The following is a 141,948-nucleotide window of genomic DNA, read 5'->3' on the forward strand; positions in this document are numbered from 1 at the left end:
GAGCAAAAACCTCTGTGAGAGAAATGAAGCCAGGAGAGCCCCACCTTCCTCTGCCTTGTACAGAAACCTGTTGTCCATCCTCCAGACGGGCCCGAGGGAGACCAGCCGGTGCAGGGTTCCATGGCTGGTCCTGTCACTGGGCTGGGCAAGGGGCTCCACGCTTTCCAAGCAGTCCTGGGAAAGAGATGGAAACACCTGGCAGTGTCCTGAACAGAACCCCAGATTCTGCCCCTCCTCAGTCTTTTCCACCTCTGCTGTCGTTCCTGAATTTCCAATCCTTGGACCAGCACATGTGTAAATCTTTATTCCCTGATTTCCTTTTCTTAGGGATTACCAACTATTGCCACCCTTCCACACCTTTGCCTCCTCTCCCAGACTTCAGCCAGGGATTGGCCATGGGGTGACCTTGGTGTGGAGGCTCTGGAAGCACCAAATCCCTCCTGGTTTGGTGGGATCCCCCCTCAGTACCTGCTCACATCCTGGCTGGCCGGGCAGGCAGACCCTCAGCTCGCAGTGCAGGTAGGCCACGGAGTGGTTCAGCATCTGGAACAGCTGGATGGAGAAGCTGGTGGCCCTGGAGCTGCTGCCCTCCAGCAGCTGGATGTGGCTGCACTCCAGGGGCAGCCTGGCAGGGGCAAACAGCAGACAGCTCCAGATGCCAGCACAAACTGCACAGCCCAGCCCTGCAGCCCTGTCTGAGGGGCAGGAAAATCCAGCAACAGCAGCACTCCCTGCTGGAGCTCCCTGCTCAGAGCCAGAGCAGCAGAGATGTTTCCAGAGATTGGTTTAGTAGTAGCGTGCCCATCACTCCCTGAGCTGCTGGATCCCACATTTCACCCCGCTGTGGGTTTACAAACCTTGAGCAATGACCCTCCCATGTCCTGGGGGGGCTGAAATAAATGGAGTGTGGGGTTCCAAATGGCTGGCACCCCTGGGTGTGCCTCCCCAGCAGGAAGGGGATGCTGCACCCCTGTGACAGTCCCTGGGGGGAGCAGGATGGGCTATTTCCACAAATCCTAAACTAAGGGAGGAGTTCCCCATTCCCACCTGCGGAACAGGCAGCACTGAGCCCACCGCAGCCCCTGGGGGAAGCAGGATGGGTTATTTTCACAAACCCTACACCAAGGGAGGAGTTCCCCATTCCCACCTGCGGAACAGGCAGCACTGAGCCCCCGTGGGGAACAGGACGGGTTATATCCATAAATCCTAAACTAAGGGAGGAGTTCCCCATTCCCACCTGCGGAACAGGCAGCACTGAGCCCCCCGCAGCCCCTGGGGGAAGCAGGATGGGTTATTTTCACAAACCCTACACCAAGGGAGGAGTTCCCCATTCCCACCTGCGGAACAGGCAGCACTGAGCCCCCGCAGCCCCGGGGCTGGCCGAGGGGGTCACGCAGCACGAGTGCAGCTGCAGCAGGGCCCGGCTGCTGTCGCTCTGCAGGGCCACCAGAGCCACGAAGGTGTCGTGGGGCTGCTCCGAGCGCGGCTCCGCGGCGGCTGCGGGGCTCAGGCTCAGCCGCACCGAGTGGTTCCCGATGCCGCAGGAATCGCTCACGATGGCGAGCCTGGGGACAGAGGGGAGAAGGGAATAGGATGGAAGGGAATAGGATGGAAAAGGGAATGGGATGGAAAAGGGAATGGGATGGAAGGGAATAGGATGGAAGGGAATAGGATGGAAGGGAATGGGATGGAAGGGAATGGGATGGAAAAGGGAATGGGATGGAAGGGAATAGGATGGAAGGGAATAGGATGGAAGGGAATGGGATGGAAGGGAATGGGATGGAAAAGGGAATAGGATGGAAGGGAATGGGATGGAAGGGAATGGGATGGAAAAGGGAATAGGATGGAAGGGAATGGGATGGAAGGGAATGGGATGGAAAAGGGAATAGGATGGAAAAGGGAATAGGATGAAAGGCAGCCTGGCAGCAGCAGCCACAGGGAGCCAGCCCGGGTACTTGCCCGTCCTGCGCGGTCGCGTCCGAGCGCAGCCCCCTGTTCTGGTGCCAGCCGCTCCGCAGCGCTCCGGGCTCCGGGGTCACCGCTGTCCCCAGGGCTCCAGCTGCTCCGTCTGTCACCTCGCTGGTCCTGCCCTCCTCCTCCTCCTCGGCCCGCTCCGTGCCCAGCAGCAGCCCCGGGGCCGTGCCCGCAGCCCCCAGCCCGGGCTGCCCCGGCACGGTGCGAGCGCCGCTCCCGGCCCGGGGGCTCTGCGGGCCCGGGGACACCGGGACGGGCTCCGGGTCCCTGTCCCTGTCCCTGGCAGGGCCCTCGGTAACCAGCCTGTCTGCAGGGACTGCTGGGGGTGGCACTGCCCGGGCAGCACTGCCAGGGATGGAGGGACCAGTGACAGGTTCCAGGGCACCCTGCTCCAGAGCGGGGGACACCTTGCCCAGGGGGTGGGATACATTCTCCAGAGGGTGGGATACCCCTTCCAGAGGGTGGGATACATTCTCCAGAGGGGGGGATACCTCTTCCAGAGGGTGGGATACATTCTCCAGAGGGTGGGATACCTCTTCCAGAGGGTGGGATACGTTCTCCAGAGGGTGGGATACGTTCTCCAGAGGGTGGGATACCCCTTCCAGAGGGTGGGATACATTCTCCAGAGGGGGGGATACCTCCAGAGCGTGGAACATCTCCTCCAGAGGCTGGGATACATTCTTAGGGTGGAACATCTCCAGAGGGTGGGATATGTTCTCCACTGGGTGGGATACCTCTTCCAGGGGGTGGAACATCTCTTCCAGAGGGTGGGATACATTCTCCCGAGGATGGGATACCTTCTCCACAGGGTGAGACAGCTCCAGAGGGTGAGATATATTCTTGAGAGAGTGGGACACCTCCAGAGTGTGGAGCATCTCTTCCAGAGAGTGGAAGACCTTCTCCAGAGGCTGGGATGCATTCTTCCGAGGCTGGAACATCTCCTCCAGAGGGTGGGACATCTCCTCCAAAGGGTGGGATACATTCTCCTGAGGGTGGGACACCTTGTCCACAGGGTAAGATAGGTTCTCCTGAGGGTGGAGCATCTCCTCCAGGGGGTGAGATATGTTCTCCAGAGAGTGGGACACCTTCTCCAGAGGCTGGGATGCATTCTCCTGAGGGTGGGACACCTCCAGAGGGTGAGACACCTTGTCCAGAGGGTGAGACATGTTCTCCAGAGGGTGGGATATGTTCTCCAGAGGGTGGGGCACCTTGTCCAGAAGGTGGGACACCTTGTCCAGAGGATGGGACACCTTCTCCAGAGGGTGGGACACCTCCAGAGGGTGGGATATGTTCTCCAGAGGGTGGGACACCTTCTCCAGAGGGTGGGACACCTCCAGAGGGTGGGACACGTTCTCCAGAGGGTGGGACACCTTCTCCAGCAGGAGCCTGGTTGATGCTGGCTGTGCAGCTGGCACGGGTGCCTGGGTGGGCAGCTGCCTGCTGGGGGCTGCATCTCCTCCTGCTGCCCCCTCTGTGCTCCCCAGTGCCACAGAGAGCTGCCCTGAGGGCTCCAGCCCCACCCTGGGCTCGGGCTGCCCAGCTGGGGCTGGCAGCAGGAGCAGCTCTGTGCCTGTGGGCTGGGACAGTGCCAGCTTGGCTGCAGGGACAGCCGTGCCCGCTGCCTGTGTGGCTCTGGGGCGTGCCCCCAGGGCAGGGACAGGCACAGGGCCTGGCTGGGCCGCAGTTAAACCCAGCTGCTGTCCCAGGGCTGCTGGGGGTGGCTGAGCTGTGCTGGGGCCGGCCATGGCCGATGGGGACACGCTGGTGCCCAGGGAGGCTGCAGCTCCTGCCGCTCCTGCCCCGCTGCTGGCTGCAGCTGGGCCTGAGCTGGGCAGGGGGGACAGCTCAGGAGCTGGGGCAGGAGGGCTGGCAGCCACCCCTGCAGGGCTGAGCACGGCCAGAGCCTCCCCAGAAACGGCTGCTCTGGTCTGGGTCTCTGTGGGGAGCAGAGCTTGTTCTGTGGGCAGCAGAGCCTGCCCTGTGGGGTGCAGAGCTTGTTCTGTGGGGTGCAGAGCTTGTTCTCTGGGGAGCAGAGCCTGCCCTGTGGGGTGCAGAGGCTGCTCCTCTATGGGGTGCAGAGCTTGCCCTGTGGAGAAGGGAGCCTGCCCTGTGGGGAGCAGAGCTTGCTGTGTGGGGAATGGAGTCTGCTCTCTGGGGATCAGACCCCGCTCTATGGGGATCAGACCCCGCTCTATGGGGATCAGACTCTGCCCTGTGGGGAAGGGAGCCTGCCCTGGTGCTGCTGTTGGGCTCTGGGTGGTTGTCAAGGGCTGAGGCACAGCAGGGCTCAATCCCAGCTCCAAACCTGGGGTGGGACCAGGTGTCCCAGCAGAGATGGGTGTTGGAGCTGCCGTGGCAGGAGCAGGGAGTGCAGCCCGGGCTGTGCTGCCCACTGTGGGTTCCCTGATGGGCACTGGGGCTGCAGTGACAGACACAGGGACTGCAGCCCGGGCTGTGCTGCCCACTGTGGGTTCCCTGTGCCCGCACCCAGCTGGGAGCACCGAGGAGGCTGAGGACGTGCTGGGAGCTGCTGGAGAAGGCAGCAGCTCGGTGCCTGGCAGCCTCTGAGGGGGGGGCTGCAGGGCTTTGGTGCTGGGGAGGGCCCTGGGAGGGGCTTTGGAGGGCAAACAGCCCGAGCAGGGGGCATGGGCTGGGCTGGGGGTGGGCACTGAGCCCCCCTGCCCTGCAGCCCCTGTGCTGCCCCCAGGCTCCGGGGAGCCCTGGGGTCCCTTTGCTGCCAGGAAAGCGGCTCCAGGGGAAGGTTGTGGCCTCTCAGTGGTGAAATACCCTCTGGGGGAAGACTGGAGGCTCTGAGCGGGCACAGGGGAGGTGCCAGGCTCTGCTGCCAGGGAAAGCAGAGCAGTGCCCGTGGCCTGCTGGGGATGGGGAGCAGCAATCTGCATCTCCTGGGGCAGCCTGGGCAGGAGCTGCAGCGTGGGGCTCACCCTTGGCTCCAGGACATGGCCTGGGGCTGGGGGCACAGCTGGGGACAGGGGGGACAGGCCCGGGGCTGGGGGCACAGCTGGGGACAGGGGGGACAGGCCCGGGGCTGGGGGCACAGCTGGGGACAGGGGGGACAGGCCCGGGGCTGGGGGCACAGCTGGGGACAGGGCTGCAGGAACAGGAGTAGCTGGCACTGGCTCCAAACTGACTTCTGCCCTCCCTCCTCGCTGCCTGGGCACAGTGGGCAGGGCGGGTCCGGGTCCCACAGATTTCCCAGGGGTTTTCACTGGGGTGCCCTGGCTGCTCACAGTTGTCCCCACGCTGGTGGCCAGGGGGGCCATTCTGAGGTCACCCTGAGGAGGGGACGGCCCCTGTGCCCCGTCCCTGGGCAGCAGGACAAACACAGGCCTGACCAGCACCAGGCTGGAGGGGCTCAGGTGGGAGTGTGCCAGGCCCAGCACTGAAGAGTTGGGTGCTGCCAGGGCCTGCTGGATGGAGAGCAGCCCCCCAAGGCTGGAACTGGGGAATCCTGGGGGCAGGGGGGAATCCTGCACGGGCTGCAGGCACACCCTGCCCTCAGCGCTCTGCAGCACGAAGGACAGCAGCGGGGCCGAGGGCAGCAGGGCCGGGGGCTCCCCTCTGGCTGCACCAGGGGCTGCGCTGAAGTGGTGCCCCAGAGCCTGTGCCAGGGCTGCTGGCACCTCCCTGGGCACCTCTGGGCCAGGCTGCGCTGGGGGGGAGCCGGGATGGCCTCGCTGGGCATGGGAGGAGGGCAGGGCAGGAGCTGCCAGCTCGGAGGGGACGAGGCTGGGAACTGCCTGGGGCCTGTGGCTGGGGGCTCCAGAGGGGCTGGGGACAGCGCTGGCTGCTGGGGACAGGGCTGGAGAATCAATTCTGGGGACAGCGCTGGCTGCTGGGGACAGGGCTGGAGCTTTGGGGACAGGGCTGGCTGCCGGGGACAGGGCTGGAGCTTTGGGGACAGGGCTGGCTGCTGGGGACATTTGAGGAGGATCAGTTTTGGAGATAGGGCTGGCTGGTGGGGACACAGCTGGAAAATCAATTCTGGGAGCAGGGCTGGCTGCTGGGGACACTTGAGGAGAATCAGTTTTGGGGACAGGGCTGGCTGCTGGGGTCAGGGCTGGATAATCCATTTTTGGGACAGGGCTGGCTGCTGGGGTCAGGGCTGCAGAACCAGGTTTGCTCCTTCTCCCTGTGCTCACCTGCAGCATCCCAGCCAAGGCTCCGTGGGGCACTGGAGGGGCAGAAGCTCCCTGGAGCTGGGAGCCAGAGCCAGGAGGTGAGGGTGAGGTCCTCGGGGTGTTAGGGCCCGTGGGCTGCATCCCAGCAGCAGCAGAGGCAGCAGGAGGCTGGAGCCCTGCTGGGACAGGATCCCAGGGCAGGAGGTCACCGTTCCCAAAGGTGGGCATGGCTGCAGAGAGGGCAGGAGTTGCTGCTTTGGGAGTTGGAGAAGGTTTGGATGTGGAGATCCACAGCTGGGTTAATGAGGATGAGCTCGGAGGAGGCTGTGGGGTCCCAGGTGAGGGAGGTTTCCCAGGTTTCGCTGTCACTGCCCAGGGAGCAGCATCTCCTCGGAGTGCCATTTCCTGGGAGCTCCTGCCGCTCTCTGGAAGGTGCTCGGTGCAGTTGAGAGGCAAAGAGAGGGGCTGCTGTCCATCGCCGGTGCCAGCTTGGGATGGAGATGGAAGGGATCCCTCGGGAGCTGGGGCTGCCATCCACAATGAAGAAGGGAGGGTGTGAGGAGCAGGCAGCTGGGCTGGGTGTTCTGAGCCGTCTGTGACAGCCGAGCTCGAGTTCCTGCCTGCGCTGCCCGTGGTTTCCTGCTGCAGAGGGGAGAGCTGGCTGGTTCTGGAGTAGTCTGAGCCCAGCTGCCCTGGGGCTGGCCGGGCTGGGCTGGCAGAAGTTGTGGTTCCAGTATCTGAGCTCTGAGAGCTCCTCAGGCCAGCAGGTGCCACCCCTGCTGTGGGGTTGGGTTGGGATGGAGGGTTGGTGGCCATGGGCCCTTTCTCTGTGGGCAGCATTTCCATGGGCAGCATCCCTGTGGGCCCTTTCTCTGTGGGCAGCACTCCGATGGGCAGCACTCCTGTGGGCAGTGTTCCCATGGGCAGCACTCCTACAGGCATCATTCCTGTGGGCAGCACTCCCATGGGCCCTTTCCCTGTGGGCAGCATCTCTGTGGGCAGCATTTCCACGGGCAGCATTCCTGTGTTCCCTTTCCCCGTGGGCCCTTTCCCTGTGGGTACCATTCCTGTGGGCACCATTCCCGTGGGCCCTTTTCCTGTGGGCAGCATCTCTGTGGGCAGCATTCCTGTGGGCCCTTTCCCCGTGTTCCCTTCCCCCATGGGCAGCATTCCTGTGGGCCCTTTCCTCGTGTTCCCTTCCCCCACGTTCTCTTTCCCCGTGGGCACCATTCCTGTGGGCAGCACTCCCATGGGCCCTTTCCCCACGGGCACCATTTCCATGGGCAGCGTTCCCGTGTTCCCTTCCCCCGTGGGCAGCGTTCCCTCCCCTGCCCTTGCCAGGGCGATCCCAGCTCCTGGGGGAAATGCAGACGCTGCCATTTGTGTCCTTGGCGGGTGAAACTCGAGCGCTGGGCTCAGAGGAGAAGCTTTAGGGCTCGGCAGCTCGCTGTGCTCCATGGCAGCAGGGGAAGGGAGAGCCGTGGGCTGGGGAGAGTCCTGTGTGTCAAAGGGCTGGGGCAGCCCTGAGCTGGCACCGGGATGGCTGGGACCAGCCCCAGGAGCAGCTCCTGGTTCTCCCTGCGGGGCTGCGGGGGGCTGTGACCCCTGTGTGGAGCTCCAGAAGCTTCCGGGAGATGAGAGTCCATGCTGGGCTTTGGGGGCTGCTGTGTGCAGCAGCTCAGCCCCTGCCAGGCTCCCGGGCAGTGGGGCTGTTCTGTTCGCAGCTTTCCCTGGCTGGGACACGGGCTCAGGGCTTGTTCCAGGGCTGGGAGCAGCTCCTGGGCTCTGGGACGTGCCCCCAGCCCAGTCCCCCTCAGTGATGGGCTCAGGGCTGGGCTGGGCTGCTCCAGCAGCGCTCAGGGCCAGCGCCCCACCGCCAGCACGGCCACTCCTGGAGGCACCTGGGGACACAGGACAGCCCTTGGGATCAGCTGGAGTCAGCCCTGAGCGGCTCCAGCAGCTCCTCAGCACAGCTGAACTGGGCAGGCGCTGCCAGTCCCATCCCAGCGCCAGTCCTAGTCCCAGTTCCATTGCCATTCTTGGTCCCATTCCCATTCCCAGTCCCATTTTCATTCCCATTCCCAATCCCATTCCCATCCCCAATTCCATTCAAATTTCCAGCCCCAATCCCATTCCCATTCCTGCTCCCATTCCCAGTCCCATATTCCCATTCCCAAACCCAGTTCCATTCCGATTTCCATTCCCAGCCCCATTCCCAATCCCATTCAAATTTCCAGCCCCAATCCCATTCCCAGTCCCATTGCTATTCCCGTTCCCAATCCCAGTTCCATTCCCATTCCCAATCCCATTCCCATTCCAATTCCCAGTCCCATTCCCAGCTGTAGCACCCTCCTCCTCTGCTGCTGCCATTCAGCACCACCTGAAGCACCCAAGGCTTGAAGCAGCCAGAGAGGAGCCCTTGATTTCCAGAGAGGACCCCCTAAGGCTGGCCCAGGACAGGCAGGAAGGCAGCAATAGCAGAGGCAGAAAAGCAGCAAAGCAGCAAGAGCAGAGGCAGGAAAGCAGACAAGCAGCAGTTCTGGAGAGCAGAACAAAGCCCAGCACTCACCAGACAGTTCCAGCAGTGCAGCTGCCAGCAGGACCAAGAGGGGGAATGTTTCCTGCATGCCCTGAGCCATCCCAGTGGGGAATGTCCCAGCTGGCAGCACTCCCTGGGCTCGTGCCCACCAGCAGTGGGCAGGTGCTGCTCTGCAGGGCAGCAGAGGGCTGGCTCACTTTATAAGAGCTTAGGCCACACACCAACCAATAACCTGGTCCAGGAAAAAAAACCCTGCACCAATTGGAATCAATGGGTTTGAACAAAAGAACAGAGCTGGGCAGGTTTGCATCCAAAAGGTGGGAAATGGGACTGTGAACAGCAGAGCAGCCCTGGGGGAGGATGTGGAGGGGTTTGGGCGCAGCCAGAGCAGGGGACAGAGCTGGCAGTGCCCCTGCCAGGCTCAGGGGCTGGGGGTGCCCACTTTGGAGAAGAGCAGGCTCAGGAGAGACCTCCTGGCTCTCTGCAGCTCCCCAGGAGGACGTGGAGGGGAGGTGCTGAGTTCAAGCTGGGTATTAAGAGGCATTTTTTAGCCAAAAAGGGGGTAAAACACTGGAGAGGGGATTTTGTACAATGCCCTGAACGCACTCTGACTTCTGCTCAGCCCTGGAGTGCTCAGGTAGCTGCACTGGGTGAAGCTGTGGGTCCTTTTTAACTCAACTATTCTAGAATTCCGATTTTTTTTTGCCAGTTTGTGGCAATAAAAACATCCACAGGGATCAGGCTGGATCCCAGGGAGGAACAGAAACCACAGTGAAACCAGCACAGAACTCAAACCCTCCTGAGAGCCCAGGAAGAGCCCAGAGGCTTCCTGGGCACAATCACAGTTATATCCCTTTGTTTTTTTTAGCCATAAAGCCCCCAAATAACTGTAAACACTCCCTGCAGGCAGCGAGCAGCCCCCAGCAGGAATCAGTGCCAGGCACACAAAGCTGCAGCCAGGCTGAGAGAGGATCCTGCCACTGCCCTGCCTGTGTGAGGGCACCGAACACCTGAGCAGGGGCAGATAAGGGCCCTAATGACAGCTGGGAACAACAATATTCCCCATCATTCAACAACACTCTCCATTATTCAACAATATTCCCCATTATTTAACAATATTCTCCATTATTTACCAACATTCTCCATTAGTCACCAATATTCTCCATTATTCAACAGTATTCACCATTATCCAACAACATTCTCCATTAGTCAACAATATTCTCTATTATTCAACAATATTTCCCATTATTTAACAACATTCTCCATTATTCAACAATATTCTCCATTACTCAGCAATATTCCCCATTATTTAACAATATTCTTCATTATTGAACAATATTCCCAATTATTCAGCACTATTCTCCATTATTGAACAATATTCTCCATTATTCAACAACATTTACCATTATTTAAAATATTCTCGTTATTGAACAATATTTTCCCCACTGTCCAGGCTGTGCCAGGGGTCCAGCAGGAGCTCCCTGACCCCAGTGCCAGGCCAGTGTTTCTCACAAGGGGAAGCTGATCCAGCTGCTCTCTCTCTCTCTGGAAAAAGCTGCTGGATAATTTGGGGGCACAAATTTCCCCCCACAACTGACACCCCCAGGTGCCAAGGAGGAGACCTGAAGAGCCATTTTAAACTCAAACTGGGCTGGCCTCTGTTTATTCTTCATAGAAATGTCATAAATTCTTCTGTTTTCTGTGTTCAAAACAAAAAAAAAAAAAGCTACACTGTATTAATGGCCATTTATTAAATTTATGCCAATTATTAAAGCAAAGGCAGCCTAATGCAAGGGGATATTTGGGTTGGTAGCTGAGATAATAAATTAACACCACCACTCCAAAAAGCCGCTGAAAGCTGATGTGCTTTGAATTAATTTTATTAAAGCAAAGAAAACTCAGGAGCAGTGACTGGAGGGCACTGGGGAGGGCTCTGAGGAGCTCAGCTGCTCTGCACGTATTTCATGCAGGAGTTCAGGATGGCCAGGCCATTGAGCTTCCTCAGCTGCTGCATGTGCCTGCAGAGACAACAGGGGGACAGCTGGTGACTAAAAACCAAAGTTTGAAACTCTCACTGCTCTGCCCAAGCTTGCAGGGGTGCTTAATGATAGAAATAGTTCCATATATTCAATATAAAATAGTCAACATTTTATATATTATATAAAATATAATTTATTTTTTTATATATTAATATAATTTATTCAATATAAGACAGAGTTTCTTAATAATAGTAATAGTAATAGTAATAATAATAGTAATAATAATAATAATAACACATTATTAATTTAATGTTAACACATTAACATCCGAATTAATGCAGATACTCTTAATAAAGTTTCTAGGTTATTATTGCCCTCAGAATGGCACATAAATGACATTCTTCAAACAGGTTAATTTCAGATTAACAAAACTAAGAAAAGAAAGAGTTTCCCTTCTATCTCTGCTGTTTCAGACAAATCTCAGTGCTGATATTTTCTCTGCTGCTCATTTGGGATCTGCAGACTTGTAACAGCTCTATAGACCCCAAATGAGCAGCATTTCTTCCAGCACAGGTCAATGAATTCCCTGAGAGATGTGGGGACAGAACTGGCACCTCAGGAGCCCTAAAGGGATTTGGGGACAGATCAGAGGGAGGGAATCTGGCTGGAGGAAGGAAATAGAATGGAGTAATTATAAAAAATAACCTAACAACCCTTGATTTGGCTTACTCTGGTTGCTTTCTCAGGGATAACAGAATAGGGAAATGAAAAATATAACAGAATAACAGAAAATTGAAATAACAGAAAAGGGAAATAAAAAAAGGGGGTTCTGGGGCTTACCTTGGCTCAGCCACGCAGAGCCTGCCCAGGGCGATGGCCGAGTTCTGCTGCACAGAGCTCCTGGCAGCGTCACCCCCAGCGTGCCTGAGCAGCAGCTGCACCACCCCAGAGCCCAGCAGGGACGAGGCAGCCCCGGGCAGCAGCAGGCACTGGCTGAGGCAGAAAGCTGCATTGCCCACAGTCAGCTCATCCGGGGAGTGCAGCAGCCCCAGCAGCACCTGGAACCCTGAAAGGGGGGAAATCGGGGTTAGACACAGCCCCAGCAGCACCTGGAACCCTGCAGGAGAGGAAATCTGGGTTAGACACAGCCCCAGCAGCACCTGGAACCCTGAAAGGGGGGAAATCTGGGTTAGACACAGCCCCAGCAGCACCTGGAACCCTGACAGGGGGAAGTCGGGGTTAGACACAGCCCCAGCAGCACCTGGAACCCTGCAGGAGAGGAAATCTGGGTTAGACACAGCCCCAGCAGCACCTGGAACCCTGACAGGGGGAAATCGGGGTTAGACACAGCCAGAGCTGCACCTGGAACCCTGCAGGAGGGGAAATCTGGGTTAGACACAGCCCCAGCAGCACCTGGAACCCTGAAAGGGGGAAATCTGGGTTAGACACAGCCAGAGCTGCACCTGGAACCCTGACAGGGGGAAATCTGGGTTAGACACAGCCCCGGCAGCACCTGGAACCCTGCAGGAGGGGAAATCTGGGTTAGACACAGCCCCAGCAGCACCTGGAACCCTGAAAGGGGGAAATCTGGGTTAGACACAGCCCCAGCAGCACCTGGAACCCTGAAAGGGGGGAAATCTGGGTTAGACACAGCCCCAGCAGCACCTGGAACCCTGAAAGGGGGAAATCTGAGTTAGACACAGCCCCAGCAGCACCTGGAACCCTGCAGGAGAGGAAATCTGGGTTAGACACAGCCCCAGCAGCACCTGGAACCCTGAAAGGGGGAAATCTGGGTTAGACACAGCCCCAGCAGCACCTGGAACCCTGCAGGAGAGGAAATCTGGGTTAGACACAGCCAGAGTTCTCCAGTTGTTCCCTGCTGGCTGCAGGGACTGACTCTGGTGCTGTTTGCCTGGAAAAGCTGGGGAATGAGGGCATTTCCTGGCAATTTCAGCAGCCAGGAGCTGCCTCATCTCCACTTTCCAGAGATCTCTCTCACAGAGAGCTGAAGGTGCCACATCACAGAATCACAGAATCACAGAATCACAGAATAATGAGGTTGGAAGAGACCTCTAAGATCATCAAGTCCAACCCATGCCCGAGCACCTCAACTACAGCACCAAGTGCCATGCCCAGTGTTTGTTAAACACATCCAGAGATGCTGATTCCACCACCTCCCTGGGAAGAGCATCCCAGTACTTTATTATTAACTGCCCTAAAGCTGAGATGCTGTTGTGGAGAGAACAGCTGGAAAAAGGAACACACAAAAAGCTTCCTGTGCATCCAGAGCTACCAAAGCTCACCTAGGAACTGCCCCTAAGGATGGCAGCTGAGAGGAGCAGCAACATCTCAACCAGAATCCTGAGATTCAGGATCACTGAACATGGGCTGGATAGACCCAGCCACGAGAGGGAGAAACAGCCCCAAGCCCTGGAAATCAGGGGTTATTTTAATGGGATAATCAGGGGTTATATTAATAGGAAATCACAAGTTTCACTTACTTTTATCCCCCTTCAGCAGCTCTTCCTGAGCTCTCCTGCTGCTCTTGGTGCAGACAGAAAGGGTCTTTATGGCGTAGCTGGATGTGAGCTGTCCCCCAGCCTGAGGGGGCAAACACAGTGAGAAAATTAAAGAAGAATTAGAATTAGGAATTTTTAAAAATTTAAGAAGAAAGGAAAAATTAAATGAAAAAAAAATTAAAGAAAAAAATTGAAGAATAGTTAGAATTAAGAACTAAAAAAAAAATTAAGAACAATTAAAGAAAAAATTAAAATAAAAATTAAACAAAAACATTAAAGAAGAATTAGAATTAAGAATTTTAAAAAAATGAAAATGAAGCCTGGGAGCACTGTGACAATGGCCAAGGATGCAGACACAGCCTCCAGAAAAAGGAGGATAAGGCCAGGGGGAGGTAGATTTGCTCAGGGGACACTGCAGGCAGGAATAAAGGAAGTTGGATTTACTTTCAAGAATTTGAGCATTTTCTTCACCACTCCTGCTCTCACCACCTCCTGCACCGCCGAGGGAGACGCAGGCAGGACACGGCTCAGCACTCCTGTGGCTCTCTGAACCAGGGGCAAAGAGAAGCAAAACCAAACTGTTATTGCTCCAGGCAGCTTAATTGGCTTGTTCCTGCATGGTAAAACTGAAATAATTAAAGTGCTGGAAGGAGAAATTCACAGGAATTAAGGAAATCCCAGAGTTGCGGGATCTAACAAAGAACAGCTTTAGGATGTGGCTTTTTTAGACACTGAGCGCAGCAGAGCTTCAGCACAGGCAGAGAGGAACCCAAACTGAGTGTTCGTTCAATAAAAAATAAAAATACAAACTCCTGGCAGAGAGCAGAGGCACCGAGAGAGGTAAAACAGCTCAGAAGGGACTGAGAGCCCCCGTCTGCCCCTGCTGCAGGAGCTGCTCTCCTGGAGTCCCACCCCATCCCACACACGAACTGCAAAGGGAACAGCTGAACACCCAAACTGCTCTGCCTGCTTTGCCTCTCCGCTCATTTTTAACGGTTCCACACTGAAGTGCTTTCTAAGAACTTCTATTGAGCAAATTTCAAGGGAGCCTTGAAAACCTCTTGCATCAAACCATATAAAAATGAATATATAAGTGGTCTATTATTTCTTTATTGCTATTGGGAGTGTTTTAGGATTCAAAGCCTCCTGCACAGGGCAGAAGTTGGCTCTGAGGAGCTCAGGAGAGCCCCAAACCCAGCTTTTGTGGGTGACTTACTGTGACAATCCTTCCGTCCTGGTGGCTGAGCAGAGCCAGGCACCTGCTACTGATGGGCACAGCAAAGTCCTGGGAAACACAGGGGAAAATCAGGGGGGAAATGGGGAAAACTCAGGGGAAACACAGGGGAAAATCAGGGGGAAAATGGGGAAAACTCAGGGGAAACACAGGGGAAAATCAGGGGGAAAATGGGGAAAACTCAGGGGAAACACAGGGGAAAATCAGGGGGGAAATGGGGAAAACTCAGGGGAAACACAGGGGAAAATCAGGGGGAAAATGGGGAAAACTCAGGGGAAACACAGGGGAAAATCAGGGGGAAAATGGGGAAAACTCAGGGGAAACACAGGGGAAAATCAGGGGGGAAATGGGGAAAACTCAGGGAAAACACAGGGGAAGATCAGGGGGAAAATGGGGAAAACTCAGGGGAAACTCAGGGGAAAAATGGGGAAAACTCAGGGGAAAATGGGGAAACAACACAGGGAAAACTCAGGGAAAAATACACAGGGAAAACGCATGGAAAGATAATCTGTGCACTTCAGATTGTTTTTTCCTCATGGCTGTTTATATATTGGAGGTGGTGGCAGAAGAGAAAATCCCTTTTTCACTTCTCAGCCTACATAAATTATCACCCACCCTTAAAAACAACCTGCAACACTGTAATTTCTTTATTTGTTTTTGATTCCCAGGTGTTGCTTACCTGGATGGTGCCATTGCATTCCAGCAGCAGGTTCATCATCAGCCCCAGCAGTGCAAACACGCAGCTCTGGTACCCAGGGCTGGCATCGGGGCACCCAGCCTGGCACAGAGCAGCAAAATCAGTAAACTGTCTGAGCTGAAGAATTTTAAACTAGAATTTCAAACTTTGTGTGCTGAAGAATTTTAAACTAGAGGTTTAAACTTTGTGTGCTGAAGAATTTGAAACTCTCTGTGCTGCAGAACTTTAAACTAGAATTTGAAACTCTCTGTGCTGAAGAATTTTAATTTAGAATTTGAAACTCTCTGTGCTGAAGAATTTTAATTTAGAATTTGAAACTCTCTGTGCTGGAGAGCACAGAGCCACAAGTAAATCCTTGATCTGACCTGAGGCTGCAGACAAAGCTCCCAGCAGGACGGGACCATGTGAGGGGGCACAGCTGAGGGGGGCAGCTCTGAGACCCCCCCAAATCCCATTTAGAGGGCTGGGAGGGGAGCAGACAGACAGACAGACAGACAGGGGAGGGCTGGGGACTTCTCTTACCAGCAGCTCCAGGCCGGCCTGCCAGCACTCCCTGCTCTGAGCCAGCTGTGCCCGCAGCCCAACATCTGCACAGAGCCTGCCCAGCACGGCCAGGGCACGGGCCAGGGCTGCCCAGGGCACCTGCCTGGCACCCACCTGCCTGGCACACACCTGAGAACACAGCAAGGCAAGGGAAATCAGCACAAACCAGCAAACAGCACACCTGGGTGTGTGCGCCACCCCGCTGGCACTCCAGGGCTGTCCAGGGCACCTGCCTGGCACACACCTGCCTGGCACACACCTGTGAACACAGCAATTCAGGAATCACAGCAATTACAGGAAAATCAACAACAACAACAAATCAATCAACAAACCAGCAAACAGCACATCTGGGTGTGCCACCCCCATGGCACTCCAGGCGCTCTCTGGTAAACCCCAGCTTCCCAAAGTTTGCAGATTCTCCTCATTTTCACTTTATCTTCAAGGCAGAATCAGCCCCAAACAACACATCTGGGTGTGCCTCCCCCCTGGCACTGCAGGTGCTCCCTGATAAACCCCAGCTGCCCAAGGTGCCACAGTCGTATTTTCTGGAAAATTCCCTTTGCCCAGGATACACAAAAAATAAACTGGAAATCCAAACCCAGATCTTCCCTACCAGCAGCTGGGTGAATAAAGGTGAAACAGCCGTGGAGAACGTGGCCCGACACTGGGCTTGGAACCTGTTGGGGGATAAAAAAACCAAAGTTTTAGTCACAAATCACGGCTAAAAGCAAGAGAAGAGCAATGGAAACCTCACAGCAGAGGTGGCCAACAGGCTGTCCCTGGCTCATTTCACACAGCTCACAGCACAGCTTCAGAGAAATGAATGAGGAATTGAAATAAATTACCTTTCCTCCCCACTTAAGTCAGACAGGATGTTCATGGCACTCTCAGCCCTTGCATCAGTGCACTTGACAAATGCCATCAAAATCTGCAGCCATCTGGTGTTAAAATAGTATAAAAAAATAACCAAAAATTGGTGTCAGCCTTGGTTTAATCATCAAAGATCAAAATTCTATTTTTTAGGTTGTTGGTATTTGGAGCCACAGTTAAATCTGCCTTCTTTGAGCACCCTCTGAGATGTGGCTCTTTCCTTTCACCTTCCCCCCCAGGAAAATGGAGAATGACCATCCATTATTAGTCCAAAGCAGTAAATGGACATTTCCCAGGGGGAGGAAGCAGCAGGACAAGGGACAGAGGCAATGGGGTTTCCTCCCCACCCACTGAGCCATGGCAACACTAAATAACCCCAATTATTAAATGAGGAGAGATTCTCAGCTGCAACCCAGGAGATTTTACAGGCACAGGGTGAGCTCTGCCTGAGTGCCACAGGGGTTTGGAGGAGGGGACTCCAAATTACAGGAATTCATTTAAAACCCTTTATTTCAGCCATCAGAACTTCCTGCAGCTCCACCCCACACATCCAACTCCCACTTCTGCCATTCCTGGGCTCAAAGGGCAGAAGCCTCAGTGCCACTGTGTCCCCTCAGGAATTCACAGAATGACCAGAATTCACAGAATTCACAGAATGACCAGGTTGGGAGAGACCTCAAAGAGCATCCAGTCCAACCCAGCCCCAACAAAACTTCAACTCAATCCTGGCACCCAGTGCCACATCCAGGCTTTGTTAGACACATCAGGGATGGTGACTGCACCACTCCCAGTTCCTGGGCATTCCCCAAATTCCCTGAAATTCACAGAAGTCACAGAATTCACAAAATGACCAGGTTGGAAGAGACCTTCAAGACCATCAAGTCCAACCCATGCCTAGCACCTCACCCAAACCCTGGCACCCAGTGCCACATCCAGGCTTTGTTAAACACATCAGGGATGGTGACTCCACCACCTCCCTGGGCAGAACATTCCAGAACTTTTATCACCTTTCTGTAAAAAACTTTTCCTTGCTATCCAGCCTGTATTGGCACAGCTCGAGGCTGTGTGCTCTGGCTCTGTCCGTCCCTGCAGACAGAGCCCAGCCTCTGAGGGGCTGCAGAGCGCTGAGGGCACCCCGAGTCCCCCTTCCCCTTCCCCTGCCAGGACCTTTCCCTGCTGCCTCACCTGCTCAGGTCCTGCCTGCCCAGCAGCCTGCGGCCGCCCTCGTGCTCAGAGTAGAGGGAGATGAGGGCCAGGGTCTCCCTCTGGGTCTGGGCAGTGCCACAGGAGAGCAGCTCTGGCAGCTGGGCACCCACCTCGGGCTGGGCCAGCAGCACACGCTGGTTCTCCTCTGGAAAGGGACAGAAAATCTCTTCAATGTCACTCATTGGCTTCCTCATTTCATTTTTATTTTTTTTTCAGCATGAATATTTTATTTTAACAGCTGAACCCCCCAAGTCAACACAATATTCTGAATTTCCCCTTTACTGTTGCAGACATCTTTTCATGTAAAATCCTTCCCTTAGGATTTTTTCTTCCTGAGAAGCTGAGAGGCCTCAGGGACAAAATGTAAGCAATGATTGTCTGCTGCTGTGGAATGCAACAGGTAGATTTTTGATTAGCCCATCTCAGATGTTTATAATTAATGGCCAATCAAGGCCCAGCTGTCTCCGAGACAGCTGCCTTTTGTTATCATTCTTTCTTTTCTATTCTTAGCTTAGCTAAGCTTCTGAGAACCTTTTCTTCTATTCTTTTAGTATAGTTTTAATGTAATATATATCATTAAATAATAAATCAAGCCTTCTGAAACATGGAGTCAGATCTACGTCCTTCCCTCATCCTAAGCCCCCTGTGACCACAGTCACACTTTACCACCCACCCCAGCCCATTTCTCACCCTAAAAACAGAGGCAGGGACCTGCCCAAGCACTGTGGATTGATAATTGTAAATAAATTCAGCCTTCTCTTCTGTAAAACTCTGCTTTTTGCAGGTGTAACTGCTTGAAACAGAGAAAACTGTGCAAGGGGTATTATCTCAGGAGCAGCAAAAATTACAGGGGATTTACTTCCCACCCCTTGTGTGGATTGGAAATGTTCATAGTGGAAATTCCATCCTGCACCCAACACCTCCTCTGACCTGCAAAATTTGGGTTCCAACCGCTCCTGGATGGATGCAGGTGCTGTGGGAGAGGGGTGGCCATGCCCAGCCCCAGCCCAGAAATGCCAAACGAATCTCTCATTAATTAACAGGGATCAGGGGGAAGCCAGGGCTTTACCATTGCCAGCACAGGCAGCTTGCCAGAGGAGCAGAAGGGAAACGCAGAGCTCCTCCTCAGCAGGGCTTTTGCTCTCTGCACAGAAGGCCCTGGATGAGAAAAGTCAGCTTTGAACTGAGCAAAGGGTGGCTCAAACCATGTGGAATACCCAGGGAATGGGAATTTGGATGTGCTGCACCCCTCAGGTCTGTCTGCAGCCACCACCCAAAATACGGATGGACTAAATAACCCAAAATATGGAACCTAAAAAGGGCCAGGGGATCCTGGTGCCCAGGCCCAGCTCCAGGGGCTCCAGCAGAGCCTTCAGCTGCTCTTGCCCACTCAGATTTTCCTACAGAGCTGCTCTCAGCACCAGGGATAGGATAACTGCCCAGACAAACAGACACAAACAGCAACCCAGGGATTCTCCTCCTGCATCTGAGGCAGCCCTGTCTGTGCCACGGTCAGGTACAAGTGCCTCCATTCACCCACTGAAATCTGGCATTCCACCCTCCTCTGATCAGTCCATCTGCATCCCAAGGGCTGATTCTGTTTCTTGAAAACAATATTGCATTTCCCCGGGCTGGAGCAGCCCTGGGAGAGCTCTCACCCTCTGACAGCCTCGCTGCTCAGGATACTGAAGCCATTGTTTGTCCTGAAGAACGTCTGCCCAGAGCCTGCAAGAGCACAGACAAGCTCAGCTGGGCCACAGCCAGGCAGGCTCCTGCTCTTCCTGGGCAGTGCTAAAAGAAAAGGTCACTGCAGGAGAGGCTCTGGGGAAAAATATCCTGGGGAATGGGGGAAAATTCAGCAGGGAGTGAAGGAGGAGTGGTTCTGAAGCTGGAAATTGCTCTGGTTCATGCCTGGTGCTGTTGGGGTCAAGTGAAAGAAATATTATATTATATTATATTATATTATATTATATTATATTATATTATATTATATTATATTATATTATATTATATTATATTATATTATATTATATTGGGAGGCTGAAACACAAAATTGGCTTTGTAACTCAATGGGCTTTAACAGAGAATTACAAATATCTACAAATTACAAATATTACAAATGAAAAATATTACAAATGTTTATGAATTACAAATATGTATAAACAAATGAGACCCCAGTCCCCAAGGACTCTCATCAGCTCAGCTACAGCATCAGTCTGATGCTAAAAGACGCTGTGAACACCTACTGGCCACACTGAAATACCCACTGTGCCAGTTTTGTGTTTGAAATGCAGGAACAGTTACTGGGATCCTTTAAAACATGCTGCCCTGCTCTCCTCTGCCTGGGTCACACCTCCCAAAATTAACGATTAACAAAATGAACATTTTTCAGCAAACTCACAGGTGGTGACGGCTCCTGCCAGCAGGCTGATGGCCCCTGTGTAGTAGGGCAGGTCGTGGCCAGGGCTGCTGATGCTCTGCAGCAGCTCCTGGATGGACAGAGCAGCCACACTGCCAGCCTGGAGCTCCCTCTGCGCCCTCTGCTCCTCCCTCAGCCTCTGCTCCTCCAGCCTGGCCTCCTCCACGCACTCTGCCAGTGTCATGTCATGTCATATCATATCATATCATATCATATCATATCATATCATATCATATCATATCATCATATCATATCATATCACATTCGATAATATTATATCATATTACATTCTATCGTGTTATAAATTAAATATTATATAATTACATGCAATATGTATTTCTATATAGAAATATTATAATATAATATAATATAATATAATATAATATAATATAATATAATATAATATAATATAATATAATATAATATAATATAATATAATATAATATAATATAATATAATATAATATTATATTATATTATATTATATTATATTGTATTATATTATATTATATTATATTATATTATATTATATAATGAAATATAATATAATATAAATACATTACATTTTAATGTTATATTATATTATATTATATTATATTATATTATATTATATTATATTATATTATATTATATTATATTATATTATATTATATTATATTATATTATATTATATTATATTATATTATATTACATTACATTACATTACATTACATTACAATGATATACTAAAACTACACTAAAGAAAAAGAAAGGAGACATCAGAAAGCCAGACAGGAATTATAATAAAAACCCATGACTGACCAGAGAGTCTGACACAGCTGGGCTGGGATTGGTCATTAATTAAAAAACAATTCAAATGTTTTGTAAACAATTCTCCAAATCCCATTTCAGAGGAGCAAAACAGGGAGAAGCTGAAGCTTCCCAGGAGAAGAAATCCTGGCCAAGGGATTTTTCATAAAATATCACAGTGGCAGGAGGTCACAGGGAAACCAAGTGTGCAGGGAAATCCTGCTCCCTCTTCAGCAGAAAACAATGGTGAAAAGAATATTTCTCACCTTTAAAGAGGTTTTCCTTCTGGGGATCAATCTGCAGCATCTTCTCATAGCACTGCCTGCACTGCAGGGAGAAAAAAGTGTTCTCAGTTCCAGCTGGAAACAGGAATCAATAATTTCCCAGTCACATCCCAAAGGAATCAGTGATATCAGTGATTTCCCAGTCACATCCCAAAGGAATCAGTGATATCAGTGATATCCCAGTCACATCCCAAAGGAATCAGTGATATCCCAGTCACATCCCAAAGGAATCAGTGATATCAGTGATTTCCCAGTCACATCCCACAGGAATCAGTGATATCAGTGATTTCCCAGTCACATCCCACAGGAATCAGTGATATCAATGATATCCCAGTCACATCCCAAAGGAATCAGTGATATCCCAGTCACATCCCAAAGGAATCAGTGATATCAATGATTTCCCAGTCACATCCTAAAGGTTTCCAGGGCCACAGTCCTTAATAAATGTGGAAAATAAAATTTATGGGGACACAGACGTCAAAACTCAAAAAAGTCAGATGTTCTCAGTCCCTACATCTGCCTGCTGTTGCAAACTCAGAGGGAATTTTCCAGTAAATTCCAAGGAGCAAAAATCAGAGTTCCAGTAGAAAACAGAAACTGAGGCACAAAACTTTCCCTCTCATCCCCCAAATCAGAGCAAACCATGACCCCAAAATTCACCCAGCTTACCTCAGAGAAGTGCTGCAGGGCCAGGTGAGCCTTCCCCATGAGGAAATAGGCTTTAAGGCAGTTCTTATTGCACTGGGATAAACCACAAATCATTATGAGTTATGTCTTTTGAACATTTCAGACTTTCAGTATTTTATTCCAGCATTCTGATTAATTATTATTTATTAATTATTAAGATTATGATTATTAGTAGAGCTGTGCCAAAGCAAAGATTAGGGTGTTTGTACCATTTATTAGTGGTGGCTAATGTTTTAATGCTGAATTAATGCCCCCAGGGACCCAAAAATACAGACTTGAGGTGAGGGTGGAAAGCAGGGTTTCCAAACTGTGAATATTTACCTGTTCATTTGAGTAAAAAATATGGATTTCTGTAAATAATGCTGATTTTAGGGGTCTTTTCCACTTGGCAATTGTGGAATTACCTTTAATGCCCACTCACAGTCACTGATGGCTTTCTCATACTCATGGAGCTTCAGGTAGGCCTGAAATAAATAAAAAAAGTCCAGGCAGAAGAACTGGAATCCTTCAAACAATTTCTGCTTGCTGTTGCACAAACACTGGCTGATTGAAAAGAATAAAACGAGGCTGCTGATTGGCCTGGCCATTGATTTGCAGGGTAATTTCCATTCTTAACTTGTCTGCTATCTCCCTGGATGTTCTAATTTAGAATCAATTGAATGGAATTCTAAATTACACACAAACACACAGAGTGTGCAAGGCAAACAGAGACTGCAAGGCAAATATTTCACTCTGTAGTTATAGAAGGGATTCCTGGAAAAGCATTATTGTATATAATATAATATAATATAATATAATATAATATAATATAATATAATATAATATAATATAATATAATATAATATAATATAATAAATATAATATGTATAATATATACTATATATAATATGTAATAGCTAATATATTACATATAATATATAATACATAATATACAATATATAATAATTTATAATATATAATATATAATATATAATATAATATATAATATATAATATATAATATATAATATATAATATATAATATATAATATATAATATATAATATATAATATATAATATATAATATATAATATATAATATAATATATAATATATAATATATAACATATAACATATATATTATATATACTATATTATATATAGTATAATGGTAATATATACTGCTATTATATATAATATAAATAATATTTATTTTATTTTATTTTTTATAATAATAAAAATTCAGAGTATTTGAATCAAACTGGGAATTGGGATGATTTTCCCCAGCTGCTGTGCAGGAGCAGGGGTTCACCACCTCCAAGGGGTGTAACAGAACAATGTTTTGGGTTTTTACCCTGGCACAGCCCCACAAAATCCAGCCACAAGTGGCTCCTGCCCTGGCACTGACCTGGGCCCTGTTAGTGTAGAGCTCCTGCTTGTCCCTCAGCTTCTCCAGCCCCTCTGAGTACCTCTGGATGGCCAGGGCAAAGTCTCCTGCCCTGAAGGCTTCGTTGCCCTGCTCCTTCAGGGCTGAGGGCAGCACAGTGCATTGAGAACAGCAACAATGTCCACCAATATTTCATTTATTTCATCCCCCAGTGCGACTGAGCAGGCAGAGCCAGGCTCTCCTGCTGGGGCAGCCCCAGGGTTCCAGCCCGGCCATTATTTCCAGTATTTCCATGATTATTTCCATTCTTTCCATTATTTCCCTGCAACCATTCCCCTTCCAGAGGAAACCTGAGCGTTCCCCTCCCTCCATCTCTAACCAGCACCATCACCATCACCAGGAGATCGTGCCCCAGGGTTCCAGCCCAGCCATTATTTCCAGTATTTCCATGATTATTTCCATTCTTTCCATTATTTCCCTACAACCATTCCCCTTCCAGAGGGAGAACTGAGCGTTCCCCTCCCCTCCCTCCATCCCAAACCACCTCCACCACCTGACACCGTGCAGAGCACCAGGAGCAGCAGCTCTGAGGAGTCCTGAGCCTGTCCCAGGGCTCAGACCGGCCCAGCCGTGCCTCCCCCAGCCCCTGGCAGGCATTTCTGGGGCTGCTCCCAGCAGTCACCGTTTGCCAGCTTCTCATTCCTCCTCCTCCTCTGGGCTCGTTCCTTGGCATCCTTCTCCAAAGCTGCCAGGAAGCCATCTTCCAAACAGCAGGGTTGGTGACATTTTAGAGGGGGGAAAAAAAGAACAAACTTCATTAAAACAGCATAAAAACAATAATTCCCAGGGTGCTTGTGAGTAATTTCTTAATAAAAGCCAACACCAAGGGGCCGTTTCAGCAATTAAGGTGGAAGTGGCTGACGAGCTGTCACAGACGAGGATGATGCCAGCCCTGAGGAGCTGCGCACCTGCCTTGCTCCTCCCCAGGGCCAAACAAACAGGTTTGCTTCGAAATTCACAATAAAAAGTGTAAAGAGATGAGGAGCCAGAAGAGAACAAGGCTCCCACCTGTGGAAAACACAGCCACGGTGCTGAGACCTTGAGTGTGCTCCTGGAGCTGACTGAATTTTGGCTACAGACACAGGAAAAGGGCTGGAATCCGCTCTCGCATGAGCTCCATCCCAGCTAAAACTGGTTTTAGAGCTTGGTTTTATTTAGAGAGGAGCAGTGTCCTACCTGCATCTGCTGCCTGCACCCTCGGCGTGCCCTGGAAGAACAGAAACAGGAATTAAATGGTTTGGGAAAGCCAGAAATGGTTTGGGAAAGCCAGAAATTGTTTGGGAAAAGCCAGAAATGGTTTGGGAAAAGCCACAGCAGCACAGGGACACTTGGCTGGGCTGCACAGAGCCACAGCAGCATCAGGAATGTCTGTGTGCACCTGAAATCCCCAGCCTGACACACAGCAGGAGCACCAATTTGATATTTAATCAAAAAATGGTAAAGATTCGATAAATTCTGGCATTTCTGGGAAGTTCCCATCTGTGTGTTTAACCTGGACTGAGCCCAGCTTTAATTTCAGAGGGAAAAGCCCTTACAGAAGGGTTGATGAGGGTTCTGTTCACCGTGGTCCTGCACTCCTCCTCCTCCTCCTCCTCCCTGCCGGCCCCTTGCTCTCGGAGCCTTTTCTCTGTCTCAGCGATGGCTTTTTCCTGCTCTGCCGAGTCCGGGGACTTCAGCCCTTGCAGCAAATTGGCTAAAAAATCACAGAAAAACCCCAAATAAAATATAGATACACACAGGACTTCAAACGTGGAAGCACCAGGAGTTCAGGTGGCTTTGAAGGCAGCGCTGACCAGGATGACTTTTACCATAAACCCACACAATCCCTGAGTGGTTGGGGGTGGAAATGACCCCAAAACCCACCCAGTCCCATGGGCAGGGACCTCTCCCATAGACCGGGACGCTCCAGCGTGGCCTTGGGCACTCTGAATGAACAAAAACTTTCCCCGGGCGGATTTTGTGTCACTTTCAGGATCCACCTGCAGTTTCCGCAAACATTAATGAAATCCACAGAAGCAAGCGGCTCTCAGCATCCCGAATAAAGGCGGGAGCCGCTCCGAGCCTCCGGCAAACACCGAACAAACCGAACCGACCGGGGCACAGCGGGATTTGCCCCTTTCCCACCGATGTTCTGCCTTCCTTGGCCCCGCTCCTCCCCTTCCCTGGCTGTCCCGGCGCTGTCCCCGCGATGTCCCCGCGATGTCCCCGCGATGTCCCCGTGCCCCTCCGGTCACTCACTGACATCGTCCACGCGGCGCAGGAAGCGCTGGAAATCCGCCTCGGTGTCCTTGTCGCGCAGCATGGCCGGGGGGGGACACCGGGGGGACACCGGGGGCACAGAGAGGGGACAGAGAGGGGACACAGAAGGGACACAGACGGGACAAGAGGGGTGACCGAGGGGACACAGAGAGGACACAAGGAGACACAGATGGGACACAGATGGGACACAGAGAGGACACCGAGGGGACACCGAGGGGACACAGAAGGGACACAGATGGGACACAGAGAGGACACCGAGGGGACACCGAGGGGACACCGAGGGGACCCAGATGGGACACAAACAGGACACCGGAGGACACCGAGGGGCAGCGGGAGCCGCCGGGGCCGGGCTCGAACCCGCGGCGCCGTTGCCAGGGGAACGCGCCCGACGCGGCGCCTGCGGGTGGGCGTGGCGATGCAAATGAGGGGCGGGGATATGCAAATAAGAACGCGGTGTGTTATTCAAATTAATGGGCGTGGTTATGTAAATGAGGCGGTGATCTGGCGGGAAAGAATCCCGGGGTTATCCCGGCTGGGAAGGGGCTCCGGCAGCACCGAGCGCTCCCCGTGCCCGTGCCCGCCTTGTGCCCAGCCCAGAGTTCTGGTGCCCCGACCGGGCCTTCCCGGGCACCTCCAGGGATGGGCACCTCACACCCCGCCGGGCAGCCCCTGCCCATGGTTCAACCTTTCCATGGAGGAATTCCTGCCCATGCCCAGCCTGAAGCTCTTCCCGATTTTTATGCCAGACTCGGGTTATTTCCCTGTTGCGATGTCCCTGAAAGGCTTCCCGGCTCTCTGCGATGGAAGGAATCGGCCACGGCAGGGAGCCCGAGCACCGCGGAGCTGCGATGCCCGGGATGGCCGTTCCCGGTAAAAACTGCCCGGGATGGCCATTCCCGGTACGTTCCCGACACAGGATTATCCCGGGATGGCCATTCCCTGTACCCGCTCATCCCGGGATGGCCATTCCCGGTACACAGCAATCCCGGGATGACACATTCCGCACAGGGACAGGGACAGCTCAACCTGAGGCTGCTGCGGCTCCGGGAGCCGCCAGCCCAGCCGCATCCACTGCCCCGTTCCCCCATCCATCCTCGTAAGCCGGAGACGGAATCCTGAGTGCCAGAGAGGTGCTGAGCTCCGCAGGCAGCCAGAGACCCCCGTCCCTTCCACCCCCTGGCTGTAGGAACAGCCGGGATACCCCTTTTCCTTGTAGGAACAGCCAGGATACCCCTTTTCCTTGTAGGAACAGCTGGGATATCCCTTTTTCTTTGTAGGAACAGCCAGGATACCCCTTTTCCTTGTAGGAACAGCCAGGATACCCTTTTTCTTTGTAGGAACAGCCACGACATCCCTTTTCCCTGTAGGAACAGCCAGGATATCCCTTTTCCCTGTAGGAACAGCCGGGATATCCCTTTTCCTTGTAGGAACAGCCACGACATCCCTTTTCCTTGTAGGAACACCAAGGATACCCCTTTTCCTTGAAGGAACACCAAGGATACCCCTTTTTCTTTGTAGGAACAGCCACGACATCCCTTTTCCCTGTAGGAACAGCCAGCATATCCCTTTTTCCTGTAGGAACAGCCAGCATATCCCTTTTCCTTATAGGAACAGTCAGGATATCCCTTTTCCCTGTAGGAACAGCCAGCATATCCCTTTTCCCCCTCATGCCCCAAACCAAACAGTTCCTGTCCCTCCCCTCACTGCCATCAGCTCTGCCCACACCACCCTCCATCCCAAAATGATTTTTCCCCTCTAATGAAGCTGTTCCCAGCCCAGTGTCCAGTTAAAAACACCCACGAGGCCATAGCTGGGGCAGTGGGATGCTAGGGAATTTGGGGTTTATTTGTTACCCCACAAAACCTGGGGAACAAAGCCACACAGAGCAGTGAATGTGAACAGGGAGAGGCACCTTTAGCCTCTGAATACTTCAAAAAGCCCTTAAAATGATGCTCTGATGCTCATGCACGATATTCAGATACTGCTATCTGATAAAAGGCCAGATAATGGTGATTTCTAGAAGGGATGAGAGAAAGAGCACAAAAATCTCCCTCCAGCCCCCAGCCCCACTCAGACTTACCCCAAATTCAGCCCAGGGGAAAAGGAGCCACACTCAGCCAAGGTGACACTGCCAGCCAGGTGCCATGGCCTTAACAGAGGGAGAGACGAGGGAAAATTACAATTAAATGGAAATAAAAAGGTCCGAGGGTTGAGAAAACGGCTGAAGAAACACAAAGATCTAAAATAAAGGATCTGTCAGTGGTTTTGCCACTGAGAAAATCCCTTTTCATTTCTCGGGGAGAAGAGGGAGGAACCCCAGAGCTCCTCCAGGCCCAAAGGGGGCAGAGGGAGCCAGGAAAGGCAGGGAGGGCACAGCTCCCACAGGGACCGGGGCATTGAGGGGCTCTGCACCCAGAAAGGGAAACCCCAAATCCCCAGGGGCAACCCCAAACCCCCGTCCAACCCCAACCAGGGAATTGGTGCTTCCCCACTTGGAAGAATTGGTGGTTTTTACATCAAATGGTTGGGGACTTAAAAAGCTCCTTTTCAGCTGAATGGGAACTTCTGTGTGAGAACCAACTCTGGTTTGCCCAAACTGATGAAGGTGAGACAACCCTCCCCTCCCCTCCCCTCCTCAAAACCCCAGAGTAAAAACAATTAAAGTTGGGCATTTGGGCAATTTTTATCTAGGATTTAGAAAAAAAAAAATCAAGACTTTAAAAGTAATTAATTGAATGAATGAATTACATTCAAACCTCTTTAAGTTCAGGCACCCAATTCAGGCTGGGCAGAGGTCACCTCTCACATCCAACACTCAATCACCCTTTCCACAGCCAGGCAACACAAAAGTGCCTTTTTGGGGGGAAAATCTTCCCAGTAGCTGTGAAACTGCGTTTCTGTGTTTGCTATCTCCAGGAAAGATGTAAATAAATAAACTTGCAAGTGGTTTTGGTCCCACTGTGGTGGGAAGAGGAGCAGGACCAAAGAAGGGCAGACTGCAGGCATCAGCTTTTTTTTTTTTTTTTTTTTTTTTTGTAGTTTTTATTTGAACACAGTATTCTGACAGAATGCAAAGTCAAAATCCTCAGTTAGTATCAGTATTTACACCAGTGAGAATGGGGATAAAGGTGGAGTCGATGTTTCACTCGGTAAAAAGATTTTTTGTTTTTTTCTTTTTTTAACAAGATAGAAGGCCCCCAAAAGTAGGGAATGCTGGGGAAGGATGGCCATGGAGGGGCTGAGAACAACTATCAAAACAGCCTGGTGGTGAAGGACGTGGGGTTCGAAGGCTCCATAGAAAAGTGTGAAAAGAAAACGCCACTCGGGAAGCTGACGGGCGGGATGCACTATTGTCACCTGTACGAATGGTGCAGCACGAGAGAGATGGGACAGCTCCTGTGACACTGGGGACAGCCAGGGGGCAGGGCCACCTACCCTGGGATGGACGCATGGAGCTGCCACGGCAGTGCCACCAACCTCAGGGATGGACATCTGGAACCACAGCAGTGCCACCAACCCTGGAGCAGCTATGGCAATGCCACCAACCCTGGGATGGACATTTGGAACCACAGCAGTGCCACCAACCCCAGGGATGGACACATGGAACCACAGCAGTGCCACCAACCCCAGGGATGGACATATGGAACCACAGCAGTGCCACCAACTCTGGGGATGGATACACAGAGCCACAGCAGTGCCACCAACCTTGGGATGGAGACATGGAGCAGCCACAGCAGTGCCACCAACCCTGGGATGGACATATGGAACCACAGCAGTGCCACCAACCCTGGAGCAGCTATGGCAATGCCACCAACTCCAGGGATGGACATTTGGAACCACAGCAGTGCCACCAACTCTGGGGATGGATACACAGAGCCACAGCAGTGCCACCAACCCTGGGATGGACATATGGAACCACAGCAGTGCCACCAATCCTGGAGCAGCTATGGCAATGCCACCAACTCTGGGATGGACATTTGGAACCACAGCAGTGCCACCAACATTGGGGATGGAGACATGGAGCAGCCACAGCAGTGCCACCAACCCTGGAACAGCTATGGCAGTGCCACCACCCCCAGGGATGGGCATATGGAGCTGCCACAGCAGTGCCACCAAGCCTGGAGCAGCCATAGCAGTGCCACCACCCCAGGGAGGGACACACAGAGCCACAGCAGTGCCACCAGCCCCAGAGCAGCCGTGGCAGTGGGGAGGGGTCACTGAAGGAGCTGCTCCCTCGTGAGTTCGCTCCATCCACCCCAAACCAGAGCTTTGGGATGGAGGGGACATTAAAGCCCAGCCAGTGCCACCCCCAGGCTGTCACTGGGTGTTGGGGTGGGCTCTGAGCTGTCCCCTTTTGGGACAAACACCAGCCCAGGTGGGGCAGGTCCCCCCGTGCCCACCTGGCAGGGGCTGCTGGAGGTGCCTGGGCAGGTTTGGGCTGTGGTTCCTACCAAAGCTGCTCAGCTCTGGGAGTTACAGCACACACAGGTGACAGAGCAGCCAGAACTGGGCACAAAAAGGGACAAACCCACGGGGATGGAGGCACTGCTGCTGCCCAGCTGGGTTATGGACTCGTTTCTTTGGGGAAAAGAAAGGAATCCTGGGGGTCAGGGATACTGCTGTGGGGTGTCACTGGGCTGGCTTTGGGGACGAGGCTCCATCCTGCCCAAAATCTGCCAGGACAGGAATCCTGGGGGTCAGGGACACTGCTGTGGGTGTCACTGGGCTGGCTTTGGGGACGAGGCTCCATCCTGCCCAAAATCTGCCAGGACAGGAATCCTGGGGGTCAGGGACACTGCTGTGGGGTGTCACTGGGCTGGCTTTGGGGACAAGGCTCCATCCTGCCCAAAATCTGCCAGGACGGGCGGGGCAGCCTCAGCTGCACCCCCCGAGCCCTCCCTGGGGTCCCAGGAGCTGAGCAAAACAAAACCAAAAACCCCACAGTGAGCACAGGACAGAGCACTGATCCTCACAGCTGGAATGGATCCTCACAGCTGGAATGGACACAGCACTGCTCCCCACATCTGGAATGGACACAGCACTGCCCCCCACATCTGGAATGGACACAGCACTGCCCCCCACATCTGGAATGCTGGATGCACTGGAACAGAGGGAACATTCCCAAGGAACACACAGACACAGCCTCCACACCCCTCCTCAGCTTGCTCCTCTCAGTTAAAGGCTTCTGCTCTTTCTAAGAGTTGTTCTCTTTCTCTTTTTTTGTTTTAAATTAATTTCCTGAATGTTCGTTTCTCATTTTTGTTTCTCAGATCTGAACTAGCGCTACACCTTCCACATCCAAACTATGTTGAAGCTTTTATTATTTCAATACTATGACAAAAAACACGGTTCACACTAAAATAGTCACGCACCCACAGTGCACAAGCTTGCAGATCTAAAGTAGAATTAAAAAAAAAAAAAAAGAAAATAAAATAAAAGGGAAAATAAAATAAAATAAAAATTAAAAAAAAAAAAGGAAATAATACCCAAAACCCCAACAGGAGGAACATCTCTATACAATGGGCTGGTCTCTCCCTACACTCCTCTGCCTTTCTTCTGCTCAAAGCTCCTTTTCACCCCCAAATCTCAGTGTTGCTCCACGATTCCTGGTAATAAATCCCATTAATCAGCTCTCCCACCCCAAATCTCAGCGTTGCTCCACAGTTCCTGATAACGAACCCCATTGATCAGCTCCCCCATCCATAATTTGATTTTCCAGGTGCTGCCTCAGCCCTTGCCCAGGGATGGTCCTGGCACAGAATTCCAGCCCCTGCTCCTGATTCCAGCCGGGTCCTGCTGGAGCTGGAGCTGCAGAGGGGTCTGGGGTCTGCCCAGCACCTGTGGGGAAAAGATCTTTGCTTTTAGGTTTTAGTTCTAGGGTCAGAGGACACGGTATTTACTGAAACTGGAATTGACTGGAATGGGGATTTTCTGAAATTGGAATTTTCTGAAATTGGTGTTTACTGAAATCGGGAATTACTGAAATTGGTATTTTCTGAAATTGGTGTTTACTGAAATTGGGATTTTCTGAAATTGGTATTTACTGAAATTGTTATTTACTGAAATTGGTATTTTCTGAAATTGGTGTTTACTGTTTACTTCTTTGCGATTTCCTGAAATAGAGATCTTCTGAAATTGTTATTTACCAAAACTGGCATTTTCTGAAACTGCTATTTTCTGAAACTGGAATTTGCTGAAACTGGAATTGACTGAAATTGGGATTTTCTGCAACTGGAATTTTCTGCCCTGATCAGGAGGGATCGATTTGGTCACACACCTGAGCCCAGACCAGCCCACACTGCCCAACCTCCCTTGTGCCCGTCAGGGCTGCGGGAGGGCTCTGTGAAGGAAAGGGGAGAATGTCCTAAAAAAGCAGAGATGAGATTTCTCTTATGCAGTCAGGCCCAGGTCCAGCGAGGGACTTCAAACTAAATTTAAGCACAGAAAGGATTTTCCCCAGCAACTCCCTGAGCCCACGCAGATCTGGGGATTGCTGGCTAAAGCCCTTGACTGGTTTGAACACCCCCACCCCCCAAAAAAACCCCAAACCAAACCCCAGCATCGCTTTTCTTCTTACTCCAGTAAGAAATAATAATAATAATAATAACAATAATAATAATAATAACAATAATTAAGAAAAGAGGAAAAAAAAGGGGAAACGACTACTGTAAACATCCATGGTTGAAAATGTCTCCCTTTGCAAAGCAAGCATGCTGCTACCCTAGTGTCTACAGGACTGGATTGACTGAAAAACCAAAAAAAAAAAAAAAAAAAAAAAAAAAGGAAAAAAAAAGGCAGCTATTTTACACATCCATTTCAACACAACAGAAGTTAAAAAAATATCTGTCAATTGTAAACACTGGAAAGAAACAAAGTTGGCCAAAACAAACAAAAAAAAAAAAAAAATTGAACGTAAAATTGGAAAAGAAATGTAGAGTCTGAATACTGCAAATTGAAATACATCCCCCAAAGCTGCAATTTTGGCATTCTTCCTAAAAAATAGATAATAATAATAATAAACCCCAAATAAAGGTCTAACGTGGCAAGCAGGATTCAGTCACAAAGAGCTCGAGACACTTTGCATACTGACCAGATACAAGGTGAACAGAAATTATAACTTATTTATGAGGCTTTACATATTTCAAACTCGACTGAAAAGTATAAAAATAAATTGTGGACTTTGTTCTTTAAGCACCAGCTGTGCCCAGCAGCACAGTGGTTATCTCTGCTATACTAACAAAGGAAACAACAGGGTCTCTTTTCTTTTTTTTTTGTCTTTTTTGTGGTTTTTTTGTGTCTAGGACTACTTGATTTTTAGCTTCCCAACCACACTGCAACCAGCATTGCAATGTTTGCCTGTTTGAATACACACAGGGCCAGCTGAGCCCTGATTTGGCGACGGGTTTAACCCTGTTTTTAACATGTTTTACTTTTTAAAAGCAAGTGCACAACGAATAGAACCTTTCTAGAAATCTCAAAGAAAGCAAAAAATAGAAATCAAAATAAAAAAAAAAAAAAAAAAAGAGAAGAAGAGAAAAAAATTAAAAAAGAAAAGGAAAAAAAGATAAAAAAGAGACATTCCCTCCCTCCCCCCATTTATGCATTTTTCTGGTTGGTTTGTTTGTCTTTCTTTTTTAAAAAAAGGCAACAGACACTAGAGGAATGAGATGGGTGTGTGGGTTGTGATTTCAATGCTCGGGTGAAGGTTTCTGCCGTCCCCTCCGGTGCTGATCATGCTTTGCTCTCGCTCTCCTTTGTTTGTGTGGCTTCGTTGGGCGCCGTCTTCGCCTCGGCCGCGGGGCTCTTCCTGTCCTGCACGGCGCCCTTCTCCTCTGCTGGCATTTTCCTGGGGAGAAGCACCACAAGGACAGGCTTTAGGGCACAGAAACACAGCTGGGCTGAGCTAGCCACGGCACGGGGAGCACGTCCCTCCATGGGAAATGGGAGAGCAGCCCAGCTCAGCTCCCCACCCGGCTTCATTCAGGTCTACATTAACTTTTTCTGGCTTGCCCTGCTCAGCTGCAGGGGTGCAGAAGGAGCAGCAAGGAAAGCTCCCCCAGCTGCAGAAGGATTTGACCTCAGCACCCCAAGTCCCTGACAATTCAGCAGCAAGGAAAGCTCCCCCAGCTGCAGAAGGATTTGGCTTCAGCACCCCAAGCTAAAGCCAAATTGTCAGCTTGCTCCTCTCAGTTAAAGGCTTCTGCTCTTTCTAAGAGTTGTTCTCTTTCTCTTTTTGTTTTAAATTAACTCCTGAATATTTATTTCTCGTTTTTGTTTCTCAAATCTGAACTAGCGCTACACCTTCCACATCCAAACTATGTTGAAGCTTTTGTTATTTCAATACTATGACAAAAAACACGGTTCACACTAAAATAGCCACGAAATTCAGCAGCAAGGAAAGCTCCCCCAGCTGCAGAAGGATTTGGCTTTAGCACCCCAAATTGGCATTCACTGGAATTGAGATTTTCTGAAAAGGAGACCTTCTGAAATTGGTATTTACCAAAACTGGTGCTTTCCAAAACTGGAATTTGCTGGAACAATCTGGAATTTGCTGACAATTCAGCAGCAATCCCACTTTTTGTGTTCCTGTGGGAAGCCATTCCTGAAACCCCTGTGATGCTGGAGAAAGGGGAACACAGAGGACAGGAATTCTGCCACAGACATCTCCACCCTCAGAGGTGACAATTGCCAGCCCAGCCAGGTCCAACATCTGCAGCACAGCTGGGACCCCCAGCCCCAGGTGCTGTTTTCTCTCCCCTGCCCAGCTCAGGGCGCTCCCATCTCAGCCAGGCTCACACTGCCCAGCCTGGGGACAGCTCCAGAGCCCCCAGGGCTGCCAGCCCTGCCCAGGGCACTGCTGCTGCCCAGCCTGACCCTGAGCGAGCCCCAAGGCTCCTCTGACCTGCAGGAGATGGCATCACTGACCTGCAGAACCTCAGCGCTCTGAGGAGAGCTCTTTACACCAAACTCAACTATTTCTGCTCTTCCTTACCAAACGATAACCCACGGCAGACAAAGCTGCCCAAGAGCCTGAGGAACAACAACAATTAATTTATCTCTGATCAATTCCCAGCTCCCTGTCCCTGCCTCCCTGGCACAGCCTCTCCTGCTCTCCTCTGGCACCTTCCAAGCCAAGGCGGGCTCTCAGGTGAGTTGGTTGGCTAAGGGAACAGCGAGATCAGTCAAGAGAACACCCAACAGAGGACACAGCACGAGCACCAGGGCACGAGGGACACAGCACACAACCAAGACAAGAGTAAAGGCGGCCGTACTCGGTCTTTGCGGGGGCAGAGCCGTCTGCGGCGGCAGCAGCAGCCTCGGGGGCTTGCCCACCAGCCCCGCCGGCAGCAGGAGGAGAAGCAGTGCCAAGAGCTGCAAAAACATCCTTGGCAAGGTCAATGTCTGGTGGCTTGAAGGTCCCTTCGTCCATTTTAAAGTCCCCGTTCTGCGAGGGGTTGGCGGCGCTGCCCGCGGCCGCCTCGCTCTTCGCGCCGCTCGGGTTCTTGGGGGTCTCCGCCGGGCTCTTCACCGAGCTGGGCTGCACGGGCTCCTTCTCGGGGCTCTTGGCCGCCTCCTGCTTGGCCTCGTTGGGAGCTGCGGGGCCCGCGAGGCCGGGGGTGCCCGCCTTGCTCGCGGCTGGGGCGGCGTCGGCGGCGCTGGGGCTGAGCACGGCCTGCCCCGGCAGGACACTTGAGGATAAATTACTGGCGGCCGGAGCAGAGCTGGGGGTGTCGCTGAGATCCACCAGAGGGGCCACTTTGGGCGTGGAGGAGGGCGTCGGCGACGCTGCCGAGGCGGCGGCCGTGCCCTTGGCCGGGGTGGCCTGGCCGGGAGCCGCGGCGGCGTCGGGAGCCCCCGCGGGCGGCGGGGCAGCGCTGGAGGTCAGCGTGGTGCTCTCGCTCGTGGGGCTGTTCTGGGCAGTGGCAAAGGTCTCAGTGATAGTGTCAGAGTTAGTGGTGCCCGTGGTGACAGAAGGCAGCATGTCCTCCACGGTGGCCGCGGTGTCTGCGGGGTGCCTGCGAGGGGGACACGGGGACGAGAGAGAGAGAGAGAGAGAGAGGGAGAGGGAGAGGGAAAGAGAGAGAGAGAGACAATGAAGGCCTGAAACGACAGCAGGGAGAGGGGCAGAGAGGGAGAGAGGACAGCACACACATGTGACAGGAGGGGGACTCGGGAGCAGAGACGTGCAGAGGTCAGACATGCAAAGGGAGCGAGGCTGGGATGGCTCAGGATCATCAGGAAGAGAAAAAAGCCAAGAGGACGTGACCTGCAGGGATGGTTTGTTCTCGTGGAGTGCTTGGGATCCTGCCAGCTTGCAGAGACTCTCCTCACCTAAAACTCTCCTCTCAGCCTGTCCTGAGCTCTCCAGGCAGCTCTGCCACCCCCTGAGCCTGCAGCCCTGTGCCACCAACACAACACAGTCCCTGCACGGGACCCTGGGTCCAGCCCCACACCTCGTCCTGTCCTGCTGCTGCAGGTTTGTCTGAAGTCCCCACAAACCCAAACTCCTTCCTCACACACGAATGCAGACTCAGCTCCCAGCTCTCTCAGGATGCTCAGCCCTGCTGTGACTCCACATCCATGCCCAGCTCCTGGGGAGGATCTCTCCCCACGGGTTCAGGCTCTCACCCAGCACTGCTGGGGCAGGTTTTGCTCTGGATCCTTTGCAGATCCTGGACAGTGCTGGATCTCCGCACGGGACAGAGCCTTCCAGCAAACACCGCTTCCTTCCCTTCCCTTGCAGTGCTGGGAACAGCAACCACTGCAGCTTGACAGGAGGCGCTTCTTCACTGGCGTGTGGAGATTTTACCTTTCTTCCTCTCCTGCTGCCCTAACTGCTGCTGCTGAGGGGCTGGGGCAGCTGGGGGCAGTGCAGCGCCCCTGTGCTAGGGCTGCCTAAGGCCACATACTCTGGCTCTGTCAGCGGGGTGGTCTCGTTGGGCTCCGTGTGCTTCCCCCCGTCGTGGTTGGGGGTCCTCTCCTCCTCCGTGCGCACCTCCACGATGGGCTCCTTGGACTCGTCCTTCCTGCAACGAGGGAACGGCAAGGGGAGTGATGGCTGCTCCTGCAGGGACAGTCACGCACGGACACGGCCACGGCCAGGCACAGCCACAGCCACCATGGCCACAGCCAGGCACAGCCGTGGCCACACACAGCCACAGACCAAGCTGGGAATGCTCCTGGGCTCACTGATCCTTCAGCACCCAGCTCCACTGGTGTCCAGCACTGGGATCTCCAGAACTGGGGTGTCCAGCACTGGGATGTCCAGAACTGGGATGACTGGAATGTCTGGGATGTCCAGCACTGGGATGACTGGGATGTCCAGCTCTGGGGTGTCCAACACTGGTGTAATCAGCACTGGGATGACTGGAATGACTAGGATGTCCAGAACTGGGATGTCCAGCACTGGAATGTCCAGCACTGGGGTGTCCAGAACTGGGAGTCCAGAACTGGGATGACTGGGATGTCCAGCACTGGGATGTCCAGAATTGGAATGACTGGGATGACTGGGACGTCCAGCACTGGGATGACTGGGATGTCTGGCACTGGGATGTCCAGCACTGAGGCCACCTATTTGATGGCTACCAACAGGAACCAGGCAAAACCCCAGAGGAACAGCTCCAAACCCACCTTCCTGCCAGCCCCAACAGAGCACCAGCCCCTTCCCCACAGAGCCGAGGGTCCCCTCCCTGAGGCAGCTCCTTTGCTGCCCCTGGGGCTCAGAGGGGTCCTGGGGGCACACAGGGGAGGGTTTTGGGACACAAAGGGAGGTTCTGGGGTCAGTACTCACGAGAAGGCCGCCTTGCCCTCCTCCATGTCCTTGCCCTTGGCCCCCGGGCCGGACTTGCCGCACATGTTGACGGCGATGCACATGAGCAGCCCACACTTGTTCAGGAAGTAGCAGGTGACATCCACGGCCACCAGCAGCGCCACAAACACCACCACGAGGATGCCAATGATGGCAGCGGTGCCCAGGCCCGAGGCAGGGCTGGTGCTGGCTTCAGACACCGAGGGAGAGAACAAGAGAAGGCGTTCGGGTTAAAATCTGCGGTTTCAGGGCTCACACTTGGCTGCACTAGGTTGCTTTTTTAGAATTGCACCCCCTGTACCAGCCATGTAATAACCAGGGCTTCATCCCACAGAGAGTGTGCCTGAAAGGATGGCACTGATGGGGCCTCTCCCATCCCTGATGGGGCCTCTCCCCTCCCTGATGGGGCCTCTCCCATCCCTGATGGGATGAAGCCTGGGAAGCAAAGAGCACAATCCCTGCTCTACACACAAGACAGGGCTCCTGCTTCCCTCCTCCTCCTCCTCAGGAGGAAGGTGCAGAGTGGCCCTGGCCCTGCCCAAGGAGCAGGGGAAGCAAAGGCCAGGCTCTGCAGCAGGGTTTTCCTGGTGGGACACAAATCACTGGGGGATGCTCAGGGCTGGTAAGCTCCTGAGAAGGTGAAACTCAATCAAAGCCCTCCCTGGAGCTCAGGAGCTCTCCAGAACCTGCTCATGGCTCCCCAGCCTCTCACCAGCCCAGCCCCTGGAGCCCCAAACCCTTGGAAGCTTTGCTCTGCAGAACCCCAGCAGAGCCCCTTGGTCCCTCAGCCCCATTTATGTTGAATTTCACAGGTGAGAAGACCCTTCCCAGGGCTTGGAGAGAGCCACAGCCCCTGCCATGCATTTCTTTGGTTCAAAACAGGAGGCAGAGAGGTGTTGTTTCGTTTGGTGACCCCGAGATGGATCGAGGGATGCAGATTCCAGCAGGAAAAGTGCAGAAAAGCCACAGTGAGGCACCTGAGGGATCACAAGCCCAGCCCCTGGTGACAGAACACGGTCCCACAGGCAGCAAGCTGCAGGATGACATGGTGACAGGGACCCACCACGCCCTGCAGGGAGTGAGGAGGGCGGGGATTTTGGGATTTTCCCCTTTGGGGGTGCCCAGGATCCCTGCAGGGATGATTCCATAACTCAGCTGAGCTGTGTCACCCTCCCATCCATGCCCTGTGTGGGCCACGGGGACCATCCAGGCTCAGCCTCCCCTGGGTGCCCCAGAGCTGCAATTTCCCCCTTGTGGACAATTCCTCTCACACCACAGTGCTGCTCCTCGCCTCCTCTCCCCTCCCCAGCTTTCCCAGGAGCTGTGACCCCCAAATTCCTGCCCTGACAGGAGCCCCTGAGCTCCCCCAGAGCCCTGGGCAGGCACCAAACCCCCCAAAACCCCCAGCCCTGCTGCCCTCACCCAGGAGGACGAGGAGGATGGAGCTGGGGAAGCAGGGCAGGCCTGCAGGGGAATGTCCCTGTTCTTGTGCTATTCTGGGATTTTACACCTCGAGCCAAGGAAACTGGGCCAAGGTAATTGCCTGCAATTTGGGTTTCTGGGCTGCTAAGGGAGCCCTGCAATTTGCAGGAACTTTCCAACCTTTACCATTAGCTGTGGTTTCAGAAATGCTAACTCGTGGCATGAATTGAAATTCCAAACCTTCCAGGGACTGGCATAAGGGAACATAATATAAAAATCCTCCACAGCCTCATGGACTTGGGAGGCTCTTGGTGCTTTTCATTTTCCTTGTAAAGGAATTTTGCTGCTCCTAAAAAATGCAGGAATCATAGAGGAGATTACTCTTTTCACAGACTGTCCCATCTGATTAAATTAAACTGATCTCCAAATACTTCCTGGAGCCATTCCCTCCATCCTGTAGCTGGATTTATGTTGTATTTATGAAACTGATATTTAGACATCCCTAAAGGGTTTGCTGGGGCCTAAAACAACTCTGTGTACAAAATAAATGTATAAGTAAATGAAGAAATAAATGTATAAATAAATAAAGACATGTATAAATAAATGGAGAAATAAATGTATAAATAAATAAAGACATGTATAAATAATGTGGAGCAGCTGCTCACACTGTGTGTGTGAAATAAATGTAATAAATTGATGTTGGACATTTCTGACCTGATCCACATCCAGCCCTTCCATTAATCCCCTTTTGCCATTCTCAGGACACGGAGGAATAACATTTCCACCAGTTAAATAAGGAAACACAAACCATTAAAGAACTGCTGGAGTCCTTCATTCTAAAGAAGTGAAGAATTTATTAATTACAAATTATGTTTTCCAATGGAAAATGAGCTTCCTGCGAGACTGGCTTTTCTAACCCCCCTCATTTCACAGTGCACAGGAAACCCACGCAGCAGTTTCAATTTCTGCCCAGAACCTGCCCTGACAGAGAGAGCTCAGCTGTGTCCCCCTGGTGTCAGACACAAACAGGGTGGGGACAGGCAGGTGGGACTGCAGGCACGGCCAAGGCCCTACAGGATTTGGCAAAAGGAACAAGGAGGAGGGACAAACCAAACAAAAATCCACTCTGTAGCCAGCAGCACATCCCAGGAGAACAGCTCTTTGCTCCCTTTGCAGGGGGATTTTCAGGGCTGTTCCCCCAGCCCACCCTGGGGACAAGGACCCTGCTCTCCAGGGACAGAAATCCACATCCAAACCCTGTGAGTGAGCTCCCAGAGCCTGGGGACAAGGATCCTGCTCTCCAGGGACAGAAATCCACATCCAAACCCTGTGAGTGAGCTCCCAGAGCCTGGGGACAAGGATCCTGCTCTCCAGGGACAGAAATCCACATCCAAACCCTGTGAGTGAGCTCCCAGAGCCTGGGGACAAGGACCCTGCTCTCCAGGGACAGAAATCCACATTCCAAACCCTGTGAGTGAGCTCCCAGAGCCTGGGGACAAGGATCCTGCTCTCCAGGGACAGAAATCCACATCCAAACCCTGTGAGTGAGCTCCCAGAGCCTGGGGACAAGGATCCTGCTCTCCAGGGACAGAAATCCACATCCAAACCCTCTGAGTGAGCTCCCAGAGCCTGGGGACAAGGACCCTGCTCTCCAGGGACAGAAATCCACATTCCAAACCCTCTGAGTGAGCTCCCAGAGCCTGGGGACAAGGACCCTGCTCTCCAGGGACAGAAATCCACATTCCAAACCCTCTGAGTGAGCTCCCAGAGCCTGGGGGGCTGGCCTGGGATGGGGATTTGGGGTTTCCCAGAGCTGCCCTGGATTCCTGTGCATTCCATCAGAGCTCTGCTCCTTCCTGCTCTGGGAATCCCATCCCAGCCCCTCTCCACCTTCACAAGAAACAATTCCTTCCCAAAACCCCACCTAGCCCTGTCCTTCATCAGTCTGAAACCATTCCCCCCTTCCTGTCCCTCCATCCCATGGAAATAATCCCTCTCCCTTTTTCTTCCAGCTCCTCCAGCTCCTGCAAGGGGCACTGAGGTCACCCCAGAGCTTCTCCTCTGCAGGCTGAACACGGGGTGACACCAAAATCCTTTCCTGGGTAAATCACACCCTGCCCCAAAACACGGGGTGACACCAAAATCCTTTCCTGGGTAAACCACACCCTGCCCCAAGTGCCCACCCCATCCCAGCAGAGCCAGGAGAAGCTGTTTTTAAAACCTTTTAGGTAAAACCTTCTTTTTATCCCCCAGAACCCTGGAGGTGCAGGCACCTGCAGCTGCTCCCGGTGAGCAGGACATTCCCAAACCTCCCTGCCCACAAAAACAGCCAAACAGTGCTCTGAGAAACAGCTCTGGGAATGTGGAGGGGCTGCAGCAAACTGGGAATCCTGCAGGGCTCTGCAGCCCCTCACACACGCAGGAACTGCAGGCAGGAAAATCCCAGTGCTTGAGCATCCTCTGCTTCCACATCTGAGCCTCTGCCTCCTCTGTGGCTCTTCTAAAAACTCTATTTAAATTTCATTTTACTCACACCAAGGGCCTGACAGATCTCTGGTACCTGGCATGTTCCAAATCTGCACAGATCAGTGCTGAAAGCCCAGTTCTGCTCCTCATTTTATCCAACAGAAAGAAGCACTTTCTGTCTGTAATCCACGCTGCCTGGGCTCCTGGCTGCTGCGGCGTTTGGGATTCATTTCAGCCACACTAAAGGTGCCACAGAGAACCCTGAGCCCTTCCCAGGGACAGAACCCCCCACAGGTGCTGCTCTCTCTCCACACCAACCTCACAAAGTTACAGAGATCATTTTAATAGCTGTGATTTTGGTGAGAAACATCTCAGCCTCTGTGGATTAGGGGGAAACCCACACAAAGCTGATTTCAGACCTACAATGAGCTCAATTAATGCAGTTAGAGGGCAAATCACACCAGTTCTTAGTATCAGGATTATTTTGCTGCACTTCAGCAAACTCCAAAGCTCTAACAAAGAGTCTACACTCTACAGCACTGGAAATGAGGGGGTTTGGAATAAAAAATAAACCCACAGGCTTCTGTGTGCGACACCTGCATCAAGTTTGCATTTCCAATCCAGACAGGAAAGTTCCAACACAGCAGAGCAGAGAAGGCAGAGCCAGACACGAGTGAGGGCAGGATTCTGTCAGGAGATGAACCCCACCCAGCTGAGAGGCTTTGAGACATTCTGGTTTTAGGAGAAGCCTGGTTTTAGGACAGCATCAGATGGGATGGATCTCATATCCCAATGGACTTCATATCCCAATGGATTTCCTATCCCAATGAACTTCATATCCCAGCGGAGTTCATATCCCAAATTTCCTATCCCAATGGATTTCATATCCCAATGGATTTTCTGTTCCAATTAATTCCTGTTCTAATGGATTTCCTATCCCAATGAACTTCATATCCCAGCGGAGTTCATATCCCAAATTTCCTATCCCAATGGATTTCTTATCCCAATGGATTTTCTGTTCCAATGAATTCCTGCCACAATGGATTCCATATCCCAACGGATTTCCTGTTCCAATGGATTTCATATCCCAAATTTTATGTCCCAATGGATTTCCTATCCCAATGGATCTCATATCCCAAATTTTCTGTTCCAATGGATTTCCTATCCCAATGGATTTCCTATCCCAATGGATTTCCTATCCATGGATTTCCTATCCCAATGGATTTCCTGTTCCAATGGATTTCCTATCCCAATGGATTTCCTATCCCAATGGATTTCCTTTTCCAATGGATTTCCTATCCATGGATTTCCTATATCAATGGATTTCCTGTTCCAATTGATTCCACATCCTAATGGATTTCCTGCTCCAATGGAATTCCTGTTCCAAAGGATTTCCTATCCCAAGAAGATTTCCTATCCCAATGAATATCATACCCCAGTGGATTTCCCATCCCAACGGATTTCCCAAAAATTCATTGGGGTTGTTGTGTCAGGTTTTTTGGGGTTTTTTTTGGGGGGACAGGGTTGTTTTTTGGTGTTTTTTTTTTTTTTTTTTTTTTTGGGTGGGGAGTTCTGGTTTTTTTTCAAAGAAGCAATGCAAAAATCATCTGAATTTTGTCCAAGGGGATTCCCAGTATTTGATACCAAAGATGGCTCTGCTGCACCAGTTCAGCCCAGGGACTGATGCTGCCACACCCACAGCTAGCCAGGAAGATGATTAAGGATCAGTAATTACAACTCTGCTGCTCAGCTCACTCCATCCCAGCCAAGATTTCCTGTCAGGACAGCAAGGAAAGGGATCTGTGTTAGCACAGCTCTGGAAATCCACTGGCACTGGGTGTGCCCATGGGCTGGGTGTGCCCAGCCCCACCCTGCACACCAGGGACGGACAAGGAGGAGGAGGAGGAGGAGGAGGAAGAGCAGCAGTGGGATCCCAGCAGATGTTTATGGTCAGAGCAGCACGGCAGGAAAACCTTCCAGACATTTGGATCCACATGCAAAAGCCCCCAGAGACATGGGCAATCAGCAGGATGGTCTCTGACAAATCTTCTCTTTCTTTTTACAGTCTGTGGGTTTGTGGATGGGGCCTCCTTTTGCACAAGATCAGCACCAGATGTGCAGAGAAATGAGTAAAAAGCAGGATCTTAAAGGCTTTCAACATTGCACCTTCCTTTGATGAAAACAGCAAGCAAACAGCACAAAAAAAAAATCTTTCTTTACATCCATTTAAAAGGGCAAATTCATTACAAGAAACAAAAAAAAAAGTTAAAGAGAAAAAAACTTGGCTTAAACCTTTTTTCCTTGTTACAAAATACTGACTCTTTCAAATTAAACATTTTTTTTAAGTTCTGTGTTTCTTTTTTTGTTTGTTTTTCTCTGAACTGACACGATCCTCTGAAGCAAAGTTATCTCCTTCCACACCTTGGTGGGACCTAGGCCTTCCCAAGCAAATATTGCTTTATTTGACTCTTTTTTTTGTTTTTGAAAGTTTCTAACAGAGCAAAAGCAGAGTCACTGCAGAGAGAAGCAATGAGACAAAGGAGGACGACGCTGATGGACTTCCCAAGGTCGCTGCAGGTGCCAGACAATGGTTCCCAGGAGGGGGGATATGGTTGTTTGAAAAACAAATTTGGTGCATGTGGCAAGCGTGGATGTTCCCCGTGAGATCCAAGGTGACCATGGATGACAGACATAGGAAAGGAGTTGGGGGAAAAGGGAGAGGGGAGGGAAAGGAAGGAGGAGAGGAAGAAAAAAAGAAAGAAAGAGAGAGAAAAAGAGAGAGAGAGAGAGAGAGAAAGAGAGAGAGAAATAGATAAAAAAAATTAGGTCATAAATACAGAAAACATAAGAATCAAAGGTTTAATTTAATCTCGTAAATTAAAATGGCTCAGGGTTCAAGGAGCAGCACATTCAGCACAAAAGGGGCAGAAGCTCAGCAAAGCCCAAAGCTGCAGAGCAGGGTCCAAGGCAGGGCGGGGAGGGTGGGGAGTGCAGGCAAATGAGATTCAAATGAGATTAAAATGAAGGGACAGAAGGGGCTCAGCGAGACACAGGGAGATGGTGTCTGGAGCCTGAGAGCACAGCGCTGCCTTCAGCAGGCAAAAAAGGAAAACAAGAAAAGCTTTGGTGCAGCAGAGAATCCACCTGCCTGTCCAAGCCCTGCCCCAAAGCCTGGACAACACATCCACTTTATCCTGAGGGAGCACCAAGGTCTCAGAATCTCTGACTCTGCCATTCAGCCTCCCAGCTGCTTGGGAACCACTCCAATGCCAATGTGATGATCGTTGTTATTATTGTTATTATTGTTATTATTACTGCAAATAACACCCTTATCCTTCCAGCCACTCAGAGCTCTGCACAGGTGAGGGGAACAAAGGACTGCACACAATAAATGCACATTTTCCTGCAGGGAATCCCTGATTATTGCTGTCAGGCACAGCACAATTCCTGTTACGGCTCTGGCTCTGACTCCTGCACAGCCCATTCTGAGATAAAAACACTGAAATGCCATGGGAAAGGGAAAGGGAGGGGGAAAGGGAAAGGGAAAGGGAAAAGGAAAAGGAAAAGGGAAAAGGAAAGGGAAAGGGGAAAAGGGAAAGGCAAAGGCAAAGGGAAAAGGGAAAAGGGAAAAGGGAAAAGGGAAAAGGGAAAAGGGAAAAGGGAAAAGGGAAAAGGCAAAGGGAAAGGGGAAAAGGGAAAGGCAAAGGCAAAGGGAAAAGGGAAAAGGAAAGGGAAAGGGAAGGGGAAAGGGAAAGGGAAAGGGAAAGGGAAAGGGAAAGGGAAAGGGAAAGGGAAAGGGAAAGGGAAAGGGAAAGGGAAAGGGAAAGGGAAAGGGAAAGGGAAAGGGAAAGGGAAAAGGGAAAGGGAAAGGGAAAAGGGAACAGGGAAAAGGGAAAAGGGAAAAGGAAAAGGGAAAGGGAAAAGGGAAAAGGGAAAAGGGAAAAGGAGAGGGAAAAGGGAAAGGGAAAGGGAGAGGGAAAAGGGAAAAGGAAAAGGGAAAGAAAAGGGAAAAGGGAAAAGGAAAAGGGAAAAGGGAAAGAAAAGGCAAAGGACACACAGAGCCTCTTCCTTGGCAATGAAACCTGTGGGGTTGCACAGCAGAGGAAAAACCAACCTGTCCCTGGAAATATTCTCATCAGAATCTCAGTCTGGGCACCAGGGAACACCTTGGGAGCCCAAGGTGACAAAAACCCAGGAGAGAGAGTCACAAAGGCAGCAATGACCAGGCACTGCACAAGGACACAGCCCTTTCTGAGGAGCAGCTGAGGTCCAGCTCCTGGGGCAATCCTGCACACCCAAAATCTGAATTTTCCACCTGCAACATCTGAGAGGCAGGCTCAGCTCCCAGCTCCTCCTGGGCTCCACACCGAGCTAAGCAAGGAGTAACTGCAGAGAGGCCAGGGAACTTTCACCTCTGGTCACAAACTGGCTTTCCCCTGGTTTTTAGAGGGTTCCTGCTCATGTTACATGGATTAAAGGGCTCAGAGGGGGAGCAAGGGTTAGAGCTGCTGCAAATGAGAACCACAGAGTGAGTTAATGAGTTACTGAGGGTCCTTCCACCCAAAACTACGCCCTGTCCAAGCACCCCCAGGCTCTCCTTTGGCCCATCTCCCTCCTCCTCACTGCCAGCCCCACTTTCCCCACTTTTTCACCCATTTCTGTGCTCAACAACGTGACCTGCCTCAGCCAAGGGGGCTGCAGCATTCCCACAAGGGCTCAGCTGCTCCCTCCAGCCAGGGAATGGGCTCAGGGGAGCAGGGACTGAGTTCTCAGGGAAAGACTGAAGGAAACTCTCTGCTTTCAAGAGAAAACATGAATGAAATCCCACCAGGATGGGCTGGAGCACCAACCCTGCCTGTGCAGGGCAGCCCTGACTCAGCACCCCTGTCTTTAACCACCACAACTTCAATTTACAGCTACTCCAGCCACCCATCCTCAGGCTTTGGTTGCTTTGTGTGGGTTTCCCCACTGCTTTTTTTAAGTGTCCACATGTAGAAAAGAAATCCTAACTGTCCTTCCAACAGATTGCCACAAAGTGCTCAGTTCCAGTTTCCCAGCTGAGAGCTCTGCTTGGCTTTTGCAGTAATTGTCCTCATCCCTCACTTTATGAGCACACCAATAAGTACACTCTGTTTTAAGAGCTTCCAGCAGCACCCTAAAGCCTTTGAGTTATTTTTTCCTGATGTCCTCCTCAACACTGAACCGTTGCTGCTTGAAAATCACTGTCATTTGGTAATTTGAGCTGAAAAATGCTCAGAGAGAGACATTTCACTGTAGCCATGATATTTTCTGAAAAATCCTTTCCTTGGGATTTTTCCTCCTGAGAAGCTGAGAGCCTCAGGAACAAAATGCAAACAATGGTTATCTGCTGCTGTGGAATGCAACAGGTGCATCTGGGATTGGTCTCGTGGGGTTGTTTGTAATTAACAGCCAGTCACAGTCAGTTGGCTCGGACTCTCTGGGACACAAACCTTTGTTATCATTCTTCTTTCCTTTTCTATTCTTAGCCAGCCTTCTGATGAAATCCTTTCTTCTATTCTTTTAGTATAGTTTTAATATAATATATATAATAAAATAATAAATCAAGCCTTCTGAAACATGGAGTCAGATCCTCATCTCTTCCCTCATCCTCAGACCCCTGTGAACACCATCACATTTCACTGCCTTCCCATCCGAGTGCCAGCAAACTCCTGATGCCTTTACTCCTCCAGAGATGGACTGGGGCAATCTGCCTCGTGCAGAGCATCACCCTGCAGAGCTGAAGGCCCTGCTGGCGTTCAAAACACAAACTCCACTTCCCACTCTCCGAAAACTTCTCCTACCCCACACAAGGAGCCGCCATTCCCTGGGAGCAGCCAGGCAGGGGTTCCAGCCCCACATACCTGCCACAGGTATGCACGCAGCCACGACCCTCAGCCTCGGGCGGGGGCACCGACCATGAGAGAATGGGCTGGAAGCAAGCGAGCTCTGGGGGTTACTGGGGCACACGGGGGCAGCTCGGTGGCATTAGGGGGGCACAGCAGCAGTACCTGGGATCACCGTGGGCTGCGCCGAGGTGCGGAAGGCGTAGTGGGCAGGCTTGGACTTGCCCTGCTGGTTCTCAGCCACCACGTACACCTCGTAGTCGGCGTTCCAGTCCAGGGATTTCAGCATGACGTGGTCGCTGCCCGACGGCAGCCGGATCTCGGGCTTCCACTCCGAGGAGTGCTTCTGCAGGGAGGGCACAGGGAGCATTAACTCTGTGATCCACAGAAAGCTGACTGTCAAAAATGTGTGTTTTGTCTGACAGGGCATGGTTGTCATAGTCAGAACTGACTCTGACCCACAGAAAACTGACTCTGGAAAATGTGTATTTAATTTGACAGGCCACTGTTGTCACTGACTCTGGGACCCACTGATTCTGACAATCAGAAAGCTGATTGTCAAAAAAGTGTATTTTATTTGACAGAGTGTGGCTGCCATAGTGAGCACTGACTCTGACCCACAGAAAGCTGATTGTCAAAAATGCGTATTTCTGTGACCCACAGATGGTGAAAAATGTGTATTTCTGTGACCCACAGGCTGTGAAAAATGCATATTTTATTTGACAGGGCAGGGCTGTTATAATGAGCACTGACTCTGTGATACACAGAAAGTTGATGGCGAAAAAATGCATAATTTATCTGACAGGGCGTGGCTGTCATAATTAGCATTAACTCTATGATCTATGGAAGGTTGATTGTGAAAAATGTGTATTTCTGTGACCCACAGGAAGGGAAAAATGTGTCTTTTATTTGACAGGCCACTGCTGTCATTGACTCTATGATCCACAGAAAGCTGATTTTGCAAAAAATGCATAATTTATCTGACAGGGTGTGGCTGTCGTAATTAGCATTAACTCTATGATCTACGGAAGGTTGCTTGTAAGAAATGTGTATTTTATTTGACATGCCATTGCTGTCGTTGACTCTATGACCCACAGAAGCTTGATTGTGAAGAATGCATATTTTATTTGACAGGGCAGGGCTGTGATAATTAGCTGACTGAGCTATCTCAAGTGTGATATAGATCTCCAAGAGCTTATAAAACCTGGCTTGACCAATTTATCAATTATCTTCTGTTCATTGAGCAGTTTTCTTTATCTCCTCCACAACCAATCCTCCAGGAGATGTCTCCTGTCCATGGCCACTGAGTGTCCCTGCACAACTGATAAAAATGCTTGGCCCCTCCCCCTGGGTGGAGCATTGGAGATTCTCCACCCAGGGGGAGGAGCCAAGCATTCCCACCTGGACACAATCTGAGGTTTGGGACACCAGCACAGCCTTTCCACTGGATTCCCAGAGGAACAGCAGCTGCCTTTTCCACTGGGATCTTCAGAGGAAGAAGATCTACACCCTTTCTCCAGGATCCCTGCTCCAGCAGAACCACCCCTGACACTGCAGGAGGGCTGAGCCACAATTCCCATGGGACTGCTGCCAGCACCCTGACCCACAGGGTGTCAGGCTGGGTTCTGACTCTGTCAGTGTTGGTTTAGTTCACTGCATGGTTTATTTTGATTTTATTTTCTTCCCTAATAAAGAACTGTTATTCCTGCTCCCGTATGTTGGCCTGAGAGCCCCCCTTAATTGCAAATTTGGAGGGAAGGGGTTTACATTTGCCATTTCAGGGGAGGCTCCTGCCTTCCTTAGCACACACCTGTCTGTTCAAATCAAGACAATTAAGAAACCCATTGCTTTTATAGACAGGCAGATTTAATTGCTCCTCTAATTCAAACACCATCACTGCTGGCTAATTAAGAGACTACTCTTTGGTAAACAAATCTCTATGGCACATTCCACATACCAGGATTCACTGAAACCCTCCAATGCTGTTGGGGGGAGAGGCTGAGATGCCAAAGCAGCCTCTCTCCTGCTCAGAATCCTGTTTTCTGAGACAAAATCCCCTCATGTCCTCCTCTCATTCTGTCCCATCACTAAATTATTTCCAGAGAGCAAAAGCTGCAAATTCTGTTCATTTAAAAGTGCTCCTTCACATCTCAGCATGTCAGATTAAACCAGGTGAGTCACAGAGATTCCTCCCTTCAACCCAGCCCTCCCAGGGCCCAGGGAGGCTCAGAGAATCAGGGCTGTGCCACACTTACAGCTTTGTACTTGATCAGGTAGTGCCTGATCGGGGAGCCACCGTCGTCCTGCTTGATGACGTTCACCTTGATGGAGTTGCCATCCTCTCCTATGTGACCTTCCAGCTTGGGGGCACTGGGTTCCCCTGCAATTCAGGGCATTCAGGGTTATTTGGGGGAAAAAAAGGCATTATCAAGGAAAAAGTGCTCGTAAAAGATGAGAATACTTCATCGTCCTCAGCTCAGGATGAGCTGACCCAGACACAGAGGACACCGTGTGTCTGAGGTAAATACTTCCCACACCCAAGTGTTTCTTGCATTTGAAACACCAAATTTCCATTTTTGCATGTGCTGGAATGGAGTCAGTGAAAGAGATCCCCCCACCCCAAGAAAACCCCACAGCAATGAGCAATTCCTGTAAGAGCTGCTGTGGAACACCTGGCAAACACCAGGAGGGGCTCTGTGGCTGCTCCTGTGGGTTGGGATGTACAGAGCACCACTAGGAAGGACCCCGTGCCTCTCACACAGACCCAGGTCTGCACTCGGGATTTGTTTGGGGGTTTTAGAGCTGCTGGACAACTTAAATCAGAACCCAGAGCACGTCCCCTCACCCAGCCTGCACTGTGGAACTCCAGGGGATGCTGGAGAGGAATTCAGAGAAACCCCTTGGCTCCTCTAGAATCATTTCTCCTCCCTTTGTCCTCTAGAATTTCTCCATTTCTAGGAGAAAAAGGCCACCATGTCCCAGACTGCAGAAAATGGAAATGTCCCTTCCTCCTGCAGGGCAGGAGATTTACAGGAGGGATTTACAAGCCCAGCCCTGCAACCCACAGCTCCCACACTGCTTTTCCTCCCCAGCTCCTCAATTCCTCCATGCCACGGAGGATCCCAGTCCCACCCTGCAGCTCTGCTAAAAAAGCCAAATACAGGAGGTCTGAGCGCAGATTTGCACCCTGGATTTGTGTCCAGCTCAGGAAGGTTCATCTCCCAACATCCTTCAGAAGGAATCTGGAGCCCTTTCCCCTCCCTCCTGCCTTTCAAAGGAATATGAGCACAGTTTTCTGGTGAAACACCAATGGAAAACTGCAAGGAGCTGATTTAAGATGAATTCCATGCTGCAGCACTGCTCCAAGCAGGGAATCAATCCCACTGCAGGAGTGTGGGACACACATCTGTGTTTAACAACTCCTCTGATGGGTGTAAAGAGGCAGCACTCCTTTTTTTCCAGGCTGTTTTGCTTTTCCAAATCCTCTCCTCTGCCTTTACCCCACTGCAGGGCTCCCACACCCCCTGGATGTTCCAGATGTGGATCCCACCCTGGCACAGCTGTCCCAGTGCCCACTGAACAGGAAAAGGTGACACAAGTGTGGTTTAAGGCACAGACAGACAGGAAATCTCCATCCTCACATGGGCACATGGAACACCTCAGTTAAACAAGCAGAGATGTTTTTTTCCTCCATCCCAAAACACAAACAGCACCACAAAGTCCCCGCTCTTGGCTGTGGGGCTGAGCAGCAGGAGCTGCTCTGCAGTAATTGTCCTGGTTAGTCACCAATTGTCCTGTTAGCCCCCAAACTCACAGGAACCAGAAGGCAAAGCCTGGTTCTGTCACCCTGAGCCCAAAGCAGCCCCCAGGGCAGCCCTGGCCCTGCTCTGGGTGAGCCCTCAGGAGCAGCTGGGCTGAGTTCTCTCAGCGTTGGTGAGAGAATTCACCAACAGGGACAGAGCAAGAGCAGCATCTCCTCGCTCCTTCCCCACTCCCCATCTCAGAGCTGATCACTGATTGATCATTAATGAGCACAGAGATCCCCCAGGGCTGAGGGAACACTGCACTTACAGAATCTGACCTTTCCTCTAACACAGCCTGCATTTTGTTCCCAGTGACTGAGCACTGAGACTAACAGGAACATCCTCTGAAAAGATGCTTATTCTTGATTTGAAATGTCAGAGATGCTGCTGTACCTTACACACAGCCATTCCCATGATTAATTACCTGCTCTGCTGAAACTTCTCCTCCTTTTCTTCATTTGAATTATCTAATTTCTAGCTCCTGATTCACCCCTTCCTTCCCAAAAGTTTAAATTCATTTCAGCTTTGAGAAACATTTCTCTTCAAAGAAAAGAACACTCCTAAGTGCTGAAAACCAACAGGTGGAGCAGTGCAAGCCCTGCTAAGGCATAGTTTTCTCTCCAGAAATAAATATTTATTTCATTGATCTCAAGCAGGTGGATGCAATCCAGACACAGGGCTGTAAAACGAAAACTGGGTTAGTGTGTCAAACAGAGGAGGAAGAAGTTTAGTGGGAAAAGTTTAGTCCAGCAGAATCAGCAACCCTACGATGAGCGAAGATGTGAGTAGCTGCAGAGAGAAGGTGGTCAGAGGAGGATTCATGCTCACACATGCACGGGGGCTGCAAGGCACAACAGCATCCAGGGGTGCTCCATGCTCAGCCAGGGCAGGAACCAGCCTGTCCCTCCCTCCTCAGAGCCCTCCCAGCTCTCAAACAGGGGAACCCCTCAGGGACCCCCCTCTGCTGCTGCTGCTGCTTGGCTGGGGAGAGGCAGCAGCTCCACAGAGCCCAGATCTCCTGCTGGATCACCAAATATCCGATCAAATCCTCTCTGTGCAGGACCTTGTGCTCCCAGGGATTGAGGCTGATGCTCAGAGCTCCCCCAGGACACTCAGCGAAGGAGAAGAGCCCCAGGCAGGAGCTGCAGCTGGGACAGGAGCAGAATTTTCTGGGATGCAGGAGAGCCCAGCCCTGCCAGGGGCAGCTCCACAGGAACCCAGGGCCAGTCTGAGCAAGGAGATGAGGGCTTTTCTCCAGGCTCCCAAAGCTGCTGGGGGCAGGGGAGCTGAGGGCAGGGCTCTGAGCCATTGCATTGCCAATTTAATTCTCACCCACTCCCTGCTAAGCCATCAGCACTCTGACCATCCGCTGCTGCAGGGAGCAGGGAATGTCTCCTGGTATCCTCTGAACCCTTTGGTTTCTATTCAGGGCTTCCTTGCCCTAACACTGCTCTGCTGGATGGCAGAAATTCTTGGTTTTATTTTCAGAGGGCGCCACGAGCACCAGGAGTGGTGAAACTTGAGGTGGGGAGAAAAGAGAAAATGAAAAATCTCTGAGGTTAAATCCCTGCCCAGCTGGCAGCAAGGCAAGGTCCTGCATCCTCCCTGTGCTCAGAGAGCAAACCTGGGGAATTCTGCAGCAGAGGAAGGAGGGAAGGGCTGATTTCTGCAATCTCTGAGCACCACAAAACCAGGGAACAAACACCAGGGAGGTCAAAACCACAGAGAAAGAACAGGCTGGGGGTCGGGGTGCACGTCAGGGGAGCAAACAGCAGCAGCAGAAATAAGGAACAAAAGCAGAGGTGCAGGAACAAGACAGGAACATCTCCCACCCTGCTGGATCCAGCAGAGGGAGGAGACAGGACAGGGCTCTCTGTGCATGCATGGGGAGGTTACTGGTGTTAGTTCTGCTCTCCTGGCAAAGCCCAGCCTAAATCCTTTCCCGGCCAAAAAGGCAATTCCAGAAGCAGAAGCATGAGCTTCCCTCCCTGCCCGGCTGGGACTGGGCTCAGGGTGAGGTGTGGCAGTGCCAGGAGCTGCTCTGCAGCACCCCACAGCTGCTGTGGGCTGAGTCCAGCTCACACAGAGCCAGGCTCAACCCTCTGCTCCTCAGCTTAAAGCCTTGCCAGGCTCAGCCATCTGCTCCTGCTTCTGCTGGGGACCATCAGCTCCTGGGAGCTGAGCTCAGCTCAAAGCCCTGCCAGGCTCAATCATTTGTTCCTCAGCTTAAAGCCCTGCCAGGCTCAATCATCTGCTGAGCTCAGCTTAAAGCCCTGGCAGGCTCCCCGAGCCTCAGTGGAATGAGGAATGAGGGGCTCTGGCAGGAGCCAGATCCTCCCTCTGATGAGATCTGTGTGAGGTCTGGCTCCCACCACAGACTCGGTGTTGTTTCACAGGATTTGGATGCAGAATTTTATACAGAGAGAGGATTTTATAACAGCATTTTACAGAGAGAATATTTGACAGCACAGCTCTCATTCTAGCTAGGCTTGAGTTTCACTCACAATAAAAAGGGAATTATTTCTTAAATCAAATTGTGACACACTCCAAATAACCAGATTTCTGAGAATTCAGGGTTATTTTTGAAGGCTACTAAACAGTGTGGATGTGTGCCTGTATCTCTATAGAAATGTGTATTTTATAGGGCCAAAATGCTGCTACAGCAACAGGAAAGAGGGTGCTCCAGAACTGAGCCCTAATTTCCCATCAGATTCCAGTCTGTGGTTGGTCCCACAGAGTGGCAAAAGGATTTTGGCCTTTGGTGCTCACTCCAGAGGATTTTCAGCACCTTCCTAGCACAGTTCCTTGCTGGACTCTGAGAGCGAAGAAGCAAATGACTGAGCCAGGTGATTTTTTGGGGTTTTTTTTCCTGTTTTCCCTCCAAGTCTTTTCCATCTCAATGCAGAGGACTGAAGTCGAGTTCTTCCCATGCAGACAGTGACGAGCAACTCCTCCAAAAAAGGCTCGGTGAGATTTTTGTATTTTTGGGGTTTTTTTTGGAATTTGGAGATCCCACAGGGGAATCCTCACCCCAAAAATCTAGGCAACCAATTAGAACAAAGTGTTTTACCTTCTGTTCACCAGCGAGGACGACATCATCAGCACCATGCAAGCCACATGACAAATTCACATGATACGCACGCACATGAGTTTGGTTGAAAGGAAAGTGGAGGAGGTCACATGGAAAATACAAAAAAATTAAAAAACTGATGTAAACAATGGGCAAGGGAAAAAAATCAACAACAGAATTACAGAGTAAATAAAAATAGGAGCAAAATTAAATTAGCCAGCATATATCAGAAACACTGAAGGGGGGGACAGTAAAACCACCTGGAAAATAAGAATATTAAACCACAGCAAGCACTGAGTTATGGCCTTGTGTTAGGCACAGCTGCGTCACTGCTTAGTCATAATACGAGGAACAAAAGGGACAAAATCATTGGAGTGAGTGCCAGGACTGCTGCAGGAATCCACAAAACTGCTGGGAAGAAAAAGGGAATTATTGTTATTCCGAGGCAGAGGAGGTGAAAGGGTCACAACCAGCCCAAAAGGAGGACAAACCACAAACCCTGGCACCCCACAGTGGTGTGTCCTCCCTCTGCAGCACCAACTGCTCCTGATCAACAACAACAACAACAACAACAACAACAACAACAACAACAACTGCAGGAGAGAGAACCCTGCTGAGGGACCATGGCCAGGGACACTTCTCACCCAGGAGCTGCGGCTGGATGGGGTCAGTGCAGGCAGTGACACCAAGGGGATGGGCAGGGATCTGCCCCAGGACAGGGAATCCATCCCCAACGGGATCCAGGGAAAGGGAATCCATCCCCAGTGGGGGACAGGGAATCCATCCCCAATGGGGGACAGGGAATCCATCCCCAATGGGATCCAGGACAGGGAATCCATCCCCAATGAGACCCAGGACAGGGAATCCATCCCCAATGGGGGACAGGGAATCCATCCCCAGTGGGATCCAGGACAGGGAATCCATCCCCAATGGGGGACAGGGAATCCATCCCCAACGGGATCCAGGGACAGGGAATCCATCCCCAGTGGGATCCAGGACAGGGAATCCATCCCCAATGGGATCCAGGGACAGGGAATCCATCCCCAATGGGGGACAGGGAATCCATCCCCAGTGGGATCCAGGACAGCGAATCCATCCCCAATGAACAGGGAATCCATCCCCAATGGGGGACAGGGAATCCATCCCCAATGAGACCCAGGACAGGGAATCCATCCCCAACGGGATCCAGGGACAGGGAATCCATCCCCAATGAGACCCAGGACAGGGAATCCATCCCCAGTGGGATCCAGGACAGGGAATCCATCCCCAACGGGATCCAGGACAGGGAATCCATCCCCAATGGGATCCAGGACAGGGAATCCATCCCCAATGGGGCTCAGGGACAGAGAATCCATCCCCAATGGGGCTCAGGGACAGAGAATCCATCCCCAATGGGGGATCCAGGACAGGGAATCCATCCCCAACGGGATCCAGGGACAGGGAATCCATCCCCAATGAGACCCAGGACAGGGAATCCATCCCCAATGGGATCCAGGGACAGGGAATCCATCCCCAATGGGATCCAGGACAGGGAATCCATCCCCAATGGGGCTCAGGGACAGAGAATCCATCCCCAATGGGATCCAGGACAGGGAATCCATCCCCAATGGGGGATCCAGGACAGGGAATCCATCCCCAGGGGAGGCAGCAGCTGCTGGCAGGGATGGACAGTGCAGGAATGAGAAGAACTCAGCTGCCAGCTCAGCACTGAGCCCGAGCTCCCTTCCCAAATCTCTCCAGAACTCGCATTTCTCACCTCTGTCTCACCCTAACGAGGCTACTCCACAGAGCTCTGGTAGTTCCCTGCTAATTTGATGTACAGAGAATTAAACCCTTAATCTTTTGGGTGCTTGTCTCTGACAAGATTAGGGACAGACCATTACAGGCAAAGAACTGATGGCACAAAATGTAAAATCCATTTGTTACAGCCAAGCTCTCAATCCATTCTCTTCAAACACAGAACTCTGGGCACTGTGAAGGAGGGAGGTTTAGGAGTTGCTGTGAGGTTGCCTGGAAGGAAAATCCGTGTTTTCTGGTCAGGAAGAAACCTCTCCCAAGCAGCAGTAAATTCAATATAACTGAGATTTCACACCAGGCAAGAGAGGCTCCTGTCCTCGGGAGAGGGGCTTTAGGTAAAGATCAAGGGCACCGTTAGCAGCATGAAGGGAATAAAATGGTTTGGGTTGGAAGGATTATCCACTCCTAGGCAGAGGCAATTTCCACTGGGTTGCTCCAAGCACCTTCCAACCTGAAAAAAAATTCCTTTTTTCAATGAACTGAACCACTGCAAGGCAAAGCAGGTCCCAGAGCGGAGAGAGCTGCAAGAAAAACGTAAAAACTGGCACAGAACTGATTCCTGGAGCAACCTCAGAGAGTTAAACCCAAGGAGAGACATTCCTGAAGCTCCTCCATGCCTCCAGACATCTGCCACTGATCCCACACCCCAAAGGCAGCAGAGAGCCCTGCAGCCTCTCTGGGTTTCTGTCCCTGCCTCGGTGGTGCCCAGGGCAGCTCCCACTCCCCCATTGCTGCTGCTCTGAGCCCCAGGAGGGGCCAGGGGAGGGCACAGAGCCCTCCCAGCAGCAGCAATGAAATGAAGCAGAGCTGGAGCAGCATCTGCCCTGTCCCTGCTGCTGAATCCCCCATTTGCACAGGCTGCAGCACAGCCCAGCACAGCACACCAACAACAGCTCTGCTCCTGCTCACAGCCTGAGCCCCAGGGCAGGGAAAGGAAACTTCCCCCTCCTCCTCCTCCTCACACGCAGCCCCCACACCACCAAAACTGGGAAATGTTTATCATTAATTAGCTCTCAGCAGCTTTTCTGGGCTAAGATTCCTTTTTTCAGAACAAGCTGTTGTGTAAAACACGACCCCAGGTTTTCCCTCGAGGGGAGCTGTGCCCAGCCCACACAGGGACAGCCAGGAGGGAGTCTCTGCCAGCTCAGGGATAAAGGATGAGCAGCAGAGCCTGCCCCTGCCCTCTCCAGCCCATCCTGCCAGGCTGACAGCAATGAAAAGGTCTCTTCAGCCCCTGGGTGCAGCAGGGATTGGGGTTTGGCATTTGGAAATGAAAATTACTGCATGAGGAGCTCACTGCTGTGGCCACTGGCAGGTAAAGGAGATTTAGAGTCACCTGTGAGACCATAAAACATGCCAGTCATAAAAGCACTCATTATTATTAATTATAAATGCATTTGGCTGGCCACACTCTCCTCTCCCTCCATCCCAACCCCCAGATCACCCCACACTTCATGCCTGGAGTGTTTTCCATTCAGAAAACCATTCCTACCCCCCTCAGGTAAACACCCCAGTGACCACAGACACACTCTGGGCTACTGCAAGGCACACAAGCAGCTCCTGGCTCAGCAGAGACCATTAGTGACTCAAAGCACACACATGCACCACGAACTCAGACCCTCACTGAGGGCTTCTCCTCTCCCTGGCCACCCAACCAAGGCAGCCTGAACCCAGCTCCCATCTCAGATGTGGAATTTTCTGGAAGCCTGAGGCCTCTTTTAAGGCAAGCAGGGCCCTGGGATCTCTCCTGCAGGGTATTTTACCTCCTCATTTGCATCTTCTTCCAGCAACCAATATCCCTCATTTTAATATCAACTGTATCTCCCTATATTCAAAGCAAGGCAGGGCAGCAGGAAAATGATTTCATGCACTTCCCTTTCGCAAAGGCAGCTGCAACACTAAAATGGGGAACACTAAAGGAAGCATTCCTTTTGGAAAGGATGATTTGGGAGGTTATTCCTCTTTCTCTCCCTCTCTGTGCTTTTTCTGAGCCTTTTATTCCCATTTTTCAGAAGGGGGGGAGAGGGGCAGCATGCTGGGCTGTGAACATGCTCACACTGCACACTGCTGCCGGCAGCCAGCCCAGGGTGCCCCAGAGCCCTGGCACTGGGCATCCAGGGCTCCAGCAGCCCCCAGGGCAGGGCCAGCAGCCCCAGGTACTCACTCAGAGCCACGGGGCTCGGGGATGCAGCAGCCGCAGCTGGGGTTGCTATGGAAACACAAGGATGCACAGGGTGGGGACCAGGGGGTGACAGCAGGGAAACGGGGCAGGGCTCAGGAGGAGGGCACTGAGGGGGACAGCCAGCCCTGAGGCACCCAGGGAGCTGCAGAAATCCTGCCAAGCCCTGCTGCTGCAGGGAGCGGGGTCCTGGCGGCCCCAGAGGGGTCCTGGCAGCCCCAGAGGGGTCCTGGCAGCCCCAGGGAATGAGGGGATGTGGATGTGGGGTGATTGCACTGCTGGTTTGTTCACAAAGGTATTTTGGTACCGGCCCCAGGAAATGAGATGTGAGATCTGGGATGAGTGCAGGGCTGGTTTGGGGTGACTGCAGTGCTGGTTTGCACTGGAGGTATTTTGGTACCAGCCCCAATGAATGAGGAGATGTGGGGGGATTGCAGAGTTGATTTGCACCCAAGGTATTTTGGTACCAGCCCTAGGAGATGAGGACACGTGAGATGTGGGACATGGGGTGATTGCAGTGCTGATTTGTACATAAAAGTGTTTTGGCACCAAACCCAGGGAATGAGGAGATGTGGGATGGCTGCAGTGCTGGTTTGGGGTGATTGCAGTGCTGGTTTGGGGTGACTGCAGAGCTGCTTTGTACACAAAGCTATTTTGGGACCAAACCCAGGAAATGAGGTGTGGGATTTGGGATGGTTGCAGTGCTGGTTTGGGGTGACTGCAATGCTGGTTTGGGGTGACTGCAGAGCTGGTTTGTACCCAAAGGTATTTTGGCTCCACACCATGCTCTGCTCTCTTTGAACACCTCTGGGTTCAAACCCCACCCCACTCCTCCTCCAGCCTTTGTTTGGCTGCAGATTTGTAAGGAAAAGGAACTGAAGAAAAGCAGCAAATGGTTAAAATGAAAATACAAACCCAGGTCAACTCAGACACTCCTCCAATCTCCAGAATTCTCATCTGTGCCACTATAATCCATAATTATCACTAATTACCTCATGGAGAGGCTCTCTAAGATAGACAGAAACTTCTTTTTCTTACTGAGGGAAATTAAATAAATCAAAATGACTTCAGGCTTATCCCAGCAGGCATTAAAAATGGTGTCAGGTTTTACATTCAGACAGAGACTCTAAATAATAGGGCAAGGAAAACAAGTGGCCTTGGTTAATCTGAGCTGTAAAATTCCTGAGACATCTCTGTGACCTTCAAATCACTCCAGAGGGGACAAAAATTCCTCCTGCTTGTGACTGCCCACAAAGAGGTGACTGGAATCCCAGCAGAGATGGAGAAAAGGCATTTCTGTGGTGCCATTTCCAGGCAGGGTCTGAGATGGGCTCTGGAAGGGAGCAGACAGAACTGGGGGATGATCCCAGGACGACCCCAGCTGCAGAGCTTCAAGGGCAGGATGGAATTGAAATGAAAAATGAGTTAAAGGAGGGAGAACTGCAGCTCACCCTGCCCTGGGGAGCACAGAGGGACTGGCAGCTTGCTGCCACATGAAAATAATCATAAAAAAGCAAAAGACTCCAGCCCAGAAGTGCTGGAATGTTGTGCAGAGCCACCCACCTGTCCCCGGGTGCTGGCCATGAGGCTGGGGCTGCAGCAGAGCTTTTCCTGCTCTTTTTCCTCTCCTTTCCACTGCATTTCCCCTTTTCCTGCAGCACCGCTGGGGATCCCAGCCCTGCCCTCCCTGGCTTTCATCTCCAGCTCAGAAGGGATTGCCCCAGTCCTCAGCCTGGGCTCCAACCCTGACCGTCACCACCCTCACGGCGTTATTTTTTATTATTGCTCCTGAAATCAACGGGATCCAAACAACCCCACACTGCACAAATGCTCTGGGAACGCCTCCCAGTGCCTCCCCAACTGCTGCAGTTTGCAGCCTTGCCTGTCTGTCTGTCCATCCATCCTTCCCCTTCCTGCTCCCCTACATCCAAGCTTTGGTCCTATGCAATCTTTGAGGGGAAATGGCACAAGCAGGATTCAAAATTTGGGTTAAAAATAAAAATATAAAAATATAAAAATTTAAAATAATAAAATAATAAATAATATTAATAAAAATATTTAAAATCCTCTCCTGTTTTTCACTTCAGGAATCTCAAAGAAGCTTCTCTGAGCTTGTCCCTGTAATGCTGGGAGTAGCAGCAGCTCCCCACAGGGAGGCACTGATAAATGCCATAATGCTCACTGGGATAAAGAGGATTTTATAGCTCCATTGATCAGGTTTGATTGGAAAGGCACAAAGCTATGGAGCCATCTCCACTTTTCACTCACAATTACACAAATCCATCACATTTCTGACTCATTCTGCATTGGAAGTGGGAACATGCCGTTTATTTAAAATTTAGTATGAGGTTTATTTATTTAATCACACAATCTACACAAGTGCTGGAAGACTGTCCAATGGTAAAATCATTAGTGAGAAGAGGAAAAAAAAATTGAATTTTTTTCCTTCCATTTTGTGCTTTCAAAATTGGGAAGCTATTCAAAATGCTGAAGTTTTTGGTTGGCTCTGGTCTAAACCAGATCTGCAATTTGGCTGAATTGATTTCCCTGAATGATCTCAGCATCATTAAAATTGAACTGTTTTTAATGGATTCATAAATATGAAGCCTTCCACTACTCCACTCTGAGTCAACAAGCTAACTATTATTATTTTGATTATTATTATGATTAGATAATCACTACATTAAATGTTCCAACTGCATGCTGTGGAGCACAGACAAAGAGTTAACCCCAGTTCTGTTCTAGACGAGAGCAGTGGCTACTCCAGAGTCAGTGTGGTTAGGGAATGAACACTACTGCAGTCCTACAGCCTCTGACAGGTAAAAAGGCACTAAATTAAAAGAATTAAAAGCTGGAAGTGTTAGAGGAACACTCTAAAAACACAAAAAGAGAGACTGAAAGAAATGCAGAGAGCACTTACGTGGGTGAGGGATGCCTGCAGTTTATCCATGGATGGGACACAGACCAAAAACGAAATAAAAAGACAGAAATAGACACACAGAAACAAACAAAAAAAAAAAAATGTAGAGGATGTGAGGAGACAGAGAATATGGAGCTGGAAAATCAGCATCCCACGTGTGCCCTGCTGAGCAGGCATGGGCAGAGCTCAGGGGACTCCAGGCATGCTTGGGGTGGGCAGGGACAGCCCTGGGTCCAGAACAGGGGTCTGGAGAGAGAATTAATTCAGCTCAGGGGGCTGGAGAGAGAATTCAGCTCAGGGGACTGGAGAGAGAATTCAGCTCAGGGGGCTGGAGAGAGAAATAATTCAGCACAGGGGTCTGGAGAGAGAATTCAGCACAGGGGACTGGATTGAGAATTCAGCTCAGGGGTCTGGAGAGAGAATTCAGCACAGGGGTCTGGAGAGAGAATTCAGCTCAGGGGTCTGGAGAGAGAATTCAGCACAGGGGTCTGGAGAGAGAATTCAGCACAGGGGTCTGGAGAGAGAATTCAGCACAGGGGTCTGGATTGAGAATTTGGCTCAGGGGTCTGGAGAGAGAATTCAGCTCAGGGGTCTGGAGAGAAAATTCCAGCTCAGGTCTGGGAGCAGCAGCCAGGGCTGGATGCAGGAGCAAAGGGACAGAACCAGGTCAAATCCTCTCCCTGCCTGCTCTGGTCACACCTGCCCTGCCCCCTGCACCTTCCATGCTCTCCTCCTGCTCCCCTTCCCACCCCGAACAGCTCCCTGGGGTTTAACTCTTCCCTGACCAGGAGGACAGTGCTGGGCCACAGCAGAACCTGGGAATGGCCCAGGCAGAGCAGAGCAGAGCCTGAGGAACCCCTGGAATCCATCCAGAGCTGCAGGGGCATCTCAAACACAGCAACCCTCCCTCCTTCACCTTCCACAGCCCAAGGCCAGTCCTGTGCTGGACACCTCAGTGTGGAAAACACACCTTGTGACAGTGACATCACATTCTCTGTGACCAAACCCCTCCTCAGCTGCTTCTCCTCATTAAAATTCTCCTTGGCAGCACCAAGGCTGAGCTGCAAACACCAACCAGCGCACGCGGAACAACTCCTCCCTTCCAAGAAACCTCTGAATTACCGAGCAAACCCAAACCCACAGAGAAAGCAGAGGGTGCAGCGAGGTCTGTGAGAGGGGAGAGGCGAGATCCATGCTCGGGGAGGCTGCAGGGAGGGCTGGCCTGGGCTGTACTTACGAACTGGCTGCGTCTTGAACTCGGCGGGCGGGCTGAGCTCCCCCACGCCCTTGCCATTGACTGCTGACAGCCTCACTGCATAGGTGGTCTCAGGCTTCAGCCCCGTGATGGTCACTGCGCCCTCCACGTTGGCTGGGGGCAGAAAAAGCACAGAAAAGCTCAGGGCTCCAAGAAGTAAATGAACAAATTTTGTTTGTTCCCGCGCGGGGAGAAAAGGGATAAACAGAGCTGGCTCTAGCTGGGATCACACCACTGCAGTGGGGAATAAAATAACAATTTCAGCTCCACATGGGATTGGGGCTGGAGGATTAAGCTCTGGACAGAACTCTCCCTTTTATAACCCTCCCCAAATCAGAATTCTTTTGCTTTATTTGACTCCAGGATGGATTTTGTGCCACAAGCACTGCTATAGATCATTTCAATAGGATGGGCTTGCTGCTGGAATAGCAGAGTTTATTGTCCAAGGGGGACCAAGGGGTTACAGATGAGGGCTCAAAAGCCTCCTGTGGGAAGCAGCAAGTGAAAACTGCAATTCCAAGCACAGGGTTCTTGAGCTCTCAGCAAAGCCCAACCCTCATTTCCAGCTGAAAATTCCACGAGACACTCACAGCAAATATCTAAAATGTGTAAATATTTAAAAACATAAAAACTTGTCTGGAACCTCCAGCCTGAACCCTCCACCCTCCCTGGACAGGAAAGTGCATGTTTTTCAGCGCTGGTGGGGAAGGAACCAGGTGTTTATTGTCACTCCTACCTTCCTTGGCATCGTAGAGCCGCGAGTGCCAGTCGCCCTCGCCCAGGGCCCTCCACTCCGCCTTGTACCTGAGGATGGGCACCCCGCCCGTGGCCTCGGGCTCCTCAAACTCCACCTGGGCGCTGCTGGAGTAGGGCTCCACCCTGCCGATGGAGGGCGAGGAGGGCGTGTCTGGGGACAAGGGACAGCAGCGGTGAGACACGGAGCTGGGCAAGGGGCTGGCACCAGCCCGCACCCCTGGGCTCACACAGCACGGGACAGGGAGGGGCTGAGCCTCACAGAGGGCTTTGGCAGCTTTAGAGATGTTGGTTAGTGCAGGGATGTTAATTTGGGCTCCTCTCTAAGAGGGTGGAGAGTGCCAGTCCCTTCTCCAAAAGGGAACAACCAGAGCAGTGCAGCAAAATTATCCTGGATGCCACTCTGTCCCCAGTGTCCCTTCCACGGGGCTCTGAGTTCTGGATGTTACTCTGTCCCCTCTGTCCCTTGACAGGACTCTGCAGTCCGGGATGTCAGTCTGTCCCCAGTGTCCCTTTCACAGAGCTCTGATGCCATTCTGTCCCCTGTCCCTTCCACAGGACTCTGCCGTCCTGGCTGCCACTCTGTCCCCTCTGTCCCTTCCACAGGGCTCTGAGTTCTGGATGTCATTCTGTCCCCAGTGTCCCCTCCACAGAGTTCTATTGTGGGAATCCATAAAACCAGAGGGTTTTGGGAAAGCTGCAAAAGGCCTCAGAGACAGCAGAACTGTGACTGGAGCTGAGCAGCAGCCATGAGATTGGTCAGCAGAAAAGTTACGTAAGAAGTAGAAAAGTAAAAACAAATAGAACAATAGTTTGTGTACTAATGCTTGGCTAGAATGACTCCCTAGCTGCAGAAAAGTTTATCTAGGGAGATATTAGGAAGTTCTAAGCTTAATAATGGAGCTTAATAATGCCCAAACATGCCCCTGTGGCACCCTGGAGCCTTCCCAGGCTGGCCCAGCTCTGAGATGTGCAGCCCAGCTGCTCTCAGGGGTGCCCAAATCCAAATCACAGCTCTGGGAGCACAGGGAAGAACAAACCCCTGGGGAAACGAGGGACCAGAGATGCTGAGCAGCTCCAAGGCAGCAGGAATGTGTGAACAGCCTCTCTGAAGGCTGGAGCTGCTGTCAGGGGGCAGCAGAGCAGGGTCCCTGTGTCACCCACCCTGTGTCACCCACCCTGTGCCACCCTCCCTGCTCACCTGCCTGCACCAGGATGAACTCGGAGGACTCCTGCCCGATGCGGTTCACAGCCGTGCAGTTGTAGTTCCCAAAGTCATTCTCTGAGTCTGGGGTCACCTGTGGGGGCAAGGAAGGCTCGGCTGGGATCACAAAACCCTTTCCACTCTGCCAAGGCACCCCGAGTTCAGCTGGGGAGAAGCTACAATAAAACCCAGGAGTTTGTGCTCTCAGAGCTGTCCAGGAGAGCTGCAGTGGGCACAGAGGCAAGCAGGGGCTGCCTCTTCTGCTACCTGATCATCTTCCAATTCCTGCTCCTCTTTATCTTCCACAACCTGATTTTCTCAGGATTTATATGCCAGAAACTCCACCCCAACTTCACTTCTACCAAGAGGACCAGACTGAATTCCTCCATCACCATTTATCTGATGTTACTCCTGGCTTTTCCTCACCTCCAGGTAACTTGCTGAGGGCGTGTTGTAGATCTTGATGTTGCTGTAGTTGGAGCTGGGGAGCAGCTGCCCATCCCGGAACCAGGAGATGACAGCACTGGGGTAGGCAAACACCTCGCAGGTGATGTTCACCTGGTTCCCTTCCCAGGTGTACACGGCCACAGGGCCCTGCAGCTTGGGGGCGTCTGGAAGAGACATTTGGGAGGAAAATTGGAGCAAGCTGAGCTCCCAGAAAAGCCTCTCTGTAAGGAACCCTTGGCTGGAGTCCACCTCAATGCGGGAAGGGGAATCTAATATGGGAAATGGGAACTGCCCTCTCCTCCAGGGCGTGGGGAACATCTGCTGCTGAAGGCACAAAGGAGCAGCGTGGCAGGAGCACACGGCACGATGGGGCTGGGAAGGTGCTCTAGGGCAGAACCTGACTCCTGAAAAACGGGACTGCAGCAGATCTGTGGTGAGCTGCAGAGAGCACCCAGGCACAGAGAACACCCTGCAACGTCTCACATGGAGACTTGCACAGCCTCACCCTCCTCATTTTGCTCCTAAGAAATGGGACTGCTGCAGATCTTTGGTGAGGAGCAAAGAAGACCCAGGCACAGAGAGCCAGCCTGAGCTGCTTCTCAACTACAGAGAGAGTTACTGCAGCCTCTGACTTGTAATTCATTTCTCTTTCTTTTCATCACTGTGTTACAGCCCTTTGTAACAGTGATTGCAACAGTGATAATCGGAGTATCTACTCCACTTTTTTTTCCTTTATGTAATATAAATTGGGTTTTGGTTTAAATAAAAATACTTCTCACGGTCTACACCCTCACCCTCAGCAGCACCCAGGGGAGGGACGGGGAGCACAGGGAGGGAACAGGGAAGGAACAGGGCAGGAACAGGGAAGGAACAGGGAGGAACCAGCCCCCCGGGCACTTACACTGCACCTCCAGGTACATGGCCTGCGAGTCCTGGCCGATGGTGTTGCTGGCAGTGCAGATGTACTCGCCCGCGTCCGTGTACTGGATGTCCTTGAGCGTCAGCGAGGAGACGCGAGCGTGGCTGCGCACCACGATCCGCCCGTCCAGCGTCTGCGACAGCACAGCCCGTCAGGGGCGGCCCTGGGGCACACTGCCTGCCCTGCCAGCCCCAGGGCAGCCCCAGGATGGCACACAGCCCGTCAGGGGCGGCCCTGGGGCACACTGCCCGCCCCACGGGGCACACAGCCTGCCACAGCCCTGGGCATCCCAGCAGGGCACACAGCACAGCCCGTCAGGGGCGGCCCTGGGCACCCAGGGACACCCCAGGATGGCACACAGCCTGCCCCAGGATGGCAGCCCCAGCATGGCACAAACCCAGCCCCAGGATGGCACAGAGCCTGCCCCCGAAAGCCCCAGCAGGGCACACAGCCTGCCCCTGGCAGCCCCAGGATGGCACGCTCCCTGCGCCAGGATGGCACACACTCTGTCCCAAGGCAGCCCCAGGATGGCACAAACCCTGCCCCAGGATGGCACATAGCCAGCCCCAGCCCCTGGCAGCCCCAGGATGGCACACTCCCTGCCCCAGGATGGCACTCACCCTGTCCCAAGGCAGCCCCAGCAGGGCACACAGCCTGCCCCACAATGGCACAGAGCCAGCCCCAGCCCCTGGCAGCCCCAGGATGGCATAAACCCTGCCCCAGGATGGCACTCACCCTGTCCCAAGGCAGCCCCAGCAGGGCACACAGCCTGCCCCACGATGGCACAGAGCCAGCCCCTGGCAGCCCCAGGATGGCACACTCCCTGCCCCAGGATGGCACAAACCCTGCCCCACGATGGCACATAGCCAGCCCCAGCCCCTGGCAGCCCCAGGATGGCACACTCCCTGCGCCAGGATGGCACTCACCCTGCCCCAGCCCCCGGCAGCCCCAGGATGGCACAATGGTGCACAGCCTGCCCCAGGATGGCACACCCCCTGGCTGAGCCAACCCCAGCACTGCAGATCCCCCAGCTGAGGCCAGGCGAGAGCAGCAGGGGCAGCTCTGTCACTGTGTGTGCAGGGGCTCAGAGCACTCGGGGCAAGGGGGAACATCAGGAGCAGGAGCAAAGCCTCAGCTCCCACATGGCTGAGAGCACCACACAAACTGAGCACAAAGCTTCTCCCCAGGGTGGGAACTGCAGAGATCCAACATGCAAAGAGATAAAAAACAAAAAGGAAACCTCCCCAAAAGCTCCCAGCCCTTCCTGTCCCCTCAGCAATACTGGTTTTATCTCAGTGCTCCTGGAACGGAGAAGGAAGAACAGATCCAGAGCCCAGAGCTGAATCAGGCAAAAGGAAGCTCAGAACTTGCACCTGAACGTGGCACAGCAAGAGAGGGAAGGGCAGTGGAAAGGGCAAGAAAGCCTCCAGAGACAGCCCTGCCCCAAGGAAATTCCAGAACCATTTCCCACACCAAGAGAGTGCGGGGATGCCACTGACAGAGAGGAACGAGGAGTGCAAAATCCCAGGGGACTCCAAGGGCTGCACCCACCCAGGCACCCCAGGCTGGCTTCCCTCTCCAGTTTGTCACCAAATCCACGAGAACACAAAGCAGGGACTCCTCTCTCCCTCCTGCTGCTCCTGCCTCAGCCTGGGGGCTCCAACTCTCTCCTGTAATTTCTGATTTTACACCAGGGAGTAAATCTGGCACCCTCAGGGCTGTGCCTGCTGCTGCATCCTGCCACCTCCAGCAGCATCTGTTTCCTTGGAAGGTGCAGGACCAGTGCTGATAAATGAGGAAAACCTGAGGGTTTCCAACAGCCAAGTGCACAAAAAGCATCTCTGGTGTCTCAGACCTCTGGGCCTGAGCCTCTCTCTGTGCTGAGACTGACAAAGTCTCTACAAATAAATCTCTTTTGTCACCTCAGTTAGCCCCAGCACCAGCTCATGGGCACCAGGCCAATCTCAAATGCACAAAAATAGCATCTTGTGATGGCACATAAACAACTGGGTGTATTTCTCTCCTCTCTCCTGCAATTCCCTGGCCAGTGCCACGAGCCACAGACTCCATCCCTGCCCTGGAGCAGTTATCCATGGACGTGTGGTGCTGTGGGCATCATTTCAGAGCCTGACATGAAACCACAGTGGTGCCACACCAGCAAAATCTGCTTTTACCTCACTGCCCTGCTCCCCTCTGTCTGACTCTGGATTTCCCTCCCAACCCCAGCTCATTCCAGCAGCACCAGCACTCCAGACCTGGGAATATTTCCAGTATTTGTCCCTGGGACCTCACCAGAAGAGGGGAAAGGACAAAACAAGTGTGGGATCGCAAGAAGTGATTCTAGAAAAGGCATTTTTACACCCAAATGCCTCCTGCCTTTCTCCAAGATCCACCCCAAAGGAGAGCCAGGAAATCGTGGTCAGGGAGGATTCCATGAGCAATGCAACTCATTCTGGAAACGAAGCTCTGGTTTGTAATGCAAAAAGGCAAAAGGAAGAAAAAGAGAGATCAGGAAGAGAACAAGCCCAGCCAAGAAAGCTCACTGAGGTTTTCTCTGTGCCTGCTGCAGCCCACCAAGGGCTCTGGTGCTGGAGACAGGACAGGCAGGGATTTGGGAGCCAGATGTTGACATCTGTAACCCTTTTACTCAAATTCCCCAGTTGCAAGGATCAAAATAACAAAGTCCTAGTGCTGGGGAGAGCAGCTCGGTGAATCACTCCTCAGAACAGAGCAGGATGTTCTCTCTATTGCCAATTATTGCAATTTATCCTGTTGCAGGCATTTCCCCCAGTTCTGGCCGCGCCCTGGGGCACAGCCACTGTGAGCACTGCCCAGGGCCAGAGGGGACAGCAGAGACAAATAAACTGCATTTATCTCCTTCCCTTCATCTTCTGGGGCTTTCAGCTTTCCCAAACCAGGGATAAATCATCCAGGGGTAATTCTGCACAATCCTGCCTGCCCCTCACTTCCCAAACCCACACAAAGCCCTGAAAACCCCGAGCCAGCAGGAACCGCACTGAGGAAGAGGAGGGATCTCTCCTTGTTCTGTGCCTTTGTGCCCCCACAAACCCCTGAAAAGCCCAGCCCAGGCAGGAGCTGCACTGAGGAAGAGGAGGGATCTCTCCTTGTTCTGTGCCTTTGTGCCCCCACAAACCCCTGAAAAGCCCAGCCCAGGCAGGAACTGCACTGAGGAAGAGGAGGGAATCTCTCCTTGTCCTTTCCTTGGAGAGCAGTGTTTGATATTTGTATTTAACTGCAGCCCTGAACACTCCTAACGCTGCACCCATTCCCAGTTACCAGTCTGCGTGTGACTGGGGGTACCCAGAGATGCTGCCAGCACTGACTTCACCTCCTCACCCGAAATTCCTCCAGTAAAAGTGAAATATTTAATGCCAAACATGCCCTGACCTCCATCCTGCTGCTGGAATCCACTGCTGAAAGCCCCCAGGCAACTTTAAAGCAATTTTAAAGCAATTTTAGAGAGATATCCTGCACCCCACTGGGGTATTTTGAGACAAGAGGCAGTAAGAAACTTAGAGACAGCAAACTTAATGGTATTAGTGCTCATATTAATCAAAAGCTGGAGAGAGAGAGCCCAGCGAAAACACTGGGGCAGGGAGGGGACAGCTGGGACAGGAACTCCTGTGTGTCCTGGGGAGATGCAGCGACTCAAATTCCAAATTCCCCAGCGCAAACTGCTCTGAGAATCCGATGCCTCCACCTGCCACAGCCCCACAGATCATTGTGAAGGGAGAATGGGCAGGATCTCCCCGTGGAACACAGCTGGGGGGTGCTCAAGTTACAGCTCCCCTTTGCTCAGCCTCGGGGATTTAGGATGGCTTCAAAATGATTTAAAATATCAGAGCCTCCACGAAGTTGATCCTAAAAATACAAATCCAAGTCACCCAGTTCTGACAGCTCATTCTGTTCTCCACCTGACCCCTGTTATTTGCTTGGGAACTTTCCTTCTGGTCCATTTTGAAGCAAAAGGGCTACAAATCAGCTGTATTATTATTATTATTATTATTATTATTATTATTATTATTATAGCACGGCACTGAACGTGAAATAAAATCAAACCCCATTTGCACCAACCCCAGTCCCTGCATTATCCCACCTCCCCCTCACTGACCCTTAAAAACCAAAGACAAATGGAAATAATTGAGCAATTTGGAGCATTTTGTGCAGAAATGCCCCTGGTGCAAGGTTTCTCTGCATTGCTTTGGAAATGGAGCATGATGCAGCTTCCTTCACACAGAAGGTCAAACTGAAGGACTGCCATGAGCAAATAGGTGAGTTGGCTGGAGCAGAGGAGGCTTTCCTGGGCAAAAATGACTTTCCCAAAATACAGGTTGGTGCTAATTCTTCCCTCTCTGTAAGAGAGGATGATTCACACTGGCAGCACAGGAAAAAAAATGGTGAAAAGAACATTTTACATTTTTCATTTGAATTGCCTTTCCTTTCATTTTTAGGTGACGAGCAGAGTTGCTCACTCCCAACACAGCCACTTTGCTCATCCAAAAATTGCATCACTACATGCCAAGCAATTTCTACCTCTAGAAGCTGCTCCTTGTATGTACTGGTAATTTAAGTGGGTCAGATTAATGCTTTGTTTAGTTGGTTACTGCACTAGAGATTTGTTAATCTGTGATGCTTAGAAGAGAAACCAACAACCAAGAACCTAAAGAAGTTTTGCTAAAGCTCTGACAATCTGATACCTCTTGTTTCTCGGGCCGGGTCCACGAAGCCTGGAGAGAACAGATATAGAACACAACGACAACGACAGAAAAAAAGCAATAAAAGTTTGTCAAAGGTTGCTTTAGGTACCAGTGTCTGCAGCACATTGAGCTGGGTGCACATGCAGGCTCCAAGCCGAGCATCTCCTGTGGGTGGGGTGGGGGATCACAGCTTCCCTCTCCCATCAGTTTCAGCCTGGAATTCACCATTTCACAGCCTCTGCTTTGGTTTTTAAATGTCTAAAAACGGCTGCTGGCACCTCGAGGCTGATTGATCCCATCAGGGACTGTTTCCTTTGAACATCTCACCTTTCCTACACACCTCTGCCCACTGAGTTGCTCTGCGCAGCCCCAGTGTTGTGCCCCTGGTCTGTTTGCCACCCCACACTGATTAATTAACGCTGATTAACGTGATCATCATGCATTTGGAGGCCTGGATCCATGCAGGAAGGAGGAGCAGCCCCAGCCCCAGCTCCCTGCGCTCAGGGATGGCAGCACCCAGCCCCAGAGCAGTGAAACATGCCCAAAGCTCGCTGCAAAGCAAATATTTCCCACTGAGAGAAAGCCGGCAGCAGCAAGGACCAGCTCCCCGTGGCTCACAGGTTGCTGTGTTCCATTCCCCCCTCTGTAATTTATATTTCAGCTCTCTGTGATTTGCTCAGGAGTCAAGAATCACCAGGGTGGCGGCACTGGCTGAGGGGCACAGTGACATTGTGGGGGTGTCACAGCACACACGGGTGGCAGGGATGGAGATGGAGGCTCGGGGAATGAGGGGCAGCGACAGAGCCCTGCTGCCAGGGGACACTGAGATGGCACAGACGGGACACACAGCTCTGACAGGGCTCAGGGACAGCATGGGCTGGGTGGGGATGGGGATGGGACAGGAGCTCACCCCGAACCTGCAGGAGGCACAGGGAGCCCTGAGGGGCAGCACTGGGGTTAAACTCAGTCTGGGATGCAGGAGGGAGAAATCAGAGTTGATCTCTCTGCTCTTTGATGCCTTCAGTGAGAGGATGCTCCCTTGTTTTCTGCCCTGCAGGGAACGGTGAACAGGGAGAGCAGCTCTCTCAGGGCATCCAGCCCTGGATGAAGGATCAGGGATGTGTGTTTGGGATGCAGGGGGAAGAAATCAGAGCTGATCCCTCTGCTCCTCACTCATTTAGTGAGAAGGTGCTCCCTTGTTTTCTGCCCTGCAGGGAATGGTGGCTGGGACAGCAGCTCCAGGAGATCCAGCCCTGGATGAAGGATCAGGGATGTGTGTCTGGGATGCAGAAGGAGAATTCAGAGCTGATCCCCTTGCTCTTCACTCCTTTATTGAGAGGATGCTCCCTTTGCTTTCTGCCCTGCAGGGAATGGTGGCTGGGACAGCCCAAAATCTGCCAGGAGACACAGCTGAACTAAATCCTCCTTGTCCTTTGGGGCTTTGGGTGGGTTTTCCAGAATGTTTTGGGAGTTGAGGCATCTCTACACCTCTAAAAACCTTCACTGAGGGATGATTACAAGATCAAACAACACAAAGCAAGAGAGAAGCATTCTGGATAACAGAAACCTTCAAAAGTAAGCATGAAAATTCCTAAAATAGCATTGTCTGTCCTGCACCAAAGATCATCCACTTTCCTGTGCTGTCCCAGAGAAAGGAAGTGGAGAATAAACTGAACAGATGCATTTGGAACAGAGTATTTAATAGAATTAAATATTCTAATAGAATTTGTAGTGAAGTATTTATAGAGCTGCTCTGGCCTCAGGGTTTTCTGGACATCTGAAAGGTTTCCCTCAACTCAGAGCACAAGAGAGAGAATGAGAAAGTACAAGACAAGCCAAAACAAAATGCACACACACACACACACACACACACTCAATAATCCAGCCTAGCAAGTGCAGGGGACATGATAAAATAATGTTTGCCCTGAAGGTTTGAACCAGCCCATGAGCACATGGCAGCACCTCAAACCTTGGCTCTTCCCCCATCTCCAGGTGTCAGAGCATGAACATTCCCCTTGCTATTGATCACCCACCTGAGAGCAGCAAGCAGAGTCTCAAAAACCAGCAAAAATGAGTTAGCAGTTTTGCACTGGGCTGTGATGGATTAACTGGGCTCAGAGGGGGGCTCCTCTACCACTTACTCAGCTTTTCCATCCCCTCCCTGCCCCAGTCTGTCCATGGCTGGGACCCAAACCTCAGAGCCAGCAGCTCCGCAGCCCTGGGCACCTCCCAGGGCTGACAGAGACAAACCCATGAACAAATAACCCAAATCCTGCCCAAACAGGTGCCCTGCTCAGGCTTCTGCAGCTTCTGCAGGACTGGAACCATTCCCTGCACACTGCAGGGATTCACAGCAGCCCTGGGATCCAAGAGATGCTGGGGAGGAACTGAGGCTGGACAGCTCTGGCACCCTGATTAATAAACTTACACAGGGACAACGAGGGAGGGGCTGACGTCATGGGGGCAATTAACAAAGCTCATTTAGGAGCTGCAGGGCAGCTGTGGGGAGCAGGGACAGTGGACAGCTCTGTTGCTCCCAGACTGCAGTGTCACACTGAGCCAGAGCCCCTGGCATGGCCAAGGCAGCTGAGCCCTGAAGCACCATCCTGTTAACAGGAGATTATTAATTAGCAACAACTCCTCACTCCTGCCTCTGTCTAGGCCTGCTCTGGCCCCAAATTCTGCCTCCTGATCGCTCGTGAAACATCTCCAGTGCAGCAGCAGCAGCAGCACACCCAGCCTACTCTCATTAAAGGAGCAACAACAACACCAGCACTCTCTTTCAAGAAGGAAAAAAACTGCTAATTATTTTTGCCTTTTAAGAACAAAATGGTGTTGATGGGATCAACAGAACAGGTGAGCACAAAAGGCAGGCAGGCTTTTGTGCTCTGGGGATGTGCAGTGTGACAGGGCAGCAGGGATGGACAGGCTCACTGTGGTCCTGGGGAGGAGCAGCCCTCACCTGCACCTGCCTGGGCCAGGGGGCTCTTCCCCCCTGCCAGATGTTCCTGCAGCTGGAGGAACTGCTCTGAACAGGCTTTGGGGGCCCCCGATTGAATCCCCCCGGTGAACACAGCAGGGACTGCAGGAGGACTCCCCAGCTGCTCAGGTGGCTCTCACAGGAGGGCACAGGTGGCACTGCCCCAAGTGTGGCATCTGTGGCACTGCTCAGGGTGTGGCATTGCTCCAGGTGTGCACCTGTGACACTGCCCCAGGCGTGTCAGTGCCCCAGGCGTGTCACTGGCACTGCCCCAGGTGTGTCACTGTCACTGCCCCAGGTGTGTCACTGCCCCAGGCGTGTCACCGCCCCAGGCGTGTCGCTGCCCCAGCAGCAGCAGAGCCCCCTGTGCCCCCATGCAGTGCCAGGCAGTGCCAGGGGCCGTGCTGAGCCCCTCAGGCCGGGCAGGGCTGCCCCCTGCCACCTTTACCTTCTCCTCGCTGCTGATGTTCCTGCTGGAGCTCCTCCAGGTGATGGAGGGGATGGGGTCCCCCGAGGCCTCGCAGGTCAGCGTGATCTGATCCTCCAGCTCCATGGCTGTCTTGTTCTCCACGTAGGTGATCTTGGGTTTGGCTGGGGAGGGGGAAAAGGAGCCTTGGCTCAGGGGGGCTCGGTGGGGAGAGCTGGGACCATCTCCAGCCAGCATGGGGGCTTGCACCTTCCTGCAGGAGGGAAGGACCTGGAAAACCTCCTGTGCTGGACCTGGAAAACCTCTTGTGCTGGACCTGGGAAACCTCTTGTGCTCATTCCCACAGCTGAGGCTCCAAGGAGGAGCCAGTTCAGAGGGTACAAATGTTCACCCCTGGATTACCAGCTCCCCCTTCCACCGCCCTGCCCAAACCAGCCCTTTGCCAAGGGCTTGGGCTGCACACAGGGCAGGGAGAATTCCATGTTCCCCAACACCTCCAGAGCCCTGGGAGGCAGGGAAGCTCCTGATTCACCCCTGCAAGCCTGAGATCACTCCCACAGTGCTGGGGTGAGCTCACCTCCCCATCCAGGCTGCAGCAAGCCCCACTAAAACCCTTCCAACAGCAGCTCTGGTGGATCAGGACTCCAGGAAATATCCTGGAGGGCATTTCCAGCAGCTGTGGGTCTGAGCCAGCAGCCCTGGCCGTGCTGGAGCACACAGGAGCTGGGAAGGACGGGATGGATGGCTCCAGACAGGAGCTCCAACAGCCCCAGGATGGCAGAGGGGCACAGCCCCAGCTGGCATGAATTAACTGGGACAAAGAGCTCCCCCAGCTCCCCCCAGGGCTGTTACCAAAGACTTTGAGGTGGATGGTGGCGTCGGCCTCCCCAGCCTTGTTCTCAGCAATGCAGATGTACTCGGCCTCGTCGCTCTTGTCCACCCTGTGGATCACCAGCTCGGAGCCGTCCGAGTTGAAGCTGTACTTGTCCTCCTCCTCCTCCACCTCCTCCACGGGCTCTCCATCCCTGGGGGCACAGAGCACACGGGGCTGTGGGGGCAGCAGCCAGCCCAGCCTGCTGCAGGCCTGCCCATCAGAGGGACCAGCCCCTTCTGCTGTGCCCCTGGGCTGCAGAGCTCAGCCTGGTACCCATTCCCACCCCTTCTCCTGTGCCCCTGGGCTGCAGAGCTCAGCCTGGTACTCATTCCCACCCCTTCTGCTGTGCCCCTGGGCTGCAGAGCTCAGCCTGGTACCCATTCCCACCCCTTCTGCTGTGCCCCTGGGCTGCAGAGCTCAGCCTGGTACCCATTCCCACCCCTTCTCCTCTGCCCATGGGCTGCAGAGCTCAGCCTGGTACCCCTTCTCACCCCTTCCCGCCCCAGCTCCCACCTCCTGGCACACCACAGAGCTGTAAACCCCCCAGAGGTGGTTTCTCTCCTACCAAGGCACCACTCCAAGCTGCCATCAGCCTTTCCAGGTCAATCAGTGCTGCTAACCTTCACCAAAGGCTGCAGAACTCCAAGAACAGAGTCCCTGGAGTGGGGATCACACCTGGCAGGGCAGTGCAGGGAGCTGGGAGGGGACACAGCTGAGCAATGGGAGCACTGAAGGAACCCCTTGGTTTGCTTTGCTTTGTTAAACTGTTTTTATCTCAGCCAACAGGATCCGATCCTTACTTGGTCCAGGACACGGTGGGCTCGGGGAAGCCATCAGCATCACAGGCCAGGGTGACAGACTGGCTCAGGTTGGCAGTGGCGTTCATGGTGCTCTGCCTGGCACGCACAGAGGGCGGCACTGCAAGAGAGCAGAGCCAGGGTGAGTGGGGAGCACAAAGGTGTGAGCCACAGGGAGCCCCCTGGGCACCTCTGGGGGCACCACTCACCCAACAACCCTGTCAGCACCACCACCTGCAGGGTTTGATCAGTGAGCCTGAGGCATGGCCAAAGGTGTGAGCCACAGGGAGCTCCTGTGCACCTCTGCCCACCCAACAACCCTGTCAGCATCACCACCTGCAGGGTTTGATCAGTGAGTCTGAGGCATGGCCAAAGTCATCAGCACAGGACAGAAAGGGCAGTGGGTGGGAGACACAAAAGGGCAGTGGGTGGGAGACACAAAAGGAATCAGTGTGGTGGCCAGAACCACAATGGTGAGTGCCACCAAGCTCAGCTCCTCACTCTGACCCTCAGGCTCCTCGAGGTGTTATTCTCCTGTAAACACCTGGCAAACACTCCCTGTGTCCCATGGACATTCTACTGGACACAGCAGAGGAAGAGGAGGGTGTGAGCGTGAGGCAGCAGCTCCTGCAGTGCCTGGGCTGAGGTGCTGCTCCCAGCCCCTCACCGTTGACGATGACCTGGATGTCCTTGAAGTTGATCTCCCCCCGGGCCAGGATCCTCCCCTCACACCTGTAGGTGCCCTCATCCGTCTTCTTGATGCCGCGGATCTGCAGGTAGTTGTTGGACAGGACGATGAAGCGCACTGCAAAGCACAAGGAAAGGCAAGGGAAGATCACTCAGCCTCTCCTTCCTATCCTTTTTCCTTTCCCTTCCCTTCCCCTAAAATCTCCCTCCCCAGCACAAAATGGAGATGCTGCTGGAGCTGGATCTGCCCCTGCTCTGGGGCTGTGCTCTGGGAGGTGAGCAGATCCAGGGGGACACAGCAGACCTGGCTGAATGAAGGGGAGCACTGAAGGAACTCCTTGGTTTCCTTTGCTTTATTAAACTGCTTTTATCCAACAGGATTTTCAGCCTCAGATTCTCCTCTCTGGGTGGGCTCCGTGCTCCCAGCACAGCAGAAGGTGACCTCAGCCCCACCATGAGGGCCCACGGACACGTTTGCACTGCATCACATCAGCCAGGGAGCAGTTTGGGCCTCGTCCCCCTGCCCAGGGGCTCCAGCCTCACCACCTGTGTGCCAGGTGTGGGACACCTGCTCAGCTGGGCTCAGGGTCCCTGCCAGCCCCTCTGCAGCAGTTGGGAATAAAGGGAAAGGTTCCTGCAAGGAGCTTCCAGCCCCGTTCCTCAGGAAGGTGGAGGGTGTCACAACACCCAGCTCTTCTGTCTGATGGCATTTCTTTCATCTGTATTTTTTATCCAGCATTCCTTGGCTGATTTTGGTGCCAAGGCCTGGTGGCCACTTCAGTGGGGATGTGATTGTCCTGCCACAGGCAAACCACAGCACCTGGGGTGACTAAATGCACATCCCATGACCTCGGGTCAGGCACAGCTGCTCCTCCTGTCCCTTGTGAGCACCAGCACTGTGTGAGAGGGAGGTGGACAGGAACAAGGCCTTACCATCCTTTTTCAGGATGACATCCCTGCCTTTGTGCTTCCAGATGATGGTGGGGGGCAGCGAGCTGACCACGTCGCACACGATCACAGCATCGTCCCCTTCCTTGAACTCCTGGGGGGTGGGAGCGTTCTTGAACATCAGCTTTTCTGGAAAATGGGAAAGGAGAGGTCACTGCAGCTTCCTCAGCACAGCTGGAGCAGAGAAACCCCCAAAGCCCAGAGATCTCCTTGTTCCCAGGGGAGGACTGAGGTCTGAGTGAATCACTGCATGCCTGTTACCCTGATATTTTATAAAAATCCCTTTGCCAGGATTTCTTCTCCTAAGAAGCTGGGAAGCTTCAGCTTCTCCCTGTTTGGCTACTTTGAGATGTGATTTGGAGAACTGTTTACCCAGCACGTGAATTGTTTTAATTTAATGGCCAATCACAGCCAGGCTGTGTTGGACTCTCTGAATCTGTCACGAGTTTTTACTATCATTCTTTTCTAACCTCCTGATACATCCTTTCTCTACAGTTTAGTACAGTTTTAGCATACAATTTCTTTTAATTTAATAGAACATCACAAAATAACAAATCAGCCTTCTAAGAACGTGGAGTCAGATTCACTCATCTCTCACCTCGTTGGGGTTGCTGCAAATTCAACACAGGGAGGGGCAAGGAGAGAGCCAGGGGGTCAAGGAAAGAGCCAGGGGGGAAAGGAGAGAGCAAAGGGGGGAAAGGAAAGAGCCAGGGGGGAAGGAGAGAGCCAGGGGGGAAAGGAAAGATCCAGGGGGGAAAGGAAGGAGCCAGGGGGGAAAGGAAAGAGCAAAGGGGCAAGGAAAGAGCCAGGGGGGAAAGGAAAGAGCCAGGGGGGAAAGGAAAGAGCAAAGGGGCAAGGAAAGAGCCAGGGGGGAAAGGAAAGAGCCAGGGGGGAAAGGAAAGAGCAAAGGGGCAAGGAAAGAGCCAGGGGGGAAAGGAAAGAGCCAGGGGGGAAAGGAAAGAGCAAAGGGGCAAGGAAAGAGCCAGGGGGGAAAGGAAAGAGCCAGGGGGGAAAGGAAGGAGCTGAAGGGGAAAGGGAAGAGTCAGGGACGGCAAGAAGAGAGCCAGGGGGGTAAGGAGAGAGTCAGGGAGAGCACGACAAGAGCCCGGGGGCAAGACAAGAGCCAGGTGAGGGCTCCTTACGGAATATCTTGACGTTGACGGTGGCCTCGGAGTCGCCCTCCTCGGGGCTGCTGACCACACACTTGTAGATGCCGGCGTCGTCGATGTTGGCGTTGTAGATGGTGAGCGTGGACGAGGAGTCATCGTTGCGCACCACCGAGATGCGCTGCTGGCCCGGGCTCAGCCGCTCCCCGTTCGGGGAGAACCACGAGATGTCCTTGGACCTGGCCTCCCCGGCCACTGAGGGTTGGGGGAGACAGCAGGGTCAGACAGGCCAGGACTGCATCACCCCCAAACCCCTCTGCTGAGGGTCTGCCCCAAACCCCACTGCTGAGGCTCTGACTGACCCCACAGGACAGTGGGACAGCCCAGCCCTTCATCACCCCAAATCCCAGGGTCTGACTGACCCCACAGCAGAAAACAGCCCAGTGAGAGACAGCCCAGCTCTGCACACCCCCAAAGCCCAGGGTCTGACCCAAATCCCATAGCTGAGGGCTCTGAATGTCCCAAACCCCACTGCCGATAGTCTGACTGACCCCACAGCAGCAAACAGTAAGTACAGACAGCCCAGCTCTGCACACCCCCAAAGCCCAGGGTCTGCCCCAAAGCCCACAGCTGAGGCTCTGAGTGACCCCACAGCACAGTGGGACAGCCCAGCATGCCCCAAACCCCAGGGTCTGAGTGCCCCACAGCAGCAGCACCATCCCAGCAGGGTCTGTCCCATTCTGAACTGAACCAAGGAACCCAGGGGCCTTTGGCCAGCACCCACCTTGACATAAGAAGAACTTGGACTCTCCAACGCTGATCTCCCCCTGGCTTGGAACAATGTCCACTTGGAGAGAGGCTGGGAAGGGAATGAGCACGGTCAGACACGGGCTGTGGGCTCCAGCAAAACACCTTTGCCAGCCTTACAGTCCCCAGGGATCCCTCATTCCATTTACAGTCCTGGACGACACCTGTATTCTGATCTGAACTGCTGGTTTTAAACACCAGAGGAAGGTTTTAAACAGGAGAGAAGGGTTTTAAACACCAGAACAAGGTTTTCAACAGGAGAACGAGGTTTTAAACACCAGAGGAAGGTTTTAAACATGAGAAGATGGTTTTAAACAAGAGAGAGGTGTTTTAAACATGACAGCAAGGTTTTAAACACCATAACAAGGTTTTCAACACCACAACGAGGTTTGAAACACCAGAGGAAGGTTTTAAACAAGAGAGAAGGGTTTTAAACACCAGAACAAGGTTTTAAACACCATAACAAGGTTTTAAACACCAGAACAAGTTTTTTAAAACCAGAAGAATGTTTGAAACACCACAGAAAGGTTTTAAACACCAAAGGACAGCACCTCTGCCCATTGCCATTTACCAGCCCCTCCCAGGGCACACCCACGCAGGCCCAGTGCCCTTTTCCCCCAGCATCACCCCTGCCTCCTTCCCTCATTGCATAAATTATGACCCATTAGGCAGAAAATGTAATTGGATTCTGGCTCTCCTCCAGCTATAGCTTAATTCCACAGCAGATCTGTGGCCTAACAAGCCCGGGTCAAGTTGAATTTGAGGATGCCAACATCGGTTTTCTTTGGAAAACACCCTCTGTGCTTTTATGTAGTGCACGAAAAGCTGAAAATCCCTCTCCCAGAGCAGCTAATTTTACCTCCAGACCACAGAGGCATTATTCCAGCTGCCAAGCACACCTGGGGTTGTGAGAAACAAGCACTGGTTCAGAAATTAAAACCTGGCTGTGCGTGCCAATGGCAACACTGCTTAAAGTGCTGGGGAAACACTTGGGCTGGGGGAGCTCTGCCTGCCCTCAGGGGGAAAGCACAGCAATATCAGCATTTTCTCAGCACGTTCCTTCAGCCAACAACCCCCTGACACAGCCCTTCTCTCCAGGAGAAGCAACAATGGGAGCCGGGATAGCCCCAGCCACTGTCATCTGCACAAACAGGTCCCCACAACAAGGGGCTGTGCCTGCTGTGAAAAATTCATTCTTTATGATTGGCTTTTGGCAAATATTCACATGAATATTGGATGTGTTATGTTAAAGTGATGCTGTGTTAATTTTCTTAAGTAGTGTGTTAAATATAGTTTTAGGTTATAGCATAATGTTGAAATAGAAACTATTCTATGTAAGATACTTTTTTAAAGAGAGGAATGAGGTATGCTCACTGAGATAGCAGCCACAGGACACCTGAATCTTTCAGAGAAAGAGAATTTATTGCTCCCTTATCAGAAGAAATGAACTTCTTCCTGCCTTGCTCAGCCCTGGAGATGCCGTCAGGATTCAGAGGAAGAAGCTGGCACTGCCCAGCCAGAATCCTGTGTCTGAATGGAATTTATGCATCATGGATGAGCTGTATGAATATGCAACAGGCTGTTGCTTTTAAGGGTTAATCCTCTGTTACCGTGGGGCCTTTTTTTTGGGCTTATTTTGCCCAGAAAAGGTACCTGGACTGTCCCAAACTCTTTGTTTCTGTTGTCTCATATTGTCCTAATTCGGATTCTCCAAATTTTTGTTACTCTAATTATACTGCTATTTTTATGACCACTTTATTACTATTACACTTTTGGAATTTTAAACTCCAAGTGATTGGCGTTTCTCACACCTGCAATCTCACCATCATCGCCACGCTCAGCTCGGGCTGGGAGCTCACACACAAAGGCAGCTCTGCTGATTTTAATCGCTGTTTAATCGTTAGTTTTGCTTTGCAGCCCAGGGAAATGGGGACTATTTTTTCCACTCTTCGTTTAATAGACACTGCAAGCCCATTTGTATTCTGCTTCCAACTTCAAGCAATAAAGGCCTTTTTAGCATCACATAATAACTGCGTTAAAAGGCCTCTTCATAATCACACAATAACACTTTTTATAGCTCTGCCCTCCCCCATATCTTTTATCTGGTTATAAAGTTCCCCAGCCCCCCAAAAATGCTGAATAATTCCCCATTGATTAAAAAAAAAAAAAAAAAAAAGAAAAGACAACAAATTTGCTAATGCAACTTCCTGTTCATCTGTAGTTCAATATAATTAGTTTTGCATCTCAACAAAAGAAATGAGCTCAAATTAAGCCATGGTTTAATAGGCAGGGAGGCTGTGTCCCTGCTGGGCTCAGGCTGAGCTTAAGGCAGGAGGATGTACCTGGAAATAAAGGAAATAAAGTGAATTATTGGGAATTGAGTCTGTGGCTGCCCAAATTCCAAAGGTGACACACCTGGAACAGGAATGTGAGTGCTCACACTGCTCTGGCTCCACAAAAGGAGTATCCTGGAACACTAAATACACCAAATTAGAGATTTACTGTGGGGTTCTATTCCCTCAGATAAATGGGAGTTCACATCCCTCCCCTCCCACAAAAGCACTGCTCCTTTTCAGCCTCCATCAGCTCAGCACTGACTCCGAGAGCTCAGCAAGGACTGAAATCCTCACCTGGAATCCTTCTGGAATCTTCACCTCCTGAAACCCTCAACCCTTGAAATCCTCACCCCACTCCAGCCCTGGGGTCACCCCACACTCACATCCCCAGGGATGTGCCCACACTGCAGCTCCCACCAAGGGCTAAACTCAGTTCCAAGGGCTAAACTCAGTTCCAAGGGCTAAACTCAGTTCCAAGGGCTAAACTCAGTTCCAAGGGCTCTCTCTCTCACTCTCAGCCCAGGAAGGAATTTGGATGGGGTTTGCCTTGGAGGGTGTCCCCAGGAGCAGGAATCCTGTGCTCCTGTCACAGGTAACCCAGGTAATGATGCAAAAGATCCAGATTTAAAAAAAACCCAGAGTAAAAAAAACCCCAGAATTAAAAAAAAACAGAATCAAAAAGACACAGAATAAAAAAAAAAACATAATCAAAAATCCCAGAATAATAAAAATAACGGAATCAAAAATTCCAGAATAAAAAAAACCAAAGAAACCCAGAATGAAAAAAAAAAACAAAAACAAAAACAAAAACAACCAAAACCAGAATCAAAACATCCAGAATATCTGGGCAAACAAAGCCCAGCGGGGACGAATTCAGGTGTCACCGAACCCCTGGCTCCATTCTCACACGCTGCACCTTTAATTTCCCTCATTTCTAGCCACGATTCACCAATTAAACCCAATCCCAGCAATAAAATCCATCAGGACAGAAACGCCCCCTGGATGCAGCGGGCACAGCCCGGGCGGGATTTGCAGCAGATTACGGTGCAGGCCCCGGGGGTTTAACGCACAACAAAGGCTTAACAAGACAAAGACAAGGCTCCTGTGCACGGTCACTTTATTAAAAATGCGCCGGGCGCTGGGGAGGAGGAGCAGGAGGAGGAGGAGGAGGAGGAGGAGGAGGCGGCAGCTGGGATTGATCCCAGCTGGGCTGAGCATCCCATTGCCGCCCCGTCGCCATGGAAACCGCTCCCTAAATCTGCCAGCGACGGGAGGAGGGGATGGGGACCCGGAGAGGGCAGGAGCAGCACGGAACAGCCCCGATGAAGGGGTCCGGAGGGGAGGGACAGCCCGAAATAAAGCCACCAAAACCACCTCCAGGGGAGAGACATCACAAAATAAATAAAGGCGTGCCCAAAGGGGAGGATGCCATAAAATAAGGGTGTGCCCAAAGGGGAGGATGCCATAAAATAAAGGTGTGCCCAAAGGGGAGGGACAGCCAAATAAAGGGGTCCGAAGGGGAGGGACATCCCAAATAAAGGTGTGCCCAAAGGGCAGGGACAGCCAAAATAAAGGTGTGCCCAAAGGGGAGGGATACCCCAAAATAAAGACACTAAAGCCACCTGCAAGAGACAGACACACCAAAATAAAGGTGTGCCCAAAGGCGAGGGACACCCCCAAATAAAGGTGAGCCCAAAGGGGAGGGACCCCCAAAATAAAGAAACCAAATTCACCTTCAGGGGAGAGACACCCCGAAATAAAGCCACCAAAACCACCTTCAGGGGAGAGACATCACAAAATAAATAAAGGCGTGCCCAAAGGGGAGGATGCCACAAAATAAAGGTGTGCCAAAAGGAGAGGATGCCACAAAATAAAGATGTGCCCAAAGAGGAGGGATACCCCAAAATAAAGACACTAAAGCCACCTGCAGGAGACAGGCACACCAAAATAAAGGTGTGCCCAAAGGCAAGGGACACCCCCAAATAAAGGTGAGCCCAAAGGGGAGGGACAGCCAAATAAAGGGGTCCGTTTCCACTGGGATTCCCCATTTCCCATGGAATTCCCCATTTCCACTGCAATTCCCCATTTCCACTGCAATTCCCCATTCCAGCAGGACCTGGCGGATGCTGGGGGTGGCAGAAGGGCAATTCACCCCCTGCTGCAGCAAAACCAGCTGCTGGTCACTTCCAGAGCCAGCATAATTCAATTTATTCTATCACAGAGCCCAGCCCGGGCACTGAGGAACCAGCTGCTGGTCACTTCCAGAGCCAGCATAATTCAGTTTATTCTATCACAGAGCCCAGCCCGGGCACTGAGGAACCAGCTGCTGGTCACTTCCAGAGCCAGCATAATTCAGTTTATTCTATCACAGAGCCCAGGCTGGGCACTGAGGAACGCCCCTGCCCTGGGGGCTCACCCAGCACACCCCCCAAGGCACAGGGGGCTCTCCCAGCCAAGCCCACCCATCCCTGGGGATTATTTCAGTGCCAGGGCAGGGTGTGCTTGGAAACCCAGCTGAAATCAGGGCCCAGGCAGCACAAAAACGCAGGCAGGGAACTCGGGGAGGTTTCTCCTCTGCTCCATCTCAGTCAGAATTACTCTGCTCCTGCACAGACTGACGCGGCCAGGCTGATGTGGGGAATCTGCGCAGGGAAAAGGGAATAATCCCAATTATGTCCACCTTGCGACCCCGTCATTTCCTTGTACAGGATCTGCTCACAAGAGCTTTTAATTTTTAAATGACCACAAGGCACAGCAAAAAATTATCCTATTAACACCTCTTCCTACAGAAATTTATGAATTGCAGTAAAACTTCCCAGACATCTCAGTGTTTTTTACATGGAACACAATTTTATGCCTCTTTTGATGACATTCTTGATAAAAGCTTTTTATTGCTGTGGATCATAAAACTAATAGTCCTATTTACCACAGCAAATATTTTCATTTACCTGAGGCAGGGTAAGCCAGGATGCTTTATGGAGCCATTAAATCAGAGAATGGACAACTTTAATTAAAACCCAAGCAAGTTACAATCCTGTGCTGGAAGAGAATTCTGGGTGGGTGACAGGGAAGAACCTGGAGCAGATGAGGAAAGCAGGATTTGTAAAAGCTCAGGACTCAAGGCTGCTCCAGGTTGTCCTGGCAGGGCACTGAGCAGCACAAACTGCATCCTGCAGAGTGAAAAATGCCAATCACTTCTTTTTAAAATTCTAAAAGTTTAATTGTAATAAAATGGTTATAAAAATAGCAATATAATTAGAGTAATAATAATTTGGACGATTTGGATTAGGACAATATGAGACAATAAAAACAAAGGGTTATGGACAGTCCGGGTAACCTTTTCTGGCCAAAATTAGCCCAGAAAAGGATCCACATTAACCCTTAAAAGCAACAGCCTGTTGCATATTCATACAGCTCATCCATGATGCATAAATTCCATCCAAACACAGGATTCTGGCTGGGCAGTGCCAGCTTCTGCCTCTGAATCCTGTTGGCATCTTCAGGGCTGAGCAAGTGCAGAATGAGGTAAATTGATGTGAAGAATTTGGGAAATTCATGTGTAGAATGAGGGAAATTCATGTGTAGAATGCAGGAAAATTCATGTGTAGAAGGTAGGGAAATTCATGTGTAGAATTTGGGAAATTCAAGTGCAGAATTCAGGAAACTCAGGTGTAGAATCTGTAGAATATCACCACTGATAAATTAAGAAACCACCCTTTGGTAACCAAATCTCCATAACACATCCCACAAGTTCAGAACAACTACAACAAGTGAAGATAAGAATTATTTCTCATTCTTTTCTCTGATCTCGTCTCCAGTGCCACTGGAATTTGTGGGAACATTTCCAGTGTGCATTAACTGCAAGAGAAAGAACCTCCAGAACATCATCAAGACTATCAGAATCATTAATAAAAACTGGAATATTGTTATAACCAAACCAGAAGGCTGGGAAGAATAATCCACTGCCCTATTTGCTCAGCAAGCATAGGAACCAAAAATCCCTTCAGGCAGAGAGAACTGAGTTTGTTCACTGCTCTGTGGCTGGCACAACACAGCCAAGGTGAAGGCAATAAATCAGAGCCCTCAATAACAGGAACAGTTCACATTTAGACATCATTTACAGAAGCTCAGAAATAGGTGATGCCAAGGGAGGAACAAAAAGAATGTGAGCCCAGCCAGGGGGTGCAAAGGCCTTGAGCATCAGCTGTGAGTGACAGGATAAACAGAGCCCAGATTGCCAGGAGCCAAGGAAAAACTCAATCCCTCATCCCTGGCCTCTGGGGAGGCTCCTGGAAACCCGGGGAGAATTCACAAACACGAGAAATGTAATCACTGCAACCCATCAGCTATGCAAGGCTCACAAAGAAGGCTTCAGCTGAGCTTTTTTGCCCCAAAATTTAAGAGAAGTGTTGGGAGCTCAGCTCTGAACCTCCCTTGGTCTCTACAAGCAACGCACTCCTTGAAATAACTTACTCCTGCTTGAAAGAATTTACTCCAAGTAAATAACTCCAATAACTTACTCCAAGACTTGCAAGAACTTGCTCCGAGAAAGCACCAAAGGAAAATCTCCAGTGATCTCCAAACACAACTGGATAACTTACTCCTACTTGTAAGAATTTCCCTCATTCTACACTTGAATTTCCTTCATTCTACACTTGAATTGCCTGAATTCCACACTTGAATTTCCCAAATTCTGGCAACACCACTCCCAGGCACAAGGTGGGATTGGCTGGGCAGCCCTGCAGGGCCAGGAGTTGGACTGGGTGATCTTTCTGAGTCCCTTCCATCTCAGGATGTTCAGGGGTGACTTTTGATAACTCCCAGAATCTCAAGATGACTTTGAACACCAATGTCTCTGACTGATGTTAACAACAGGGCTCTCGTGCCATCAGCTTTGCCACGTTTTCCTGGTACCTGCAATGTTTTAATTGGAATTCCAGGGTAAAACTGCTCACTGCAAGGGAACAGAATGGAAGGAGATGCTCAGTGATCTGTGAGGGCAAAGACCTTTAAAGCACCTGAGGATTCCGGCTGGATTCCTCCCCTCCCTCACTCCCCGGGTGTGAAATGACAGCGCAAGAACAGCGGCACTGCTCTGGAATACAGAAAACAGCCAGAGAAGGCAGCAGGAGTCAGAGAAACGTCCTCAGAGAGCAGCAGCAGGATGGAAATGTCCCCAGAGTGACCAAGGCAGAGCCAGACGCAGCAGGGATCGATGTGCTGAGTGCCAGAGCCTGGCCAGCACTCCTGCCCCACTAAAACCCTCCTGCAATCACCACCATTAATTGCTCTTTGCTTTAAAGCATCCCCAGGGAGCAGTGAGAGGCACAGCTGAACATCCCAGATCCAACATCCTGCTGCCACCCCACTGTTTCAGGCTGGAAAAAGGAATCTGATCAGTGCACGAATTCATTTGGGACAACACAACATTGCCCATCCATCCCAGATCCAACATCCTGCTGCCATCCCCACCACCAGAACCCATCTCTGCTTTTCCAGAACCAGGAACACGAGGGGAAATCAACACTGCAAACTCTGCCCATTGTTTCAGGCTGAAAAAATGAATTTTATCAGAGCAAAAATTCAGTTGGGACAACACAACATTGTCCAACCATCCCAGATCCAATATCATGCTGCCATCCCATTGTTTGAGGCTGAAAAAAGGAATCTGATCAGTGCAAAACTTCATTTGGGACAACACAACATTGCCCATCAAATCTGTGGACAGGCAGCACAAAACCAGCCATGGCAGAAGGTTCTGGAAGGGATGAAACTGGAACACCTTCTTCCCAACAATTCTATTAAATAATAAATTGTGTTCTTTGTTATCCGCATTCCTTTGGTTATTTGCAAGGTCCTTTTCTCACCATCTCCCAAAAACCAGAGTTCAGTATGTCACCTTTTCCCTGAGAAAACCTGGATATAAAAACCCTGTCCTATCAACACAGATCAGGAAAAAACCCCAGACAAATCAAAACCTACTGAATTTATCTGACAATAAAAAGTAAGTGCAGGTTTTCTGGTTTATAATAAAAACAATTCTGGTGGAAACTGGGGCAAATAAGGCCAGAAAGGATAAAGAACAGGTCTAGGCTGCAGCAGAAAATCCTGACAGGATGAGCAATGTCCCCGACATTCTTCAGTGGCAATAAAAGTGGAGAACTGAGGATTCCTTATAGAAAAATAAAAGGAAAACATCTTCAGCCCTGCTCCCTTCATCCCCGGCCCAGCAAGCACATGAAATAATCCTTTGTAAGTGTCCATGAAAACTGGGATTGCTGCCAGTTCCCTGAATTACACATGGATGGGGTTCTGCCCTCCTAAACCATGTATTTTAAGGTCAGAAAACAGCACTCTGCTGATCTGCTCCTTCAAAGGATCCAGAAAGGAATAAAGGCAAAACCTGCAGGAATAGCTCAGTTCAGCCCCAAGATTCACTGCGGACAATCTGGATTCTGACAGCTCAGGACAGACAAACTGCCTTTATTTCAGTGAAATTAAACTCAACTTCAGTGAAATTAAACCAAATTTCAGTGAAATTAAACCAAATTTCTTTGTGCCTACAAGTCAGGCACTCACAGCACAGCATTCCAACCTGCCCTCTTTCACCCAAATGAAATTCTCCAAAATCCCAGCACAAACCTGTGCCCTGCATTACAGAGCCAGGAACCAGCACTGCACCCAAGGACAGCAGCATTTTCCACTCTAATTCAGAAAAAACTTGGACTCAGGCAGACAACACAAGGTTAATGGCCATGGAAGGGCAAAAAGGACTTGGTGTTCCCATTTTCCAGGGTGCCTTATGAGGGAGAAAGAGCTGGCATCAAAGCTGGTTCAGCAAATGGAAAAGCAACATTAATTCACTTTCTGCTGCACAAACTCCTCTCTCTGCTGGGATTTTGGGGTGTCTGTGCAGGGCAGGAGTCGGACTTGGCTGATCCTTGTGGCTTCAGGATATCCTGAGACTCTGATGCAGAAAGGGAGGAGTGGGAGCAGCCACCACTTTTCTGTATTTTCTGTATTTTTTGTATTTTCTGCATTTTCTCTCCCCACATTTTTACCAGGAGCAGATGGGGCCCCTGCCCAGAGCCTGCTCCAGCTCTGCCACTGCTATTTCTGCATCTCTGGGATGGATTTCTGCTGCCACTAACAACTGCTTGCTGCTGGAATGAAGGCCACAGTGGGGCTGGGAGGGTTTATTTTTGTATTCCAGGGTCCCACAATGAAATCCCATGAACGTGGCCCCTCCCCAGGACAGAAAAGCAGCTGGCACAGGCTGCAAGAAGCACGAGCACAATGCAGACCAAGAGAGGTAAAACAACCAACATTCCTTACCCCAGAGCCACTGATGGGAAAGGAAAACTTGTCCACTCATCCCAAATTCCTTCTGCCCTGCCTGGGTCAGCCCAAAATGCAAACCCAACCCAGGAGTTCCACAGCACGAGGCAGAGCTGGCACTAAGAGCAAATCCTCTCTGAATGATGAATGGCCTCAGTTTGGGCATGGGGACCTCAGAAATGGCACAGCAGATTCCTGTGCAACGCTGCAAACAGCAACCTTAAAATATATATTATATATGTGTACATACATGTATTATATATGTATATATATATGTATTATATGATATGTATTATAACATATTATATATGTATACATACATGTATTATATATGTATACATGTATTACAATATATTACAATACAATATAATACATATATACATATATAATACATGTATGTATACATGTATACATATGTAACATATTATAATGTATTATATATATTATAATATATCATATATGCATATATGTATACATACATGTATTATATATATGTATCATAATATGATATTACAATGTATTCTATTATATGTACATATAATGTAAAAATAATATGTATATATGTATTATAACATATTATTATAATGTACTATAATATATGTACATATAATGTATAAATAATATGTATATATGTATTATAATATATTATTACAATGTATTTTATTATATGTAGTATAATAATAATAATAATAATAATAATAATAATAATAATAATAATAATAATAATAATAATAATAATAATAATAATAATAATAATAATAATAATAATAATAATAATAATAATTCTGGTCCGTTATTTATTATTAATAATAAGTAAAATAATCAATTATCAGCAATGGCTGATCTCTGTGCCCCCAGTGCCCCTCCCCAGGCACAATAAATCAGCTGCCCTCCAAAGCAGGGACTCAGGTAAGGGAAGGATCTGGCCCAGGAAGGGAGCCCAGGCTCTCATTAGGATGTTAATGAATGCAGCATCATTAACAGCAAACGGCTGCAGAGCTGAGCACACAATCTCTGAACCCAGCCAAGCAAGCGAATGCTCGCACCAAACAACCAGGTCAAGCCTTGCCCTGCCCCAGTTATTAAAATGGGAATTCTGGTTGTTATAGGGTGGCATTAAAAGGAATTTACTGGCCCTTTTATGGTTTACATTCACTCGTGCACCGCTACAGTTATTCCAAGCATTTGGCACCGGCTCTGCAGCCACAAAGGGAGGTTTGTTCCTGCCGGAGTGAAGGACAAGACAGACAAGGACAGATAAAACAAGAGGAAGGAAAGGAGACGGAGGATGACAGAGCAGCACAACTGCACTGCCACATCTGAGGGAGCAGCAGGCTGAAAATGGGTGTGGAAAAAAACTTCTTACAGCAAAGGCAAGAGAGGAATTTCACTGCCCAGGGTGACTGCAGCACTCTTCAGTGGGTTTGTGCTGCATGCCAGGAATAATAAACTGCAGCAAGGCAGAGGGACACAATCAGCAGCCCCTGTGCTCTGTAAAAAACCTGCATTTCCACCTTTTATTTTACAGCTCATCTGGCTAAAGACAGCATAAAATATCAGCAAAGCAACGTCACACTCTGGTCTGAGCTGCACCCAACCTAAACTCAGTTATCACTAAAGGAATCTATTCCTTTTCCCCATTCCAGCTTTGGCCTTTTTTTCCTTGTGCAAGTCCTTGTCCTGAATTTGTATTTCCTGCACTAAAGCAGCTCCCAGGAGAGGCAGCTGTGGGGCTGAGCAGGGCAGACAGCTCCCAATTAACCCAGCTTTTAATGGGATCTCCAGCAGCTTCTCAGGGGACCGGAGCAGCCCAGCCCTCCTCCAGCACCTGCCAGGGAAAAGGCAGAGCCCGCAGGAGGAGGGGAAAAAACAGGAAAAATCCTACAGAATAATAATAATAAAAAAAAATTTAAAAACCCCACAAACAAACAGAAAACCCAAAAATAAACAAACAAAACAAAAAACAAAACCCCCAGGAAATATCCTACAGATGGAAAGAAAAAAAAAAAAAAAAAGGCAGGAAATATCCTACAGAAGGAAAGGAAAAAAAAAAAAAAAAAACAGGAAAAATACTACAGAGCCCACAGAAGGAGAGGAAAAAACCTGGAAAAATCCTACAGATCCCATATAAGGGAAGAAAGAAAGAGAGGAAAAAAAAGAGAGAAAAAGGAGAAAAAAAGGACAAAAAGGAGGGGGAAAAAAGAGAAAAAAAATAGGAAAAAAATAGGAAAAAATAGGAAAAAAATAGGAAAAAAATAGAAAAGTTAGAAAAAATAGGAAAAACAAGAAAATTAAAAAGAGAGAAAAAAAAAGGGGGAAAAGGGGAAAAAAGAAAGAGGGGGAAAGAAAAAGCCGCGCTGGCTGTAAATGCGAGCACTCAGGCACTCAGGTCACTGCAGTAAATCACAGCCCTTAATTTCATGTGAAAGGAGGGAATGTTACACGACCACAGGACCCTCAAAGAGGCCTTTGTTAGGAGCAGCCCTGTGCATAAATACATTTCAGAAGCCTGCAAAAAGGAGGCTTAGAAAGGAAAATGCCTCTGGATTTTTTGGCCTTATTTTATCACCTTTCAGAGGATAAAGAAGCTGAAAATCAAGAGGAGCTGCAAGTGACAATTAAGCTATTAGCACCCCCCAGGAGCACCAGGGCTGCGCTATTTCAGCAGCACAGGGCCCCTCCACGGGCTCTGCTGCTCCACAAGCACTCAGGAGCTGGAAAAAAGCAGGGAAAAAACAGGAAAAAAACAGGAAAAAGCAGGGAAAAGAAAAACAATAATTATCTGCTGCTGTGCAATGCAACAGGTGCATCTTTGACTGGTCTCATGTGGTTGTTTTTAATTAATGGCCAGCCTGGATGTCTCTGACTCTGGTCAGTCACAAGATTTTATTATCATTCCTTTCTATTCCTTGCTGGCCTTCTGATGAAATCCTTTCTTCTTCTAGTAGATAATTTTCTTGTAGTATAATATATATCATAAAAGAATAAATCAGCCTTCTGAACCATGGAGTCAGATCCTCATCTTTTCCCTCATCCTGGGAGCCCTCAAACACCACCACAATTGGTGACCCCGAGTGAAGAAAAATTCCACGTTGGACAAAGCATGAAACAATAAAGACACAAACACCTGCCCTCAATCCATGAAAACGGGGCAGGAATCTCCATGTAAACAGCAGCCAGCTCCTGCAAACAAGAACTGGCACCATTCCAGGGCCAAAACCGGGCAAAATTTGGAAGTCAGCTGAGGAGAGGCCTGGAACAAGTTGGTTATCACGCAATTAAAGCACTGCCAATCCCTTGTGCAGCAAATGCAGAGCTGCTGCTCCTGGATGGATGGATGGATGGATGGATGGATGGATGGATGGATGGATGGATGGATGGATGGATGGATGGATGGATGGATGGATGGATGGATGGATGGATGGATGGATGGATGGACAGACAGGGATGAGGAGCAGGCAGGCAGCAGCACACACCAGCCCATGGGGAATGGATTATACATGGCTTAAACGGCCTAATCCACTTTGCCTTCAACAGGTCCCACATAAACAAGGCTCCAGTGCATGTTAAATAAAAGCCCCATGAAATTTTAATGAAAAGCAATATGCAGTTACAGAAACTAATCTGCTAAATGGAATCATTTCATAAGTGGCAAGTTCTGCCAGGCAAGAGGAGTGGTGAAATAACCTTATCTAATACCCAGTATCTGAGAGCAGCGTGAAGATTGGGTTTAGGGGACAGCAGAGTGGAACAGGAGCTGTTCCAGCCTCAATTATTGGAATTATGAAGCTGTTCTGGACTCTGACATCCTGCTTTACCTTGAGCAAAACCCTGCCTTGTGTTCCTGCTGTGGTGCTTCAGCCTGACTCGTTATTTTAATATTTCCTTTATGCTGGTGACAGGTCCAATAGGGCACCAGTCCTGCCAGGGCACTGGAGGCTCCTGTCACCCAAATCACTGCAATCATGGCCAGGAACAGGAGCTCAGTGCCACCAGCAATGCTGTCCCTCAGCACATCCCCATCCCCTGCCATGCTGTGATCGTGGAGATGAACACACACAGACCAAACCCCTCTGCACTCCTGACAGCTCAGCAAGGAAAATGGGATTTCCCTGCATCACAGTCACCAGGCATTGCTAAACCCCTGGCTTTAAGGCCTGGGGGCCAGCACTATTAAAGTTGCTTACTATTATTATTATCATCATCATCACTATTATTACTATTCTTATTGTTATTACCATTCTTATTATTACTATTACTACTGTCATTATTAAAGTTGCAAAATCTATTATTATTAAAGTTGCAAAATCTATTGCTGCTAAGAACAGACTTTGCAACAGGATAAAACAGGATTACTAATCTATTAGTACTATTATAGTAATAGTAGCAGTAGTACTAGTAGTAATAATAATAATACTTATTATTACTAGTACTACTACTAACAATAGTTATTGTTATTGTTATTATTACTACTACTACTACTATTATTACTACTATTATTATTACTATTACTATTGTTACTACTGAAGTTGCAAAATCTGTTCCTGCTGCCAAGGTAAAACAGGGTTAGGAGAAAACCCCTCAGTCTTTCCTGTCAGGGCTCAGCTACTTCCTAAGGCTGGACCCAGCCTCGGTGCACATAAACAGCATTTGTTGTCTGCAGAGCTTCCTTCCACACACACATTTCATTCCTCAGCCCTTGGAAAGGAATTAAAACCCAACCAAGCTGATTCTTCAGAGCTTTGGTTGGGGGGATAAGGGACATGAGGAGCAGGCAGTGGAGAAGATGGGGGTGGTGTAAAACGGATTATCAGGGACCTCTGGCACTGGAAACCTGATCAATGTGCTGATCAGAACCTGGTAATTCACTGATCAGAACCTGATAATTCATTGATCAGAACCAGGTCAATGCATTGATCATAGCCTGATCAATTCACTGATCATAACCTGATCAATGCATTGACTGAAACCTGATCAATGCACTGACCAGAACCTGATCAATGCACTGACCAGAATCTGGTAATTCCCTGATCAGAACCTCATCAATGCACTGACCAGAACCTGATCAATCCACCGACCAGAACCTCATCAATTTGCTGACCAGAACCTCATCAATTCACTGATCAGAACCTTGTAATTCACTGACCAGAACCTGGTCAATGCACTGACCAGAACCTGATCAATGCACTGACCAGAATCTGGTAATCCACTGACCAGAACCTGGTCAATGCACTGATCAGCACCTCAAGAATTCACTGATCAGCACCTGATAATTCACCGATTCACTGATAATTCACTGATCAGAGCCTGATCAATGCAGCTGCTGTTCACTGGAAACGATCACAGGAAACCCCACGAGTGTTTCCCTGCAGGAAGAAGAGTTTTTGCTCCCACACTGATCCCTGACTCTGGAATTCACAGCCAGAGATGCTTTGGTGTCACTCTGGAACCACAAGGAAGGGGAGGACACGTTCCCTGCCTCAGCATCCACCCCAAAACTGAAATGCCACCACAAACCCATCCACATATGCAGCCAGCCAAGCAGAAACACTACAGGGATGAGAGAGAGATGAGAAAAAAAGGATCCAAAAGATAAATTAGATTAGTCTTTTGTTCACTGTGTCACATCAGATTCTCTTGAAACAACTTGAAAAATGAATGTGTCAGGAAATTGGGGCTGCTTATCAACTCTGCAAACTGCAACACCAAAGCAACCAGACAAACTGTGTATTTCCCCCCTCTAATGTGCAAGATAATTGCCATAAATCATATGTTTCATTCCTTAATTATTCTGAAAAGGGAACAGATGATAAAGAATGAAACACCAGGAAAAAATGAGCTGCAATGAAAATGAAGAGGGAAGGGAAGGGCTGCGCAGAAGGGATCCTGCAGGGGCACAGCTGATGGAACTGGAATTCCTGATTATTAATTAAAAATCAATGCACCTTCCCCGAGCCCACCAACATTTCCTATCTGGGTGTGGAGCTATTAAAGCCTAGAGCAGTTTTGGGTTGCTTTTAGGCCATTTTTTACCATTCTTTCCCTTCAAAAGTAAATAATACATAGCTGTGCTTGTTTTCCAATGGGTCCCATTCAATAATCCATTTCAGCAAGCAGATTTCTCACTGAGAAATGTCACAGCCCAGGATCCCACACAGCCACTGACTCCAAAGACACAATCCCAAGGGCTTTTTGCAACACTGAATATACATTCTATTATTTACAAGCATTGAATAAACATTCTATTATTTGAAAGCACAGAATATGCATTCTATCATTTAAAAGCACTGAATATCCATTCTGTTCTTTAAAAATGTTATGCAGCCCTTGGGAGCCGCCCAAAAAAAGGGAGAGGCAATCTGATTTATAACCCAGGAAGAGGGAGAACAAGGAAAATTCAAACTGAAATATGTTTTGGGACGAGAAGTGACACAATTTCCTCATTTTCCCTATTGTCCCTGTAGGGAAACTCCAGCCATGAATGGGTCTCTTGTTCATTCTGGGGCATCACAAGGCACAAAGTGCAGCCAAATCCTGTCCCCAGCTCTGGGAGCCTCCACTGGACAGCAACAACAGGGAAATGGCAATGGGATCTGTCCTTGTGGGACACTGCCACCTTCATTAGGGTCACGGGCACTAATTACAGCCACCACGAGCACCCCCAGGGCAGATGTGCAGAGAATCCCACTGCTGGCCAGTGAGGATGATGATGGTGAGGCTTGCTGAGAGCGAGTGGAGAATTCCAGCTCTGCAGGAATGATCCAAGCTGCGCTTCCCAAAGTTAAAAAAGGCAGGGAAGGGACCCCAAAGGCAGGGAAGGGACCCCAAAGGCAGGGAAGCGACCCCAAAGGCAGCACCCCTTCAGCCTCTGCCTGAATTAACAACAAAATCTCCTTCAGAAGGAAGAGAACACCTTTGGCACAGCAAGAGAAAAGAAACCAACTGGAAATTCATGGTAATTCATGATAAGGAAGATATTTCAAACACAGCACAACTCCTGTGAGTCCTGCACACACACACACACACCCAGGGCACTGCTTTTAGCAATTAAAAGCCCATCAGAAACCCAAACACTGCAATTCTTGCCCTGAGAACAGGCACACTCTGTTCCCTGCACACAGCCCTGCCTCCCTTCACAGCTCAGTGCCTGTTTTGTTGGCACAATTATAAATTTTTAACCACAATCTGCACGTCTGTCCCTGGCAGACTTTGGACATGCAGGGATGCTCTGAGGGCTCCCCACACCTTGGGAGAATGAAGAAATTCCCTCCAGGATTGAGCTGTCCCAGCTCCCTCCCTGCACACAGAACTGGGAAATCTCTGCCCAGGGACACCAGCCTGGCTGAAGGCTCAGAAATGGCTTTTTAGCAGGGAAAATGGGTGAAATCAGCTGCATCTACAATTACAGCAACCCTGGAAGCCAACTGTGACCCCAAAACGTGCAGGGGGACTTGCCAAGCCCAGGGATAAAGGGAGGGATCTCCCCATCCCCAGGGATCAGCAGCCTCCCCCTTCCACTCAGATATTCCAGCTGTTCTCAGTTACTCCAGGCTGTGCTCCCAACCCCCTCGACCACAAAACTCCCAAAAAAAAAATTAGACAAGGACAAGCTTTCCCCACTCATGGAAAATTCCAGCAACATCACGTTATTGGGGAGGGGGAGGGAAATAATAATAACTCAACTCCCAGCAGTGCCAAAATGCTCCCCACAATCAGGGACTGACAGGGATTGGAGCTGCTCACATCCTACAGGAACAGCCTCGTGTGCCCGGGCTGGAGGAACCTCAAACCAAGGACATTGAGGCAGGACTGTCTGCAGGAGATGATAATTTAAATTAACTTTAAAAAAATGAAAATGAAGCAGCTGCTGCCAAGGGAAGCGTTGGCTCTGAGTTTTTCTGGAAGTGCTCTGTGGGCAGGCACTGAAAGGCTCCTATACAGCACTGCTGGCATCCCATCATTTCCTCCTCTGGCTGCACGGGATGGTTCTCCTTGCACAAGGAACCCCAGAGCTGGAAAAGGGCATCTGTGCTGAGCAGGGCTTTCATGCTCACTCCACATCATCCGAGCACAGTTTTTAAAAATGGCATTTTTGGCCAAGCCTGTGGGTGGCAGGGGAGGCAGGAACTCAGCTGTGGGGTTAAGGTTCCCCAGGGAGAAGGGTTTTTATTGGGGAAAAATAAAAATCAGAAATTTGTATTGAAAAAAATTCAATTTGAAATCCAGATCCCATAAAACAAACATTCTAAATCAAAATTCAGTTTCATCTCCTCAGGGTTTTCCAGAAGCACCTGAAGGTGAAGAATTCAATGGCAAAAACTTCCGTGAGCAGCAGAGAACAGGACAGACCAGAGAGAAAATGTCACCAAAAGGGTTAATGGGGCTATGAAAGGTGCTGGTTTCTGTGAATAACAGGATACCCAGGAAACACAAGGGATTTAATGCACATTTAGTTAACATCAGGCTCTGTGGGAGGATGCTCTAACAACACCCAGCCTGACTGATTTTACAGCCAGAAAATCAGGGCCTGCTCTGCAAGATGCTCCAAAAAATTTGGTTTTTAAGAGCAGGAAATTCCTCCTGGAATATCCCATCTTATCAGGCAAGACAACACACCTGGAGCCAGGAGCAGCTCTGGGATGCAGGACAGACCCTGGGATGCAGGACAGACCCTGGGATGCAGGAAAAACCCCTGGGATGCAGGACAGACCCTGGGATGCAGGACAGACCCTGGGATGCAGGACAGACCCTGGGGTGCAGGAAAAACCCCTGGGATGCAGGACAGACCCTGGGATGCAGGAAAAACCCCTGGGATGCAGGAAAAACCCCTGGGATGCAGGACAGACCCTGGGATGCAGGACAGACCCTGGATGCAGGACAGACCCCTGGATGCAGGACAGACCCCTGGGATGCAGGACAAAGCACCTTCAGGAGCTGTTCCATCAGGAACTGTTCCATCAGGAGCAGCAGCGCAGGACGCTCAGCAGCAGTGCAGGATGCTCAGCAGCAGTGCAGGACCCTCAGCAGAAATGCAGCAGGGCCAGGAGCACTCCCAGCGCCCTGGAGCCTCCCTGGGGATGCTCAGCAAAGCTCATTCTGGGCTGAACCCCACACAGACATTTGGATTTTCTCATCTTTTCGTTGCCAAGTGAAGGATGTGAAGGCACATCAGGCAGGTGCACAGACACATCTCCTGCAGAACACAACGCTGCCTGCTCCAGACTGTGCCTGCCACACTGAGAGCACCCAGGGAGGTTCACAAGGGCTTTTTTAAAGAACAGGTGCTCATTTCATCATTTTCCCCTGTTCACCATTCCCCCCAGTTCATCATTTCCTCCTGGCTGATGCTTTTCTGCTCACCCTCTGCCCCTCACCAAAGCTCAGCTTGCTGAGTTCCAGCCCAGCAGCAGCAGCCAGGTCTGCTCTCCCCAGAGCTGCCCCTGTCTCACTGATTTCATTCCTTCACCCAGCCCAGCCCCAGTGACATTCCAGCACACAAAATCATCCTGAAGGCTGGGTGCTTTTGACTCTAGTCAATCCCAAACCCTCAGGAACCCCACAACGTGCACAGAAGCACCAGCAAACATTTCTGACACTGGGCAGCATTAAAATTTCCTTCAAACAAGGGGATTAGCTGCTGGATTTGGATGGATTGGATGCTCAGCACAGCTAATAATACCTGACACGGGGCAGAGCAGCCAAAGCTGATCTGTGATTGCCGTGCCCACGGTTCTGGGCACTCACTGACACATCAGAACAAACAGGAACAACTTCAGGCTGCCTTCCCCCAAAGGGTTCAGAAATACATGAACGAGATCATTCACAGCTCTTAATAAATGCTCTTTATAAAAATAAATTCAAAGCTCTTTATAAAAATAAATTAATAAATGTATCGTGCCTTCTAGGGGAAAAAATAAATTAATAAATAAAAAAATCAATGCTGTAAGAGGATAAAAGGGTTTAGGGTGTAGAAAACCAGAATTTGAGGAGCCCCTGGAGCCCCCACATGGAAGCAGCTGAGATCCAGCTGCTCCTCAGGGTTAAGCACAATTCCACTTTGAGATACCATAAAATAACCTGCTACTGTCTCAGGGTTAAGCACAATTCCACTTTGAGACACCCAAAATAACCCCAAACTCAACAGCCAAAAGCAGGATCTTGAACCAAAGCTGACCCCACATCTGGGGACAGATGTGCCCAGTGAATTCACACTTCAGGCAATGAGGGGAAAAAGGGATTTGGTGCCGAAGTCAGCGTGGTCAGGGAATCCAAAGTGCAGGTGGGATCTGTCTGTGCGACAGAAAAAGATAAAAAATCAAAGCTTGCTAATTGAATATTTGAAGGGAAAGATTAAAATGTTCTGTTATAAATTCCTCTTTACAGAAAGCAGAGCTGTAGGCACAGTTCTGCCTTCAATCCTGCAGCTGCACAGATAAAAATACCCACAGTAACCCAAGATAATTTCAACTCTGGAGTAGCATCTACGTAATTCATGTCCAATCAACTCCTTCCTAAAATCAGCCCTGACTCATGAATGACGGGGGATTATTTCAGTTTTAAGAAACATTTTCTTCCCCTGTGGGAAAAACACAAAGTGCTGTTTGCTCATCCACGCTCAAAAGTGACATAATGAAGAGGGAGCTTTGTATCACTAAAACACAAATAATTAAAGATGTTTTTGCATGAGGGTTTTATTCCTTTTCTTTGTATCTGCTGAAGAAAAAGCCAAACCCACAGGATAATTCCCAGAGCAGCCAGGAACTGTGGCCAAGCAGAGAACTGCAAACAGCACAAGCCAGCAATTGTCTGTGCAGGGAACAATGGATCTCTCCACGGGGTGAGCTCATTAAAAAATGCGCTCAGGAGGCAGGGCTGGCACCCAGAGCTCACGTGCAAGGTGATTTTTGTTATCAGCCTGCACCTCCGGGGACACCCTCAGCCCTGCCCTCATCACAGCAGAGATAATGAGCTGCAATTACAGCCACACGCCACCGAAAATAAAGAAATAAATTGAAATTTGGTTCATGACAGGGGGAATACAGCCAGAATATCTGAGTAACACCATCTTCTGTCAGAGGCTGCTGAATTTCCCAAAGCCCCACCGCAGGCACTCCTCTCTTCCTGGTTATTCCACCAAAGTTTTGCATCACTCGAATCCTCCTTTTAATCACCTGCTCTATTTCCCCTACTCTCCCTCAAATTGCTGCAAACTGGGAAAAACAGCACCCTCAAAGTTTGGTAACAGATGGCAGCAGGGATGTGGGATCTCCTACATGCCTGCAAGCAGGAATTCAGTCACTCCTGTCACTGAGGGAACAGCAACAAAACCCTGGGAGAAGGTGACTCACTGGGATCCTGCCACAGCTCTGGGGAAAACAGAAATGAGAATGGGTCTGAGATTAATGAGCCAGGGCTCGAGGCAAATAATGAGAGATTTTAGGGAGAGAAGGGACAGAAACATCTTTTTGGTGTTATTTCACAGCAAGCCCTAACCCAAAGCACTGGATGGGGGTTCTGTCACCCCATTATTCCTTCCCCATCCCTCCCAGTTCCTGCTCCTCACAAACACAAGGATCCACCACCACCTCTGCTTCTCCTTATCTTTTTAAAGCACTTCATTTTGCAGAAATTCACATTTCCTGCATTGATTCACCTCCTTCGCTGCACAAATCAGGAGGGGATCACCCAGAATTTCTGGTGCCCACTGCATAAAAAACCCCAGGAAAAGGTGGGCACATTCTCCAGGAAAACGAGGCAGAAACATAAATCTCATCTGTGCACAGAAACTCCTCCTGCCATCTCTCAGCTCTCTCCATCTACGCCAGAAGTTCCCCCCCACCCTTAATTACACTTTGCTCTGAATTAAGCTGGATTTTCCCCTCTTCAACGAGGACAATTTTCCCCTTCATCCTCATTTATCTGCCAGCATTAAAATTCTGCTGCCTCCCAGTGCGTCCCTGCTAAACCCTGCCATCCCGGCGATGGCATTTGGGAGCCATTTCCTGCCTGGGATTTCCATCTCGTGCTGCCCCTCACGTTCTCCCCAGTCCCACAGCCCCCAGACAAAGAGCACAGCAAGGAGAGGCATTTGGAGCCGGAACAGGGACCCCATTGTCCTCCAGGACATCAAAGTCCAGCCTGCAGCTGCCCCTGATGGGCACCAGAACAAGAACGGGGTCCTGCCTGGCTCTGCTGAATTGGCACCAGGGTTTGGAGGGGATTTTCTGCTCCTGCAGCAGGAACCTGCCCTGGGTCAGGCAGGAGCTGCTGGTTTCATGGGGCATCGCTGTGCTGGCATCTCATTTTCTGCCTCTTCCAAGCAGCACAGGGAGAAATTTGGGGTGGAATTCAGAGATAAGGGGTGCTGCTGTGGTGGGGAACAGAAAGGCAGAGCTGCAGAGACTGAAATGAGCTCTGAGAGGGTGAAAATATCTGAGTGTTCATTTCAGCCTCTGTATCTCACTATAAATGGGATGGGTAGATCCAAGTCACTATAAATGAGATAACAGATCCAAGTCACTATAAATGGGATGGGTAGATCCAAGTCACTATAAATGAGATAACAGATCCAAGTCACTGTAAATGGGATGATCCAAGTCACTATAAATGGGATGGGTAGATCCAAGTCACTATAAATGAGATAACAGATCTAAGTCACTATAAATGGGATGGACAGATCCAAGTCACTATAAATGGGATGGGTAGATCCAAGTCACTATAAATGAGATAACAGATCCAAGTCACTATAAATGGGATGGGTAGATCCAAGTCACTATAAATGAGATAACAGATCCAAGTCACTATAAATGGGATGGACAGATCCAAGTCACTGTAAATGGGACGGACAGATCCAAGTCACTGTAAATGGGATGATAGATCCAAGTCACTATAAATGGGATGACAGATCCAAGTCACTGTAAATGGGATGACAGATCCAAGTCACTGTAAATGGGACGGACAGATCCAAGTCACTGTAAATGGGATGATAGATCCAAGTCACTGTAAATGGGATGATAGATCCAAGTCACTGTAAATGGGATGACAGATCCAAGTCACTGTAAATGGGATGGGTAGATCCAAGTGGTTGATGTACAAAATGGGAATGCACTGGTGATGCATGGATGGGAGATTCCCACTGATCTACAGTCAACGTTCATGCCATCCATGGCTGTTTTTCAGTTAGAAAGGAAAGCCAAACATTCCCAAAGCTGTGAGTGGGAATTCCCAGGCTCCTGCTGGGATTGCCCAGGAGATCCTGGCGCCATCTCCTCTATGGCTCCCTGACACTGCGAGCAGGATTCCCCCTCCAGGAGCTCTCAGGGCCATTGCTTGTACCTGGATATTGAATAAAGCACTCGCACAGCTCGCACAGCAGCCCTGAGCCAGCGGAGCAGCCTGGGCCAGGTGTCCCCAGGGCGTTCAGGGGATTTAGGTTAAGCACCCATCTGGCTGATTCCTTCCACCGCCTCCTGCAGACTTTGTGTTCTGCAGGGAAAAGCTCCAGCCCCAGCCACAAACCCTGGCTGCTGCTCCTGAACAATCCGAGTGCTTCAGGAACCTCTGCAGTGCCTGGTCACACACAGGGCACACACCCAGAGGGCAGTTAATTACCCAAAACTGCAAAATCCCCGTTCCCAAATGCTCTTATCTGCCCTCCCAAAGCCAGAGCCCCTTTCTCATCCTTGCCGGGTGAGAACTCCCTGGTGTGAAACTCACCAAAGGCAAAGCCCCCCCGCAAAACAAAGAAACAAGTTAATTAATTGCCCTCTCGAAGGAAAGCACAAACAAAGGCGGAGTACAACACAAACATGTCAGTGCTGCAAAGGGCACGTTCGCTGCTCGCTGATCTGAGCCCTCTATTCACCTGCCCGCTTCTTAATTAGATCTTTTAGCCTTAACATCTCCTCTTTCTTCGCCACCACACAGAGAGGTTTATTCTACGCTTCTGCTCGCTTCTTAATTAGATGTTTTTACCCTTAGCATCTCTTCCTTCACCATCAAACAGAGGGGTTTGTTCTACACTACAAAATGCAAATGTGGGATGAGAACCGAGCAGAACTCGCAGAGCTCCCTGCACTTCTCAGCTTTATTTTATTCCCATTTCTTCCATCCCTCTGCCACGTTCAGAGTGGATGTCTCTCTTATCCGTGCTGACAGCAGGAGTGGGAACACCACACAAGTTCCCTTCCACCACCAAGGAATGACTTCACTGTTGTTTTCCTAAGCATGCACAAAAACCAAGGGGGGAAGGACATATGCAAAGCCTGCTCCCAGAATCCTTTCCCTTGCAAATTCACAGGCAGAGCGGTTTCCATCTGTTTGCCAAGAATGTCAGATAATAAATTACTATTCCACCTTCTGTGCTGGAAAACAGAGCAGCAAAGGGAGCCTGGAGTCCCCAGCCAGCCCTGCCTGATTCTCCCAGCAGCACAAACCCCACAGTCCTGCCCTGCTCCACTCAATCCCCCCTCTCTGGGCCAATTTACTCTTCCCCTTAACTACACTTTGCTCTGGATTAAGCTGGATTTTCCCCTCTTCAATGAGGACAATTTTCACCTTCACCCTCATTTATTTATATTGAATATATTAGGATGAATTTAGTTATATTATAATTATTTATAATATAATTATATACTAGGATAATATATTTGAGGATAAACCAGACCTGTGAAATCCAAGGTACAGAAGACACCTGGTCCCCACCCACCCCTGGGACAGCCAGGCTGTTCCCAGGCACTGCACATGATCAATTTATTAATAATCATTTATCCAGGAACATCAAAGCTTCAGTACGCAGCAAACAAGAGACAAACGTTGTGAAAAAGAAGAAAAAAGAAAAAGGCAGTGGGAAAAAGTCAGGGAATAATGGAATTAGGAATTAATAATGTATAAAGCCCAGAATGAAATGGAATAGATATAAATCACAGAGTTAGGAAACAATGGCATTAGGAATTAATTCAAAACCAGGACACATCACCCAATGCTTCCCCACCAAGGGTAAAATTCATAGATTTATGTAAAAAATCATGGTGGCAAAAGGAAAAAAAAAAGAAATATTTAGAAAAAGCCAACCCTGCCAATGTCACAGGGACTGCAGTGAGCTGAGAACCATCACTAATTCTGAACTGGGGCCAAATAACAACTGAACCTGAGAGGAGGGGAGGGAAAAGCACCAGGAAACCCCAAAGCAGACAGGGAATATCAGCACATCAGCCCAGCTCTGTGGCACTGAAACCACAAAACTGCACAAAACTGGATTTCAGTGCCTCCCTGCAGTGCTGCGGTGTCCTGGCTGCTCAGCCCTGCAGCTTCTGGGGAGGGGAAACACAAAATTCCCCAGGGAAACACACAAAAACCCCACACACAGCCCCAAAACCTGCAGCTGGAGCAGGCAGCAGCACCCACAAAACGCTGAATTCTGGAGAGTCACTGCTGGATTTATCCTGAGAGGCTTCGTCCCTCCCAGCACAGGCCAGGCACAGAACAGATCTTTGCAATGGAAATGGGATGCTGATCTCTTTGAAAACCATTTAATTGCAAATCTCCTGGAAGGAAGGCAAGGAACGGGCAGGGTTTAGTTTGGAGAGGGAGGGAGAGCTGCACACTCCCTGCACAACAACTCTGGTGAGGCACCAGCTCCAAACACCCACGAGTGATGGAGTCAAACAGGGCCAACCTGCAGCACTGCTCAGCTGCCAGGAAAAGGAGATTACAGCAGGAAAACCAGGTGGAACCAAGCCCAACCCCAGGTTTATCCTCATGGAGTGTCCTAAATGCTGAGCAGAGCAGCTCCTGCTCCATGTGGGATGCCCCAAGGGCAGCACAGGGGATGAAGGGAGAAGATAGAAGATGTTATTACAGATTGCTGGGGTAACTCTGCTCTTCCTACCTGGGCAGCAGCACACACAACCATTTAATTCCAAATCCTTTGGAAGGAAGGCAAGGAACAGGCAGGGTTTAGTTTGGAGAAGGAGGGAGAGCTGCACACTCCCTGCACAACAACTCTGGTGAGGCACCAGCTCCAAACACCCACGAGTGATGGAGTCAAACAGGGCCAACCTGCAGCACTGCTCAGCTGCCAGGAAAAGGAGATTACAGCAGGAAAACCAGGTGGAACCAAGCCCAACCCCAGATTTATCCTCATGGAGTGTCCTAAATGCTGAGCAGAACAGCTCCTGCTCCATGTGGGATGTGGGTGGGCAGCACAGGGGATGCAGGGAGAGGACAGGAGAGATGGAATTACAGATTCTCTGCCCTTCCACCCTAGGCAGCACACACAGAAGGTCCCGGGGAGAATCTGGCCACCAGATTTACCAAAAGAACTCTCACAGCCATTTCTGACCCTGGAATAATTACTTATTTCCTCCCACTTAGTGCCCTCAGCACTAACACACTGAAATCACTTTGGTGTCACCCAGAACTGCCACTGTGTGACTTTAACCCACCAGGAACATTATTTCCTTATCAGAAAGGGAAGAATTTCTATTTATCCTGGATTCTGTCATAGTTTGAGACAAAATTATGGCAAACCCAGCTGCCTGCACCAACACTGACCCAGCTTCTTCCTTCCACACACAGAGGATAAGAAAAACCAGGTGTTTGTTTAGAGATGTCTTCCCAGTGTTAAATATTACAAGATACACTCACTCCATCCAAAACTCCTCATCAGAAGCAGGAGGTCATGAAGGAAACCATCAATGCACCCAGCAGACAAACAGATAAATACTGAGCATCCTCATCACCTCCTTTATGGCTCCTCTTCAAAACATAAAAGTCTCCCACTGCATTTGATGGTTTTTTATCAACAGCACAACAAATCAGTGCCATCTAGTGGAGTCCAAAATGTTAACCTGGACCACAGCTTCCAAATCTCACCTGTCTGGAATTCACAGCCCCTCAAAGAGCCTTCCCTGCGGTGCAGGCAGCTGATCCACCCTGCTCAGCTCCCCTCACCTTCCACAAAGCTGCAGGACCAACACCTGGGGCCCAAAACACCTCCAGCATTAGTAGAAACTCACCTTTGGAGCCCCTGAATGTGCAGCCAGCAGCTCTGCAGTCACACAAAACATGGGCCAAAAATCAACAGAAATGTTCAGTGTAGGGGAAGAAATCCTGCACTGATTTATAGGGATTTTCCAGCAGTTCAGAATGAATAATGCATGAGGGTGTTTAACACGGTGCTACCACCACATTTCATTAAGAGAACCCCAATTAGCACTGTGGGATTCTGTGTTTCTCTGGTTCAGCCCCTCCACAAGATCATTTCACTGCTTTAGGAAAGTCACATTTGTCCAAACAGAACAGGAGCAGAAGCTCCATCAAAATCCCTTCCCTAAAACTCCAGGTTTTAGGTAAGCACAAATGTGATTATTTCCCTTTCCACTGGTACAAAACCATTGCTGGGGTGTGGGATTTCAAGCCCTAATGCAGGGTTCACACACCATCATTAACAAAAACCCCAAACCATGAGCAATGAGTGAATTCACTGGCAACAGAATTCACCAACAAGACGTGGTGAACCAGAAGCTGCAAGATCCCACCCCAGAGTTACAAACCCATTCCTGTCCCAATGTCCAAGCAGAGAATCACACACCTGTCTGCAACAAAAATCACCTTTTTGTCCATGACAAAAATCACCTCTTCCTTCCCAAACGCTGCTCCCCCTTTAGCAACCCCCAGGAATTTCACAATAATCCCCAACCCTGGCTCCCACTTAGCTCCCACGTGGGAATCTTCTGAAATTGCCATCAAACATGGAAATGCAGATACTCTGGAAGGCTCTGACGCAATGCCAGGCAGGGATATTTTTAGTTCTAATCCATTTAAAGTGCTAAATTCCAAGGGAATCAGCAGCATTGCTTTCACTCACCACTCCAGCTGAATTCCTCTGCTCCCACCACGCTGCTGCAATCTCCAAGGAAAATGAGATAAGAGAACCCTTCACCTGATAAGAAAATACCTTTATCTTTTGTTTCTTTAATGCTTGGAGGTGCTTCTGCATGTGCCACTAAATAATAAATCACACTCCATAAATCTCCTGGACACAGAGGACACTGCAGGAACCATCAATAATGCAGGGCCCGAAGCAGGAGTGGGGGATTTCTATTTTTATTTCCCGGCTGGTTTGGATGGACCAATTTAGGCTGATAAAAAGCAGCTCCTGGGAATGCACAGAAGCTTTGGGACAGGGCACTGATCACCCTCCAGACCTGCCAGAGTGCCTGCAGCTACAAACCAGAGCCTGAAATCCAGGGCTGAACACAGCAAAAATGGTCCTGAAATTCAGGGATGAACACAAGAAAAATGGTCCTGGAATTCAGGGCTGAACACAAGAAAAATGGTCCTGAAATTCAGGGACGAACACAAGAAAAATGGTCCTGAAATCCAGGGATGAACACAACAAAAATGGTCCTGAAATTCAAGGCTAAAATCAACAAAAATGGTCCTGAAATCCAGGGATGAACACAAGAAAAATGGTCCTGAAATTCAGGGATGAACACAAGAAAAATGGTCCTGGAATTCAGGGCTAAAATCAACAAAAATGGTCCTGAAATTCAGGGATGAACACAAGAAAAATGGTCCTGAAATTCAGGGCTGAACACAACAAAAATGGTCCTGGAATTCAGGGATGAACACAACAAAAATGGTCCTGAAATTCAGGGCTGAACACAACAAAAATGGTCCACAATGGCTTTGTGCTTTCATTTAAATCCAGATCCAGTCTCATGAAGCAAGAATTCTTCATATAAAAATGGCTTCTTTTCACCAAAATAATCAGGATTTCAAAACTTGGGATCTCATCTGCACGTTCTGGAACATTCTGCCATTTTTGGGGGATTAACAGGTAAAATGTAACTAAAACAGAGACAGGTTATCAGAAACTGCAGCACATCCAGTAAAAAGCAAAAAAAGCTTTAAGGTATTATTTTCACTTTAAATAATGCAATCCCACAAGCTTGGGCATAAACCATTTATTTCTACAATTGTTTTATCAGCAAACACCAAGCACTGCCATTGATAAAAGCAGAAATTCCTGAAGTGTGTTTGCCCAGAACACAAAAAAACCCACAGCAAACGCACTCCAGGGACTGCTCCAAGGGCACCTTTTCACTTTGAATATTCAAGAAAATAATGGGAAAAGCTGCTCCAGAAACTGTGTGGGTTTAAAAAAGAGTGTTTAAAAAAAAAGAAAAAAAAAAAAAAAAAAAGAGATTTTAAAAAAAATCAAAGGGTTTGAAGTGCAGCTTTCTCCTGGAAAAGAGACTGAGTGAAAAATACCTCAGGGCTGGGTTTGCTCAGTGCTTTGCTGATGGTGTTGAGGTTTTTGTTCTTGCAACAGAACCCAAGTGTGGGACACACAAAACGCTGACAGATTGGTTCAAACCCTCCCAGAGCTGAGAGCACCCAGCAAGGAAAAAAGCAGAGTTTACATCAATTTTTGTATTTTCCCTCCCCACTAACACGGCATTAATGAGAGTAGGTCACATTAATTGCAGTGTCAGCAGCAAGGCAGGGCCTGGGTGGAATAAAAAATCACATTTTCTCTTTCAATGAAAAGCCTGTTTTTTCACCAGGTATAAGAAAGAGCAGCATAAGTTGTTTATTTAAAAAGAAATGGTTGTTAAGGAGATTTACATTGATTTTTACTTAATTAGGCACTTGGAATTTTCATAGGGATCCATCAGAACCTGTGAGCAGGTGAGAAAAATTCCTCAATTCCTCCCTGGGACTGGATAAAAGCAGGATTTACCTCCTGGTGCCTGATACTGTGCAAAACCAAACTGCACACCACAAAAACTTCACCTTTTTGTCAGGAATTAAAGCATTCTACAACAGAAACACCCAATGCTAGGCAAAAATAACTTTTACTCTATATAAAGTATTTATAACTAAATAAATTTTTATTTCCTAGTGTTTATATTGAATAACTTTTACTCTAAACAGAAATATTTCACAGTATTTCCTGCTCTGGAGCTAACAGCCATGCCAGCCTGCAGTGGGAAATTAAAATTACAAACAATCACTGCAGCACTAAGTTATTTTTGTCCATGAAGCACAAACTACTCCAAGTTTGCTTGTATTTCATGAAATATTCATTTTACAGAGAAATGGAGAAAAATCAGAGAGCAAAATAGCCAAAGCCCAAATAAAACCCAATGGCAAAGCCAGACGTGAATCAATATAAATTAAATCTCTGATCTGCAGCTCTTCTTACAGAAAAAAATATTTTAAAAAAATTAAATTTTATTCCCTTCATGTGTTCCAGCTTCCCCTCTTCATTCCCAACAAACCCCAGCCAGGAGGGAGCAGGGAATAAAAGGAATAAAAGGAATAAATGGAATAAATGCTGCGAGCCTTGGCAGAGATCACGGGGAGATTAAAGTGCAGCAGGATTTGGTTGTGTGCAGTAATTCCTGTGTCTGCTCCACGCTGCACTGGGGGATTATCTGCTGCAAACACAACTGCAGCACTCCCCAGCTCTGCTCTTTTCCCTCCTGCAGCTCTCAAGAATTATTCAAGTTCCTCGGCCAAGCAGCTGTTGGTTGTTTTTGGCTAAAATGCCAAAAGTGTCCTCCTATCACTGCTAACACAGTGAAAAATGCAAAATTAAATCCTCCAATGTTATAATTAGCCAATAATGATGGAGCATTTTGATCCCTGGACTGCATGGGATCTGTGATGCACGTTAACAAATTTGAAAGAAGTTTTATTTTGGTTATTTTGGGGATTTCAGAGCACACCCAGGTGGGCTCTGAGCGCTTCATCAGAGCAGAGCCACAGCCTGCACACCATTAATCTGAATGATATAAAAAATGATATAAAAACCACATTTATGCAGCTCTCAGTAAAGGGAAATGCCAGCCCTGCTTGTACTCAGTATTTCCTGCTGCACTGCACCTCCAAACACTGCAAGTGAAACAGGCTTTAAATGGGATTATCAGGGAAATAAATGGGAATTGGCTGGCAGGGATGGTCTGGGGGGGTTCCTTCTGACTGCAATGACACAGGCAGAAAATCCACCCAATGCTACCCCAAAACATCCACACATAAACCCAACATCTCTCACTCAAATACAGCAAAAATGAACAAAAATGCTCTCCCCATCTTGCTGCCTTAAAGCATCACCAAATTACACAAAAATCCCTCGTGCTCCCTACAAAAATACCCAGAAAATACAATTTTGTGTACAGAGAACAACAACATTGGCTGGCAGGGATGGTCTGGGGGTTTCCTTGTGACTGCAGTGACACAGGCAGAAAATCCACCCATTCCTACCCCAAAACATCCACACAAAAACCCAACAATTCCCACTCAAATACAGTAAAAATGGACACTGAGCAGAAAAATGCTCCCCATGTTACCAAATTACCCAAAAATCCCTTGTGTTCCCTACAAAAAATACCCAGAAATTACCATTTTGTGCACAGAAAACAACAACAACCACACCAAAAGCTCCACTCCAGCGATTCATTTCCACAAAGACCTTAAATCCAACCTGAGCCCAGGCTGAACATCATCCCCAAGGCTTTCTCAGCTCTCTGTTTGGAATTGCTGCTTTCCATGAGTTCACTGCAGAAATCCACACCAACAGGGAACCCTGCCAGTGTTCTCACAGAACAAAATAATCAGGTGTAAGAAATGTGCCCAAGAGTTGATAAAAGGAGGAAAAGCAGCAGCAAAGAGACACCAAGGACTCGGCAAACAGCTCAATAATATTGATTAACCACAAAGCCAGGATGACAGCGTTGGATTTGGGGAGCGCAGTGACAGGCTCACTGCTTGTCTGAAATGCAGATTTTTCCTCCCAACAAAAGGTTTTCTTCAGCACAACCAGGATCAGTTCTCACCTCTCTTCACAACATGAGATGGTGGCAATTCACAAGCACAGTCTGCAGCCCAATTCTCGAGTCACTGTACAAAATTCCTGTACTAGAACATCTGTATGTACATCTGTATCCATCCAGACATAGATATATATTTTATCTGCCCATTTTCTCCTTCAGAGTACCAACATCACCCACTGAAACATCTCTACTGCTCACTGAAGTCCATGTTTCAGTATCCATGAAACAAGGACTTCAATATCTACCATGTTTTTTTGAGATTTGTACAAAGAAAAGGAGCCCAAATCTCCCCTTTTCTGGATTTTTTCACAGACACAGCTCATTAGCACCTCACCTCACACTGCCCCAGAGCAGCTGAAGTTACAAAAAAACCACATCACCAGAGGAATGCTGTGTTAGTCCCTGTTATTCCCAAACCCACACAATCTGGGATTTCCATAACCTTTACCTGGGAGAAATCCTGTTATTCCCAAACTCACACAACCTGGGATTTCCATAACATTCACCTGGGAGAAATCCTGTTATTCCCAAACTCACAAATCTGTCATTTCCCCACCCTTTACCTGGGAGAAATCCTGTTATTCCCAAACTCACACAATCTGAGATTTCCATAATCTTTATCTGGGACAAATCCTGTTATTCCCAAGCTCACACAATCTGAATTTCCCCACTCTTAATGTGGGAAATCCTGTTATTTCCAAACTCACAAATCTGTCATTTCCCCACCCTTTACCTAGGACAAATCCTGTTATTCCCAAACTCACACAATCTGAATTTCCCCACTCTTAATGTGGGAAATCCTGTTATGCCCAAACTCACACAATCTGAGATTTCCGTAACATTTACCTGGGAGAAATCCTGTTATTCCAAAGCTCACAAATCTGCCATTTTCCCAACCTTTACCTGGAAGAAATCCTGCTATTCCCAAACCCACACAATCTGAGATTTCCATAACATTTACCTGGGAGAAATCCTGTTATTCCCAAACTCATTTGCCTCAGCCTTTTCCTGGGAGAAATCCTGTTATTCCAAACTCACACAACTGAAATTTCCCCACCTTTACCTGGAAGAAATCCTGTTATTCCCAAACTCAAAAATCTGACATTTCCCCAACTTTTACCCCCTCCAAGTTTCCCAACACAATCAAGACCTCGAGCTTGGCCTGCTGAGGTCCCAAAAGGCAAAACCCACAGGATTTAATTTTACCAGTATTTAATTTTTGTCCAGTATTTAATTTTACCCCCCAGCTGCCCGAGGAGCCAGGCAGAGCTGGGGGTGAATATTTGAGTGTTTTGTGCCCATTTGGCAGGGCACAGCTCCGGGGCACTCGGGGCTGTCCTTCCCCAGCCACTGCCCGGCTCTGCTGCTCTCAGCCCCTCCACTTGAATGGAATAAAAACCCTTTTGAGCACCACAATCCCAGAGCCTGCACAATGCACATCGGAGCTCCTTTGAGAGGCTGATTAACATGCAAGGACAGCCTGGGCTCTGAGGAACCACCACGAGCATCCCCAGCCCGAGCTGCCCTCAATCCCTGCTGTGTTCATTTCAAATTAACGCCGCAGATTAGAGCCCACTCTGCCAATATTGTGCCACCACCTCCAATCTGGCTGCTCCTATTTTACATTATGAAATAATGCCAAAGATCAGAGCCCAGTTTGCCGATTTTGTGCCAACACCACCAATCTGGTTGTTCCTATTTTAAATTGTGCAATAATTCCATGCATTAGAGCCCAGTTTACCAATATTGTGCCACCACCTCCAATCTGGCTGCTCCTATTTTAGATTATGAAATAATGCCACAGATCAGAGCCCAGTTTGCCAGTTTTGTGCCAACACCTCCAAACTGGTTGTTCCTATTTTAATTTTTGCAATAGTGCCATCATCAGAGCCCAGTTTGCCAACATTGTGCCAACACCACCAAACTGGTTTTTCCTATTTTAAAATATGCAAAAATGCCACAGATCAGAGCCCAGCTTGCCAATATTGTGCCAACACCACCAAACTAGCTGCTCCTATTTGAAAATATGTAATAATGCCATTATTGGAGCTCAGTTTGCCAACATTGTGCCAACACCACCAATCTGGTTGTTCCTATTTTAAAATCTGCAGTAATGCCACAATCAGAGCCCAGTTTGCCAATTCTGTGCCAACACCACCAATCTGGCAGCTCCTTCTTTGTTTTTATTCCAACCCAGCCCTGAATATCCCACATAAGAAGGTGCTGGGAAAAAAATGGGATTTCAGTTTTTGAATGTTTATTGCACATCAGTCTTCACTGTAAAAAGAACTGCACTTTGTAAATAAATTTTTAGGGGTTTTTCTCCATAAAACAAGGACAATTACAATCCTACAGTTTGATTTCAGGGACAATTAACTAAATTCTGCAGGAATATATTGCAGTTGTAGTAACATTTAAAGTATTTTTTATACAGTTGCTTTTGGGACAAGAGATATTAAACATCTGGGAAAGCCCATTCAAATATGGAGATGACGATTTTCTATTTCCATTGTCTAAAATCTTCATCACTTTATTTCATCATTATCACCTGCTCAATTCCACAGCTCAGCCAGGGCTCTCCTCTGGAAAGGACCTTGAATTTCACTGATTCTGGCCAAACTCTGCCCAAAACATGGCCTGGATGTTACCTGGCTCATTTCTTCCTCTAACCCTTCATTTCATACAAATCCCCATTTCTGTACACAGATTTTCCCACTCATGTCTTTGCAGTCACATTTCAAGTTAATCAGTGTGGTAAATTACAATTAACCATAAACCAGCAACAAACAATTAACATTCTTGTTCCTCCTAAAGATTCAAGGGTGAGAAACGTCATGAACATAAACGAAGAAGGAAAAGTGAATTAAATATTCAACTAAGCTTCTATTAGAACTGTTTTTAGAAGAGTAGAGGTAAGAAAATCACAGAATAATTGGGAGGGACATCTTGAGGTTATCCAGTGCAGGAGGGGAAGGCAGGAGGTCACCAGGGGTTTGGCCAGGTCTGTTCTGAAGCTCCATGGATGGAGAAGCCACAATCTCTCCACTCAAACTGGTCCAGGATTCATCCAACAAAAAAATTAAAAATTTGAAAAATAAAAAAAAATAATTTAAAAAAAGGGATTTTGGTGTGTTTTCATATATGCAGAGAGGATTTGCTGTGCTGTATTCCAGTTTGCTCTGTTGCTGGGAGATGCTGGCTGTCTTCACTCCTTCCCAGCAGGGATTTATGCACATCCACATCCCCTGGAGCCTTCTCTCAGCCTCTTCTCACACCAAGATGCTCCTCCAGTGCCTCTGCAGTAAATCCACTGGTTGTGCTCCACAATTGGACCCCACACTCCAAACGTGGCCTCAGCAGTCAGGAGCAGGTGGATTTTCAGAGAATTAACCCAACTTGCCTGATTTTAACAACAAATTGTGGAAAGCACCTACCCTGATTTACCCAATGGCTGTACCAGTCTGAAAAACTCAGCTAGAAAGGAAACATAAATATTTCTGCTCAAGGCATGATGAGATTGACAATTCTGCAACAATTCAAGCAGTCAAGAGTTTCTTTAAATGGGTTTTGTCCTGTCCAGTGATGCCCTGGTGAAGTGATGGACATTTGTTTTAACTCAAAATAAATCATTTCTGCTTCTCATTTTAAGAAATTGACCATTTCAATGGATTTCCCAAATATTTTTCCACATTATTCTTCCCAGGTTGTACTGAACCAGCCAACTCCCATTTTCCCAACTCCCCCTGCATCTGTCCTGTCACAAGATCTGGATGGAAACAGAGGATGGATCAGCCCTGACACAGATCCCATTACTGCCTGCAGCCCCAAATGGATTTCCTTGCATCAGAGGTGGGACATGGCCCTGCCTGGGCCACAACAACAGGAAAGGCTGTGGGATCAGGGGCTCTGTCCCCTCTCTGACCTGGATTTAATCCTGAATTCCCCTGGGACCTTTGGTGCCTCCATCCCTGGGCAGGGCAGGAGCACTGAACCCACCCTGAGCCATTCCAGAGCAAACACAGATTCCTGAAAATCCCCCCCATTTCCCACCCCAGCTCTGTTTCTGCAGAGCCAAGCGCAGACACTCATCTCCAGGCACAAGCACAATTTTCATCCTGTTCTCGCTCTGTGATTTCTGCTGCAAGCACCAGCTCTCCATCCCAATTATTATTCACGTTGGAGAACTGAGATAACTCCTCCTGCTCTTAAGCACAGCTCTCTGTGACTCTACCCCACAGCTGCTGCTGCTGCTTCTTCAGAGGAATCTTAAAGCAATTTGCACTTGCTGTGCAGGATAAACCTCCCATTGTGTGCTGTTCCCCCAAAATCAGCTTTTCCGGCAGCTGGGCTGAGGCTGCTGATGCCCCACATTTGTCCCAGGCAGAACTGAGCTGAAGCACCTCCAGTACACAAATTCTTGGGTCAGAAGGCAAAGATGTAACAGGGTCCAAAAAATGCTCTGGGGAAGTTTTCAGGTGGTTTTGGGTATTTTAAAAGATGTCAGCAACTCCCTTAGTGGGGGAGTCCTTGGGGGGGCTCAGTTATTCCCATTCCTCCCTTGGGGGCCCAGTAATTCCCATTCTCCCAGTTCATCAACAACAAGGAAAACACAATTCTGTTTCCTTGTCATTTTCAAAGTCCCGTATTTACAAGTGAGTGGCATCGCTTGTTTCGCATCACATTTCACATCCGTGGGAAAGGACAGAATTGGGAAATAAACAAAGAAATCAATGCCCTCGTTACAGAGCGCCTGGAAAACTCTGCCCTGGTAGCATCAGATCCTGGAACAGCCCAAGGTGTTGTGGCACAAGGTCTGGAAAAGCCCCCCAAAGCCATGAGTGCAAGCTGTGAGCAGTCCCCACCCTGCCCAGTAATGAATTCCTTGGACACCTCAGGGATGGGGAATCCAAAGCTCCCAGGGCAGCCCTGCCCAGGTTTAACCCTTCCCATGAGGAAACTCCTCCTGAAATTGCTTTTAGGACCTTTAGGATCATCAAGTGTCACTGTCAACCCTGCAGCAGCACCGTGTTCAGCACCAAACCCTGCCCCAAGTGCCATTTCTGGGCACTTCCAGGGATGGGGACTCCATCCTGTGTGTGTCATTTACCCTGGGAAGGTCTGGAATCTGCATCACCAACCCTATGGAGAGGGATTATCTGCTTTACCATCAATACGGTGAAAAGCACTGGATTTAAAGCCATACATTTATTTAATCTCAATTTTATCCTTGATTTTGATCCGTTTCCCTCAATTCCACGCGCACTGCACACCCAAACCCCCACGCAAACCTCCCTGCAGAGGCTGCCCGAGCCAGTCCCAGGGGCAGGCAGGAGCAGGAGCTGCCATTTGGCTCCGGGTCACTTCAAAAGGCATCGTTGCTAATGAGCAGCTGCATTTCCCCACCAGGAACCCAGAAGGGCCCTGCTGCCAAGCCCTGCTCATTTCCATCCCCGTGCACAGCCAGCCCTTTGCTCCATGCTAATGTGTTTTCCTAAACAAAAGGAGCCACAGCCAGCCCAGAGCTGACCTTCACATTTGCTCCTGTGATTTGGATGCCTCAAAGTCTATTTGCCTGGTGGCTCTTTTTTTTTTTTTTTTTCTTTTTTTTAAAAAATCACATTAATTCCTTAAAAAAACATGCGCAAAGGAACCCATCCAGGAGCTGCTGGGAGCCGTAGTTCCCTGCCAGACACACCCTCAGCCCAGTTATTCCCATTCTCCCCGTTTATAAACAGCAAGGAAAACACAATTCTGTTTCCTTGTCGTTTTCAAAGTGAGGGTTTACGAGAGAGTGGCTTTGCTCGTTTCACATCCGTGGGAAAGGAGAGAATTGGGAAATAAACAAAGAAATCAACACCCTCTCTATATATATATGTATATATACACAGAGCACCTGGAAAACACTGCCCTGGGAGCATCAGATCCTCGACGCTTTCTCAGAATCCCCTGCATAAAAGCCACCGCACAATTCCAGGGGAAACAGCTCCTCCCAGGCTGCCTGCAGAGGCATTTGGGCAGGTTCATAATGCCCATCTCACGCTGAACACACTGCAAAGACGATGCTTCCAAAACCACGCCAGAAACCCACCCCAGACCGCCAGAAATGTGCCTTTTTTCTATCACCAGGTGTGTAAAACAACGAGGAAAACCGCAGGGTGGCCTCTGAAATGAGGAAATAAACTGGGCTTTGTCTCCTCCCCGAGCTGTCCCTCTGCTCCTCGCAGACTGATGGCAGCAGATGCAGGATCCCCTCCTCCTCCTCCTCCTCCTCCTCCTCCCCCAGCAATTGGTTCTGCTTCCCTGGCAGCCCGTGCAGGAAAGCCATGGCATCGCCCTCCCACCCCAAACAAACGGGAAAACCATCAAAACCCCCCCTGGCATTGTGTACCCAGCGCCTGCACCCAGGCACAGCAGTTATCCTTAAAATACATTTCTGGAGGCCAGCCAGGAGAAGTGAAGGCACTTTCAGCCTGGAGAGCAGCCACAATGTTTAACACTTCAAAACCGGGTGGTTGTGGAGTTACTCATTTGAGATGTCCTTAAAAAAACCTCTGACAAAACACACACACTAAAAACTCCCTCCCCAAAAAAATACCAAACCCAGCCCAAGAGCCAATTGGGGAATTTTCAAGTTCATGTGTCAAGGGGATAAAGTTGGTACCAAATCCTCTCTATTCTTTAGGAAATAACAGTTCTCAGGATGCACATGAAAGGAGAGGAGCCATCTGCTCTGTCTATAAATCAGCTTCTGCATTATCAGGGAATGTTTTAATTTTACAGCAGACTAAATAAAATAAATCATCACTACCAGAGGCCACGGGGGTACACATGAAATGTGGAATTATCCTAAAAGCCATAAAAACATGGTTTGGTTGTGAGCCCACCCCACAACTGTGCTCACACAACAGTTTCCTCAGGGATTCCTCACTGATGAATATCTCCCTCTTGCCTCCTCTTACATTTAAGCTTAAGGTTTCTTTACCAGCACAATCAGAAAATTAATAGAAATAAATAAAACACCCTCTTGCACTGACATCTCCACAGCTTTCAAAGCAAAATCCCTTCTCCCCCATGACAGAGTGGGGGAAAAAAGCAGGAACACAAGCAGAGCATCCTTTAGGGTGGAAAGCAGAGCTGGATGTGCTTGGTGCTGCTTTCACCATAAACACTGCTGCTGCTTTGTTCTAGCTTTTTAATATTTTATTTGGTTTTTGTGTTCTCCATTTTGTGCTGATTTAACAGATCCAGCTGTGCAGCTCCCTAGGCAGCCTCCATATTCATAATTATTATTATTGGATAAACATGTATTCGAGTGGGGCAACAGCTGATATGCAGATAATTTTTCTTTTGCTTACTCCCATTTATTTCCCCTGAGGGGAAAAAAAAATAAAAAAGAACTAAAAAAAAAAAACCACCCCGAAGCGAGGCGCTTTATTGTGGGCTCCCCCAGCTGAGAGAGGCGGCGGGGCTGTGTCGGGCATGTGCAGCCCCGGGGACGCGAGGGTGTGGCCGGGCAGGATGCGGAGCTGGGCAGGGCAGGAGCGGCTGCAACGGGAGCGCGACCCCCGCGCCACGCACAGACCCCTCACAAACCCCTCACAAACGCTCTCGGGTTTTGTTTTAATTCAACAGAGCCCAAACGGAGAGCCGGGCAGGGCTCGGGGCGGGTGCTGATGTTAAACAGGTGGCTCGGGTCTGGCAGCAGCCCTGGGGACGCTGGTGGCACTGTCACCGCGACAGACACTGTCACCAGTGCCACCGCGACCGCCGCTGTCACCGCCAGCTCAGACAGAGCCCCAGCGGCGGTAATTGCTTAAGGAGATAAAAATCCCCAGCGCGGGGAGGAGGCAGGGACGGAACGCGGCAAGGACAGACACACCGACAGCTCCGGGGAGCGCGGGGACACGGACACGGCAGCGGGGAAATCCCGGAGCGCAGCCTGGCGCGGGGACAGCTGCGAGCGGGCGATGGCACCGCCAGCCCGGGATGCTCCAGGGACGGGGGACAAGGGCTGGGGAGCACGGGACAGCAGGGACACAGAGCAAACACCGGCGGAGCGCAGCGCGGCTCGGGAGCGCTCCCCGGGGAGCGCCGGCACGGACAGCGCCGGGGAGGAGGGACGGACGGACGGACGGACGGATGGATAGATGGATGGCTAGCATAGAGATGCGGCTCGGAGCGGGGATGGAGCACACGGGGATGCGGCTCGGAGCGGCGATGGATGGATAGCACGGGAATGCAGCTCGGAACAGGGATGGATGGATGGATGGATAGCACGGGGATGCAGCTCGGAGCAGGGATGCAGCTCGGAGCAGGGATGGAGCACACAGGGCTGCAGCTCGGAGCAGGGATGGATGGATGGATGGCACAAGGATGCAGCTCGGAGCAGGGATGCTGGCTGGGGCGGGGCCGGCGCAGGTGTGGCCGCTCCATCCCGCCGCTCCCAGCCCACCTGCCGCTCCCGGAGCTGGGCGGGGGCGACCCGGGCGGTGACCGGCGGCTGCCGAGCGGCCACGGCGGGGCCACCGCACCACGGCTCGCGCCCGGGGCCGCTCCACAACGGCAGCGCCCGCGCCCCTCCTTTTTCTCTTTTTCTTTTTTTTTTTTTTTTTTTTTTTCTTTCCTCTCCCTCTCCTCCTTCTCCTGTTATTATTGCAGCCGCTCCACGGCCATCGCATCCCTGGCTGCGCCCCTGGCCGCGTCCGTGCCCCGGCGGGCGGCGGAGGGCGGCGGCCGCGGGAGCATCCCCGAGCCCGCCGCGACCCCGCACGCAGCATCCCCTCCGCGCCCATTGTCTGCGCCCCCCGCGCAGCGAGCCCGGCCCCGGGGGAGCCCAGCCCAGCGCAGCCCAGCCCGGCTCGGCACCCTCCTCCTCCTCCTCCTCCTCCTGCTCCTGCTGCCGTCTCGCCACCCCGCGGCCCCGCCGAGCCCCCGCGGCGCGGGGTCCGCCCGAGCCCATTGTTCGCGGCGCGCCCCCGGCCCGCCGTACCTGCGGCCCGCAGCAGGACGAAGGCGCAGGGCAGCACGGCGAGCGGCAGCAGCATCGCACCGGCGGGAGGGAGCGGCGGGCCGGGGCTGCGGGCGCGGGGAGGGCGCGGGAGCCGAGCCCGGCGTGGCCGCTCCGCTCAGCGCTGCGCCCGCCGCGTCCCGGCGCCGCCTGACGGCGCTGACTGACGGACCGCAGCGCCCCGATCCCTGCGCGCCGCCGCACGCAGATCCGTCCGCCGGGGGAAATAGTGCCGCGCTGCTGCGCGCCGGGGGGGGTGAAAGGGCTTTGTCTGGGGAGTGAGGGAGCAGAGGAATAGGGAAAGAGTTATTGTTCATTGCTATCGTGTTGTGGTTTATTATCGTAGCATCGTTACTAATTATTATTATATTATATATTTATTTCAAATTAATATAATATAATATAATATAATATAATATAATATAATATAATATAATATAATATAATATAATATAATATAATATAATATAATATAATACAATACAATACAATACAATACAATACAATACAATATAATATAATATAATATAATATAATATAATATAACATTGCATTGCATTATATTACATTATATTACATTGCATTGCATTGAGTTATATTATATTATAATTAATTATCATAGCATCATTATTAGTCTTATCAAATAATATTATAGCATTAGAACATAAATTATTCTAATGTGTACGTAATAGATATGCAAATATGTGCATATGATATGTATTATGTGCTATAGAAAGTAGATAGTTAATATTTATGCAAAAAAATTATTATTATATTATCATATATTAGAAAAACAGTGCATATTATGTATAGGCTATATAGGTTTGTACACATTGTATATTTTTATATGCTATATCTATTTATATATGTTATAGATATATTTATATGTTATATATATGTTTATATATGTATATATATTTATACATGGTGTATATGTTTATATGTGTTATGTATATTTATCTATGCTATATATAAATACATATGCTATATATGTTTATATATGTCATATATGTTTATGTATATGTTTATATGTGCTATATTTTTTTTTTTTGCAGCAGGAAGCCAACCTTGCCCTGAGAGTATTTGGGATCAAAACCTCAGGAAGAAATACCCCTCTATCCTGAAAACAATTAGCTGATTTCTACACATTAGGTTTATTTTTTATTACGAAAGGTACTGAGTTTGCAGCAATTATTACCCATTTTTTTGCGATTAAATCTCTGTGAGCTTGGCCTGAGAAGAGCAACCCCAGAAGAGAACACAGCAGAGTTTCACAACATCTTTATTTTTATTTGCATGGGCAGATGATGACAGGACAAGGGCGATGGTTTCAGGCCTGCAGAGGGGATGTGTCAATGGAATTTTGGGGAGGAATTCCTGCCCCGTCCCTGGGAATGTCAAGGCCAGGCTGGAGCACCCTGGGACAGTGGGAGGTGTCCCTGCCACCTTGTGAAAATGACCTTTAGAGCATCCAGAATAAGTTCACAGGCTGGTATTGACACAATTTTATAAACTGAGGGGTTTCCATGAAATCCCAGTCCTCTTCTCCATAAAAATCAACAAAAGAGTCAAACCCTTGCAAAGCAGGAATATTCCTCTGTGGTAAACAATAGCTTGGAGAGAACATCGCGTCAATTAAGGCAGCTCTTCTTGCCTGCAAGCTGACATCCCCAAAAATTGGAACAGAAGGATCTGTGAGGAGAGAATATTGCACACAACAAACACCATGAATTGTTGTGTGCTGTGGGGGAGCGCTTGTTTGTGTTGGAGATAGCGGCAGATCTTTATTCCTATTTAACAATATTTTAGTCCCTGCTGTGGGAGTTTTTTCAGGGGAAGAACTCACATGGAAATCAGCAGAGGAAAAATCACCCCAAAGCCCCTCCAGCTCAGGGATGGGGCAGAATAAGGGAGAATCTGGGGACACCATTTCACCTGGAGCAGAATTCCTGAAGTATGAGCTTTTCTCTTCAAAATCCTTCACAGAGCAAAGACATCAAGTGTCTAGCCTGGATTTGGGCCTCCAAGTAATTTAAAAACAAAATCGTGGCTTTTATGATGAAAATCCAATGGAGACGAGTCCCAGGCATATCCAAATGGAATGAGGTACTTCAAGTACATTACCTGACACATTTCCCTTTTTTTTGGCCATTAACACAGCTTTATGGGCCATGCCTGTGCATTTAATATATAAAATAAAAAGGGGAGAAAAATCCCATCAATCAATAACTGAAGTGCAAGTCTCAGTTCCTGACTTCACTGGGTACTTGGCATAAAAGTGAGCAGGAAATTTGAAGTTTTCTGCCACATTTAAAAGCAGCAGCGGTGGAACCTGTCAAATTAATTCCACTTCTGCTATGCAAATATAATAAAAGTGAATTTTAACTATACAGGCATTTCACAAGTATTAGACCCAGATTTTTAAACCACAAAGCAGAGCTCTCCCTTATTTGGAGGCTCTGGAAAAGGGGCAGAATGAGGGAATGCACCTCAGAATTCCTCCTGGCCAGAGGGGGATTGTTCTGTGCTCTGCAGATGTTTATGGTGATGGATAACAATGCTATGCAAAATGACCTCAAATCAATATTCTTCACAGCCAGGCAATAAAAGCTGAGACAGTCCCTTGAAACATCCCTGTCTTTGCCACGGATTATTTTTAAAAGTCTTAATATAGAAGAAAAGTAAGAGTATCTCCCTTTCCTTTTTAGACAAGGTGGCTCACAAAGATATTCCTGTGCTCTGGTGATGTCACAAACCAAGGAATGAGGGTGAAGTCATGAGAACTGGAGAGGTGAAATTGCAGCCCAGAAATTCAGAATCTGAGCACTCCAAACTTGGAATTCATGGACTTTATGTCCATACCTGGAGCTCCAAGCTTTATCCTGGATTTCTCCTGGAGTTCTGCTGCCCACGGCCAGGGATGGTTCCTGCCCAGAGCTGGCAGCATTTGGATGTGAGCTGTTAGTCATGGAAATACCCAGGGAAAGGATATTCCATTTCCTGGCCATGCTCTGTCACTCTGACTCACAGCTCACATGTCACCCAGCTGATGGCATTCCTGGCAGTCACCTGGCACTTGTGGGAATTCAGGAAATCTTCCATCTTTGAGGATAAAATGTTACATTTAACATGCAAGCTTTCATGAATAAAACCATTCCACATTGCCAGTGTGCACTAATGTCTCATTTTAATATTTTTAACCTACCCAGTCAACTCTGGTGCTTCAATTCAGAGGAGAAAAGGATTCCCAGCTGAGCAGAATCACAGGAATTAAAGGGGTGTACAGAGTACATGAGGATTAATTGACTGCTCTCTTCCACTCTCCCCATGGTGTCACTGGTTTCTGTTTTAATTTAAAATATTAAAGGTATTTAAAGCACCTCCATCACCCAGTGCCTCTAAATAACAGACACCAGCATCACTAATACCTGGCTATTTTAAAAGAACAGCTGTTCTGGTTGCTGCTTTTATTTATAATAATATTTATTCCAAGCCTCGCCATCACATCATGTGCATGAGTGCAAGTGTAAAACCAGCGTGTGCAAAATTAGCACAGAAGAGCCTAAAACAAGAGGGTGTCTCATGGTAGCAAGCAATAAAGGATTGTTTTAATTGAAAAAATCCATCCCCCAGCCTGCTTTGATTTAAAAGAAGTATAAATAAGCCTGGCAGGAATGTTCAGGCACATGTGCAAGCTCTGAGGAGCCGCATTCCCTGCACATGGGGTGCGCTGCCAGAGCCACGCTCAGCAATCCATCCCCAGAGCTGCCTCCAAAGCATCAATGACCACTGCGCTCACTTGGAAACTTAATGAAGGCTCCCCATCCCCCAAAAGTAAAGAGCTGTCCAAAAAAACCAACAAAAAAAAGAGTAATTTACAACTTCTTACTCCTCTCTTTCCTTACCACAGGGAGCTCCTTGCCAGTCAGAGCTGCACAAGACGAATCCACTGGAGCAGAACTGTGCTTTAATTTTCCTCTTGCTGAGAGGCAACTGAACAGGATTATGCTGATTGCCCACCAGGCAGGCAGGTAGGCAGTCATTCCAAGAGAAAAAAAAGGAATAATTCCATTTTTAAATCAGCCCGGAGCAGAGCTGAATGTTTCCCCAACATTCTTTGGTTGTGACTGGGTTTCGGGCACAGAAGAATAAAACTTGTAACAGAATCTCACTCTCTGACTCTGTGTTATGTCAGCTTCACATTTCTCCAAAAATATTGTGGAGAGGATAAAAATATGAGTAAAGGAGTGTTTCTATTTTTGCATAATGGTCTTAAGATGGTGCTGAAATGCAGTGAGAAAGAAAAAGATCCTGGAAAATTCTTGCTGTTGAGGCAAAAATCATTTTTTTCTGGAGCTGAATACATCCTTTGCTTTGTTACCAAAGCCTGGATGGGATTTACAACATCCAGGTCGTTTTGAGGCAGCTTCCCAGGCACATGTGGATGCTGAAATTCAGCCACGAAACCTTTGGGCACCACTTTTGGAATTTAATCTTTGCCATCACCAGTTTGGGGGCCTGAATTCACTGGTGAGCATCACCCCAGACCCCAGGGCAGTGCTGCCCCTCCAGTCCTGACCAAGATTTTCACAGCTCTGTCTCATGAATCCATCCTTGGTTTTTAGAATCAGTTTTTATTGCTCTTGTGCTCCAGTCTGAATTAAAGTGATTTAAATGATTTAAACACAAGATGCTGCTCCACAGACAAGTTCTTCATGCAAAGCACCAGGGTTGGAATTTAATCTTTGCCATCACCAGTTTGGGCGCCTGAATTCACGGGTGAGCATCACCCCCAGTCCCCAGTCCTGACCATGATTTTCACAGCTCTGTCTCATGGATCTATCCTTGGTTTTTAGAGTCAGTTTTTATTGCTGCTGCTCTTGTGCTCCAGTCTGAATTAAAGTGATGTTTAATGATTTAAACACAAGATGCTGCTCCACAGGCAGGTTCTTCATGCAAAGCACTCTGCAATAAAAGATGTGGTGCTTTTCATCTCCACATCTGGGTGGGGAGGGCCCAGGTTGGCATGAACGCCACTGAAACCCCCCAGATGGGATCAGGAGAGCATCTTTGGTGTGGCTTTAGCTCTCCTCACCCAGGTTCCCTCCCTGATGAGGAATTGTTGGGTGACAAAGCAGCGGCTCCGTGCTGGCAGGAGCGGTGCCAGATGATGGAGGATGATGCATTTCTCTGGCAGCTGTCTGCCATCTGCACAGCTGCTCCAGCCTCTCGTGGAGAAGGGCTGTGCTTGTTGTGGAAGGGGGAAAAAACAGCACAAAAACCTTTGCTAAGGCTCAGGAGCCTCTTTGGAGCCATTTTGATCCCAGTCAGGTGGGACAACAAGGACAGACAGTGTCTTTGGAGGGGTCCCCAGGGCTGGAACTTGTGATAAATCTGGAGGCAAAACCATCATCACCCCCAAACACAGCTCAGCCTGTGCAGCTCCCCTGCAATCCAGCAGCAGCCCTGAAAAGATGCTGGAATTCAGCACATTCCCCCATGATTTCACATTTCCCTCTTTACAAATCTTGGTTTCCCCAAGTCCTCATTGTTCTGTAACCCCAAACTTGGTGTACAATATTTTCTATGTTATTTTCCCAGCACAGCCCCTGCTGAGGACACAGCCCAAAAAAGCAGAACAAAGTCACCTTAGCTGAGCACACTTTGATTTAGTGATGTGTCTGCAGGAAACCTGTGGCCAAAGGGAGCTGAAATCAGAGCTCCTGCTCCTCAGCTCAAACCGTGGAGCACAGGGCCAGTCCTGAACCAGCAGGGTGGAAATAAATGCAAGAAAAACAAAATATCCCTTCCCCTGTCCCTCCAGCCCTTCTCCAAAGCTCCATTGCAGCAATGTGAGTAATTAACACCCAAGCTGTGATTTGTCCTTTCAAGTGTATTTAATGTCACAAAGCCTCAGGAACTGTGGGATCTTTGCCACCCCCTTTTTTTTTTTTTTGCAATTTCAAGTTTTGTTTCTTGTTATTCCAGTTCCAGATTATTAGGGATGTAAATATTTTCCTTCTCAAAGCCAAGCCGTTCTGCAAAGATGTTTTCCTGAATGAAAGTCGCTGCCATTCCACAGCCCACACTCCCTTTGTGTTTTTGAAGCCTAAACCAGCCCCTTGGGCACGCCAGCACTCAGCAGTGGATCGGGGGAAATGAGTCACAATTCCAGGGCTAATCAATATCCACACTGCACTCCATTCCCAGCGTGGCTGGGACTCAGAGCCACCACAGCACCAGGCCATTAAACACAGCCCTTTGAGCTGGGCTTAACTCTGGGAGCAGCTTTTATCATGGAAACAGTCAAACACTTAACAGAGCTGCTGCACTGGAGGACATTTTTTCAGTATTTCAAATCACTTGCAATATTTCAAGTCACTTTCAGTATTTCAAATCACTTTCAGTATTTCAAATCACTTGCAATATTTCAAATTTCCATCTTGGGTGTCGGACCAAGCCTCACTTCTGAAATAATCCCACCACAAAAGACCCTTCTGGCCCTGCAGGGAAAGGATCCTGTCCTAGTGTCAGGCTGGTATTTCCTATTTTTGGTCCCAAGATCAAAATCTGCAGCAGAGGGAGCGGAGCTGTTTATTTGTAGGAGCTTTGAGATGCATGTGGAATGTGCATCTTGCTGCAGGACTCTTGTTGAACACGTAAATTGCATTTTTAAACTCCATGAACTCCTTTTCTTCTGGGGCTCTTCCTCCTCCCACTCTCCTTAAAGTTCTGTGCAATGTCTGGGAAGTTGTTCACACCATGAAAGATGGAAATGTGAGAAATGTTTTTTTCCCAGAAATATTTTCTATGTTATAATCAAAAAATATTTCAGAATTGGGAAATCTACCTGAAAAAGAAAATCCTGCTTAATCGCAGGTTCATCTTCTGCCCATTGCCCCTGTTTATGATTGAGCAGCATGGGAAAGCTGCAGAATAATTCATCTTGGCATAAAGGGAGTGTGGTCTCACTGCTGGCACAATGCAATCCTCCAAATTGTGCTCTCCGTATAAATCACAGCACAAATGGAGCAAAGCAAAGGAAAATCCAATAGCAGAAGATCCTGTTTCATGTTTCTGTGCTGTGTTTCCAGCTCATTTAAGGCATACACAGGGTGAGGTGAGCTGGGCTGACATGGGGAACCCCTCTAGAACTGGGGGAGAATCACGTTTCTGATCAGCCAGGTGACAACTTTGTTATCTAGAACTGTTGGGGTTTTTTCCTCACTCTTTCCTGACTTCACAAGGCAAAAAAAAATTCATTTTCAGCAATAAATTATTGTGGAATTTGTCCCTGGATTTTTAGTTTGCTATCTGCTCCATTTAAGCTAAAAGTACAACTCACCCTATTTTTTCCATTATGCAGCCCCAGGGTTGGGGTTTTTTGCATAACAATCCTTTGTACATCAAGACCTGGTTTCTACTTTCTTAGCGGAGGAGCAATTTTGTATTTCTGGCCTTTTTGGGACAAAATGCCAGTTGGAAATTGGTGCTTGCCCATGAATAGAGGCATCATTTTCCCTGCTGTCCCCCTGCATCCCCAGCAGCACAAAGTGCCCTTGTCAGGGCAGAGCTGGACGTAAACAAACCCCAGATGGGGGCTCCAGCACATCCCTGCCCGGAATACTGAATACTGGAATACTTCAGCAAAGATGGCAAGAAAACCAAAGAAATCGTGGATGTTTTTATAGCAGGAAAGGGGAAAACCCTTCAGGGTGTGAGGTTTTGTTTGGCACTGAGAGCTGCCAGCAGCCCCACAGGGCTCAGGGCTCACAGGGCGATTACCTGGCCTGGGCCCCTGCCAGGGGAAGGGATCAGCACCACCCTGCTCATGCAGGACATTAGGGGAGCTCTAACGCCATTCATTTATGGCAGAGGCTCAGGGAGGGAGGAGCAGGGGGCTGTGCTCCATCAGGGCCACCGATGGAAGCAAAAGGTGGCACTGCCAGCACCACCAAAAGCTCTGCAGGCTGGGAAACGTTCTGTCCTTCTGCTGGGAGCTTCACCTGGGAGAGCCCACAGGTGTGGAAGTAGAACTGCCTTCATTCTGCATTTAGAAATTTAGAATTGCCTTCATTCTGCATTTAGAAATTTAGAATTGCCTTCATTCTGCATTTAGAAATTTAGAATTCCCTTTATCCTGCATTTATTCTTCCCCCTGGTTTGTGGTTTGCAGTGTGGGCTCCCTGTCTCACTGCAGGGTAAATCCTGCACAGATTTACCTGCACAGAACGTGGCTCTGCTGTGAATTCACACAAATTCAGGGCAGGTGGCTCTCAGCTCAGACTGGCAGCTTTCAACCCTTCAGAAAGAACAATTGTCGTGGTCTCCTGGCCACAATAATCATTATTCACTTTTATTTGTGTGGTTACAGGTGGATGAAGCGGGGCTGGGAGCTCAGGCAGGGGGATTTCAGAGCTGCTGAGTCCTGGTGCTCACTAATCCATCGCCTGCTGCCTTCTGCTCTGACCTTCTGCAGCTCTTCACAGAGCCCCAGCCTGTGAAACGTTCCCAGACTAATTAACCAAAGTGTTTAATAAGGAACGGGGCTATTGCTGGTAATTCCGCACCTCATTTCTGATGGATGGCGTTCTGAGTGTGTTCCTGAAATCAGCCATTAATTCAGGCAACACATTTTCTGCCTTTGGGAAGATAATGGCTCCCAATTTTCCTTGGTTTAACCTCCTGCAAATGTGCAAGACTTTCTGCAAGAATAATTTCCATTTGAGCATTCCCTCACTGAGTTGTCTTACTTTCCAGAAAAGCCAATTTAAAAAAAAAAAGCCCAGAATGGAATTAAAAATGGCAAGTTTCTCTCTCCCAGCAGGAAGTGACAGAGGAAAAGTCCAGGATTTGTTACAAGCACGCTGCATCCCAGCAATAAAACTCCTGGTCCCCCTTGCTGCTTGCATCTGTCCCAAGAGGAGCTCAAAAGAAAGAAGAAAACTGAGATTTTACATTTACAGCCTATCTATGGCCCATTGTGTCCTTGTTGCTATCTGTGAGGGGAAAAAAAATCCATTAAAATTTGGAGGTGGGAGATAAATAAATGCAATTATACTCCTGGATATCAGCAGCAAACTCCTGACAAAGTTCCAACGTTGTTTTGGTGCTGGGGATTAGCTGATAGTGTTAAAAAACAAGGCTGAAATAAAGAAACCTTTCACTGACAGAACACAGGCTCTCCCTTCCTGCTGCTACCTGATGTTTGGGAATAAAGGGTGTAAACTGTGATTAGGAGGCAAAATATTTGGCTCAGAGTAGGTCTGAAATGTTCCAAAGGCACAGGTGAAAGTTGGAGTGGGAGTGGTGATTATGTCCTGGTCAGTAATTACAGCCTTTGAGCCTGACAAACACTGAAATTCCATTAAAGCCTCAGATTTAAGGTGGACTGGGCCAGGTTTCCCATCCTGTGCATCATCTGGAAGCACCTGCAGGTTAGAAAAAAATAATCCTCACTTGAGGAAAACCCACAGCACCACCTGGGCTGGGAGTTCTCTCAGAAGAGAGGCTTTTTTCTCTCCCTTTTTTTCTGATATTTACATTTCAGTTGTGGTTTCTTTTGATGAGTTCATTTGCCTTTGTGTGGTTTGTCTGATTGCGAAGCATTCCTCCACTGAAAGAACATAAATATTTACAGAGCACCCAAGATCAGAAATGCCTTTTGGAGCGAGATCCCACCGCTTGCAGCCTGCAAGGAAAACTTGCAATTAACTGCCACGGGCTGCTGTGAGGAGACAAATCCAATTTATTGGGCTTGAGAGCACCAGGATTGGAGGTTTTCTCAGGAAAACGTGGAGTTTTCCTGCTGTTCAAAGGCAATCCTGGCCTGAATTCCCCGCTGGCCACGCTGGGATCAGGCAGTGAGAGGATATAAAAGTGAGCTCTGGAAAAGCTTTGATTGGGTGCCAAGGTATGGCAGCTGATGGGACAAAGGGAGCACCTGCAGGAGCCCATCCCCGGGGGACCCACACACCTCTGAGGCAGCTTCAAAGCTGCTGCCCCCAGCTCCTGCTCCTGCTGCCACAACAGAGCCTCCCAGGTGTGACTGTGCTCCATCCTCATCCTCATCCTCATCCTCATCCTCATCCTCATCCTCATCCTCATCCTTATCCTCATCCTCATCCTCGCTCAGCCCCTCCAAGCACCAGAGAGATTTTACAAACCCAAATCTGTCAAGGACAGGGTACAGGACTCCTTTAATGCCTCTGGGTCTCCAAATATCCCCTCCCATGTCCCCATCCCACCACAGGAGGTTTTGGGGCTGGTGAAGATCTCCAGGGAGGTTTGGAGTGCCCATCCCTGGAGGTGCCCAGGGAAGGGCTGGAGGGGGCACTCAGGGCTCTGGGCTGGGCACAGGTTGGATTCAATGGTCCCACAGGGCTTTTCCAACCTCAGTGATCCCATGGAAATTTGATGCTTTAACCTGTTGGGATTTCTCGCTTGTCAGACTGACCCTGAGAAATGTTAGAAATTCTCTTTTCCCAGCCCAGCACTTGAAGAAGGAGTCAGAACTCTTCATTTCTCGGTCTCAAGGTTGTTTATTGTTTCTTATCTAGAAAATTCTTTCTCCTGTCCTGCTGAGGTCCACTCAGCAAGGCAGTCCAGTCACTCTGCCTGCCCCTGGGGTGGCGTTACCTTTTTATACTAAAAACGACATCTACAATATTTACTATAACTTCCCAATACCCATCACCTATGTAGGACAGTGAGCTTATACTCCAAACCAATCCAAAGGTGCCACCATCACAGCAGAAGATGGAGGCCAAGAAGAAGAAGAAGAAGAAGAAGGAGAAGAAGGAGAAAGGCTGGACACGCCCAGATTCCTCCATCTTGCCCCCTGAGCCCCCATTCTAAAAACCCCAAAATCTACTTCTCCACTTTGTGATAAATTCACCATCATTCTACTTAATTTGTCTGGTTGGACATACCCAGATCCCTCCATCTTGCTCCCTGGATCTCCATTCTAAAAACCCCCAAAAATCTATTTTTCACCTGGTGATAAATTCACTGTTATTCTACTCAATTTGTCGTGGCTTGCAGATCTCCATCTCAGGTTGGTAACTTGCGCCATGGGTCACAATGAAGCCCACACAGGGGCACTCTGGGCTCTGTGCCAGGGTGTCTGAGGCCCTGGCAGGGGTGTGGGCAGTGCAGGACGGACAGAGGGACGTTCTGGGTCTGACATTACCCGGATGAGGCCGCAGAGCGCTCGGGCCCAGCGTGGCCCTGCTGTTGCCATGGCAATGTGGCACCGGGCTCGGAGCTGAAGTTCAGCTCAGCTGGGCCCACTCTGGGTTTCCTTTGTGGGGTCTGCTCCACCTGGGCACCCATGGCTGGGGCAGCAGCACTGCCAGGGCTGCCACCTCTCCGGGGTGTCCCTGTGCCTGTAATTCATTAATTAAGTGCTGTTCAAGAGCACATTCTGGCAACTCTGCACATCCCAGCCCCTCCTCAGTGTCCTTCACACGCTGCCCTGCAGCTCCTGCCTGCCAGCTCAGGGTGAGACTCTGCAGCTCCTCTTTCCCCTGGCCAGGGGAGGCTGAGAGGGACAGGGGGGCACAAAAACCCCACCGGGATACTCCCGGTGATGGGGTCCAGCAGGAAGCTTGGAGAATTCTCTTTCTCAAAAAAAGAGAGGATTTTCTCCTTGTTGAGGGGGACAAGGGATCACAAAACCCCCTCAAGGAAATTCCCAGTGCTGGGGTCCAGCAGGAAGCTTGGAAAAGGCTTAGAGAATTTTCTTTCTCAAAAAAAAAAAGGAGAGGATTTTCTCCTTGCTGAGTGGTACAAAACCCCCTCCGAGAAAATTCCCAGTGCTGGGGTCCAGCAAGAGGTTTGCAGAATTTTCTTCCTCAAAAAAAAAAAAAAAAAGAGGATTTTCTGCTCGCTGTCCACCCACCTGGCCCAGCAGGGCAGAGAGGATCCGATGTCGTGTGGGTGAGGAATGCAGGGCCAGGAAAACAAACAGGCTCTGGTGATTAAAGGCAGCCCAGGGGGGGACACGGGGGACAGGCTCTGGGAAGGGAAGTGGGAGCTGGCTCCTGTTCCTGGCCACTGCTCTGCTCTGTGACCTGGAGCACATCCCAGATCCTTTCTGGGCTGCTTCTCTCTGGGTGGCGAGGGGAGCTGGCCCTGCCCGGGTTCCCAGGCTCGGAGAGGGTAAGAGAGGCTCAGAAATGCTCAGAGAGGGTCAGAGGGGCACAGAATAGCTCAGAAGGGCACAGAGAGGCACAGAGAGGCTGAGAAAGGCACAGAAAGGTTCAGAGAGACACAGAGAGGCTCAGAAGGGCACAGAAATGCTCAGAAAGGCACAGAAAGGTTCAGAAAGGCTCAGACAGGCACAGAGAGGCTCAGAAAGGCAGAGAAAGGCACAGAAGGGCACAAAAAGGCTCAGAAAGGTACACAAAGGGTCAGAAAGGTATAGAAAGGGTCAGAAAGGAAATGCCTTTTCTGGGCCCAAATCCTTGCTCTGCACCCCTCTCCTGGCTGGCAGTGCTGCCCCATTTAGTCCAGAGCATCCCTCACCCCCTCCTGCCTGAGGAAGCAGAGGGAGACCCATCCTGCCCTCTCCTTAGCTGTGTTTTACAGCACCAGTGCTCACCTCCACATTTTAATTGCCTGCATTTTAATTGCCTCTCCCCCCACATGATAAATGCAAAGCTCACAGAAACCATTCAGGGGGGAAAAAACAAAGGAGTGGCAATAAAACTGAAATTCATTTGCTAATGAATTCTTCCTCCCAGAGACTGCAAGAACTCCTCTCTGAGTGCAGGCAGGATTTGGAAGCATTCAGATCATGCACACTTTATCAGTTCGGGAAGTAATAAATAATAATAGCAATAATAATCAGCAATTACTTCCCGGGCTAATTTAGATTTTTAAAGAGGAGCTCCAAGAGCCCTTCCCTGTTCCTGAAGGGGCTGTGACCCGGGCCCAGAGGGACTGGGAGGGTTTAATTGTGGCACTGAGCAATTTCTGAGCCGTGGAGCTGAAGTGGAGCAGGCTGGGCTGTCTCAGGACCTTGCTGACACCCAGCTCTTGTGACAATAATTGTGGAGCAGTGAGGTGACTTCTACCTGTGCTTTTTTTACCTGCCCAGGGTTCACCTTCAGGGCTGTGAAGCCCCATCCTGCAGGCTCCTAGCCAGGCAGTAAAATTGCCAATTTCCTGCCTTTGAGAAGGAGCAAAGCAGGTGCTTTATTAGCTGCCCTTTGCTGGGGAGGTTGTGGCCTCCCCCCTCCTTTGTTTTGCACTTTCCTTTTCAGCAGAGGAAGTAGAATTGGCCTCTGAGGCATTAAAACCTAAGAGATTTGATATCTAGGGCTGCAGCTGCACCAGCAGCCACTGCTTGAGCCCATTCTGAATTAAATTCAGGGGCTGGCTTCTGTCCTGAGCCAGGAATGAGGGAGCCCCCTTCTTCTAGGGGATTAGATGGGGGTGTCTGACAGGAGCTCCTGATTTAAGATCCTTGACCTTCTCTTACTCCTCAACCAGAGACCAATCAATTCTGCTTTCATAGGAAAACTGCCTTTGCAGCTCTCTTCATTTGATTGTGTTTCTCTATTAAAATGTGACATACCAACAAGACAAGATGAAACACTTCTTTTACAGATGCCAAACTAAGGTTTCCATGCAGCCATGGAAGACTGGGGATGTCTGGGGCTTAAATATCACTGCAAACACTTCCTCGAGGCTTTCTAAAGATCTGAAGCACAGAAATCATCCTTAATTGCTCTGAATTTCTTTCTTCTGTCAGAAATGAGCCCTTTTTGCCTGGTGAGTGCTGCTCTGGCTGTGTTTGTGAAGGACACACATTTCCTCAGGTGAACACGAGGAATTGCTCCCTGTGTGTGTGAAACTGGGCAAAATCCCCTCTCCCACATCTGAGCAGCTCCTCCCCTGCTGAAGGATTGGTTTTGTTTGCAGCCTGCGTTTCACAGATTCACCTGTGCCTGCGTTTTCCAGTCCTGAGGAGAAGCTGGACACGCTGCAGAGTGAATAATTCCTCCTCCCCTCAGGGCCTCCTGAAAGCTCCCAGCTGCCATCAGACGTGATTCCCTGGGATCCTGTCCACGGTGACCTCAGATTTTTTATGGTTTTCATGACAGAAAGGTGGGAGGGCAGCGGAGAAATTGGGCTGCCAAAAACTGGGAAGGGGAAGAGACACCAGGAGTAAATTCTACTTTTGAGTGAATGTTCAACCTTTTCTTTAGCAGCATCGCACATCTCGGCAGGTGATCAGCTTGATAAATGTCCTTTCTGGATTGACAGATGATTGCAGATCATTCTCTGCACTCTGCTGACCCACAGCAGCTGAAAATTCAAGGCAGCTGCTCCTGCCGAGCCTTGCTCCCCTCCCTGCTCCCTCCCCATCCTCATCACCCCCTCTGGCTCCCAGGATCCTCCTTCCCCTGCTCTGTGGCCCAGTTTGCAGCACTATTTCCGAGAGCAAGCCCCGCTCCACTCCCACGGTGGGATGGATTAAGGGCTTGTAATTGCTGCTGCTTTAAACTCCTCGTTAAGGAGCTGCCCGGAGCAGTTTAATCAGGGCAGCAGCGCTGGTGACAGCGAGCAGTGGCAGCTGGGGACACGTCCCTGCTACCTGGGGCCTCCCGGGGCACGGCAGGTGTGACAACAGCGGGGCTGCTGTCCCGGGGCAGCCTGAGCTGGGCTGGGCTGGTTCCTGAGCCTCCCCACCGGCACAGCAGCACTGCAAGGGCTCCCCCAGGCTCTGCAGACTCCTCAGAGGAGGCGTTTGGCCAGAAACACTCCCTCGGATTTTCCTGAAAAGAGAAAAAAAAGAGAAGGAGAAAGGAGAAGGAGAAAGGAAAAAGGAAAGGGAAAAGGAAAGGGAAAAGGAAAGGGAAAAGGAAAGGGAAAAGGAAAGGAAAGGAAAGGAAAGGAAAGGAAAGGAAAGGAAAGGAAAGGAAAGGAAAGGAAAGGAAAGGAAAGGAAAGGAAAGGAAAGGAAAGGAAAGGAAAGGAAAGGAAAGGAAAGGGGAAGGGAAAGGGAAAAGGAAAGGAAAAAGGAAAGGGAAAAGGAAAGGGAAAAGGAAAGGGAAAAGGAAAGGAAAGGGGAAGGGAAAGGAGAAGGAGAAGGGAAAGGAAGGGAGAAAGGAAAGGAGAAAGAAAGGAAAGGAAAGGAAAGGAAAGGAAAGGAAAGGAAAGGAAAGGAAAGGAAAGGAAAGGAAAGGAAAGGAAAGGAAAGGAAAGGAAAGGAAAGGAAAGGAAAGGAAAGGAAAGGAAAGGAAAGGAAAGGAAAGGAAAGGAAAGGCCCTTAAGACATTCTCATTCTAAATGTGCAGCTCTGAGAGATTTGGATCCCTTCCACTCTCACTCTGCCAGGCTGGGAAGGGGCTGTGAAACCATGAATTCAAGCAGGCCTTTAAGAGTATTTCTTCCCAAAACTCTTTGCCTGTGCTTTCCTTCCAACAGGACAATGCTGTGGATCTGCAGTCAGAGCAGCAGTTGGGTAATCTATACATTAAAATCATCACCCAAAAGTCCATTTAGATTTAGGGATTTAAGTTTCCTCCCCAAATCCTCCACTTAGAAACTAAGATTCCATGCAAACTGGGATGGCTAGAGATTTTTGTCCTGGAACATCAGCTGAGTCAGTTGTGCAATGAGATTCCCAATGCTTTAGTCAATGCCCACAGAATTCAGATTCTCAGGAGCAGAGCCCTGCCAGCATCACTCCAAGGGCTCCCCCAGGCTCTGCAGACTCCTCAGAGGAGGGGTTTGGCCACAAACACTCCTGAAAAGAAAGAAAGAAAAAAAACCAACCCTTAAAATATTCTCATTCTAAATCTGCAGCTCTGAGAGATTTGGATCCCTCCCCCGTCTCACTTTGGGAAGGGGCTGTGAAACTGCCCCAGGTCCCTGCAAGCAAAGCCCTTCCCCAGTGATTTCTGCACTCTCCATGCCGTGTTTGATCCTTCCCCTGCAAGGATTTTTTGGCAGCCGCAGCCAGGATTTGTGACTTTAATATCTGCTGCTTGCTGCTGCTCAATGTCTGTCTCCAAAGCAACCCTCAGTTTCTGGGTGGCTCCAAACCCAGGTCTCTTGGCCAGCAATGAGAGAGCCCCAGGAATCTCTGCTCCTTTCCTCTTGAAGGGCACAAAGTGAAGGAATCCCAGAGCCTGAGCTGAAGATGGAAATGTTGCTTTCACACAAAATTCAAATTAGGAACTCCTCACAGCGAGTCCCAAATGTGGCAAATTTGGCAATCCCACACTGGAGGTATTTAGTGTCCTGTTTAAAAACAGAGCCTGACTTCCAGCCACTCTGAGCAGACTCCTCGTACAGCATCTCTCATCTCTCCTCCCTCCAAAATGGGGATTCTCATCCTTTTCCTTGGGCTGAGGACACGGGCTGCTTGGCGAAATGTTTAAATGCCTTGTCAACACAGAAGAAACACAGGAAAAAAAAGTGACACGATGAAAGATTCAGGAGAATGGGGAAGATTAACAAAGCTTGATGGGCAGGCAATTAAAATCGAAGTGAAGGATCGTTAGTATTCATTACCAGAAAACACGGGCAGCGAGGATTGTGCAGCTGCTGGAAATCCCCAGGATGTGCCTGGCCAGAAGTCATCCCAAAACCCCACTTGCTCTTTTGGCTGCTGAAGGCTCCCCTGGCAGCTAAATGGATTAGCTGCTTTTTGTTGCCTCCTCACCCTTCAAGCCTTATCTGGGCTAAGGAGTGTTTGAAAGGCCTTTGGAATGAGGTTCTTGTCAGGGCTTTCAGGGAGGTGAGATGGTGAATAACCCCAGCTCGGTGACAGGCGCTGACTGCACCAACCCAGCCTGGGCCAGCGCCTCTGGAGCATGAGAGAGGCAGGGACAGGGAGGGAATGTGGCATTCAGGGACCTCACTGTCCCAGGCATCACCAAGGACACGGAGGGATGGTGATGGTGTTCACAGGATGAGGGAAGAGATGAGGATCTGACTCCATGTTTCAGATTTATTTGATTTCCATATTTCATTGATTTATTATTTTATATTACGTATATAGTACATTATTATAATATATAACATATTATATATTATTATAATATATAATATATAATATATAATATATAATATATAATATATAATATATAATATATAATATATAATATAATATTACACATTATATATTATTATAATATTATATCTTATTATATTATATACATTATTTTCTATTATATTATTTTAATATTACATTAAAACTATACTAAAAGAATAGAAGAAAGGATTTCATCGGAACGCTGGCTATGAATAGAAAAAGAAAGAATGAATAACAAAGGTTTGTGGCTCGGGCAGAGAGTCCAAGCCAGCGGACCGAGATTGGCCATTAATTAGAAACAACCACATGAGACCAATCCCAGATGCACCTGTTGCATTCCACAGCAGCAGATAACCATTGTTTGCATTTTGTTCCTGAGGCCTTTCAGCTTCTCAGGAGGAGAACTCCTAAGGAAAGGATTTTCCATAAAAGATGTCTGCGACACAGGGGTTGGGCTGGGCCTGACGGCACTGCCAGCTCCCGCCTGCCCACACTGCCAGGGGCAGCTCCTGCCCAGCTTTGGGGCTTTCCCTGGGACACAGGGCAGGATTTTCTCTCTCTCAGCAGCACAGCCACAAGTTCAGGGCAGGAAAGGTTTCCCAAAGCGTTCTGCCATCCCTGCCATGGTGTTTGTCTCTTGTAGGTGATTAGCGCCTGTTTGGTGATTAACAAGTTACCTGGGAACCAGGAAAGTGCCAGCGGTGTCCTAGGGATGGAGGTGACACCAGGTGGAATTTCATCTCCTCACATCCATTAAAAACAAGTTGATAAATCCCTCTCCCTCCATCCACAGACTTTCAGGAACCCTCAGGAAGCCCAAAGGATCAATTAATGCACTTCATTATTCCTCAAGGAACAGACCAGCTTTGACTCTTCTTCCCTCAGAAAGAAGTGGCTCAAAGTCTCCCAATCTTGGAAGATGTTGCATCAAAACAACTTTGCTGTGCTCTGGAGCTGCTTCAGGGTGTGAAAAATGTGTATTTTATGATTGGCTTTTTGCAAATATTCAAAGGAATATTATATGTGTTGTGTTAGAAAGTGATGCTGTATTAATTCTCTTTAGTACTGTGTTAAATATAGTTTTAGGTTATAAAAATTGTTAAAATAGAAACGATGCTATGTAGGATACTTTTTTTAAAGAAAGGACTGGCAGTGAGACAGCAGCCTCAGGACACCTGAATCTTTCAGAGAAAGAGAATTTATTGCTCCCTTATCAGAAGAAATGAACTTCTCCCCACCTCGAAGGCGCTGTCAGGATTCAGAGGCAGAAGCTGACCCTGCCCAGCCAGAATCCTGTGTTTGAATGGAATTTATGCATCATGGATGAGCTGTATGAATATGCAACAGGCTGTTGCTTTTAAGGGTTAATCCTCTGTTACCGTGGGGCCTTTTTCGGGCTCGTGTTGCCCAGAAAAGGTACCTGGACTGTCCATAACTCTTTGTATTTATTGTCTCATATTGTCCTAATTCACTTTGTCCAAATTTTTATTACTCTAATTACATTACTATTTTTTATAACCATTTTATTACTACTAAACTTTTAAAATTTTCAAAACAAGAGCCTTCTGATGAAATCCTTTCTTCTATTCTTTTAGTGTAGTTTTAATATAATATATATCATAAAATAATAAATCAAGCCTTCTGAAACATGGAGTCAGATCCTCATCTCTTCCCCAGTCTCTCCCTGCCCCTCTCTGGGGACTCCTCCAGCCCAGCACTGATCTGCTTCAGGCTCCTGCCTGTCATGTTCATCATCTGTGATCTGACAGATCAGGGGGATTATTTAGGGCTGGAGCCCCAATTAATGATGCTCCTGAGGGGCAGAGCAGAGATGAAAACTCCCCCTGGCTTTTCATCTCCCTGCTGTAAACACAAACTCTGTTCCAGGAGGGGTCTTGGAAGGGAGACAGAGCCTGGACCAAGCCCTGGAGCTGAGGGCACCTCAGCTGCAAGCAGAGGATGAAAGGCTCTGGAAGAGGGGCAGGCTTCATTCCCACCAAAAATCTGCATTATTCCCGCTCCCCGTTAATGCCGCTGGTGGTGTTCACCTTCTCCTTTCACAGGAGCTCCCTTGGACACCTCTCCTTTTATAGAATTTGTGTGCCAGGAGACAAACAGAAGGACACAATCATTTTCTACATTTGGTTTGGGGTTTTTTTGGTTTTTTTGGGGTTTTTTTGCCTTTTGACATTTCAGCAGCGAGAGTGGAAGGGCAGTGACCCGCAGTGGCATCGCTGCCTCTGCTCCAGGTGGCTCCAGGTGCCTCTCACTGCCATTAAAGCCTTCCCTGTGTGCCTGAGCAGTGCTCTGGGGCTGGGGCCACACAAATTGCTCCCTGGGGAGGACAGTGATGTGTGGCAGGGCTGGTTTGCATCAGCCCAGCAGCAGCATCCAAACAGCCGGGCCAGCCCATACCCAGCAGGGCTCTGGGTATACCCCCATACCCACCTGGGGCTGGGCATCACTGAGGCACTGCTGGGGCTTTTCTCTGGGTGTTTGGGGTTTAAACCTCCTCCATTTCAAAGCAGGTCAGGCTAAGATGGCTCTGCAGCCCAGGCAGAGGGTTCAGGCAAGAGGGGAAGGTGTTTGCATCACTGAGAACCTTTTAAAATTGCAAAGCTGCCTAAAAGAGTCCTTTAAAAAGTCCTTAATGCTCCCAGGGCAGCATTAAAGCAAATATCCTTCCCTGGCAGGCAGCTGGGGAGGGGATCAGTGCCCCAGGTCAGGCTGCTGCAGTCTGCCCCCAGACCCATGGAAAATGCATCCCTGGGGAACATGAAAGGTGCCCAGGGATACCCAGGTGCCCAAACCCGGCCTGATTTACCCCAGGGTGTCTGGGTTAGGAAGAAATCTCAGCTTTCATTGGGACAATCAAGACCAAGCACGAGGGCTGTGCCTGAAGCCTCCCCTGAGGAACAGGAGGAAGGGACCCCTGAGTTCCCCCAGTGGGTGTGAAGGTGGAACAGGAGGAAGGGACCCCTGAGTTCCCCCAGTGGATGTGGAGGTGGAACAGGAGGAAGGGACCCCTGAGTTCCCCCAGTGGATGTGAAGGTGGAACAGGAGAAAGGGACCCCTGAGTTCCCCCAGTGGATGTGGAGGTGGAACAGGAGAAAGGGACCCCTGAGTTCCCCCAGTGGGTGTGGAGGTGGAACAGGAGGAAGGGACCCCTGAGTTCCCCCAGTGGATGTGGAGGTCCTGGCCCTTGTGGGTGAGGAGGATTTGGCTGTGTGTCCTTGCTGAGGGCTGAGGTGGGGCAGATCTGCCACGAGAACATTCCCAGCTTTGCCCAGGTTGATTCTGCTCTGCAATTGAGAGGGTGAGAGCTCAATGAACAGAGGGAAAGTGCAGGATTCCTGTTTCATTCAGTTTGTTGCCTTCCCCAGCTGCTGTCTGGGCTCTTTGGATATGGAAGGAAGCCCTCAGTAGATGCACAAGCTGTGAAAACCTGAGTTCCTTCCTTCTGCCAGCCCTCCCACCTGCCAGAAGCCACAGCTCCGAGCTGTTTCCTCCTCCTTGTGCTTCCTGCGAAAATGCACACGCCTGCCTGGCTGGCTGATCAGCAGGACGTGCAATGCAAACCCTCCTGCTCCACAGATGGAGAGGGAGTCCTGCAGCCAGGAGAGGCTGGGGATGGCTCCCCACAGATCCTGGGGCTCTTTTTTTGCACTGAGGCTGCAGAGTTGGGTCCTTCCCCGCTCCATGCCCAGAGTATTAATGCAGCTGTTCCCTGGGCCCAGGGAGAGCTCCCTGACAGGGTACCCTGTGCTTTTGTCCCTTTGATGGATGAGGCACCGTGTCCAGAGCATCTTCCTGATATCTCTTTCCTGACCTAAAGCATCCAACACGTTCCTTTTTAATATCTGGGCTGAACTCTGCAGCTTGAGCAGCCCCAGCCAGAACATTTCCCTGTTCATCACTCAGCTCCTGCTCCAGCTGGGAGTGCCATCCATGTCCTCTCACTTCCTGCCTCATATTGGTCACTTTATCACCACTGACAGCCCCGGGGATGCAGGGGAGGAATTCAGAGCTTCTGCACAAAGGATTGAGCCCGGTGGCTCACAGCTCGTGGTTTGTGTGCTGGGATAACCAAGCTGCAGTTTTAGCTCAGCGCTTCTGATTTCCTTCCAAAAGTGGGAGAGAAATGCTCCCAGTAATTGCCAAGCACAGAGCCAAGGCAGAATCCAGGATCCCTGAACATCCTGAAGGGTGTCCCGAGTGAGGGTGGTGGTGGTTCCCTCTACCTCCTCCGCTCTGGGGGGTTTTTAACCCCTGAGCATCTGCCACACCCACCTGTTGTCCCCTTTCCCCAGCTCTGGAAGGAATGCAGCTGGAATTGGAATTGCCTGGCCATTTGCTCCTGCTGGGCTGGCTGGAGAGCTCAGAGGAGCCAGGAGCCACTCACACACAACAAAACCCCCCTTCATCCCCCGGGGATCCGTGCCAGCTCATCCTCCCAGCGCCAGCAGCTCCACGTGATCCACCAGAATTCCTGCAAAACAAAGCCAGGCCCCAGCTCCTGGCTGCACACCAGCAACAGGGAAGCTTCCCACAGACCCTACAGGCCTTTGCCTGGGTTTGTGCTGAGCTGTGAGGGCTGTGCTCCCCGGGGATGGGATCTGCTCCCCGCACCCCAAACGGTGCCCAGCGTTTCCGAGGACATCTCTGCACCCAGGCTGCTCCCACGGGGAACTCGGGGTGCCTGGAGCTGCTCCTTGCAGGCACAGGCTCCTGGCTGGTCCTGCAATCAGCAGCCTGAGCTCTGGGCTGACTCAGCTCCCCGATTCACTTTTCATTGATGAGCTGGGAGAGCTGCTCACAAACAGAAACTTGGCAGCAGCGAGGCAAAAGCACCATCCCTTAGAATGAGAAGTAAGCATAGAGGTGAGGTACCAGTCAGGACCTGTCTGGTGCCACTGCAGGTGCTGTTTATTGCCAGGCTTTCCCTCAGCTGGGCTGGTGGAGAAGGTGCTGGCAGGGCTGGGGTGGCAGAGCAGTCTCTGGGTGCAATCCCCACCTGTGAAACTGGGAGTGTTGGAGCTCCTCAGCCTGGGGCTCCCTCCCAGGCTCTCCCTGGGATGCTGAGGTGGGAAACGCTCCTTCCCAGAGCCCCCGTTGGGAAATCTCCAGCTGGCAGGGAGGCTCAGCTGAGCTGGGCACAGCTCCCCAGGGAGCTCTGCTCTGTAAGTTTAACTCCTGGAAGAAGTGTTTGCTCTTTCAGTGTTTGTTCTTCTTTCCCTTCCTCTTTCAAACCCTGAATAAAAGCAAATCTGTGTGTCAAGAGCTGATGGAAGAAGTGAGACCATCCCTACAATCCCTGCCTGAGTTCTCACCCTCCACTTTAACACTTCTGCCTCAGCCTAATCCTTCTCATTGCATCCTGTTGCTTTTCCCCCTGGAAATCCCTCAGTGTTGTGTTTGGAGGAGGAAAAGGGGAGAATTTCCAGCTGGGGCAGGCTGGATGAGCTGCAGGGCTGTCAGCAGAGCTGGGATGATTTACTCTGACCGAGCAGGAGCAGCTACAATAACTCACAGCTCCCTTTGTGCTGCTTTTGTC

The 141,948-nt window shown here is 49.8% G+C and overlaps 3 protein-coding genes across 10 annotated transcripts; all 3 read right to left on the minus strand.

Annotated features, from left to right (window-relative positions):
• Positions 1-9,768: 9,768 nt before the first annotated feature.
• TTC12 (tetratricopeptide repeat domain 12) lies at positions 9,769-25,919 on the minus strand. 2 transcript variants are annotated; one of them, XM_063178470.1, is made up of 21 exons: positions 25,544-25,919; positions 24,841-24,998; positions 24,482-24,512; positions 23,928-24,005; positions 23,267-23,388; positions 22,286-22,345; positions 21,864-21,935; positions 21,177-21,237; positions 20,105-20,293; positions 19,362-19,428; positions 18,773-18,861; positions 17,683-17,848; positions 16,473-16,565; positions 16,241-16,304; positions 15,607-15,756; positions 15,067-15,165; positions 14,370-14,438; positions 13,598-13,699; positions 13,136-13,235; positions 11,475-11,700; positions 9,769-10,354 (listed from the first exon to the last, which is right to left on the minus strand). In XM_063178470.1, the coding sequence occupies exons 1-21, from the start codon at positions 25,605-25,607 to the stop codon at positions 10,336-10,338; spliced, it is 2,079 nt and encodes a 692-aa protein (XP_063034540.1). In that variant the 5' UTR covers positions 25,608-25,919; the 3' UTR covers positions 9,769-10,335. The 2 variants fall into 2 exon arrangements, with proteins under 2 accessions (XP_063034540.1, XP_063034539.1); XM_063178469.1 differs by lacking the exon at positions 9,769-10,354 and adding an exon at positions 10,559-10,673.
• Positions 25,920-28,579: 2,660 nt separating this feature from the next.
• On the minus strand, positions 28,580-32,095 carry LOC134430732 (uncharacterized). Of its 2 annotated transcripts, none has more exons than XM_063178612.1 (2): positions 29,312-32,095; positions 28,580-29,269 (listed from the first exon to the last, which is right to left on the minus strand). In XM_063178612.1, the coding sequence occupies exons 1-2, from the start codon at positions 29,849-29,851 to the stop codon at positions 28,667-28,669; spliced, it is 1,143 nt and encodes a 380-aa protein (XP_063034682.1). In that variant the 5' UTR covers positions 29,852-32,095; the 3' UTR covers positions 28,580-28,666. The 2 variants fall into 2 exon arrangements, with proteins under 2 accessions (XP_063034682.1, XP_063034683.1); XM_063178613.1 differs by having other exon boundaries at positions 28,580-29,041; positions 29,150-32,095.
• Positions 32,096-32,305: 210 nt separating this feature from the next.
• On the minus strand, positions 32,306-119,422 carry NCAM1 (neural cell adhesion molecule 1). 6 transcript variants are annotated; one of them, XM_063178611.1, is made up of 22 exons: positions 119,325-119,422; positions 78,794-78,868; positions 78,046-78,264; positions 76,889-77,032; positions 75,936-76,073; positions 75,272-75,389; positions 74,450-74,622; positions 73,619-73,761; positions 70,191-70,220; positions 65,455-65,605; positions 64,533-64,717; positions 64,104-64,200; positions 62,886-63,056; positions 62,132-62,263; positions 60,895-60,909; positions 57,960-58,004; positions 49,381-49,505; positions 47,291-47,471; positions 37,356-37,563; positions 36,475-36,591; positions 34,837-35,580; positions 32,306-33,410 (listed from the first exon to the last, which is right to left on the minus strand). In XM_063178611.1, the coding sequence occupies exons 1-22, from the start codon at positions 119,377-119,379 to the stop codon at positions 33,296-33,298; spliced, it is 3,381 nt and encodes a 1,126-aa protein (XP_063034681.1). In that variant the 5' UTR covers positions 119,380-119,422; the 3' UTR covers positions 32,306-33,295. The 6 variants fall into 6 exon arrangements, with proteins under 6 accessions (XP_063034681.1, XP_063034676.1, XP_063034677.1 ...); XM_063178606.1 differs by lacking the exons at positions 32,306-33,410; positions 34,837-35,580; positions 36,475-36,591; positions 37,356-37,563 and adding an exon at positions 40,671-43,832 and having other exon boundaries at positions 119,325-119,415; XM_063178607.1 differs by lacking the exons at positions 32,306-33,410; positions 34,837-35,580; positions 36,475-36,591; positions 37,356-37,563; positions 70,191-70,220 and adding an exon at positions 40,671-43,832 and having other exon boundaries at positions 119,325-119,414.
• Positions 119,423-141,948: the final 22,526 nt, after the last annotated feature.

Source organism: Melospiza melodia, chromosome 29, assembly GCF_035770615.1.
Source record: "Melospiza melodia melodia isolate bMelMel2 chromosome 29, bMelMel2.pri, whole genome shotgun sequence".
Classification (NCBI taxonomy): domain Eukaryota; kingdom Metazoa; phylum Chordata; class Aves; order Passeriformes; family Passerellidae; genus Melospiza; species Melospiza melodia.

Bases quoted from the DNA above. Each gene is read 5' to 3' on its own strand.
- NCAM1 (XM_063178611.1), bottom strand. From the start codon at position 119,379: ATGCTGCTGCCGCTCGCCGTGCTGCCCTGCGCCTTCGTCCTGCTGCGG. The intron at 78,265-78,793 runs GTGGGTGCTGGC...CCCAACCCTCAG, and splicing joins CAAGTTCTTCTTATGTCAAG to TGGCCGGGGAGGCCAGGTCC. The intron at 70,221-73,618 runs GTAAAGGTGGCA...TGTTCTCTCCAG, and splicing joins ACATCAGCAGCGAGGAGAAG to GCTTCGTGGACCCGGCCCGA.
- TTC12 (XM_063178469.1), bottom strand. From the start codon at position 25,607: ATGCTGCGCGACAAGGACACCGAGGCGGATTTCCAGCGCTTCCTGCGC. The intron at 23,389-23,927 runs GTGACTGCTGGG...TGCTGCCCTCAG, and splicing joins GAATGAGAAGCTGGCAAACG to CCCTGAAGGAGCAGGGCAAC. The intron at 20,294-21,176 runs GTGAGAAATATT...TGACACTGGCAG, and splicing joins GAAGGAAAACCTCTTTAAAG to AGTGCGTGGAGGAGGCCAGG.
- LOC134430732 (XM_063178612.1), bottom strand. From the start codon at position 29,851: ATGTCCCCTCCATCCCAAAGCTCTGGTTTGGGGTGGATGGAGCGAACT. The intron at 29,270-29,311 runs GTTGGTGGCACT...CTCCATCCCAAG, and splicing joins TTCCATATGTCCATCCCAGG to GTTGGTGGCACTGCTGTGGC.